This window comes from Lissotriton helveticus, chromosome 1_1 (assembly GCF_964261635.1).
Source record: "Lissotriton helveticus chromosome 1_1, aLisHel1.1, whole genome shotgun sequence".
Lineage (NCBI taxonomy): Eukaryota > Metazoa > Chordata > Amphibia > Caudata > Salamandridae > Lissotriton > Lissotriton helveticus.
In genome coordinates, this window is record NC_136057.1 from 1,362,815,418 (window position 1) to 1,362,959,596 (window position 144,179).

At 47.2% G+C, this 144,179-nt stretch overlaps 1 protein-coding gene across 3 annotated transcripts; it reads right to left on the reverse strand.

Moving 5' to 3' along the window:
• Positions 1 to 7,299: 7,299 nt before the first annotated feature.
• On the reverse strand, positions 7,300 to 105,616 carry MGAT3 (beta-1,4-mannosyl-glycoprotein 4-beta-N-acetylglucosaminyltransferase). Of its 3 annotated transcripts, none has more exons than XM_078683454.1 (2): positions 105,499 to 105,616; positions 7,300 to 15,857 (listed from the first exon to the last, which is right to left on the reverse strand). In XM_078683454.1, exon 2 carries the CDS (start codon positions 15,854 to 15,856, stop codon positions 14,351 to 14,353), a length of 1,506 nt encoding a protein of 501 aa, XP_078539580.1. In that variant the 5' UTR covers position 15,857; positions 105,499 to 105,616; the 3' UTR covers positions 7,300 to 14,350. The 3 variants fall into 3 exon arrangements, with proteins under 3 accessions (XP_078539580.1, XP_078539574.1, XP_078539571.1); XM_078683448.1 differs by lacking the exon at positions 105,499 to 105,616 and adding an exon at positions 104,281 to 105,221; XM_078683445.1 differs by lacking the exon at positions 105,499 to 105,616 and adding an exon at positions 53,934 to 54,094.
• Positions 105,617 to 144,179: the final 38,563 nt, after the last annotated feature.

The following is a 144,179-nucleotide window of genomic DNA, read 5'->3' on the forward strand; positions in this document are numbered from 1 at the left end:
TGCCACATATTGGCACACAGGGGCTATTCTGAGATATCTTCAGTCTGGTGCCTGGGGATATTCTAAAGGTAAGGAATTTATGGTTAGATGGAGCATCCACCCAAAAAGTATAACCCAGGGTAAATACCTTGTTCTTTTGTGTCATATATTGTTTATGTAAGAAATTGGGGAAAGTCGTATAATTGGACTTGGCATGAGGACACCCCTTATCAAGGGCGATATCCGTACATAGGTCATAAATTGTTCACATCAGTGATATTCATCACTTCGGACTTTTGAAACATTTCACCACATCAGCTACTTTACTTTTCAATTAAACATATGTACATTACCCACGTGCATGTATATAAATTAATGTATATATTATGCGTTAGCAGCCCAATGGTGCTACACGACATCAGCCCTCAGGAAGTCTTTTCAGACTAATCACATGTTGGCTGTGCTGGTTTCATCTAAATCAATTACATCCTGTGGATGAATGGCAAAACCGGAGGATTGTGAATATTTTCAGTTTGATGTTAAAACCCCCAAAACTACTATATTGTCAGAAACAAGTACATTATACAAATCCTATAAATAAATAGGCTTTTTATTGGTCTCTGAATCACAAATGACTATCCTATTTCAAATGTGTGTGTGCTCCAGACATAAGTGGAATTTCGTAAACTGCCCTGTTTATTTTGAGTATTTTACATTTATATTTTGGCCATTTTCAAATCCATCATTAAACAGTGTGATATGCATGTTATGGAGACCCTTTTCATTTTCATTGAATGACCCTCCTAGTCTGCTCAATTTTGTACTTTCATGTACATCCTCCGGCTAGCATATTTCAGAAATACAGTATGATTTGCATTTTTTTCCCGTGGGTGTATCTTAGATGTTCTAATACGGAGGTTCTTAACCTATTGAATTATGTGGACTTCCACATATTCATTAATGTAACCCGAGGACACCCACTAAACCACTGTTACAATCTGGGAACCCCTTGAGTCATTACTGGAAGCCGAAGATCATGGCCTAAGCATTTTCGATTACTTGGACCACAAAAAAAGATACAAAAAATACAGAAGCAAACATTCATCAAGAAAATACACAAATGATTAAATATTTTACATGATTCACAAGCAAGTATTAAAAAATAATCTAAATTTTAATGGGAAGGTTGGAGCTTTTCTAAATTCATTTGAGGCCACTCATTGTCCATACAATATTCTGTTGCACTTGCCACGCTCCCACAAATCAGTCTCAGGATACCGACCTAATTTTTAGACTCCAATTTCAAATTACCTCAAATTTACAGAACACTTTCAATTTTTTATTGTTATGCTTCTTAATGCAAATTATTAATCTAGCAATACAATTTCATTTTCTAAGTAGTCACGACCCCCCTGAGGAGGCTTTATGGATCCCTAGGAGTCCCTGGACCACAGGTTAAGAAAAAAATGTTTTACTATGCATATGTTTGGCATTTTTGCATGCATATTGTGGTCTGGTGTGTTTATTTGAGATATTTCATATGCAGTGGCATAGCAAAGGGGGGCAGTGGCGGTCTGCCCCAGGCGGCACAGGTTTTGGGGGCAGTGGACACCCCTCTCCAGCTCTTATGGCCACCACAGGGCGGCAAAGGCTAGGACCACCAAGGGCTGGGACCGCCACAGGCTACGTTCATATGCATACTATATTAACATGACCATCTCAGGAGTTTAGACCGGTCTTCGGATTTCTGTTTATATTTCAGGTAATGTCTCATATTCATAGTTTGTACATTTTTATGTCATTTGTGGTCATAATTGTTGGGATATTATGGTTGCGTGTTTATGAAGATTATGTGGATTTCTCTTGTTTAAGAACAATCATTTGTGATTTACTCAATGAATTGCATTTGTATTTTATGTCTTGGATTATTTTGTGCATTATAATAGATACATTGTGAACATTTTGGGTTGCTGGTTTTGTCATTTTCAAAGCCGATCTGTCGAACTTTTTGATGTTCATATTTTGATCATAAAGATGGTCATTAGGGGGGTATATGACATCCTCTTTTTAGCATTTCGTGTCCATGTTCTGTTAGCTTTGATGGGAATATCTGGTATAATGTATACAGAATACACCATTTTTATTTCGTATATTCATATTTTTCAGGTTTGCGGTGTATATGTTGGAATTGTCTGCATCTATGCATGTTGAGACCATTTCAAAAGCCAATTTTGATTTATGTTGGCATGAATTTTGGGGCACTCAGTGTACTCATGTGTATATTTTATGTATTGTGATTTGAGTATTTTAGTATTGTTGTGTGCATGTTTTTAGGACTCTTAAATGCCAGTTCATACATTTTCAAATGTATATTAAGAGCCTTGTGGTATGTATATTTGCATACATATTTAGGCATGTGTTTATATATATTTTATTTAAAGGTGTGTGCTTTTAGTATGTCTATGGACATATTTGACAGTATTTGGTGCAGTTTGTTGCACATTATTTTTGTATTAAAGTGAGAATATGGTATGCACCATCATCATTGTATATTAGACTATCGCTCATATGAATTGTGTGAATTTTAAAAGTCAGTTTTGAGCATTTTGATGTCTATATTTGACAATTTTAACCTGCAGATTTGGATATTTTCTGGAGTCTAGCTCAAGGAAAGTTATGTACACATTTTCTGTTTTTATATACACATTTTGATTTTTGAATCTATATATATATAAAACATTTTCAAAGGCATAGTTAGGAAATTACAATATGCATGTAGTCAATAACACCATGTGCATCTTTTCAACATTTTCATGTGCCCGTTTATGCGCTAGCCAGTGTGGTTTGCATATGTGGGTATTTGTACATGCATTTTTGGTATTGAACAGTATATTGTGTCAGTATTCATTCAATTCAAATGCTACTGCATTTTCCTAGATTTTATACCTAGTAATGTGCATTTGGGCTTGTTGGTCAGGTTTTGGAATACACACCTATCTTGTACCTGTTTTGTGAATGTTTATACACTCATTTTGAGCTTTACAAAATACAGGGATATGTTGCCTAATTGTACGCACGTATTTAAAGATTCGATGTTTATTGGAGTATTTTTCAGTGTACATTGCTAATATTTTGCACAACATCCTTCAAATGGTTTAGGATTCTGATATGCTTCTTGAGAACATTTACATGTGCCTAATTTGAGCATGTCGCATGCCTGTTTTGGGATTTCCCATATATAACTTTTGTACATTTTCGTTCTGAGCATTTCTTATACATGCTTTTGGCGTGGTCATCAGAATATTTTAGTCTTTAGCCATCACACATTTCAGAGTTTCTTATGTCCATACTGTGGCCTTTATCATGTGCAAATCGTGCCCTTCCTCATGCACATACTATTGCCATTCACTTGAATGTGTAGGCTTCCTTGCTTACACATTACTGGCCTTTTAGTATGCATGTTCTAACTTTCTCTTCTCATTAAGATATCCAGGGCTGAGAACAGGTGCACCCCTCGGGAGTGACTGAAAATGCCAAGAGACTGCATCACAGTTGTTAGAGGCTCCACGCCATGGGCTAATGGGGGCCACAGGAGACTCGTCTCGTGCAACCTAATTGATAGCTCGGCTGTCTGAGCTCACGGCCTATTGCTGCTGTCCAAACAATGCAATAACTCAGCTGTTTGAACAACTGTGGCCTGCCTTGCCTGGAGGCTAGCTGCTTTATGCTGCCTCAGCCAGTCACTCACTCCTCTGTGTAACTGGAAGTGGAGCTCGGCTCTCTCTGCCTGCAAGTCCTGTAATAGGAGGCATAGGTGTGCGGTTTGTTCCTGTGATTACATAATCCAAGGGATAGATGTGCAGTCTGATACAGCATGATCTGTTAACATGAGGGATGTAGGAAGGTGGAATCTGACTGCATGGTTACTCCCACTTTTTTCCTGGTGTTTTGCTGGTTTTCGACTTCGTTTGACTGGGATCCTGCTAATCAGGACCCCAGTCTATCTGCTTTCTCCCTAAATTGGTTGTACATGTACTTTAGGTACACTCCAGATTGGATTATGGGGTACCCTTATAAGTCCCTAGTATATGATATACTATGTACCTAGGGCATAGGTACCCCAGGGGCTGCAGCATGTATGATGCCACCCCTGAGAGACGACTCAAATTGACACCACAGGTCTGCTACTGCAACCTGTATAAGGTGGTGCACGCACCCCTTACTTAGATATAGGTTCACTATATCTACCTTATCACTGCACATATAAACCTATCAGTCACCCCTATGGCAGGCCTTATCAATCCTGTAGGCAGGGTGCTGGGTTTTAAGTGAGAGGGTGCCCATGCATGATTAGAGCCCCTCTGCAGTCTTCGGAATCTATTCTCCGGGGTTGTTCTGTGATGCAGCCTACCATATACTCAAGTGAATTATAACCTTGCTGTAAATGCTAACTTTAAAAAGGCTGCATGGAAACATGCTGTGGTTGGTGTCAAACACCTTGAAATCATACCTTCATACCAGTAACTGGTGTGGGAGGTATGATTCCACCCACCTAAAGGGAGAAATATGACTACACTGATACACCCGGTACCAGCTTTACAGAACCCTGGCATCACAAGATGGATGCTGCCAGCCAGACACTAGTCTGTACTCCTGCTGCTGAGCCAAGCTCGAGCAGGGGAAGGCATGACAATAGGCATCCTGTCCCAGTGAGGTGTAACTACCTCCCAGACAGGCTTTAGTGTATTGGGACTGGGTGGGTGCAATCAGAGTGCTTTGATGTTTGCAATGGGGGCGCATTTGGTATCCCTGTGCATAGTCCAGTTCAAACCGGTTGCAGGACCCATTTGCTCCTGCTCTAGCGCGAAACTGGACAAAGGACATGGGTGTAGCCACTCCTCTGTCCTGACCCTCCCATAGGTGGGTCCCCAGAGTTTGTCCCACCCCTTCCTTGAGTATAAAGAAGGAACCCCTGACTACAGGACTTTAGATTTACCAGGACGAAACTCTACTACAGAAACCAAATACTTTGACGATCTACAATGCGCTAGATGACTGAAGAATCTCCCTTGGAGTAAAGGAGTTACTCCCCTCCTAAGCCAGCACCAAGACGCATCTGACCGGTTTGCATCTCTGAAGACTCCGAAGACTTTTGCAACACAGTTGGTGGGTTTCCAAGCATCCCCGAGGTCAACTAGTATGCTCAGCAAACCTGAGACCCGTGTCCCTCATGGGGACCGCGCAACCTGAACCCCTGGACACCGCGTACATTTGCAGAAGCATTTGCTTTCAGGCGAACCCTGGAGCTGTGCTTTGGGCTACATGTCTTCCAGACCCCGAACAGTGATCCCACCGAAGATTACCGGCCTACACTCCATGAGTGTTCCGTGGGCTAGTATTTAGTGATTCCTCTCAAGGTCCCTTTGCTTTTCCTGGTCCGTTGGGATGTGGGACCCTGTGAAGGCAACTTTAACTTTCAGTGGGCTTTCCTGGTTGCTCCAAACGTGCCCTGACTGTCCATCGCTTGGGGAGTCCAGGACCTTGCTGGTCCTTACCAAAGCATCTTTTCTCGGACTACGTGGGTTGCAGTTGCCAAGGCTTGTTGGTGTTCAATTCCAGACACTGACCCCCCCAGCACTATACATCCTTCGTGGGACAGCTCGCCTGCGGACTTTGGTCATCCTCGACGTCTCCTGGTCGCCGTGCCTGCAGAGTCAAGCTTCACCTCTTCTCACCTGAAGCACCAGACATCGGTGGGCATTCGTCTACCGAGCCCCTAGTCACCCTGAAGTGACCCAGCCTCTATCCCCTCTGCTTTCAGGTTCTTCTCAGCTTCGATCAAGGCTTGAATCACACTAGACACTTTCCCTCTTCACGGCAGCAGCACTTGGCAGCATCACGCCATTGAAAATGACGAAGATTCCCGACACCATTTGACACCTATGCACCCGGCTCCCCTGGATTAGGTAACACGAGTACTCCGGTGCTCACCTGGGTGCTAGCCTTAGAACCTTCTAAGTTCGAAAGGGTTTGCTCAAAGTCCTCTCCTAAGTGTCCTTAAACTTTAAAATTCCAACCGCGACTTTCCAACAGAGTTGTACGGAGCTCTCGGCTGTGTACTCACACTGCACGCGTCCACCGTGGGTCCCGAGTCACTACCTTGGGTGGTTCCTTGGGGTCCCAGTGATTCTACGTGCTCTAGGCACTGTGTCTAGTCAAGTCGCTGTTGTTCTACCACCTACTTAGTATATGGTTTGGTCTCCCCCTGGAGCCCACTGTGTATTGTGCTATTTACTTTCGTTCTAGTGATTTAATATCATGTGCTTTGTGCTCTAATCTCATAAAGAGGTTAGTAGAGAGTGTTTAGTAATAAATACATATATTTTATATATTCCTTGTGTGGTTCACTTTTCATTTCGTCATTCAGGAGGTTATAGACTGGTAAAACAAGCTGCTTTACATTCCTTCGAGACTTAGCCTGAAGGCTGCTCTCCACAGCTACCACTAGGATAGCTTTCTTTAAAGGTTGTCTTTGACCTTATCATCAATAAGGGTAGTTTGGATTGGTGCAAGGTGCTCACTTTAGTTAGTGGACAGCATGTGTAATGTGTAATTTGTTGATCTTTTTCTGTTATATTGTTGAACCACATTGTTACACTTCCTTTCCTCCCTCCTGTCGTCTCCTCCCCCATCCACCCTCTATTTATGTCTCTCCTTCCACCCTCTCTCAATGTATTGAGACCGAACTTTCCTGTCCGACGCCCGATGGAGCTACCTGGTTTAGCTATAGGGGAGATGGGCCGTGGATTCCCTCCTTGGTCATCACCTACCCAGTCGGTCCTTAGAAAGACTTCTTTTCGTCTCTCCTTATTGTCTCTTCCCTTATCCTCCCTTTCTCACCTCCCCTGCCCCCTCCACTACTTTTCTCTCTCCTTTCTCTCCTCTCCTAATTGTACTGCCTTTTTTGGGGGGATTTATTGTGTAATTGTTGAACTTTTTCTGTTGCATTGTTGATTCTCATTTAAAGTGCTCCGATACCTCTGGGTCTAGCCAACGCTATATAAAACTCTTTAAATAAAAATAAAATAAGGAACCATGAGGCTTTGAGATCTTGAAGTCATGAGAGATTGTTCTACTATGGGAAGACTCAGGTTATAGGATCTGTGTAACATGTGGAATACTCTGCTGTCTGATCCCTTAAGATCTATTTGACCTTCTATCTGAGGTCTGAGCTTGTAAAATGAGGAATGTGTTGGACAGCTCTGCTGTCTGGGGTCGCTTTGAAAGAAAATCTCTACACAGGTAACACCAAACGAGGTCTAGGTTTTAAATATTTTTATTGTTTATATCTTTTTTATTAATTTATATTCTTTTCCCCGATTTCCCTTTCAGGGTATAAGTAAATGCGCAATCATTTACAATAACAATAATCTGTAACATTTACATCTCGATTATCCGTACAAAAATCTCTTTAAATTAATTACATAATGTATTTGGGATACAGTGATGAACTGTAGGAGCAGGCGGCTTTGGCTGAAGCCATAAAGCCTAGAATTACCCCCTGGCCCAACATCCTCTGTGCTACCCCACAAACAAGATTAACACAAGTATTCCAGTTTTACGTTGAAAAGAAATGGAAGGACATCATTTTAAAGACCTTTTCCCTCAGTATTTCTTGATCTCTGTCGTTTCCACCCTCGCCCTGCACTGTCACCCCAGTAATGTATGCTCTCCCCAACTTCCTTCATTCAACAACTCTTGAACTTCCATCTGTCCTCCTCAGTTCATGGTGCCCTGGTCTCCCCACAAGAGCTTTTTGTCACTCCTTGTGCACTATCTGTCCCCTCTCTTGTTTGACAGTTAATGCTCTTTCGCCCCACCATCCTCTCTCCGTAAAGGCTTCTGTCCCTGCTTTTCCCTCCTACCCTCAAAAGCCCTGACTCTGCAAGCTTTCCTTCTCGGACTCCTGCAACTCCCCCCCCCCCCTGCTTATTGCTGTCTATTCTCCCTTTAGCCTTTTATGCTATTTGTCCGGAGGAGTTAGTTCTTGCCTTCCGTATCCACCTTTTCATGTTATTCTATTCCTTCCCACGGTCTCAGATTTTTCCCAGTTCTCAGCAGTCCCCACTTTCGACGTTTCACCTCCTCTTAGCAGTTCAGGCTTTCGCCTCTCTCTCTTCGGCAGTTCATGATCTCGCTGTTTTTCCTTTTTTCCCTGCCCCTTCTCTTTCCCGATTCCTCTTTTGACTTTTCCCCCCACAGTAGTTAACAGGTTCATTCTTTGCTCTGTTCCAGCTCTCGTCCTTCCCCTTTTCTTCCTTACTCCCATTAGCAGATCTTCCTTTAACCCCTCCCCTTTCCCTCTCTTCCCAGAGTCCCCTGCTTTCCTTCTATCCATTCATAAGTTAATTCACCCATTTCACAATTTTTTCTCTACTCTCAGCAGTTCCCTCTCTGTTTCTTAGAACAGGAATTACTGTTTCTTGCAAGGAGGTCCTTTGAATTTCTCTAAGCCAACTTCTTACTTCCGTAAAAAACACACAGAAGAACGAAATTGGAGGATCTACAAACTTGGACGTTCTGAATTCATCCTCCTCACCAATCAAGCACAAGTCAATGCATTCTGGGATTCTGGCTATAAATGGTCCAAAGCATTTGTAGGGGGGTGGGTAAACGTATCCCCATTTTTCAAGTCACAACAACTCCAGTGGCAACCATTGCACTGCCAGGTATATTACTTTAACCTGCCTGGTCAAGGGAATTACTAATATTAGTAGTTATCCTGATAATTAGGGATGGCTTCTGAAGTGCCCGTTGTTTGCAGTAGTTGCAGCACTATATCCCTTTACAGTTCAATATAATGTTACCCTTTAACCATGGATATCCCATTTCAGACAGGAAGTAGGCCCTAGTGAGGCATCCAACTCACATAAGAGAAAATCTTTCCATGGCAAGTATGCCGTTGTATTGTCAACATGATCGACAGTAGGCCTGAGTCAGCTATCCTAAGGTCATTGCAGTTTCTCTAATCACTAGATGGCCACAAATTTGAAGCATGTAGGTAGCAAAGGGTTGGAAACCTCCATAAAGCTTCTCATTTAAATCAGCCCACATCCTCCTTTTTCAAGATGGACGCTACAATTCTAACATGGTAAATATTTTGGATCATTGATGCATTTCCATCCCATCCCAAGATGGCGACTCCATTTTCAACACAACAGAATAGGCCGCGTTGAGGTTTTCAATTGAAGGAAGTGCATATCTCTCATTCCAAAATGACAGCCCTAGTTGTTTCTCCAAATGCCTCTTTTTCCAGAGTGGGTGTCCTACTGTTTGTCTTAAATGGTAAAATAAAAAACGACTGACAGATTCAGTCTGCAGACGTGAGATTAAGCTGGCCATAATATAGAAGTTTAACATTTGATTTTGACGATACACTCAGAAGTGCAATCATCTTAGAGTAAAAGTGATTTGCTACATGTAGCAGTAGTCTATTCCCCATTAAGATATACAACTTTTAGCAAACAAGATTCGAAATTGGAACAGGTTATGACAATGTTGCAAAGCATTGCAGTTTTTCTTATTACTGCGAATGTCACAGAAAGCTGGCCACCGACATACGAGATGACTAGCAGGAGACTAAAGGTAGCCTGATATATGACTAATTCAAAGTGGACTCCATTGTAATTGACCAGAGATGGGAAACTCAATCCAGTGTCATTGGTCAACAAAGTAAAGTAAGCTTGGTTAGTGCAATCAATGCAAAATGACATCCAGCTCCTGGATATTAACTCAAGATTGCGGACGTGGTGCAGTGTCATTGAGCTATAAAATCAGAATGGAAACTTGATAAAAGAAGCCAATCCAAAATGGCTCGCCACATACAGGTATTGACTCACAATTACCATTTTACCCCAGTGTCACTGATTACCCAAAAAAACGTATTGGGAGCGCTACTTACTTTTGAATTGAAGCAACTCAAAAAATCTAGAACAGAAATGTAATATTTTGATTATTGGATTTCACAGGTTTGTTTAAATATTTACTTGGAGTAGAGTGGGTAAAGGGGCTGGAATAGTTCTTCTTTCAAAGCTGTTCAACTGAAATTAACCCGCATTGCACACAAATGTTAACTTTGGTCCATGTATGCTTCCTTCATTTAAAATGATTCTAAACCAAGGAAGGTAAGCGCTTGAGAAGTAGGAGACTACATGCAATTTTCATTGATGCTGATGCTAAAAATCCCAACTGCGTGTCTAAGTATAACTCAGGCATGTGAATCTAAGATACCAGTGCTGGAGTTACTCTTAAAAACGTCTACACCCATCCACAGAATGCATTGACAACATCAAAATTAAAGTCCTTTCACTCCCCACCAAATAAATTACAACATTGAAGCCTTCAATTGTCAGAGCAAAAGATGCCTTGAGCCGCTGCAACCTGTCCTGTTTTGGGGACAAAAGGGGACAGTGGTTTCCCTTATTTAGGTAATATTTTGTTTTTTTGCTGTGGTAAGTTTTCCCAACACATCTCCAGTGTGCGAGTTACAGCTGCCATCAAAAAGGCCAGAAACGACCTTTAAATAATTTGTTTTTACTGACCACGGCATCGAGAATACTTCCAACCTTGCTCTGCCCACGCCCAACACAAGGAATTTAAGGCAAAGTTTTTTTCTCTTGTTTCAGGTCTACACGTTATGCGCCCTTTAAAATTAGTCTTTCGACCTAGTTTTGAAACACGATGGCAGCTTTGCATCTGGTTTTCCCATCTTCAAGTCCACCCTAGTTTCAAGCCTAAACATATTCAGTGCAATTCACGCCTCTGATGAGAGCGAGGATACGCTCTCCCCAAGCAAACACGGTGGCCCCCCGGTCTCCCCCTCCACAAATCCATAGACATAAGACAAAGCAACACAATTATTTTTCCCATTTTTAACAGTTCCTTGTTGATGCGCCTTCACCCTCCGTCGATGGTTGTCCATTTCCACAAACCTCTACCCGGAGCCTTATTAATGGACGTACAGTATACTTTGCACAAATAAAGTCGAAAACCTCAGAAAGAAACCAATGAGGAGTATCCACAGTCTCATTAAATAAACAAAAAAAGGCAAATAAAAGCATTAAGTTAGAAAAGAATGACATGTTGTCCTTTCATGAAAGGCGTCGGAATGAGGGCGGTGTGGGAGAGTAACATGTCTGACATCTCTCTCGAACAGCGTCCCCTGTAGCAGCAGCATTCGCACAACGTCCTGTGGCCTTCCGGAAGTGACGATAAATAATGCACAATGGACCGAAGGAGCGGCCTCCAGTGGTTAGAACAGGGAACTGTTGGACAGAGCTGGGAACAGTAACACACTGTGCAAACCGCACCCTACCAGCATCGTGGAAGGGCTAGGCCTGGGTACAATACAGCAGAATAAATTATACATAAATACGTCGTTCGTTCCATCTTGGAGTGTCTCGGCTACCCGCTACTTTGCAATATCATCAAATACCACAGTGAGCCGCATGTTACCCCCGGCTTCTTACATGGGATGGAGGTGGAGGGGCCTTCATTAAACTGCAAGCTCACACTCAGTCCCTTCCCATGTTCTCCCCTATTTCGAACAGAAGGAGTATGCTCACAGTCTCCATGCTCATTTACTTCTAGTTTTTTGCTCCCTGTGGACGGTGCATACCAGTACTGTTGTGTCACGAATTTTAGCAGCTTCCCCTGGATCCCACAAAACAGTACCTCACAAATTCGCTATTGCACAAAATGAAGGGGGGTATTTTTTAGGGAGGGAGGCGGGGTGTGCATAAGAGGGGATATCGCTGCCTCTCCATGAACAAAACGAGTACGTATCGGGTGCTTTGTAGAGTGGCTATTTTGATCCAACTATTCTGTGCAGTAGATGTTTGTGAGAGCTAAAAATTTGCAGAATTTAGTGGTTCCCTTTTTTATGTGAGCTGTAGCTAGCAGGAACAATATGATAAGCTATTTTGAAGGGGAGTCTTTCAAAGCGGGTGAAAATGCACAATTTTTACCCATGCCGCTCAAACTATTGCCCCTCAAGTTCATTACAGAGGGAAGAGAGTGATTTGGATGGTCATGTACAGAGAGAGGGAAGCTACTAAGTTGCAGTTCTAACTACTGTCCCTGCCAGCCTCATGTGTCACATAAGAGGTATAAGGTGCTGATACTTCTAAATGTTGCCCCGATTTGGATTTGGCCAGTTCTGCTACCAGATGGCAAGTTCTAGCATGGAGCCCTTTGATTTTAAAGTTATGATTTTAAATGGTTAATTTTTTGGGACAAATGTTGCCCGTATCTGTGTAATACACACTTATAAGGCTCCCTGTTGGAGGATCAAAGGCAGAGACTCCCTCCGTGGGGGTGAGACCTTTGTGTTCTTTGTGATGGTGAAATGACCAGGCTTTCTGTGTATGCTCAGGGTTCCTCTGCGATGGGGAGGTGCTCAGTCGACCTGTGGGTAAGGAGGGCATGTTCAGAGTCCCTTGCATTTGTAGGCTGCTTGCGCTCCCTGTCTGAGTGTGGAAAGCGCGGTCTCGATTCGTTTGTGCTCTCGGTGGGAGGGTGAGGCACTCAGTCTTGTAGGAGGTTAGTCTGATTGTGCTCCCAAGGCAGCCAGCCTGTCCATATGTTTTTTAGAGCTTTCCCCATGTGGCAGTGCAGGTGGCATCATTGGAACTTTAGCCCTCTAAACAGCAACCAAATCCTGCTGCGGAGCACCTGTCCCTTGCTCTTTTACACACCAGAGGCGGCCACTCTTGTTGCACTGGTGTCACAAGAAGAGACAGCAAAAGGGCAAGAACCCGAACTACAGGGATCAACTCCGACAAAGTCACAGCGCCAAATAAATTGGATGAGCTTGCTCAACTTTGAAATTGTACTTTTTAATGTTTGTGTCAGAATGGCAATCTTTGTGAAGGGGGTGTGTGGGGGGCACATTATGTTGTTTGTGACCTCCTTTAATCCTGGGACTCCAGTACCCTCCCTCCCTCCCTCCCTCCCTTAAGGGGAGGATGGAGTGTGAGATCCTCGCCTGTGCAGACACGTGCCTCATTTCTAGATCTTTGTTCCATCCCTTCCCCTAGTCTAGCTCTCCTCTACCGACCTGCCTCTAGAGCAGGTCTGATCATGCCTGTGCCAGAATTTCCTCAAAAAGGGACAAGACAGACAGGTCAAGCCTCCCTCATTGGGTGCGAGCCCCACTCTTTGGAACGCAGTCCCAACCGTGGCCCCTTTCAATAAGGCTGTTAATTTCCAGGTGTCTCATACCTGGGGAGCCATCTTAATCAACACAGTTTGGTCTAAAGACCGTGCTTTTCGGTTATGTTGGCCCTTGACACTTGAGAAATTGGAGGACTAGAGAAAGTGAGGGAGCAAAGACGGGCCAGGACCGATCACACCGCCTTTCAACAGCTTTTGCTTAACCATGTGCAGCAGTGTCAAGATTCGTGCTGTATAAGTGACAGGGGAACCTCCATAGAGTTCTACCTGCACACCTCTGCTTTAACCTGCAGCACCTCCTATTCCAGCTCTGAGTGCCCAGACAGATTTGTCAATCCAGCTCAATTACAACCTTTAGCACCTACCTACTATTCCAAGACTGGGATCTACATGCAGCCCCGCCCGTGCATCTCATTACAGACATGCAGCCCCCCTCCGCTAGTCCAGCTCTGCAGATGCCACTCCATCCTCACCCACACTCCTTGCGATCCATCACTGAGACGCAGACAAGGCTCTTCTAGTGCACCTTTCTCCTGACCTGCAGAACCCACGCTACTTCAGTACAAGGATCTCCAGATAGCTCTGACAAGGCAGCCACCCTCTGCAGTACTGCGTCCCACTCACACCTGGGCCAGGGCACCTGAATCCTGGTCAATGGCCTCCTTGGTATTTCAGTACCGGGGCCCACACTCAGCTCTGCCAATTCATCTCCATCCCGATACACAACCCCTACTGCTTTTGGATCCCCACATGCACCTTAGACCTGACCAGCAGTACCCCTTCAATCCTAGTACTGGGACACACACGCGGCTCTGCCATTGCACCTCCATCCACCCAAACTTGTCATATTGAATCAGTTGCAAATATAACTGAACACATGTGATGCAGCTTCCAGGATAATGGGGGTTTCGGTCAGCACCCCCGAACTTAACCCTGAGGTGGATTCCACCTTGCTTTCTCCAGTTAGACTGGCAACCACTGACAGACCGTTCCCTTCTTTCACCGTCGGTGTGCACCACCTGAAGTTTTGTTGCGATGGACGGAATGGACCAAAAAGAACAGCCCAACACCCCTTAATCCATGAACCCACTGCTGGTTCCCTGCAACTCCTCCCACCTTCCTGTGCACCAGGCACTGGTCATCCTCCAGACTCGGCTTTCTCATAAGGGTTCTCCAGCAGGTAGCGGAAGCGTTCATAGTTGGCGAGAAGGTACTTGGGTGCAAACATGTGCTCTTTGGGGTCAGCTGGGGGATACTCCTGGGCGGTGCCATCAAACCAGCCTCCAGTGCGGATGAGATCACGGATGTAGCCAAGATCCCGCTTGTCAGCATAGTCCCCCCAACGTGGGAAATCACCATTTTGGGCCGAGATCAGCTTGAAGTAGATGCCCTCTGGTGTGAAGCACCAAGAACAGTGCCAGCCAGCAAAGTGCAAAGCGCTTCCCAGGGACCACTGAACTAGGATGTGGCCGGTACGGTTTTCGTATTGCCGGAAGCCTGGCATGGTATAGTACTCTCTGCGTCGCAGCCGGATTCCATCAGTGGCGTAGACCTCTCGTAACATAGCCACTGTGCAGCCAGACACCACCTCCAGGGTACCTGGCTGCTTCCAGAAGAAGCCATAGAGAGATTTGCGCATGTGGAAGGCAAACGGTTCTGTCCAGCCATCATAGAGCTTCAGAAAGAGCACACCATCTCGTGCTGGAATCTCATCAGCATCGTCAATGATGAAAATATCGTCATCACGCAGATTGAGCAGCCGGTTCATTCCATTGCGTGTCAAGAACGTACGCAAGTAGTCATCGGCAATCCAGCCATCCTGGCGGCCCCCGTCTGGAAAGTGGTCCAAAAAAATATAGACCACCTTGCGACGCACATAGTCAAAGGAACCATTCAGTAGCATCTCACGGAAACGCAAAGGCCTGGCTTCACCGTAGGCGGTGAAGTTAGACTCACATACCAGGAAGGCATCCACAACATCAACCAGCTCGTGGAAGCGGGCTGCTATTAGGTCGAACTCATGGTTTACATTGATGGCATTAATAACGCGGCGTGGGTGAGCCCGCGGCGTCAAACGGTCCTTGGTGGGAAGATTGGAGTATTGCACCACCGTGGGCACGCCACAGCTGGGTCCGTGCCAGCCTGGCAAGCAGGGGCACTCCACATGAGTCTTCCGCTTGGACCGGGTACCACTCAACTGCTTGCGGGTAGGTTGGCGGCCAGATGGACGTTCATTACGATCCTCACCATGCACCCCAGCAGGTAGGCGATCGAGCGTTTGAGTGCCTGGCTTGAAGCAGAGGCCCCCAGCCTTGGTACGCACAAAGTACTCAGTGGTATCCTCTGCAAGGTATAGATGTGCCTTGTGCAGGTCCGAGAAGGCATCAGGATTGAGTGGCTGCAGGAGTGGGGGGTTTGGGTACAAGGGTGTTCGCAGGAACTCTAGCCCTACTGGGGGTGGGTCTGGATCTGCTTGAGGCGTGACTGGAGCGGTCATCCATAGGAAGCCAAGGTTGGGGCTGAAGACCGTGAGGTCACGGGGCAGGCGGACGTAGGAGAGAGCTTTAAGGAAGTGCAGGAAGGAGATGAGGCTGAGGCCTGCCATGCAGAGGACGAGGAACCACTTATGCCGACGCATCTTCATCCTGTGGAAGAAGAACACAAAAAGTCACGGTCAGAGAAATAATAGTCTCTCTACACAGGCAAGCAAGAAGCCCTCTGAGCATTAATGTTTGCAGATTGCACTCATGAATAACACCCAAGAATAACATTATGACTAGGGCTCCCGGTTTCATGGTATTTTTTTTTTTAACATTTCCGTCTGTATTTATCCTTATTTATATTTGGGCCATCATATTGGTATTTATCCATATTTATTTTGTACTTTGAGAATAAATGGAGTCATAAAATGGTATATTTCCACATTTATTTAACTGATAAACAAACATTCATACTTTAATGCCAGTTGCGTTTTAGCAAATTAAACAGCTAAATCTAGTAAAACAGTACACCCACAGGCAAATAGCATTATACTACAAATATATGCTAACATATACCTATAATTTAGGCAACCCACAACCTGTGTATTAAGTCCCCATCCTGCCTATCTGCTCACCTTTTGTCCTGGAATTCACAAAAGAAAACATAGGGAGTCACTCACAATGAGCCTCATTTTCAGTATTGTTCCGCTTTAAAAAATAAATACGGACTGGCAAAAAAATGTGTCTGTATTCATCTGTAAAAATCAGTAAGAACAGAAAACTGGGAGCCTTAATTATGACTTAAGAGACGTGGAGAAGGGGTGTAGTCAGCCTAGCAGCCATTGATATTGCAAGGTCTATAACCTCTCTTCTTGAAGCATGACATTTATATGGACCCACCTAGGTTGCATTGACCTCAAAAAAGGTCACAGTAACAGTTAGGAGCTGATAAAGGGGCAGTATAATGCCACTGAGATAGAACCCCTATCCCTTCAGGGAGGCCTTTTGGTGTCATATTCATTGAGACCGCTCTCTCTCAGATGCATTTAATTCGTTTTATAGTGCCACTCAGATCAGTGTAGGGTGTCAGAGCACTTTACATCACACACACTACATAGACAATCAATGATAGGTGTGTAAATCAGCATATAGGAAATGTTACATAAGACACGACTACAAGGTGTAAGAGTTTGAGTGTTTGGTCTGGAGAGGCACAAACTCAGATTTTAAAATATAACACTGTGGTTGGAGGTTCTCTTTGATAATAAGAATTGATTTCTGACCTAATTAACCGTTTTGCCACATTAGGATAATGAAAGATGGGGAAAATATCATGCTCTAATCTATATCATGCAGTTGGCATGTAGCTATTTGATGACAGTTAATAGGTCACTGTTCTATGTTATGACTTTAACTTATTAACTGCAAGTAACAAAAGGATCTCTGGCAAAAGCAGTAACCCACATACCTATATACATTATATGCCCTTTGTGATCTGCATTGCTCAAGTTCTTTGCAGCAGGCATATTAACCCTCTGTGCTACCTTACCAGGAGTCAAAACATGTACTAGACAAAACTTCGATCTGTCTCCTGCAAGAAAAGTAATCACTGTATTTATCTTGACATTTGTAATGTTACCTGAAAATTGCTGGAGGCAAGGAATATACCAGCAGGTGCTTAAAACCATAATAAACTTGCAAACAGGGCGCTCCCACTGAAGTCAGTACCCAGTCTGGTGGCACCGGTCGCACGCACTGCCCTAGAGCCTTGGGTGGGTCGGAATTACTGGGCACAAAAAATGACCAAAAAGAGCCGGTAATTCCTCCCCTTATCGTCCAATTAGGAGTTATGGGGAGCCTTCAAAGCTCTCCGTGGACCCTTGTACCGTGGGAGGGGGTTGGGAGTGGGGATGGGCCGCGGCTTGTGCACGCAGCCCCAACGGGCACGTATGCTGCACCCCATTTTACCCGCTGTCTTCCCCGCTAGTCAAACTGGACTCTGAGTTTCTCCAGCAGTGGTGATGGGCTAGTTTTCAGCATGGGTGTCTGGCTAGTGGCCCCAACCTGTAAAATATAGGGGTAGTCCAAAATTCCCATGTTACGTAATACGGCAGGGTATGGATGCATTCGAACAATATACCCTTCTGAGCCGATTTCATGTGAGCCTCCCAAAGACTTTTTTTTGTAAATATGGTCAATAGTAGTGCAGTTTGACACACATTTCCGATTTTATAGATGGTCTCATAGAAACCTTATGAATTAACCTAATGCTTTTGAATGTAGAACTCTACCCTGATGCGTCACCCCAATGTAACTCAAACAAGCATCAAATACCTACTGTGATCAGGTTCAATTATCAATTCGCTACCAAAATATGTTTGTGTAAAACATGATATCTTGCTCAACCTGAAACAACATTGAGCTACAGCGTCAGTAATGCCCATCATACATGCAATGCCCAGAAAAATGGCGGCTATCAGAAGTACTGTGCTATGGTAAAAGAAACACCGGAAATAGAACGGCTAGCTCAGCTGCTATGTTCCAAGACTTAAATGCCACAAAGCAGTTCTTTGCAAAGGAAAATGCCCATCAAAAGATTTAGTTTTATGAAAAGCTGTGACTTCATAAAGGGAACAGGGTGGTAAAACCAACAATTAATAGTTAAATCCATGAAAATATAGTCAGAAAGCCCAGGAAAGGGAGGACGTTAGCTACAGGTGAACATTGGCATTTCATTATTTAAACTTTTACCCTGCTATGGAAGACTGTTACTTACGATATCGGACCTAGATCGTGTCAACAGGTATGTTGGTCATAGATTTTGGTACATATGGAATCAGACCTGGCTGTTCGAGCAGTAGTAGCACGCCCCGCCTCGCCCCCCCTCCAGCGCCTTGAGACCCTCACAGGTGAGTTGTGCGCTCTACAAATGTACTGGTTGATTGATTGATTGATTGAGAATAATCTGTGGTAATCACAAACAGATAATTTTGTGATTGTTTTGTATCTTAATTCTCAAGTGATCATCCGGATTACTCGATGGTATATAATTAAAGCTTGCATATTCTTTGAAATAATTTCAAAAGTTTTATTTAGAAGCTGCTTGTTTTTTTGATTCATGGGCAGAGATAAAATGCCTATTTTCGGCTCAGTATATATTGTGCTATTGTTGGTTGGCCACTAGAATGAGATTGTGTGGCAGCGGCTTTTTTCACATAATTATTGATTAGCCACATATTCCATCATCTCCTGCAAAATCTGTAGATATTAACCCAAATAAATTGTTCTAGCTCAAACAGTTAACAAGTTACTAAAAACGCAGCAATAAGAGCTGCCGAACAGCAGAGGGCCCTATGCAAAGGTTGACTGGACACATTTCTTTTACTTAATGCTATATATGGGTGTTAAACTGGTACAAATAAGGTGCAACAATTCCCAGGCGTAAAAGTGTCAAAATAATGAAGTAATGCTATGACAAAATTGTGCCGCATTGCGCTGTATAACTTAATTTACTCAACCCTTCTGCATACTTTAGCCCTCCTCTGCTGCATAATTCCAGTGGACATGATAACCTCAGTCATATTAAAACACCGAGTTGCTCTGCTCTTGACAATACCCAGACTCCCTCCAAAAGCCCTAATACTCGCAAACTTATGTCTCATAAAATTCCGATGGTCATGAAAATTCACTTTTTGATAACACTTAAAGTACCTTGGAACTCTTTTCTTGCAAATGCATAGGCCACGTCAGAGCTCCTTATAAATAGCAAACATACTTTTGGTATTGTATGGTATGAAATTGTCCATAGCTGGAAGATGTAATCCGTTGTGTATGCAATATGTCGGATAAGGTGCGTGAGGTTGAGATACATGCCTCGAACATTGTGTTGGGTTTGCTATTGTGCATCAACATGAGATGTTGCAGAGAGTGCAAGAATAGGCTTATTTGCGCATGCCTACGTTCCAATCTACATATTATAATTATATTGGTGGGAGGAGCAATGGTTAATTTTAGGGTTCTCGGGAATTAAGGGAGATTGATTATTCCTATTATATGTGCAGGAATTCGTTTCCAGAGCTTGTTCTCATGGATGAAGAAAGAGCACCCATCTGCTTGCGACTTTGATGGGTGGTATGAGGTCTCGAACTACCCAGAGTTGACTTAAGGTGGTCACCGTAAAAGTCGAGTAAGGCGGTCTTGGCAGGTTATATAGTGAGGATCTGGAATTCAGGTTAAATGCGCATGTGTAAGTCAGAAATGGGGACCATTCTAGGGCTGTCTAGTCCTCCATCCAAAAGGGCATTTCTGTAGACAATAGCTAGACCTCCCCAGTTTTTGGATATTAGGTTTTTATTGTTTGATGTATTTTATGCCTTGGAGGGATAGCTTTATGTACAAAAGGTGGTGCACCATCTCATTGTCCTTTATCCTTGTTGGATTAACTGCTGGTCAGGGCTAGAGAGATATTTGCCCGCTGTTGACATACTTTCTGTTTAGTTTGCTATTGTAAAGTGGGTTTTAGTTGTGGGGCACCAAGAGCTTGTCTATCAGGGATCACTTGCTCTGGTGGGTTGGTGTGGGATATCTGGAATCAGCCGCCAGATTACAATTGTAAGTGTTGTTCTATGTCTGGAAAAGTTGAAACTAGACCATCAGAGACCCCTTGCGATGCAGGGTAGTTAAATGGCAAATACATTACGCTCCCAGATTACACTTGTATTGTTATAATGTGTTGTTCTATGTCTGGAACATCTTGGGCCATTAATAGTGTCAAAATCAACTTGTGGGTCTGTGTATGTGTCATTGTCAACTGAACGCACAGTTCTAAAAAAAAACAAAAACAAAAAAACTGAGTGGTGCCAGCCTTGTTCACATCACAATAAGTGAAATAAATGTCACAAGTTTGCTTTTTCACTCCACCCAAAATATTCGTTCGGTCACTCTCCAGCATTAAGGCGAATGTGGGTCAGCCAAATTCCTTTAAAGAGGGACATGCTTCATAAAACTACGGTGTTTGCAGCAGATAGTCATCCTGATTTAATTACACAACTTTTGATAAACTTTGAGCAGACCAAAGGTTGAAGAAGCAGTCCAATAACTGAGGGAAAACAGTGTCATTGGCTTCATTACTGCCCAATATTTGGTGGAAATCTCTCAAGTTTATGTTGGGGTCTGCAGCACCTGCCACACCCCTACTTCCAGCGCCCCTGTTCTAGAGCCCAAAAGCTCGAGTGCAGGAACACAAGACTTCTTGTGATCCGGCAGAGCGATACTTCACCTGGGCATGCATGTTGTTCCTCCGGTCTTAGAATCAAGCCCTAAATAACAAGTTTTCATGAAGAGCGTTTCAACTTCAGAGGACCTGATGCAGGGAATTCTGGCAACCATCCACTGGTATTTTAAAGTTCCTGTCCCCAAGAGTTTTGCCATATTTGATACTTTTAGGGGCAGTCTGGCCCCCTCTGGCCCCTGCTTGCCAATGGCACTAGACCTGCTAGATAGAGATGGTGTTTGCTCACAGGAGACCTGTGAACCAGGGACAGCCAGACTAGGCTAGGATGCAGAAATCAGAGGAGTTGAACCATCAACTGAGAGGTTCCTCAGATTTAGCATTCACTAGAAACCCAAGGTGTCTAGTACTCAAAGAGATGGGGCACCAACTGCGCCCAATGCCTGTGACAGTAGAGTATGGGTTTTTGCCTGAGAGGCGGGGTGAGTAGAGACCTACGAGTTACTTACCTTCTGTAAAGATGTATCTGGTAGAGACGTTGTCTAGCCGCAGATTCCTTAATATAGAATATCCCCATGTGTCAGACTGGATCCGGATTTTTTTTGCAGCAGTACATCTGCGCGCCGGGGGACGGCGCCGCCCTGACGTCGTCCACGAGCGGGACGTCAGCGAGGTCATATAAGTCCCTCCTGGCGCCCTGACGTCAGTTTTCTTGGGAGAAACTTTTCTGCGGAGACCCCAACAAAAAAATTCTGACAGTATGGCAACAGTGTGTGAAGGCAAAAAAATCTGAACAAAGAAGAGGTTGGTGCAAGACACCATTGTAAAAGACAGAAGCAGACACTGCTTACATATAAGTGAAAACTGTGAGAAAGAGCCCTGCAAAGGAAGCGAAGACCCTTCCCCAAGTGCAACAAAGGAAGAGCACCTTAACAGACAGAAATAGACTGTCGTTATCATGTAGAACTGTGCTGTCCAGTAAGAACGGAGCACAGATAGAACAGTCCATTGCAGGAAGGTATGAAAAGACTGGCCCTTCCCCTATAATCAAGGAGGTTTGAAACAGAGCAAAAGCAATCCCCAAAGAGGACGACTAAAGAGGAGACCAGGACCCTGAGTCAATAGAGGAGGGGAGGTAACTGGAGAGGAAAATGAATCTCCTAGTGAAGGTGAATCAAAAGGCACCATATCACAGGAAAGAAGCCCCTCAGCAGAAGTTAACTGTATATGGAAACTCTCAGAGGGGTGCAACAATCTGAACTCCCGTGAGAGAAATACCAATGGCAACTGAAAGAGGCCAGTGGAGAACACCACTCGGCAAGGCCCTCGCAGAACGGGGAGGCTGGGTGGGCGTTAAGGAATCTGCGGCTAGACAACTTCTCTACCAGATACATCGTTACTGAAGGTAAGTAACTCGTACATCGGATAGTGACATCTAGCTGCAGATTCCTTAACTTAGAATAGATACCACAGCCATACCCCAAAGGGGAGCTGGGTCTGCGAGAGAACAGAAAGCGTCAAGTCTTTGATCCGGCAACAGAGTGACAGACAATGGGGGATGCAATGGCAGAACAGCTAGACAGCAACCCAAGTAGCTCGGAAGAGCAGAAACAACGGGATGCCAGACATCCCAGAATGCCACCACACTATACCCGCATAAAAACCGACAGGTGGAAACGGCGCTAGCCATATACCAGAACAAAGAAGAGAGAGAGAGGAAGAAGGACCACTCTCAGCTTAATGGTGTATTCTGTGGACACCGACCAAAGGACGCGAATAACATGAAGAGATGCAGCCAGATCCTACCAGACCAGCCTATGGAAGGAAGGCTTAAGGAGCTTTTGCCAAGAACCCCAAGGTGCAAGAGTCACAAACTGAGCAACGCTTTAATAATAGCGGGTGGGTTAAGAAGCACGCTAAGTGCACACTGAGTCCAGAAGGGGGGGGGGGGAGACAGGGGCGAACAGCAGCAATGCAAAGCCCTCTGAAGCAGGGCACCATAGAAACATGCAGCAGGCAATGGCCACAGAGACCTCAAGGTGTCGTAGTCAAAGAAAGCAGAAGACTGCCTGGATGGGCTGCATGAAGGCCAAAGAGAGAATCAACCCAAAAATATAGATCTGCACGGAATAGACCAAGGACAACTGCAAGCAGAAGAGCTGTCCTGCAGGCCTAGCTTATAGAATAGTAAGGTGATACCTAGGCAAGAGGCACATCGGAAGGAAGTGGCCACAAAAAGCACCAAGGCGTAGAAACGTGAGAAGAGTTTCAGAATCCAAGACCAAACCTCTAACTGGAGGAAGTAACCGGCATCCAGAAAGAGATAAGTACCATGTCTGAACACTAGTAAAGGGAGCAGTTGTAAAATTGGAAAAACACCACAGTAAGTGCAAGCAAAGAGGGACCGTATGGGCAATCCCGCAAACAACACTAACAAGCTCCCCAACACATGGAGATATTGGTTCAGACTTCACAGCCTTGAAGAGAGGGGACGATTTAGGAAGAGGAATACTCATGGCAATCGGCATAACTACATAAATATATATATGTGATCAAGGCAGGGGACCCGGCCGAAACGTGTCATGGCTCAAAGCATTAAAGAATAATAAAAAAATCCTTACCAGAGCATCGCCATTTCGGTGCAGGAGAAAGGCACTGGATTTGTGGGTTTGATAGATAGATATATATATATATATATATATATATATATATCTCCAGGGCCATGCAACATGGCCGTATAGGAGCACCCCTAGTGCAGTAATGACAGGCAGCAACCGCATAGAAGAGGAGAAACACCATGAAGCCCCCTAAAGGAGGTGAAACAGGCAAAAGGTGTACAGAAGATGGCACCAGGGAAAAACATTGAACACCGTAAAACGGAATATAACATCACCAGGTGACACCTGGAGCCCACAGGATCACTAGGCCCAGGTGAGATAAGCAGAGCTATATAATAGCATACAAGTACTCCACATGGACACCCCAAACAATGAGGAACACCTCCTAGGGCAAACCACAGTCAGAGGACCAGACACAGTAACCTGTGGAATACTGCCACAGCAGGCCAACTGTCAGCTCATAGCAAAATGCATCCAAGGGATGTCAATAAAAGGGTAATCACCATTGACCATACGAAAAGAAGACCCAAGGCTTACTGCCCATCCAAAACACAGAACGCATCTAAAGAATGCTAAATGAAAAGGCACCACCACGGAAGACAGGCCTAAGTGGGAGGGCGAAAGCCCGCAAAGAGGCGGTGATCCGCCGATTCGGCGTGAGCATCAAACAGCAAAACCCCATCAAAGGGTAAATCAATCAGTCGCTCCCGGATATTCTCAGGGAAGATGCTATCTCTTAACCAAACATGATGCCTTAAGAACCAGCCATAGCCCGGCCTAAAGAATCCACAGTATCCAAGGCCGAGCGGATCGTTCATTCGGGAAGGTCACGGCCATCCCTAAGGAGATCGACACGAGCGCCTTCAGAGGTGGCAGAAAGCAAAGACTCTGCAGAGTCCCACAGGGCAGAGGTAGCCCGAGCCAAAACACACACCATTTTTAAGGACCGTAGGTCAGCCCTAGTGGAGGCAAAGATGTTCCGAACCCATGACTCAAGCCGTCTGGACTCCCGGGAGGGAGGAAGCATCAGTCGGGGCAGGGAAGACAGTTTGCAAAACAAACCCCTGCACATCAGGGTGCACAAAAAGGCAAACAGGATCATGTGGAGCAGGACGGTGGCGGTGCAAAACTGAACGAGCTACCAGATCACCTGAAGCAGGTCGAACCCAGGTACCTAAAAGGGCATCATAAAGGGAAGCTTCAAAGGGCAGAAGCGGCTCCACATTCCCGGACCCACGGTGAAGGACCTCCAGCAGAGGGTCCACAGAGAAGGGGGCTGAAGGGGGTTGCATGTTCAAAATGAGAGTGGCCAGGGAGACCACTCTCAGAAAAGCCGCACTAGCCTTGGTAGCCCTACGCAGAGGGCACAGCAGCTCGTCAGTAGGGGAGGGCTGTAAGCTAACCCTCCCAAGACACTGGAGGGTGCGACCAATGCCCCAGTGAAGGGAGCCCCATTGAAGAATAAGGATCCTGATGGGGCTCTTGAGGAGGCGACAAGCCTGCCGGGTCTGGGGGCTCCTGAGGAGGCTCCACAAATTCTAAGGGGGGTACAGGCAAGAATACCTCCGGCATCGCCGGGTGTGAGGGCGATGCCAAACTCTCTCCCGAGGCTTCCGGAGAAGAAGCAACAACTCGGCATTGACGCGGCGCCAAAACGACATTGGCCAGCACCGACAGTGCCACGTCGGGCTCCGACTCGGTTCCATCCGGCGCCGAAACCACGACAAGCTGCCCTTCCGAAGAAGGAGAAGCCGCTGGAGCCGGGGAGGCAAGCCTCCGGCGTTGCACCGGCGCTGACTCTGCCTCAACCAGGACAGGCTCCGACTCCGGCAAAAGAAGCGGAGGCGGAGCCGGGGAGGCAAGTCAACGGCGCCAGAACGGCGCTGACCCCGGCTCCGGACAGGCAGCCGCCTGCCCGGAAGGCCAGGGTGTGCTCAAGGCAAGGCCTTGAGCACCAGCAACCACCTGCGATGCCACAGTGAGCCCCGCGGGACTATGCGGCGCAGCAGGAGTGCTGTAGGTGATAGAGGGGGACCCAGCTAGGCTGCGCCCTGACGACACCACATCTCCGATGGCCCAATTGGCACCGGGGGAGAACCCACCAGCGAGTCCGTTGGGGAACCCGCAAGAAGAAGAGGCCCGAGGACGCTCCAGGAATGGGAGAGGACCCAAGGGAGGCCTCCAAGTCTGTGGCGTAGGCCTCCATTTGGGCCCGAATCACCCCCGCACCCGGATAGGGCAGATAGAGGGGGGGGGCGACTGTCGGGGGCACACATCTGGAATGTTCCAGGAACAAGTGCCCCCATCCACAGAAGAAAGTGAGGTTGAGGACCTCGGCAACATGCACCTCGACTTACCTGCAAGTGGCGAACGACAGCCCCGGGCCCCAGAAGGCGATCGACGGTGGAACCGGAAAGAAGAGGGACCCACCGGCGATGAAGAGGCCGGGGGACGAGACGACTGCGACCAGGACAGCCGTGCCGAGAGAAGCTTCATCCGGGGCTCCCGCCGGGACTTCGGCTTAAGGTGTTGGCACGTGTCGCAGAATGTGGAGTGATGGTGCTCGCCCAGACACCACATACAAATAAGATGAGGGTCCGTCGCAGACATCTGTCGCGAACTGGAAGTACAAGTTTTCAATCCCGAAGGCAATGCACACTGTTCCAGACACGAAACGTCGAAAAGGGGGCCTGAAAACAGGCCAGAGGAACCGCTCACTCCTGATCCGCGTTGCACGCGGAAAAGAAGGAAACTGACGTCAGCCCGCTGGGAGGGACTTATATGACCTCGCTGACGTCACGTACGTGGACAACGTCAGGGCGGGGTCATGTGGCACCGTCCCCCGGTGCGCAGAGGTGCTGCTGCAAAAACTTTTCCAGATCCAGTCTGACGCCTGGGGATATTTTAAGTTAAGGAATCTGTGGCTAGATGTCTCTATCAGATAGGAGGATGCAGTTCCTCAGTCTCGTACAGGAAGTGCATTAGCCTCCATGCCTCTAGTATCTGTATTTGGGTCTAGCCCCAACACCATTTCTCTTCAGGGCTCTTGCATGCTCAAAGAAAGTTCTCCATCTAAATAATGTTGAGCTTATTTAGACATTGGCCATGGGACTTTTCAGATACCAAAGAGATGGCCTACCAAGCCAGCAGTAGAAAATCTTCCATGTTTTTCATTGTTAGGATTTGTTACCAGGGTACAAGAGGTTTCTCCGTCTAAGTGTGGGTATTTACAATGGGAGGAACTACTTTGGGGAGAAAGCCTCTGGTGGAAATCCTATCAATGACCATCAGTTCTGAAGAATTTCTGTCACCAAATGTTGCACTGGAAACGCACACGCTATGGGTCTTATTACGAGTTTGGTGTTCCTCCTGTCAGCCCGCCACTGCTGCCCTGACAGGAGGACAGCCAAGCCCGTAGTTAGCCCGTCTCCCAGATTACGAGTGAAATACATGGCGGCTGGGCGGTGCTGCAGCGGTGAGCTGTTAGGCTCATAGAAGAGCATTAACAGCACACAACCGCCGTGACAGGGCCTCCAGCACGTTCCTGCACGGAGCGGCATGCATGCTACAATGTGCAGGAACAGGAGTGCAAATCCAGGGGGGTACAACATGTGACCCCCTGCATGCACCCCCAGGCTCAGAAGCAGCAGGGGTCCCCATACTCCCATGCCCGCCACCCTTTTCATGGCAGACTCACCACCATGAAACGGGTGGTGGAAATGAGTCGGAATATGCTGCAGCAACGCCAGCATTTTCCTGCCCATTTCCATATTACCGGTACAAAAGGGGGTGGTGATGGACGGAGCATCTGAACCAATCAAACCCTCACACCCAGTCAACAGATCTGGGTTTAATCCATCACTGTTCTTTAGCCTACTCTGCCACCCCAGTTCAGACATGGCCATATGCAAATCAGTCTGACCCTGTGCCTCATGGGAACAGTTCAGCCCGAACTGCCAAGTCATGCCTTCCCTGGACTGGAAACAAGCTTCCTAGGACCGGTTTCTGGTATTTCAGCAGTCTTCAGCCAAGCTTGCTTGAATCCAGTGGCAAACTGAGCATACCCTGCCAACTTATGGCGAACAAAGCGATACAAAAGTGGGTGGTGATGGACGGAGCATCTGAACCAATCAAACACTCACACCCAGTCAACAGATCTGGGTTTAATCCATCACCGTTCTTTAGCCCACTCTGCCACCCCAGTTCAGACATGGCTATATGCAAATCAGTCTGACCCTGTGCCTGATGGGAACAGTCCAGCCCGAACTGCCAAGCCATGACTTCCCTGGACCGGAAACAAGCTTCCTAGGACCGGTTTCTGGCATTTCAGCTGTCTTCAGCCAGGCTTGCTTGAATCCAGTGGCAAAGGCATGGCTTGGCAGTTCGGGCTGGACTGTTCCCATGAGGCACAGGGTCAGACTGATTTGCATATGGCCATGTCTGAACTGGGGTGGCAGAGTGGGCTAAGAACGGTGATGGATTAAACCCAGATTTTTTGACTGGGTGTGAGTGTTTGATTGGTTCAGATGCTCCGTCCATCACCACCCCCTTTTGTACCGCATTTCCATAATACCGGCGCAGCAAGATCCTTGATCCCAGTGGAGTCTGCGGTCTCGTGGCAGTCCGACTGCCACACTCATAATATGGCGTGCGGACCTCCACTACGATTACGGCTGTCCTGTGGAGCGCCGTACTTGTAATAAGGCCCTAAGTGGGGTGCATAGTCGGTAGATCTTGTCTACCGAACGTGCTGCAGGTTAATTACATAAATGCTAGGGGAACTTGCTCATATTTTTTGGGGCAGATTCTCTTTAGCGCCGTCCTGTAAATTACGCCATTTCCTTTTATCCACTTCACAGTGCACATAGATACCCACCCGTAGATCCCATGGAAAGGTCTTCCCACCCTACCAGGCAACCACCGGATTACAGCCCGTCTCCCTCAGTCTACTAAGCTTCTAAAACGGATTGGAGGAACACCCCTCCATTTGCAAGGTTCAAGCTTCCGGATCTTCCCCGACCCCCATTTATTCAGTACTGTTCATGCTCGATGATTGACAGCCGAAAAACGCTTTATGCACACTGCCTGCAGCTGTGCAATGATCTAAAGTAATCCCAGGCACACCCTCTGCTGCAATGACCTATATATGCCCTTCACACTCCCCCAGCAGTTCCGCGAGTGCCCTGCAGCAGCTGAAAAGCAGTATGGGAGCCTACAAGTTGTGCAACATGACACAGAAAAATGCAAACTAGGAATACAAACAAACAAACAAAAACTAACAGTAAAGCTCAAGTTGCTGCCAAATTAACCTTCATTCTCTTCAACTACAACACCCACATAAAACACTAACACTCAAAATATTATTATTAAAAACTCACCCATTGCTATTAACTATACCCATTTATAACACATTATTGCGCCTTAAACCCTTCATAAAAATGACAGTAAAAAACACGGTCGCCCTGCCCTGCCCGACCCTAAAGCTTTTAGTTTTTTTATCATTGCTGCAGGAAATACCACGCCATGGTTCCACATTCCTAATTTCCAGCCTACAATTTCCGCATGAAGCATGCAAGGTTTTTCCGGCCACAACTGTATAGGCAGCCGTAGACAGAAAGCGTTCGGTTGAACGACACAGCGCGGCCATAACAAGAGGCGAGAACATTTGTTTTCGGTCACATTTCTAGTATCTGCTGGTTCACTGTAAGCGAACAGACGACAAATGCCAGTTGTAGGAGGTTGCTTAATGTTTATGTCGACACTACAAAAGTCATTACCAGGAAAAGGTGCGATTTTAGAACAAGAAATAAAGCAATTAGAGAGTGTTTTTTTGTTTGAAAAAGTCGAGTTTGAAGCCACTGTTGCTTGAGCAATATTCTAGGCCTCCGTAAATGTTGAATGCTACTCCAGTCCTGGAATATTTGTGATTCGATGTTTTTCACAGATCAAGTTATTAATGCTGTGATTTAAAAAAAAAAAATCATAATCGTTTTTATTGAACATTTAAAGTAAACCAAAGGTACAGGTATGAGAAAAGGAAAGTCTGTATTCCAGTCAAACCGGACAACGTTATATATTTTCTTGTTTTAAAAAAAATAGATATTTTATGTTCAAGTGAGGATGTGGCGCCTCCCTAGTGTGCGTAAAGTGTGATGACAAAATTCCGTGTGGTGCAAACATGGGAGGGAAGTACACACCCTGAACCCTCCTGTTGGACCGTTAACCAGTTCCACCATGCAAACAAAAAGCTTCCCCCCTGCACGCCCTGTTATCAAAAAAAGAATAAAGTCTCTTCTTCTGTGTCCAATGTCCCTGTTCAATTATTACAATTAACATAAAATGGTCTTGTCCACTCTTGATTGATGCTTCCTCAATAACAAGTCGTTGGGTGTTCCTTTGTTTCCTTTACTTCACATGAGAAAATGCCCAGCCAACACGTGTTTCATCGCGGGTAGGTACCCACACGACTTCTTCAGGGCTGATTGGTATAAACGCTAAATTGTCCTGTTCTCTCCGCCGGTTTTACTTCCCTCCCGGCTGTGTGTGGTGATTAGGTCCTCAACTATTATTAAAATCCTATTCTCCTGGTTCCGGTGTATCTAAAGTCCTGCTGTGGTTGTCGGAGTTCCGATCCCTCCTGTGTGACAGCGCATAGATTCTTCTGCTTCACTTCGCCAAAGTTACTTCCGGGTCACAACACAAACGCACAGAGTGGGAGATAGAGACAAGGCTTACACGCCTAAATGCCAATTAATATTGGGGTTTAACGAAGCATCTATGTGCTGTCGCACATGAGGGATCGGAACACTGAAAAACCACGGCAGGACTTTAGATACACCGGAACCGGGAGAATAGGATTTTAATAATATTTGAGGACCTAATCACCACACACAGCCTGGACGGAAGTAAAACCGGCGGAGACAGGGGCGGCTCTAGGCTCATGTCGGCCCTGGTCAGGGAGCATAGGTAGGGGGCCCCGGAAGAGGGGGTCCGGGCGGGGCAGAGCGCGGAGGCCAGTGAAGAGGGGGGGGAGGGGTGTTTGGAAGTGGAACAGAGCCGGAGGCCGCGAAATCCCTGCCAGGGGCCGCCACGCAAATATGTATCCATCCTCAGAGGATTATTATATTAATGATATATATTGGCGTGGTGGTCCCTGGGGTTTGGTGGCCCTGTGCAGGTGCACAGCTTGCACATGCCTAAGGCCGCCCCTCCGAACGGGACAATTTAGCGTTTATACCAATCAGCCCTGAAGAAGTTGTGTGGGTCACTCCCCACGATGAAACACGTGTTGGCTGGGCATTTTCTCATGTGAAATAAAGGAAACAAACGAACACCCAACGACTTGTTATTGAGGAAGCATCAATCAAGAGTGGAAAAGACCATTTTATGTTAATTGTAATAATTGAACAAGGACATTTGACACAGAAGAGACATTTATTCTTTTTTTGATAACAACGTGTGCAGGGGAGAAGCTTTTAAAAAAAATAGATATAATATATTTCTGAATTATTGCCAGATACATTTGAACGCTTTGATGGCAAAGGTAAAGATAGGAGCACTGGAATTATGCGACAGGGAGCGCAAAATTACGTGGCAGGGTTGACTAAATTATGCTGGAAGGAAAGGCAAGTTATGTGACACAATGCCACACATTTTTTGACAGTATTCATTATTTTCTATTTTTTTTTACACATGATAATACTGTCTGGGCAAAGAGTCCACCTCAATATTACCAGTTTAACAATCAAATACAGAACTTTTTTCATTCATTTATTTATGATATATTTTATATTGCATACAACCAAATACAGAACCAAGGGCCATATGTATCATCAACCAGATTTGCGATTCTGAAATAGCGATTTTTTAGAAATCACTGTTTCAGAATCGCAAATTGGGATGTATGTACAAATTCGCAATTTTTTTGCGAATTCTTAGTATTCCTTAATTGCGATTCGCAAATTGCGAATCGCAATTAAGGAATACTTTCCCATTCATTTCTATGGGCCAGGAGGCCCATAGGAATGAATGGGAAGTTATTCTCAATTTGCAATTCGCAAATTGAGAATAATTTCAAGGGTGCAGGGGTGTCTAAAGGACACCCTGTTGCACCCCTGAAATAAGCATGGGTGCACATGTGGCGCACATAAAGGCCCTATGGGCATGTATGTGCGTCACATGGCACTTTGAAAAATGCTAAAATGAGCATTTTTCAAGGAATTCGCAAATTACCACCAACTTGAAGTTGGTGGTAATTTGCGATTCCTTAAGGACAATTAGCATATTTGTTTTGCTTCATACATTGCATTTAAGGAATCGCAAAATTTGCGATTTCTTAAATGCAATTGCAAAATAAGGAATCGCAAATTTTGCGATTCCTTGTTTTGCACCAGATTTACCTTTATACATATCATTTGGCAAATTTTGGCGTTTGCGAATGCAAATTTGCTTGATACATATGGCCCTAAGGAACTGAAAGAGAACCAGTAAACCATTGTTTACAGCCTTTCGCTGCACACAAACATGGCGCAACATTTTTTTTTTTAAACTTTTGATCCAACTGGGTTGAAACCGTATTTTTGTCAAAATCTGCAGATTATGCAGCATATGATGGAGTATGTGGCAAATGAGGTAAACTGCAAAATCAAATAATTCCAGTGGCCTTGGTTAAAGGTATGGTCCAGGTACGAAATATCTTTCGAGACTGAGTGCAGAAATTAGCCATATTCTGGGATACAAAGTAGCATTATTAACTGTAGCATGGCAGCCGGAAAGTTTAGAATGTACGAAAATGCTTGAATGCAAGAAGAACACAGAGAACAAACGAGATACAAGCAGTGAAAAGTTTGTGCTAGATGAAACAGAGGACAGAACCCAAAAGGTCTGGCCTTTGAGACCTACTGCTGTGTCGCCACGCTTCACAGCATCCCTCATGCTTGGCAGCATGGCAAAGTAAAAAAAAATAAAAAAATAAATGTACAGCCTGAGAAACCTGCTACTGCCTGCTTGTAACGCACACATACAAAATGACGCAGCCACTTTTTTTTGTTTTTAGTCACCAATCTGAGTTGGATCTTTCACTGAAACAAAACAAACATTTTTTAGGTGTCTGCTAGACAGTGCATGCGCTGTCTCGTAGAGACGTGTTGTGTTCAATCTGTGGGCTTCAGCCTGCCCATAGGCTTACCATTTGCTCGCTCCATCATTGCGCTGATATTTTTTGTCCCCAGGTGTCCCTCCCCCAGAGCATGGACCAAGTACTTTGTGTCCATGTACTGCTCTCGTTATAGGAGCAACTTTTTCTTTGAGTTTGAGCACTCCAGACGAGTACTTGTGTTTTCACAAGCTCCTTGTTCTCCTCCCGCCCGGACTGGATTTTGATATAGATTGTTAAACAGCACTAACTGCAAAGAGCAAACTCGATCCCTAGGTATCGGGCGCTTTACATGATCACCAGTTGCATTACAGACTGACATTCATTTTTAGGCACAAGGAGAATAAAGTGATTTGGCCAAAATCACAGGATGCTGAGCCTCTCGCCGAAACTTGAACCAAGTTCCCCAGTTTCAAAGTCAGACGCTCTAGTTTTATTTAATGACTTAACTCTGCTCTGATGGTCATCTGGTCTGTCAGGAGCTCATCTTTAAGTGTATCCCCACCCAGTCACCTCTGATAAATTTGGAATTGAGCCGGCGGCTATTCCATTCTTTCTCCTATACAGTTTGATTTGCACAATGTAACCTTTCCACGGTGCTCAAATTCAAAAGGAGAAGGGCGGACAGTGAGCCTGCAATACGAGGTCCCCAGGGTTTCATAGGTTTTGCTCTTCAGTCGTCATTTTGCTGCAAATCTCCCATGAAATTCTAGGCGGGGACCCTTATACCCTTATGCACTTGCAAAGGTTCATGCTTTCCAGGTGACGCTTTTCCCCAAGATTAATTATTTTGACTCGCCAGACCTGGTTCATCACCCACCCAGTTGAGCAGTGAAACCTTACTTTATTTGAATGTTTAACCACTCCTTACTACGATATTGAGAGATAAGAAGTGCAACTGGGTTTAAAATGGAACCACCTGGCATGACAGGGAGGCTGCTCCATCAACTTGGGAAGCTCGGGCATCTTTGTTTGCATTTACTTTGATCATTATCTATTGCAGGAATGTTATATTGAAAGATTGCAAGCGTCATGACTCAATTGAGGCACGTGATTTATGTATTAGTTATCTTGAAACCTTTTATGCAGTTTCGACTTGCTTGCAAGAATATTAATGTTCCATTTTTTTACCCTCACGGTGAGTAGTGCGCTTTACAAATGTGGATTTTTTTTTTTACACACACACACACTTTTTAAACACTATGCACTGAGCGGATCAAGGTGGAAGATTAACATTACGTATACTATCTATGGTTTATGCCCCACCAGTCGCTGGGAAACGTGCCTTATGATAAACAAAACACTGATCAATGTGTGACATGTTGATTTGTTGACTTCTCGTGTTATAAAATCTGACTTCTTGGTGTGTTATAAAATCTGACTTCTTGGTGCGTAATCACAATACGTTTTGATTAGACGAATTGGGTTTGCCACTGCTTGTATTCTAGTGTCATTGGCCGTTCCCAAGTTGTCACACCCGCCCTGATTAAAACCTAACCACCATGTGGGGGCTGGCGTCATGCCCAAATCCCCCTCTGCCCCCCCTCCCCCCGCAACATTTAGCCATACTGCACTGCAGCCACGCTTAAGTATATATAACTTGGCTAGGAGACATTAGCAACGTCAATGCTTGTTTACAGGCTTGGCAGAAGTTTTTGCCAAGCTCGGAGCAAAGTCTTAAAGTAGGCCCCATGCTTCCCCCCTGTACTCGGTTTCCTTTTTGTGCCAGGTGCAATAAGCACCTGTTTCGAAGCAAGAAAACGTGTGTAGTCCAAGGAAAGAGTAAACATGGTAGCTAGTGCCATCTAGTGGTACGGCCAGATAAGCCGCCTCATTTACAAATCTATAAATGCAATTGCTGAGGCCATGGAAATCGCTAGGCCTTGGCCAGGCGGATGTTCAATCTCTCCCTGTAATGACTACAGGGGCAATTAAGAGGTGAGTGACACCGATGCATATTTTGGCTGTTTATTAGAGTGTTCGGACGTTCGAAAAAGAATCCTATCAATGGCCTGGCAGACTGTATAAGCAATTTCAGGAGCAAAGCTGTCGTTTACTTCCATTATTACTTTTTTACCTAAAAATACTTTTTCCACACTCCAACATTTTGTGTATCTGGTGTGCCATCGACAGATTGACAATACCGGTAGGTATCGAAATCGGAGAGGCTCATATGCATTTTTAATTAATCCAGGGGGTAAATGCAGTGCCGGTTTTAACGCACGGGCAAGCTGGGCAGTTGCACAGGGGGGGGGGGGGGGGGCTTATGGGCATAAGGACCCCATGCAGACCATAATTTAACACACATTTTCCATTAAACATAGTTATTCCTGTGAGTGGTTGTGTAGGCAGGGCCAAGTGTACTGCTTTGCCCGGGGGGCCTATAATGCTGTTAAAATGGCCCTGGGTAAATTGCATTAACAACAATCCGGATTAGGCAACTGGGATAGGTATTTCGGATTCAAAAGGAGGTTTAAATATCTAGTTACAGTGCCTGTAATATCTAAAGTCAGGCTTAGATCTTTCATCAGGTTTCTTTTATTTTGATATTGAGATATTGTCGAGTGTGAAAGTTTTACATTGGAAATAGCATGTTGTTTTCCAGGAAGTTGGGCAAACAAAATGGATTGTTCTAGAATCTAGAGAGATTCCTGATGGACAGTATACCGGCCCTTATTCGAGATTTCCGAATTGAAACCAGCATTGGCAAAGCAAATCGGTCTGGATTTGGCTAGCCTCCGAGATTTTTCTAATTTTTGTTCAAATAGATAAAACACTAAAAGTTGAAAAGTTAATCAAAAGTAAAGATGCTGCCGTCTAAAATTTGTGTGCATATGTTTGCAAAAAATACATAAAACAATGAAGCGTTGTTTTGTCGTTGGAATTGTAAAATGTTATTGTTGGGCTAATCATTGAATTAACACACCCACGCACACTGCCTTAGTATCCTCCAGCACTAAAGATAACTATTTTGTGTGCAGATGTGTTGCTTTTAGAAAACAAGAGGCCGGTGGGATATCTAGGCCTGACCTACACCTGCAGAAGAAAAGTTTGCACATATTCCAGTACAAACACCCATTAGGAATTCATCGCCAATGACCCTTAATCCCATTTTTTCATAGGCGCTGCCCGTGCGCAACAGTGTACGACACGTCATAGGTTCAGGGACTGGACACACAACCTGTTTGCACACGTTATTACCCATTTATTGGCACTCAGGTGTATTTGCACCCAGTTCACATATGAGACCTGCACCAATATTATATTACAACAGAGCATTGTTCCCACGAGAGAGTAAAGACCAGAAAGAGTAATAATGTCGAAAATTAAACATGTCCACCGGATATAAGCAGAACACTAGATTTTAAAAAAGTTACGATATTGCTATCGTCTTGATTGCGTTAAGGCCACTGCCTTATTGTGAAGCATGAATGCTCACAAGAGAGAGCTAGATTACAAACAAATGGCTACACAAGGGAATTGTTGGAGGAAAGGAGATTGCCCAAATTGTAAAATGTATTGCCAACTGCCCGGTAATCCTTGCACAGGCAGAGCCGATGAACTTTAGGGCAATCTGGCAGTGCCATGAAGAAGGGCTGGTCTGACAGAGAAGTGTGTGGGCCCGTTTAATGGTCTGGTGGGCCAATTTTTAGGTTTCGCCCAGATAGTGCATGCACTGTCTCCGCGAGACATGTTTACATACACTGGGCTTACAGCCCACCCACAGCTTCCCATTTGTTAGCTCAGCGTCGTTCTAATTTCCTTCGGCCCCGATTTCAAGGCATGCGGAAGTCATGTCCTCTTCTTGTGTTTGGCTCTCCTCTGGGGCATGGACCAAGAACTTGTGTCCATTAACTGCTCCCGGTTTAGGAGCCACTTTTTCCTCTGTGTTCTAGCAATCTATATGAGTGTTTGTGTTTTCAGCCCATCTCCCATATCCCAGTCCACGTAGCTTCTATTCCTACCACCCATCACCCTTTCATATTGCTTCTTTTCCCTACCACCGCCCTTCCCCGTACTATACGCCACTGCACTCTACTCCTCTGAACCACTCTATGCCACTGCAATTTATGCCTTTCTATGCCACTGCACTCTACGATGCCCCACTCTAGGCCAAAGTGGATATCTACTGAAGGGGAGTGATTCAATTAAGGAAATCAGAGGCCAGAATCTGGTCAACAAATTTTAACAAAAGTTTTACCTTTGACACCATTGATCATACACGCTTCTTTTTAAGCACAGAAGTCCCTTTTATTGACTTTGTCGTTTTTATTGCTTTTTTGTTTTCTTTATTCCATTATTCCTCTAGGGAAGGCTTGTTTGCATTCTATATACATGGGATACCTTGACATTTCAGGTCTTAATTTGTGCACAAAGATATATACAGAGTGTCTTGCTTTCTCAACAACACGTAAGTGCAGATTTGTACATATAGAGAAGCATCAATGTGATTACTTTCATTTATAAAAACAAGACCAACAATACAATAAATTACGAAAACATGATCCTATTGAAGATTCACAGGTCAAAGTCCTACTGTACTACCAGAGTTGGAGTCAATTTCTCTTGGTAATTTTTACTATTTAGGTCCTTGTAGGGTTCAGAGTCTTTTCTTAAAGGTAAGTGAGCTGAATGATCTAGCTGCACTGCATTAATTTTAGCATTTTCAATCTAAATGTATTTCACTCTGATACCCTATAATTAATGCCAACACGTTTCGACCTCGATGGAATATGGACCACTTATTGTATGTGAGGTCTTCCTCAGGGCACGATGTATCACGTAGGACAATTTTCTGATTCTATTGATGTTCAAAACAGGGGGGGTGGTTGGTAGGGGAGGGTCACTTTTTTTCTGATCCACTGTCCTACGTTCCGGTATGCTGCGTTCAATTCCTGCGTCGATAGGTCCTTTCTTCTGTGGTGGGGCGATTTATGTCTGTGATTCTGTATAGTCGAGTGACCGATCAATTTCTTTGTTGTGACGGTTTTCTTGATGTTGTCTCTTCCTTGGGGCTCTTTTCTCGCTCAATCTCTCTCCCTCTTCACGCGTCTGACGTCATTTGCGTGCGCTCTAGGCCAAAGCACTCTACGCCACTGCACTCTACTCTGCATCACTCTATGACACTGCACTCTAAGCCCCACTACTCTTGGCCACAGTACTTTACGCCACAGCACTCTATTCTTCACCACTCTACTCTTCAACACTGCCCTCTACACCACTACATTTTATGCTTCTCCAGAATACTCTACTCTATGCCATTGCACTCTACTCTGCACCACTGCACTCTCTGCCACTCTACACTATTGCCCTTTATGCCACTACACTCTACGCTACTCTAATCTACACCACTGTACTCTATGACACTGCATTCTATGCCACTGCACTATACACCACTGCACTCTATTATGCACCACTTCACTCTATGCCACTGCACTGTACACCACTGTCCTCTACTCTGTATGTCTCTGCAATCTATGCCAATCCAATCTACACCACTCCTTTGTACTCTAGGCCACTCCTCGCCACTCTATACCACTCCACTCTTTGGCATTGGGATGTACTCAACTCTATGCCACTCCACTCCACTCCACTGTACTGTACGCCACTCCACTCCACTCTCCTCTACTCCACACTGCTGTACAATATAGCTAAAAGACATTGGTAAAGCCATTAGCTCTCACGTAGGCAAAGCCTATTGGCTTTGGTTTTGCTCGTTACCAGTGGTTTCCCTGATAGATATTACTACAAGCTTTGCCTACTGGGAGCACACATGCATGCAGTCTTCCACACCTTGAAAAACATATACATAAAGAAGTCTCCTTATAGGTTCAAAAATGCCCCAATTTGCAAATGTAGGCCACATATAAATTGGTGCACAGGCTTGTGTTGTACTCTAGTCCAACCTTGTGCACGGGAGATGTTGGTGATACCTGACGTCAGCAGTCACTCTTCGATGTCTGATGTTGGAGCCAACCTTCTTTTTCTTTCATGGCAGCCTGCGCACCCACTTCCCTCGAGATGGCTTGCGTCAGCCTCTGCAAAGGAAACCGAGAAACCCACATCCTCTGGCACGGGCGCTAGAATAGAGGGTATTCTGGTGCCGGGTCCTGCAGCGCAGCACTGTCCACAGTTTTGGCAAGCACGACAAAAACTTAATTTTAAGTTTGTTTCTTACTTTGCTCCTTGAATATCTGTAGAGTTTCCAATCAGAATATGTTTCCCTTAAAAAACACAGTAAATTGTAGCTTATGACTGGGCATGTATGCGGGTAATTTCCTCCTATAACGTGGAAAGTATGACCACGTGCATCGGTGGCAAGCATCGCATTTTGAGAAAAGCCCAAGAAATCAGTGTCATTTCAGTGACTTTTAGACATGGCATCAGTGCCAACTCTACGCAGGCGTTAAATAATAGAAACTGATCTGCCTTTACGGAGGTAGGCTGGATAGCCTGTATGTGTGTGTCCTGTTCTCACACTCCAAAGACGGCACATTGGCTTAGTCTTTTAGGTGCAGACCTTTCTCACTGAGCTATGAACCCTTGAGTGACTAGCTTCTGTCCACACGGTGTTCCCTTTTGGGGACAGTGGGCAAGGAGGTGCAGCCGACCAAACACTGGCAAACGCAATAGGTCTGACCTTTGTTGAGAATTTTTTTAGAATTTTGTTTTTTTAAAGCCTTTGGCCCAAGCGCTGCATCATTTTGTAGGCACACGCATACACACTCCTACAAAATTTTAGTTATGGATTCATAATTTAAAAAGTTGGGGGTGCAATACGGTGAGGGCGGGAAGAAAAACCATTTGAAGGAGGGCAAGAGCTGGAATCCAAAGCAACACAGAAGAAGGCAAGTGGGGAGCCAAAGCAACAAGGGAGCCGAGGAAAGTCAATGCAGAAGGTGCAGGTGGGCCGAAGCAAGACTGAGGGTGCAGGGAGTCAACAGGGACAAGCACATGGGTGAGCGAAAGAAGGAGGTGGGTGGGGAGAAGCACTTGGGCACGGAGGAACACGTAGTGCAAGGGAAAACGTCCAAGAGGGAGAAGATTAAAAAAAACACACACTCATGGAGAACTTAACATATAAGAAACAAGCATTTACAATGCAACGGTTTCGCCTTTGCCAAAGTTAGAGCTATTGGCATTGTAAATGACAATATTTTTATTTATGTGTTGGTTTTGAAAACAGATAAATAAATGGCAGTGTCATTTACATTGCCAACAGCTTAATCTCTTGCAAATGTAAGACCTATTGTACCCTACTGGATTTCACTGAAGAAATTCAGAGTCTGGTCTGCAGGTGTCACGTGACAGATGCCCAATTGACAGCTGAGGGGGTTAAATCGTGCTGGGGTGGCACATTAAGGCAACGCTTGCTGAAAGCACTACACTACCCTACTGGAGTGTCAGTCTTTTTGGACATGGTCCACTCACTCATCTTGAAACAGGAAGCTCGCCACCAGTTCCACAAAAAATACCGTCATTAAATCTTTCCTTTTTAAGGGTTGGACATTTCAGTTGGCGTCTGCTCTCAGTCACGCTAGTCTTGTCGCCCATTGTCAATCACGCGCCTCTCTGTGCCTGGCTGTCAAGTGCCGGCGCCATCCTAGTGCGCATCTTCAGTCAGCCACGGTGTGCTAGCCAACCGAACTGCATTATGGGATGGCATGGTGGGTTAAAGAACCTGTTTTACAAACATGTGTCCGTGCTTGTGAGGAGGTAGTGCACCTGTTGAGGGAGAGAGAGTGTATTTGCATATGTGCGTGCATGCATGTGTGTGTGTGTGAATAAGCACTTCCAAGATTTAGTGGGACTAGAGTTTTTATCTACAAATCATTGTTTTCAGCTGTGTTCTAATGGAATCAAAGCAACACTACACCCCCCATAATGCATAGTGTGATCACATAAAAGTACAGAACTGGAAAGAGTGTCCATAATGACCAGCAAGACGGTTTTCACCCTAAGAAGGATGTGCTTCAGTCTCCAGTGCCACGGGCGAGTGGAAACACACACTGTGCTGGTGGAGAAGTAGAAGAAGTACAAGTGTCCATAGAAGAGAAGTAGAGGGGATGCACTCTCCATTCCCTATGCACTCTCCACTCCCTATGCACTCTCCACTCCCTATGCACTCTCCACTCCCTATGCACTCTCCACTCCCTATGCACTCTCCACTCCCTATGCACTCTCCACTCCCTATGCACTCTCCACTCCCTACGCACTCTCCACTCCCTATGCACTCTCCACTCCCTATGCACTCTCCACTCCCTATGCACTCTCCACTCCCTATGCACTCTCCACTCCCTATGCACTCTCCACTCCCTATGCACTCTCCACTCCCTATGCACTCTCCACTCTCCACTCCCTATGCACTCTCCACTCTCCACTCCCTATGCACTCTCCACTCTCCACTCCCTATGCACTCTCCACTCCCTATGCACTCTCCACTCCCTATGCACTCTCCACTCCCTATGCACTCTCCACTCCCTATGCACTCTCCACTCCCTATGCACTCTCCACTCCCTATGCACTCCCTATGCACTCTCCACTCCCTATGCACTCTCCACTCCCTATGCACTCTCCACTCCCTATGCACTCTGCACTCTCCACTCCCTATGCACTCTCCACTCCCTATGCACTCTGCACTCTCCACTCCCTATGCACTCTGCACTCTGCACTCTCCACTCCCTATGCACTCTGCACTCTCCACTCCCTATGCACTCTGCACTCTCCACTCCCTATGCACTCTGCACTCTCCACTCCCTATGCACTCTGCACTCTCCACTCCCTATGCACTCTGCACTCTCCACTCCCTATGCACTCTGCACTCTCCACTCCCTATGCACTCTGCACTCTCCACTCCCTATGCACTCTGCACTCTCCACTCCCTATGCACTCTGCACTCTCCACTCCCTATGCACTCTGCACTCTCCACTCCCTATGCACTCTCCACTCTCCACTCCCTATGCACTCTCCACTCTCTATGCACTCTGCACTCTCCACTCCCTATGCACTCTCCACTCTCTATGCACTCTGCACTCTCCACTCTCTATGCACTCTGCACTCTCCACTCTCTATGCACTCTGCACTCTCTATGCACTCTGCACTACCTATGCACTCTCCACTCCCTATGCACTCTCCACTCCCTATGCACTCTCCACTCCCTATGCACTCTCCACTCCCTATGCACTCTCCACTCCCTATGCACTCTCCACTCCCTATGCACTATGCACTCTCCACTCCCTATGCACTATGCACTCTCCACTCCCTATGCACTATGCACTCTCCACTCCCTGTGCACTATGCACTCTCCACTCCCTATGCACTATGCACTCTCCACTCCCTATGCACTCTCCACTCTCCACTCCCTATGCACTCTCCACTCCCTCGAGCTGCACTCCCTATGCACTCTCCACTCCCTATGCACTCTCCACTCCCTATGCACTCTCCACTCCCTATGCACTATGCACTCTCCACTCCCTATGCACTATGCACTCTCCACTCCCTATGCACTATGCACTCTCCACTCCCTATGCACTCTCCACTCTCCACTCCCTATGCACTCTCCACTCCCTCGAGCTGCACTCCCTATGCACTCTCCACTCCCTATGCACTCTCCACTCCCTATGCACTCTCCACTCCCTATGCACTCTCCACTCCCTATGCACTCTCCACTCCCTATGCACTCTCCACTCCCTATGCACTCTCCACTCCCTATGCACTCTCCACTCCCTATGCACTCTCCACTCCCTATGCACTCTCCACTCCCTATGCACTCTCCACTCTCCACTCCCTATGCACTCTGCACTCTCCACTCCCTATGCACTCTGCACTCTCCACTCCCTATGCACTCTGCACTCTCCACTCCCTATGCACTCTGCACTCTCCACTCCCTATGCACTCTGCACTCTCCACTCCCTATGCACTCTCCACTCCCTGTGCACTCTCCACTCCCTGTGCACTCTCCACTCCCTGTGCACTCTCCACTCTCCACTCCCTATGCACTCTCCATGCACTCTCTATGCACTCTGCACTCCCTATGCACTCTCCACTCCCTACTCTGCACTCCCTGTGCACTCTCCACTCCCTGTGCATTCTCCACTCTCCACTCCCTATGCACTCCCTATGCACTCTCTATGCACTCTGCACTCCCTATGCACTCTCCACTCCCCACTCTGCACTCCCTATGCACTCTCCACTCCCCACTCTGCACTCCCTATGCACTCTCCACTCCCTATGCACTCTCCACTCTCCACTCCCTATGCACTCTCCACTCCCTCGAGCTGCACTCCCTATGCACTCTCCACTCCCTATGCACTCTGCACTCTCCACTCCCTATGCACTCTGCACTCTCCACTCCCTATGCACTCTGCACTCTCCACTCCCTATGCACTCTGCACTCTCCACTCCCTATGCACTCTGCACTCTCCACTCCCTATGCACCCTCCACTCCCTATGCACTCTCCACTCCCTATGCACTCTCCACTCCCTATGCACTCTCCACTCCCTATGCACTCTCCACTCCCTATGCACTCTCCACTCCCTATGCACTCTCCACTCTCCACTCCCTATGCACTCTCCACTCTCCACTCCCTATGCACTCTCCACTCTCCACTCCCTATGCACTCTCCACTCTCCACTCCCTATGCACTCTCCACTCTCCACTCCCTATGCACTCTCCACTCCCTATGCACTCTCCACTCCCTATGCACTCTCCACTCCCTATGCACTCTCCACTCCCTATGCACTCTCCACTCCCTATGCACTCTCCACTCCCTATGCACTCTCCACTCCCTATGCACTCTCCACTCCCTATGCACTCCCTGTGCACTCTCCACTCCCTGTGCACTCTCCACTCCCTGTGCACTCTCCACTCCCTGTGCACTCTCCACTCTCCACTCCCTATGCACTCTGCACTCTCCACTCCCTATGCACTCTGCACTCTCCACTCCCTATGCACTCTCCACTCCCTATGCACTCTGCACTCTCCACTCCCTATGCACTCTGCACTCTCCACTCCCTATGCACTCTGCACTCTCCACTCCCTATGCACTCTGCACTCTGCACTCTCCACTCCCTATGCACTCTGCACTCTGCACTCTCCACTCCCTATGCACTCTGCACTCTCCACTCCCTATGCACTCTGCACTCTCCACTCCCTATGCACTCTGCACTCTCTATGCACTCTGCACTCTCCACTCCCTATGCACTCTGCACTCTCCACTCCCTATGCACTCTGCACTCTGCACTCCCTATGCACTCTGCACTCTGCACTCCCTATGCACTCTCCACTCTGCACTCCCTATGTACTCTCCACTCTTCACTCTCTATGCACTCTGCACTCCCTATGCACTCTCCACTCTCCACTCCCTTTGCACTCTCCACTCCCTATGCACTATGCACTCTCCACTCCCTATGCACTCTCCACTCCCTATGCACTCTCCACTCCCTATGCACTCTCCACTCCCTATGCACTCTCCACTCCCTATGCACTCTCCACTCCCTATGCACTCTCCACTCCCTATGCACTCTCCACTCCCTATGCACTCTCCACTCTGCACTCTCCATGCACTCTGCACTCCCTATGCACTCTCCACTCTGCACTCTCTATGCACTCTGCACTCCCTATGTACTCTCCACTCTTCACTCTCTATGCACTCTGCACTCCCTATGCACTCTCCACTCTGCACTCCCTATGTACTCTCCACTCTTCACTCTCTATGCACTCTGCACTCCCTATGCACTCTCCACTCTCCACTCCCTTTGCACTCTCCACTCCCTATGCACTCTCCACTCCCTATGCACTCTCCACTCCCTATGCACTCTCCACTCTCCACTCCCTATGCACTCTCCATGCACTCTGCACTCCCTATGCACTCTCCACTCTGCACTCTCTATGCACTCTGCACTCCCTATGCACTCTCCACTCTGCACTCTCTATGCACTCTGCACTCCCTATGTACTCTCCACTCTTCACTCTCTATGCACTCTGCACTCCCTATGCACTCTCCACTCTCCACTCCCTATGCACTCTCCACTCCCTATGCACTCTCCACTCTCCACTCCCTATGCACTCTCCACTCTCTATGCACTCTGCACTCCCTATGCACTCTCCACTCCATATGCACTCTCCACTCCCTATGCACTCTCCACTCCCTATGCACTCCCCACTCCCCACTCTGCACTCCCTATGCACTCTCCACTCTCCACTCCCTATGCACTCTCCACTCCCTCGAGCTGCACTCCCTATGCACTCTCCACTCCCTATGCACTCTCCACTCCCTATGCACTCTCCACTCCCTATGCACTCTCCACTCTCCACTCCCTATGCACTCTGCACTCTCCACTCCCTATGCACTCTCCACTCCCTATGCACTCTCCACTCCCTGTGCACTCTCCACTCTCCACTCCCTATGCACTCCCTATGTACTCTCCACTCTTCACTCTCTATGCACTCTGCACTCCCTATGCACTCTCCACTCCCTATGCACTCTCCACTCCCTATGCACTCTCCACTCCCTATGCACTCTCCACTCTCTATGCACTCTCCACTCTCTATGCACTCTCCACTCCCTATGCACTCTCCACTCCCTATGCACTCTCCACTCCCTATGCACTCTCCACTCCCTATGCACTCTCTATGCACTCTGCACTCCCTATGCACTCTGCACTCCCTATGCACTCCCTATGCACTCTCCACTCTCCACTCCCTATGCACTCTCCACTCCCTATGCACTCTCCACTCCCTATGCACTCTCCACTCCCTATGCACTCTCCACTCCCTATGCACTCTCCACTCCCTATGCACTCTCCACTCCCTATGCACTCTCCATGCACTCTGCACTCCCTATGCACTCTCCACTCTGCACTCTCTATGCACTCTGCACTCCCTATGCACTCTCCACTCTGCACTCTCTATGCACTCTGCACTCCCTATGTACTCTCCACTCTTCACTCTCTATGCACTCTGCACTCCCTATGCACTCTCCACTCTCCACTCCCTATGCACTCTCCACTCTCTATGCACTCTGCACTCCCTATGCACTCTCCACTCCCTATGAACTCTCCACTCCCTATGCACTCTCCACTCCCTATGCACTCTGCACTCTCCACTCCCTATGCACTCTGCACTCTCCACTCCCTATGCACTCTGCACTCTCCACTCCCTATGCACTCTGCACTCTCCACTCCCTATGCACTCTGCACTCTCCACTCCCTATGCACTCTGCACTCCCTGTGCACTCTCCACTCTCCACTCCCTATGCACTCTCCATGCACTCTCTATGCACTCTGCACTCCCTATGTACTCTCCACTCTTCACTCTCTATGCACTCTGCACTCCCTATGCACTCTCCACTCCCTATGCACTCTCCACTCTCCACTCCCTATGCACTCTGCACTCCCTGTGCACTCTGCACTCTCCACTCCCTATGCACTCTGCACTCCCTGTGCACTCTCCACTCCCTATGCACTCTCCATGCACTCTGCACTCTCCATGCACTCTGCACTCCCTATGCACTCTGCACTCCCTATGCACTCTCCACTCCCTATGCACTCTCCACTCCCTATGCACTCTCCACTCCCTATGCACTCTCCACTCCCTATGCACTCTCCACTCCCTATGCACTCTCCACTCCCTATGCACTCCCTATGCACTCTCCACTCCCTATGCACTCCCTATGCACTCTCCACTCCCTATGCACTCTGCACTCTCCACTCCCTATGCACTCTGCACTCTCCACTCCCTATGCACTCTGCACTCTCCACTCCCTATGCACTCTGCACTCTCCACTCCCTATGCACTCTGCACTCCCTGTGCACTCTCCACTCCCTATGCACTCTCCATGCACTCTCTATGCACTCTGCACTCCCTATGCACTCTCCACTCTGCACTCTCTATGCACTCTGCACTCCCTATGTACTCTCCACTCTTCACTCTCTATGCACTCTGCACTCCCTATGCACTCTCCACTCTCCACTCTCTATGCACTCTGCACTCCCTATGCACTCTCCACTCTGCACTCTCTATGCACTCTGCACTCCCTATGTACTCTCCACTCTTCACTCTCTATGCACTCTGCACTCCCTATGCACTCTCCACTCTCCACTCCCTATGCACTCTGCACTCCCTATCCACCCTGCACTCCCTATCCACCCTGCACTCCCTATCCACCCTGCACTCCCTATCCACCCTGCACTCCCTATCCACTCTGCACTCCCTATCCACTCTGCACTCCCTATCCACTCTGCACTCCCTACCCATTTGCTGTTAATCACCTTTGCAGCACGTACTTTATGGCCTCTGATGCTCTTCAGCGCTTTGCAGTGCGGTTAGGATATGAAGCGCTATATAAATTCAACTGTAATGCATTACGAAAAATGCCAAACCATGAAAAAACTCCCTGTTGCAAATCTTATGAGCAGTTTTACAAGTGTCTCACGAGGGGCACGAGATGCTTAGCCCATACGAGTCTATTTAGGCCGTTTGGGTACTGGACACCCGCAGTTTTAAGGACATTATTAAAACGGACTGTAAAGTCGAACTGAAAGAATGAAAAGTTATGCATGCTGCAACAAAGGGGATCAGCCGAGCAATTTCACATCAGACAAACCACTGCGGAGTCCTCACTACAAATAAAGGGGCAAAAACTACTTTTAGCGCCCATGCACTTGATGAACAGCCAGATCGTGGCCTGTGTCTTCATCATGTATTTTTAACCAACGTACACTGAATTCACGTGCTCCACCACTAAAAAACAAGCACTCACCTGGGCTTCCTCGCATGGAATGACCAAAACAAACACAGAAGGAAAACAAACGAAACTCCGCCCACCGCCGCTATGACGACATCGCAGAGGCGGAGAGGGAAAAAATCGCGGGAACGCCCCCGAATCTGGTCCGGCCTTGACGGACAGATCCGGCTCCCAATGGCTAGCCTCCATTTATGGAGCTAGCTAATGGGAGGTGGGGGACGTTCCGATAGCCAATATGGTAAACAAAAGATTTCACCTGCGCGAACTGCTTGCGCAGATCGCCAGGTCGAAACCTAAAAAGTATCACTTGGAAAGCAAGCAGTGGAAGCGGAGATACCAACTGATCAAAGCAACCATAAAGAAGCAATGCTCCATGGGAGGGAAAACCACAAGACTGACTAGGTGAGACAACAACAAAAAGCAATACCAGCCCGTCCCCTGACAAAGTGGCGGGCGGGCTGGCGAGGGAGGTGGGGAGGGGTTCGGGGGACCAAAAGAAAAAAAAACTAGCAGCATCAGGATTGCTGTGAGAGCCAGCAACTTGGGCTCCCGGGCAGACTGGGAGCCTGTGCCTGCTCTCTCCAGACCCAGCAACGCAGCTGGGGCTGGAGGAGAGAGCTTCACTGCGCATGAGGTGTTTAGCCAGCCTGAGATGGCCAGCCAAATACCTCATGCGCAGTAAAGAGAGTGCCCACCAGAAGTGTAACCCCCCTGGACCCACCCCCCAATACTCATCAGAATCCTGGGTGCGGGTGCAGGGTATTAAAATAAAACGATAATAAAACTGGTTTAAACCCGTTTTATTTGCTGGTTGTGGCGCCTCTCTGCTCTAATGAAGAGGCTGCCACTGACAAGGTTTCCCACAAGAGACGGTATGTGTAAAGCGCAGTATGTGTAAAGCACGCTGCGCATGCGCATAAAAAAAGTGAATTTGTATGAGGCTTGCGAGGACGGGAGGGGAACAGGAGGTGTGCACACGCGTGGCTGTACGAGCGTGTTCACAACCTCCAATCGCCCCTGCGCGTGCCCATCTCCTGTCTCCCTTCTGAGGCAGGTCAGTAACAGTAGATCTCACTGGTGACAGCTCTTTCGCGGTGCGTCGCAAGGTGAGACCTAAAAATGGGGTAAAACCATGGTTGTCCAACCCACTTGCACTGTGGTACCCTTGGCACCGACCTTCGTACCATGGTCCAGGGGTAATAAGGCAGCAACCATCGTTGAGGGTTTTTTCTAAATGTGCAGGCGCTTGTGTGGCACAGCTCACAAGCTCATGGAATAAAAGTAAATAGACGCAATGCTTTGCGCCATGGGCGCACCTGCATAAAACCTCAGTTGTCTCCACTCTGATCTCTCAGAAGCAAATAAGAGACACTCCCTAAGAAATGGATTGTGGTGTGTGCAGTTTGGTCCAGGGGCCTTAAGTCGTGCTAGCAGGGTCTGTTCGGATTTCCACTCCGATTAGCACCCCTCATAACACAGGCACAAGTCTTTATGAAACTCGGGGCGTAGCTTCAGGGGGTCTTTGGTTTGTTACACTCCCCCCTAATAAATGTATTTTCAGAAGAATAGTTGGGTACAGGAGCTTTCAGTCGGGAATGGTGAGGTGTCAGCTGGATGTAACTTTTGCATACACACACACTGACAAAAACACACACACACACCCACTCATCTCGGTTTTGAAAGCCCTAAAAATTATTATTTTACAAAATTGTGTTTCATTTAGTACCCCTATTAATCTGTATTGCTCTCCCTTTCCACTGCCTCTTAAGCCCTTCTCATACGCCCTGCTCGTCAAAAACGTATTTTAACATTATATGCCAGTGAAGCGATCGGGAAATCTGACCCCCCCCCCCCCCTACATCTTACTGACCAAGCTACTCGCCCTGATGAAACTTTGCACAGCTTGTATATACCCACCCCTCCTCTTCCCCTTCACACAAACCAGGCCAAGAATAAACAAAGGACCGGGTGGCTCTTATCTGGTGCAGTGAAGCCTTTTAAATGTAATGCTACTTCCATCCGGTTTGCTATTTGAGTGGCAGTGATGGTTGTGAAATCTCTGCCCCCCCCGCCCCCCACTCAATCTAACACTGCCCATGCTACGCCCCCGCCACCACTGCTGCTTATAAACTCTTTCGTGCTGCCTTGAGAGGGGTTCAGCAGCAGAACAGGCTCTCCAGGAAGAGACGTGCCGTCACTCCGCACACCACAAAATAACTAGACCAGGCCTCGAGACTTCCGTCAGGTTAGATGACAGCACGGCACCCGTAACATAAAGGGGGGATTATTCAGTGGCAGGAATACACAAAGACGCGGAGGAGCCCGCGCCTCAAACCGGAGGAATAGGATCCCCAGCCCTGTGGGCAGCCGCCATATCCGATGGTCTGGGGCAGGGCCAGCTTTTGCGCTGGTGGCGCCCTGTGCCACAATCGTTTGTTGGCGCCCCCCACACTCCCTCCCTAGTGGCGTCACTAGGGGGGTGCGGGGGGAGCGGACCGCACCGGGTGACACCCTCACATGGGGGTGACACCATCTGGTTGCGCCCCCCCAGCAGGCCTCTGTACATGGCACCCCCTGCACCTCACCCGAAGGCCTCGGAGAGACTCGATCCGCTTTAAAAACAACAGCGAACCGAGATATTTTCTCACCTATTCGAATTAAAATGTTCTCATTAGTTAAAGTTTGAAAAGTGTACTAATGAGGGGCCCCCGCCATTTATATGTAAAAAAGACACAGTGCTAAAGAGGGGGGGCCGGGGAGGGGGGGTATTAACCGCTTGGAAATTAGCTTTTACTTTAGCTGTTTCATATGTAAAATTCTCACATCTACAAACTCGCTGGTGCCTTGTACACAGATTTCTTTTTGCATCTTGAAAAGCTTTAAAAGAGAAACCACCTGAAAGCGGCAGAGTGTAAAAGGGGCGGGGGTCCTGCCCCCCCCCCCCTGGGTTTATTGTGCGAGAGAGAGGGAGCTAGAGGGAGTAAGACAGAGAGAGGGAGACAGAGGTAGCTAGAGGAAGTAAGACAGAGAGAGAGGGCGCTAGACAGACAGAAAGAGGGAGCTAGAGGGAGTACGATAGAGAGAGAGAGGGAGCAAGACAGAAAGAGAGGGAGCTCGAGGAAGCTAGACAGAGAGAGGGAGCTAGAGGGAGTAAGACAGTGAGAGAGGGAGCTAGACAGAGAGGGAGCTAGAGGGAGTAAGACAGAGAGAGAGAGGGAGCTAGACAGAGAGAGGGAGCTAGAGGGAGTAAGAGAGAGAGAGGAGCTAGAGGGAGTACGACAGAGAGAGAGGGAGCTAGAGGGAGTAAGACAGAGAGAGAGGGAGCTAGAGGGAGTAAGACCGAGAGAGAGGGAGATAGAGGGAGCTAGAGGGAGCAAGAGAGAGGGAGCTAGAGGGATCTAGACAGAGAGAGGGAGCTAGAGGGAGTAAGACAGCGAGAGAGGGAGCTAGACAGAGAGAGGGAGCTAGAGGGAGTAAGATAGAGAGAGAGGGAGCTACAGGGAGCTAGAGCGCGCAAGACAGAGAGAGAGGGAGCAAGAGGGAGTAAAAGAGAGAGAAGGCGCTAGAGGGAGCAAGACAGAGAGAGGGAGCTAGAGGGATTAAGGTAGAGAGAGAGGGAGCAAGACAGAGGGAGAGGGAGCTAGAGGGAGTAAGAGAGAGAGGAAGCTAGAGGGAGCTAGACAGAGAGAGGGGGCTAGAGGGAGTAAGACAGAGAGAGAGGGAGCTAGAGGGAGTAAGACAGAAAGAGGGAGACAGAGGGAGCCAGAGGGAGCAAGACAGAGAGAGAGGGAGCTAGACAGAGAGAGGGAGTAAGACAAAGAGAGAGTGAGCTAGAGGGCTCTTGACAGAGAGAGGGAGCTAGAGGGAGTAAGAGAGAGAGGGAGCTAAAGGGAGCAAGACAGAGTGAGAGGGAGCTAGAGGGAGTAAGACAGAGAGAGCTAGAGGGACTAAGACGGAGAGAGAGGGAGCTAGAGGGAGTAAGAGAGAGAGAGGGAGCTAGAGGGAGTAAGCGAGAGGGGGCTAGAGGGAGTAAGACAGAGAGAGTGGAAGCTAGAGGGAGTAAACCTGTTAATTTGATGCAAAGAACTGTTAACAAAAACTATGTCCAGCTATTGTAGATCTGGCAACTTAACACCTAAACCGCGGCGGCAATTCCGCCGCGGTCCGGGCGTTCTAAAGAGTGGGCAGGGCTGTGTCAGCCATTGGCCATTCGCAGCACTGGGGAGGGAGTGCTCCTGTCGGCAGTCGATGGCAGACGGGCGCACGGAAGGGGTTAAGAAAACAGCAACAAAAAGCAAACAACCATTGGCATAGCCAATAGGTCTCGCTTTTTGGACCATATAAGTATTTAGTTATGCAGCAGAATATCCTTGGTGCAACAACACCAACTGTTGCATGGCTAAACACTTATAAGGTCCCAAATGCGAGACCTATTGGCTACGCCAATGCTTGTTTATTGTAGGAGCTAGTTCAGAAAGTTCAAAACATTTATAAAATTTGTTGTACGGGAAAAAAAATGCTGTTTTTGATAATTCTTTATTAGCCTGCCTCGTTTTGCAAGGGATTACTCATTATTCAACGTTTATTTTGTATGTATGTTCTTTTGTAAAAGGGACTTGTCAAATAACAATGGAGCATCGCAACGTTTTATAATTTAGCCGGCACTATTTGTACTCTTTCAGCATGCTGCTTGGACTTGCTGACAACTGCCCTTGGTTTAGTTGCAACTCAGCAGACCCTTCCAAGACGTTCAGCTGTTTAAACCAGTCATACAAAATGTCCCCCGATAGCCTCACTTTATTGAAATAAGAAGTTGTCAGAAGGAGGCTAGCAGAAAGGACCCATGAAGTTTTAGGCCTAATGTGTTGAGTAATTTCCTTGGAATTGTGAACTCCTTTTCATCAAGGTTGCTTTTTGACATGTCCATTCAATAATTACTTCTGTATGCCATGGGTCACTCTAAGTTTTCTCCGACTAAGGTCACACATGTGGACTAGCACTAGTCTGCAGGGTTTAAACCTTGATTTCACAACAGCCACGGACTATCTAAATCAGGGGTGCCCAACGTAGATCCACGAAGGTTGGTTCCATGCCAGACTTTCAAACTATCCACACAAAACAGACATCCATCCAGTGAATCATAATGAAAACGTGGCATGGATATGGCCTTCCTGAGTGTACTTTGAACACCCTTGATCTAAATGATTTCCATTTACATTTTTTGTATGTAAATCTAAATGATGCTGACATTATTCATAAATTTCTCAAACTCTCCCTTTATGCAGTGTCATGTAGTGTGTTTGCCTCCAGGAGACCAGTTAGGGCCGAAAGTTTCTCGCCAAGAAGCATTTTCTGCTCGAACTAGTGTCCTGTCGACTCACAAGGTTTTTTTTTAAGCTGCAAACTTGCCATATACCAGTCATCCGAAATACTTGCAAACCAAATTTTGCTCTGAAAGCATCATTTCCCACAAATGTGAAGGACATTCCTTGATTTTGCAAACAAATATGCAAGGTTGAGCATCCCAGTTCTTGTTTTCTTATGTTATAATGTATGAAGAAACGTACAATTGATTCCTCAGTTTAGTTTCTTATTGTCCAGTGCCCAACGCCTTTGCTGGTCTGCACTTTAATAGAATACAAAATAAAAGACGTCAACTAAGTTTGTAACCATTGGAAAGGCCTTGAAGAGGGGCCATTGATGCAAACGGTGTTTGGTCTGTTAAAGCACTGACTTTATTAGAAATCAGAATTTTAGGTTGAGTCTGGGCAGTGCATGCACTGCTGCGAGGCATGCAGTATTGGAGTATGACTTCGAAGCCCCACCCATATTTTAACTGGCTTGTGTCATTGGCCTTTGTAAAGGCTGGCTTTTCAGTCGTAAATCGGCTTGTTAGTCCCTCCTTTGTACCTACCGCCTTGTCTGCATTTTTAACCTCCCATGGCGACTGGCCCTTTTATTTAAGACGCAAAACGGTATGTCTCATTTAGTCTGTAAGCCCAATTTTCTTTAATGAGTTTTCCCTACTGCAGACAGGACACGCTTTCTTTACATTCAGAGCGCCATGCACGCTTTCACTTTCAAGCAGCCCCGGACAATGGCGGCCGCTTCTTTTAAGTGAAATAGGTCTCGCATTTGACAATGACAATAGCTTAAACTCTCATAAATGCGACACCTATTGCATTGCAAATGCTTGTTTAGGACTTGTGCCCTGTATATACCCATACCTGTCGACTCATCCACATTTGGTGGGTGTCACCTGCTTTTTGACCGTATTTGCCCTCCTAAAAAAGCAACATGCCTCCATAGACATCAATAGAGTGGCTCTCTATGCAAAGTAGCATCAGCTGCCTAAATTAATGTATCCTTCATTCTTTAACAGGATCATGGTCTTAAATATCGGACTTCACCCTCATTCGCGAGTCATCGGGTTCACAGGCATTGATATCCGCTTTCGCCCCACCGCCCGCCCAACCACCCCAAACCCCTTACCTCGTCCACAGGCAGCCCCTAAACCCTCTGCACATTGTCTGCATGTTCCTTCGGAAAGATCAAGGTGGTCGATGAGTGGCGGACCGTGCAGACGTCACCCACGACAAGAGGCAGGACAGCAAGGCGATGGCTTCCAGGCAGAAACATGTCGAGAGACGTATGTGGCGGGGCAGCGCGAGCCCGGGGTCAAACTTCAGAATGGCGCCCGACTCCGGATTGGCTGGTAAAATGATAGATAAGCAATCTTCTTTTATTGCGGTAATCGGTAGATGCATCAGGGCTCGAATAGCACACCCTTGCAAGCTGTTGCGATAACAGAGCGTTTTCTTGTTTATTAGCTCCCAGAGGAAGAAACGTGGATCACCAGCACTTCTAGGCGCTTTGAAATTAGTAGGGGTGATTCGCCGAGAGTGGATACGAGTGGCCCACCTATCTGCTATTTCGACACCAAAAATGCAGCCATCATTGGACTACTGCGGGGAGGCGGGGTGGGCAGAAGAGAATGATGGGAAGAGCTCGGGTTAGTGATAAGAGAAAGACACGGTGTTACCTGGCCCTCGAGAGGATAGCGCTAAAGGCAGAGTTCACGTTTCTTAAGTCCCAACGTAAGTAGTTCAGCCCGGGGAAAGGGGGCTGGGGGAGTGGAAATGTAGCTTCCCATTCTGGGACTTGTATTCATTCCTGTCATCTCATTAAAAACTCAGGACTGCATATCACAGAATGCAAAGGAGAAACATGGACTGGACTGCGGACTTAATCACGCGCCAACTTGGTAAAGTCGAGAGCTGTACAAACAGCTGCATTAAAATAGATCCCGAGGTCCCTAAAACTGGCTGCTCCCTCCTGTTTTAAAGTTAGGGCCAGGGAGGGGGGCAGAGATCCCCAGGTCACTAAAACCAGCGGCTCCCTCCTGGATTAAAGTTAGGGAGGGGGCACAGATCCCCAGGTCACTGAAACCGACTGCTCCCTCCTGGATTAAAGTTAGGGAGGGGGCACAGATCCCCAGGTCACTGAAACCGGCTGCTCCCTCCTGGATTAAAGTTAGGGAGGAGGCACAGATTCCCAGGTCACTAAAACCGGCTGCTCCCTCCTGGATTAAAGTTAAGGAGGAGGCACAGATTCCCAGGTCACTAAAACCGGCTGCTCCCTCCTGGATTAAAGTTAGGGAGGGGGCACAGATCCCCAGGTCACTGAAACCGACTGCTCCCTCCTGGATTAAAGTTAGGGAGGAGGCACAGATTCCCAGGTCACTAAAACCGGCTGCTCCCTCCTGGATTAAAGTTAGGGAGGGGGCACAGATCCCCAGGTCACTGAAACCGACTGCTCCCTCCTGGATTAAAGTTAGGGAGGGGGCACAGATCCCCAGGTCACTGAAACCGACTGCTCCCTCCTGGATGAAAGTTAGGGAGGGGGCACAGATCCCCAGGTCACTGAAACCGACTGCTCCCTCCTGGATTAAAGTTAGGGAGGGGGCACAGATCCCCAGGTCACTGAAACCGACTGCTCCCTCCTGGATTAAAGTTAGGGAGGGGGCACAGATCCCCAGGTCACTGAAACCGACTGCTCCCTCCTGGATTAAAGTTAGCACGAGGGAGGGGGTGTGGGGGGGGGGGGGCACAGATCTCCAGGCCACTAAAACCAGCTGCTCCCTCTTGGATTTAAGTCGGTGCGAGGGAGGGGGCACAGATCTCCAGGTCAAGCTGGTCCAGTTTGTATTACTGGTAAAAATAGCACAACATTGTTTTTTTTTGTATTCTTACTCGATGTCGTCATTGCTCTTATGTCCCTCCCTCCATAATTTTTATAAAGCGCTCTGATATCGTTCGGGATCTTGTTCGCGCTATATAAAACTTTATAAATAAAAAATAAATAAACGTTTGAAGACACTACGACAAGCCAGTCCAGCTCTATGAAAGTTTGGCAGGCACAGAGCTCCAGTTCACTGTAGGACAGGCTGCTACATCCTTGGAGAGTTCCCAAGTTTCCTAAATCCATGCGCATGTGGTTCATCTAGGGTTTCCCTTTGCATTATGGAACTTGTATTCCTACTTTTTAACATTACAAAACTATAACTACAAGGTCCGAAGTGCAAATCAAAAACTTAGAAAGGATGAGCCACTTGAACTTGGCCGACAGAGGAACTCTGTTCCTTATTTTAAATGTAGGGGGAACACATCTCTAGGTTACTAGATCAGCGTTAACTACACTGGTCTGAAAGTTAGGAAGAGCTCAGGGTCCATTGAAACAGCTGGCCTGGTTAGTCTCTAGGACAGAGTTTATGCCTGGCATTAGCATAGAGAGCTGCAGGGCATTGGGACTGTTTGACCACTCCCAGTGTTAAAGGTAGGAGGTGCACAGAGCTCCAGGTCATAAGGGAGAAGCTAGGCCCTTCTTGTTATTAATGCTAGGTTACTTATTGTGTGAAGGCAGTTGCAGCACATGCCCTTTGGACTCTATAATCACTTACACACTGGTTGGCAGGGTTACTATCCAGGCATCACCCACAGAAACCACCTGTACTTCGGATACAAGAATAACAATACGAACAAAAACGGAGATACAACTCACTACAAGCCGATCACAACAACCTGATCCAGATTGTAACAAACACATTGTCCACCACAGTAACTCTGAAAACAGTGACAAACCTGAAATGCATGCTGCACAATTGCAGATGAGCTGCGAAACACGCAAACGCCACAGCAGGTGTGATCTTTGCGCATGATCTGGACATTCTCATTCTAACCAAAACCGGTCTAAAAAAAACAGCTGCCCCAATACTGGACCTTCTCATTCCCCCAAATTATGCCATTTTACATTGAGACCGCACATTGAAGAAATGGGGGGCGGGGGGGGGGTGGGGAGGTCTCACTACAATCTAAAGCAGGGGTCTCCGACCTTTTCTGTATTGAGAGCTACTTATGTTAAAAAAACACATTAACATCTACTAATATTCTTAGTGCAGTATAATTTCAATTTCTTTATATGTATATTAATTCAACCAAGCAAAATGTTTCTAATTTAATAAGCTGGGCTCCACACAGGTGAGCTACTCAGAGTTAGCACAAGAGCTACCGTAGCTCACGAGCAAATGGTTGGAGACCCCTGAATTCTAAAGTCACTCCCTAACCGTAAACTCACTCACTAGAAGAGAGGTCATCGTGGGAACTCCCGGGAGCTGAAATCAAGCTTGAAAAGAAACTCCTAGTGCAAACACTCCTTGTATATCATCCACCTGGGAACTACTAACTCTTCTTTGAGCACCTTATGTAAACAATTACAATCAATGCTACTTCACTCTCCAAGACAATAAGACTCAGAGATTTCAACCTGCACTGGAACAATGACAAAGACCCCATTGTGGCAGCACTCAATAACCTGCTTCAGGACCTCAGCATTATTCAAGCATGCGAGAGACCAACTCACAACAAAGGGCCTACACTTGACATCATCGCTAAAAAGGGATGAGTAATCATGCTAGACATCACCCGACAGACTGGTCAGCTCACAATCAAATTAATTTTCAAATATCCACACGAGAAGCAAAAATCATAGGTCAAACAAGAAGGGATAAAAGTTGGGGAGAGGGATTACAGCCACATAAACAGAACTGAAATGGTGGATCTGTGCCAAACCTCCTTGGCGCTCCTGACCAACCTAACATCGGTTCAAGAACTGATGTATATCTACAACAGCAGTATAAACGACAAAGCTCAGAAGGTGGCTCCACTAAGTCTCAAAAGGCAAAAGAAAAAAAAAAACAGTAAAGTGGTTCAACCAAAATATGAGCAATGAAAGAAGACAACTTAGGCATCTGGAACGACTATGGAGGAAGGACCCAAACACTACCCTTCTCAAACAATTGACAAGGAAAAGAATCTCGTACAAATGAGTATCTGGAAAGCCAAAACAATAGCAATCAGATCAAAACTAGACGGACTGAAGAACAGGCCTAGAAAACTCTTTGACAATATAAAACAACAATCAGGAAAATGTGCGTTTCCCACAATTGAAGACAACTCGAACGACCTTTGCAAAGGCTTCTCAACTAAATTGCAAGCATAAGCAACTCCATTTCCTGCCAAGCTAGTGCCCAACATAGGGAATCCATCTACCCCACTCTCACAGCAAGGTCACAAATCCTAAATCCCAATTGTCCCAAGCAAAAACGGAGCCTTCTTGAACAGTTTCAGATCTCAATCTGAGGGGGAAATCCAGAATACCATTCAGTTAATAAACCCCACCACACACATTGATGACCCCATTCCCTCGCACTTACTGAGAGAGATCCACCAATCCATCACTCCCCTATGGACAAGAATTGTGACAGCATCTTTCCAACAAGATCCCTCCCAGAATGCCTGAAGATGGGCCAAGTATCTGCCCTACTAAAAAAACCGGGCACGGACCATAAAGACTTAAGCAGCTTCCGACCTGTATCCAATCTGCCTTTTGGGGGCTAAATTGGTTGAGAAATGCACCCATGATCAGCTATGTGAAAACATTAAGAATTGTAATCTATTAGATAATCACTCATCAGGTTTCAGGCCTGGTCACAACACCGAGGTCACTATTCTAAATATCCTTGATGATATCCAAACATCACTAGACCAAAACGAATCCTGTCTCCTAATAATTTTGGATTTATCAACAGCATTTAACACGGTCAGCCACAAACGCCTCAGAGAAACTCTTGAATTCAGAATGGGCCTATCAAGAGCCGTCCTTTACTGGTCCACCTTCTCCTTGCAGACCGGACAAAGAGTTAAAATCAACAACACCCAATCTGACGTAGAGGATCTACAATTTCACCGACACTCTTCCATCTTTACATGGAACCCTTCACGGAAATCCTTAAACAATCAAAAGTCTCGTACCACATGTATCACACTCTCCTCTCAAAAGGATATCTGGAGGACACCATGAGGAAAACACAAGACTGGCTGGCACACAACCATCTGAACCTAAATCTGCTGAAAACCAAATGAATTCTCTTCTCCCCACCCTTTAGAACCCAACAACCTCAACAATGGTCGTTTAACCCCAATTCTGTAAACTGCACCACAACCATCTGCGACTTAGTAAAGCATCACAACCTAGATTCTAATCTAAACATGCAATCTCACATACAAGCTGCAACCAGAAGCACTGACCTACATCTACTCCTTATAAAAATAAAACCATTCTTACTGCTTGGAGACCTCAAAACAGTGGTACAATCTCTAGTGCCCTCAAGACTGGACTATGGGAATGCCACACTCATCGGTATTCCTAACGCCAGCCTAGCCCCAGTGAAAGAGACAATAAATGCAGCAGCAAGACTCCTAACAGCCACACAGCGTTGTGGTCACCTTTCCCCTTCACTCAGAGCCCTTAACCGGCTCCCAGTGGAAGGAAGGATTAAACTGAAGGGCGCTTGCATGACATACAAAGTTCTACACACAATTCTAGTCCTAAAAACATGGCGAATAGGGTCAAACTTTCAGGAGGCAAAGGGAATTCTAGAAGTGCTAAATCCCTCATAGTAGAACCAGTTAGATTAAAAAAAACAAAAAAACATACGGCCGCACTTTTGCCGGATCTGCTTCAAAAGTATTTAACTCACTACCACCCTCAACTATAGCAATTACCTCCTTCAGGCTTTTCAAGAAGGAAGTTATATCCTTACTACTAGAAAAACTTGAGTCATAAGAGAACTTTTTCTAACCGTCATTCACCCTATTTCATTTTGTATCTTATTGTGTTGTAACATGCTCTTCGACTGCTATGTACATCGTATCATAAGTGTTTGGTGCTTTACTGTAACGCAAAACTCATCAGCTCTCTTTGTACAGTGCTCTGATACATTGATGGTCATTTTTGCTCTATATAAAACACTATAAATACATTTTAAAAAATAACCATTGGCCGACGTGCCGTCTTTTGGTGCCTCTGTAATGTACTTGGTTGTCGTCATTAGTAGCGGTTGACCCTGACTAGGGATTTTTGGGTTTACCATCCTGCGGAAAACTTTGAAACACTGAGACAACTCTGCCCTTTTCAGACCAGTTTCACTAAAAATTGGGGAAAAACACATACATGGGGCAGTTCAAAAGATCTGAAATTCCAATTTTACTCTGGTCTATTAGTTTTTAAAATGTATATGGCATCTTTCTCTACTGCATCCCCCCCTTCAGGTTTTCCATACTGTTAGTTCTCCTACACCATGAGAATGCCCTTCTTAGAAAGGACCGTGTGAAACAAATTAAAAGTTACACAGAACTCACAAGCTTAGGCTGCAGATAGCAGAGCTAGACAGATCACAAAGATTCATATTAACAGCTCAGGATTGAAATGACAATAGTCATAATGTCATCAAAGGCTTAATTCAATTTTATAGTTTACAGTTAATAAAAACCATCACAAATTATCACATCAACACTATAAAACCAAGTATAGATTGATAAAAATAATGTCGATCAGCAATTTTGGGTTAGGGCATAAAACGAGCTATTAAAACAGGTTTAACCCCTTGCATGCTTGGGACGGAACTGTTCCGTCACAAGCCTCGGGTGTGCTGTGCTTGTGACGGAATGGTTCCGTCACGGCCCGCTCGCCGCCCTGCGTGGCGCGAATTCCACGCCTGCGCTGAGCGTTCTATTGGGCTGGCAGGGCCGTGACGGAACCGTTCCGTCACAAGCACAGCGCGCCCGAGGCTCGTGACGGAGCGGTTCCGTCACGAGCACTGGAGCGCCGTGCGGCCGCCCCGCCCCCTTAGCACTGCGGCGGAATAGCCGCCGCAGTGAAGGGGTGTTAATATTCCAAATGAGGTACACATACCAAACAGCATCCAGTACCGATAAACTCATCCATAAAACACGTTCATAGGCTGATTAGGAGCAAAAAATAATTCCATTTGCAATAAACACCAACCCAATGGTAGTCTGACAGACACCTGGATCATATCTATTTTAGCGAGTCCCCCTTAAAACTGTCGCAAAAAGCAATTAAATAGTAAATCTAGTTGGCCCTACCCAATTGTTTAAGTTACATAAAATATGTCACCATGCTACCTACAGGTTTAAAATATTTTCTGTAAGTGACTGTGCAGAACAGTTCCAATGCGTATGCAGAACGCGTTGCCGTTCTTCCTTCAGGGGTTAAAACACTTTGTAAAAGTAGCTGTACGAAAAGTGACCCTTACATGAACAGAAGGTGCCAAAGCACTTCGATTGAACAAAATTTGGGCCAGCAAGGAAAGAACTATAGTTCTACTGCCTGACCCTGTAGGTCAATATAATGACATCTTAGCGTACCCGTTCAATATATTTAAAAAAATTACAGGAGAGGTGCAAGTGGTTCCCACTTAGAACTGATCACAGCCGCCCTACATGATCATATATGTCAAGTGTTGAAGTGTGAGCGTTAAAACATTTCTGCGTCAGTCAGATCTGGACAAACACACAAACTATGCCTTATCGATTCTTCTTTATATCTACATAGGCGACCGGATTGTGTTGCCCAAGTACAATTCCAGAGTGGAGTATGTATTTTGAGGGAAGATAACCCGTTCTTTTTTAGCAGTGTGTATTTTAAGTTATAGTGATAGGAAAACGTGGCGCTCAGATATAGCTGTGGTTTTAAACAAACAAGAGTTAACGAGCATTGGCTTTCTTGGCAAATTTATTCTTATCCTGCAGATACAAGAAGAGAGTCTAACTAACTTGTTTACGACTGGCTTAAAAGATGGGCCTATTGAGAGCAGAGCCCTACGATGCTCAGTGCAGAGGAAATGCTCTACCCAAGAGGTAGATTTAGATTTCCTACCGAATCCGACCTCCGCCCAAATAACTCGGGTCAAAGAGGGCTCCTTTGCTTGTTACAACTTTGTGCAAAATGTAATAAACTCACTCTGTCGGGACAAGGCTTGGAACACTAAGCCAAATTCCAAGTGAACTGGTGACCTATCAAATATGATGTAGGATTCTTTTACTTTGGTAAATTTGATAACTACAAAAAATGTTTTAAAAATAAAAAGAAGCCTAGTCAATATAGTGAATGACCTACCCTCGCCAGTTATGAAAGGAATACCATGAAAGAAAAACTTCAGCAATGGGTCTTCAGAACTATACTTGAATTTCAGCTTCCGACTCTGTAGGACGAGTTATCAGGCCCCTTAGGTATTGCAGGAGTAAAGTAACTGCGGGGTATGCGGTTTGGCCGCTTGCGATTGCAGGAGTAAAGTAACCATGCAGTGTGTGGTTTGGCCTCCTGCGCAGTCAATGGCCTGCGACCTACCACATCACTGCAATCCCACAATACCTAGGAACTACATACTCCTTCAATAGATCCCCCTAGTGGGTGCCATTTTGAGACATGTCCTAAACGACCACGATATGCAAAGAATTACCACTATTATGCCACAACCATCATTAATGCAGGGGTGGGCGCCAAAGTGTGACGCATCCTCACAACATGACATAAATGACCAACATTATGCCTGGGGCAGCATTATGTCAGTTTGTGCTATATCAAATGCCCACAATATGCAAAGAAATGCCACAGGTATGGCAGTGTTATAACCATGTGGCAGGATTAAGTAAATAATGCAGCAAGAAATGGCAAATTATGCAGCGTAATGAGATAGTTTGTGATAGTATTACTTCATTATTTTGTCATGCTTACATTTGTTAACACTGTCAAGGTATTGGTTGACCTCGTCAGGACCAGTTTAATACCCAAAGATAGAAATAAGAGGCAGAAAGGTGACCAGTCAACTTTTGCAAGGGGCCGTCCACTGCGCAGCCACACTTGTCCCTGCTTTTTAGGTTTTGCCTGGCGAAAGCTGCGCTCTGCGCAGCTTTTTCGCGCAGGCGAAAACCTGATGAGAACTGTAGTGTGCTTTGGGTCGGCCCTCGTCATTCATTGGCTGGCTCCGTAAATGGAGCCTAGCCATTGGATGAGGGGCCTGTCCGTCAATGCCGGACCAGACACGGGGGCGTTCCTGACATTCTTTGGCTTTTGCCGACGTCACGCGACGCCGGGAACGCCCCCGAGTCTGGTCCGGCATTGCCGGCACTTCTGCGTCTCTCCTCCCCCGTTTCCCGCCCCGTGACTGGCCGGCCGGCCAATCCTAGCGCGGCCGGCCGGAAGTGCCCGCCCCCCGCAGCCCGGGGGAAGAAGGAAGACGGCAAGAAGTATGGCGGCGCCCGCGGGGCTCCCGTGGCCTGGAGGGAACCCCGGGAGATGCGGAGGACGTTGCCGGTCTCCCATGCCGAAGAGGGAGACCGGAGAAGTGCCAGAGAGATTGTCGACGTTGCCGGTCTCCCATGCCGAAGAGGGAGACCGGAGAAGTGCCGCCGTCGCAAGGTGCAGGTGAGTCGATTTTTTTTTTTTTTTTTTCCCTCCTCTCTTCCCCTGCCTTCCTGCCCCAACCTCTCTCCCCCTGTCTCCTACCTTCACTCGTCGCTCGTCATGTCCTCCCGCAGACCTGACCCCGGCGGCCGTACTTCGGTTTAAGCAGGCTGACTTTAGAGAGCGTTGATTGTCATTGAGCAAGGAGGGGCAGAGGTAAAAGTGAAACTCTATGCTTGCGAGTTGGAGCTTCTGCTTTAAAGTTTTGCAAAGCATGTGCTGGAGTTAATGGAAGCACCCTTTGCATGTTTAGAATGGACATTCCGTCTGTGAAGATTCCTCGTGCTCTTGCTCTCAACAAATCCTTAAGAATTTCTATTCCGGTAGAACCCGCATCAAAAGAACATTATCAATGACATACTTTGTATTTTATTTTATTTTGGTCGCCCAATTACTTTCATTCATTTCCACGACAACACTTTACAAGTGTTTTGCGGGTTACACTCATCCTCTGGTCTTATGTCTCTGTGTGTCCGTTCTATGAATGGTGAGTTGTATGGAAAACGTTGTCAGGACCTGATCACATTATGCAGAGGCAGGCCTTGAAAATTTTCCTTGTCATTGGCAACCAGAATGAAGTCAATGTTGAAACGCTTGCCGTCGTCTTTACTTCACTCAGTTGTCAGTAACTGTGTCCCTTTGAACCTATAGAAACGCTGCATCCTTGAGAGCACTATTGTTAAAGACCTTCTCCAGACCGTTTGTAGGTGAGTTCATTTAAAGTGCTTGTAAGGGAGTAAATCAGATGTGGACAAACTTCAAGGAAATAAACTGCCAATAAAAGCTTTGGTGTTTTAATTTAGTAATCCGTATTGTTATTTAGTCCACATTTTCCAGTATGATATTGCCATTATCAAACTTTGTATTTATTACATTTAAGACTACCGATGTATAACTTGCCTCTGACATATGTTGGGTAGGGGAGCAGTTAGTTACAACTCTGCTAAGTGGTCCCAAGTCAAGTATGTTACACTCAGAACTGGTTTATAAACCAACATCATTTAACATGTCTTGACTTCAAAGCCTATATTTCTGTCAACAGGCATTGACAAAGCCCGTAGGTCTTGCTTGTGAAATCTGTTGGACTTTGCCAATGGTTTTTTCTCTCTCCCAGATGGATCCGCGATGGCGAGCGCATCCTTGATGGTTATCTTTGAATTAATTTTCTTATGCTTTAAGAAACTCAAAAATGTCCACCACAGATTGGCTGATCCAAAGCGACCATCTGTGCCATTTTAATATGTCTGCTACTGATGGTGCAGGAGGTAGCACTCAAAGCTCGAGGGTGCTGGTGCAATTGGCCACAGGTAAAGGGGGTTCTAATAAATAAAAGGATTGGGAGGACTGAAAAGGTTTATTAAAGCGAAGGGCTGGGGAACTAGGGGCAGTAGGGAAGCACAATAGTTCCTGATATGCACTTCAGTCTGATGTCGGCAGTGGAAGGATACCTTCCATCCAATCTAAACCCTGTGACTCTGAAATGCTTATTTGCAGGACAAACATATGACTAGTGAGGAAAGCCTTGGGAATCAGAAGCACGAAAGGGAGATGGACGATAAAGCCATCCGATCATGAGTGAGTGGCTAAGCCGACTGTTATATAATTCACAGCAGGTTTTTTACACCAGTCAGCTGAAGGTGTTGATAAGCGAGACCTAAAAAAAAAAAATAATAAACCTACAAGTCTCAGAAGACAGACCACTGCTGGCTATAAAGCCTGGCCTCGTTGAGTGCGCTACATAACGTGGCACAACATGATAGCATTAGAGTCATCTCTAAGATACGGGCAGACTTGGAGCAAAGTATGTCTTGTATAATTTTATTGGCATTGCAGCAGGATTGAGGATTAGACCATTGTTTGGCAATCTGTGGGTGGCGACCCATTGGTCGGTTGTGAGCCGAATTTTGGTGGATCGCATAAGTGCAATCAATAAATAAAGGTTCTTTTAGATTCTGTATCCATCTTCCCACATTTGCTGTACCTCAAAGACAGAAGTCAAGTGTCAGGCTGAGTCTTCTGGCAAATTGGTGCTTATTTTGTTTAACATTGGGGTTGATTAACTAAAAATTAGCATAACTGCTGATATATTGGGGTGAAAATAGAGTCCTGTGTCAAACACCATTTTTGCAAACCTGCAACACCTTCCTAAAGAGGTTTAGTCCTCATTGAATGTATGTGATGAAATCAACCTCATTCGCGAGGCAACAAAAAGGTTGACATTAATACACAGGTCCCGTGATGCAAATTGAAGAAGAAAAAAAAACAGCCCTTCGTCCCATTCACTCCAGACATCTCCATTCGCACCCCTGCATTATCTTCCTAGAGAACAACCACCAGAGACGAGTTGTTCCCAAATAAAACACAGTGACTGCTACTTGAGGCCCTGAAATTAGAAGTGTGCACAATGCAGTTTCCGGGATCGGACATTAGCACAACTGATTTAAATATGCCTCAAGTTGTAACACGTAGAACAAAGATGGAAATTAAAGCCAGTTCACAAGAGAAGCAACATTCCAGTTTTCACTCCACAGCCATCACACAGCTCCACCGATGCACCCACCGCACAGCTCCACCGATGCACCCACCGCACAGCTCCACCGATGCAGCCACCACACAGCTCCACCGATGCAGCCACCACACAGCTCCACCGATGCAGCCACCACACAGCTCCACCGACACAGCTCCACCGATGCACCCACCACCCAGCTCCACCGATGCACCCACCACACAGCTCCACCGACACAGCTCCACCGAGGCACCCACCACACAGCTCCACCGAGGCACCCACCACACAGCTCCACCGAGGCACCCACCACACAGCTCTACCATGCCCCCACCACACAGCTCTACAATGCCCCCACCACACAGCTCCACAGATGCACCCACCACACAGCTCCACTGATGCACCCACCACACAGCTCCACCGACACAGCACCACCGATGCACCCACCACACAGCTCCACTGAGGCACCCACCACACAGCTCCACCGAGGCACCCACCACACAGCTCCACCGAGGCACCCACCACACAGCCCTACAGATGCACCCACCACAGAGCTCCACCGATGCACCCACCACACAGCTCCACCGATGCACCCACCACCCAGCTCCACCGATGCAGCCACCACACAGCTCCACCGACACAGCTCCACCGATGCAACCACCACACAGCTTCACCGATGCAACCACCACACAGCTCCACCGATGCAGCCACCACACAGCTCCACCGACACAGCTCCACCGATGCTCCCACCACCCAGCTCCACCGATGCACCCACCACACAGCTCCACCGATGCAGCCACCACACAGCTCCACCGACACAGCTCCACCGATGCACCCACCACCCAGCTCCACCGATGCACCCACCACACAGCTCCACCGACACAGTTCCACCGATGCACCCACCACACAGCTCCACCGACACAGCTCCACCGATGCACCCACCACTCAGCTCCACCGATGCACCCACTGCTTGTGCCTCCGTGTGCCCCTGTTGCCTGCTTGTGCTGTGTGGGTGTGTGTGGAGGGCTCTGTGTAGCTGTGTGTGTGGGAAGCTTTGTGTGGCTGTGTGTGTGGGAAGCTTTGTGTGGCTGTGTGTGTGGGGGGCTGTGTGGGTGTGTGTGGGGGGGCTCTGTATGGGTGTGTGTGTGGGGGGGCTCTGTGTGTGTTTGTGTGTGTCATTTGCGAGAGATAAAGCTAGTGGCATTGTAAATGGCAATGCCATTTATTTATGTTAAAAAAACATAAATAAATATAATGTCAAGAGCAATGCCAATAGCTCTAACTTTAACAAAGGCAAAACCATTGCATTGTAAATGCTTGTTTAGTTCTTAGTTACTTTTGAACAGTTTGAGCTAAAGACATTTTTTTGTTACAATCTGCAGATGATGGATAATGGCAATCTCAAAGATTCCCCACTAAAAACTATTTTGAAAAAACCGGTCAAGAAACATTTCCCATCACTTCTCCACGAACGTAGCAAAAATAATGAAACATTGTTGTAGGACAAGAGAGTGCATAAAACAATGGCATCCACCCCCCACCAGCGTGTGCAATTCGTCATGAAAACACATGCCAATACCACCAGGTCTGATAGGCCAGCCCAAGGAAACCTCAGATTGTAATAGTCAGAAAGTGAACACGTATGTATACGACGACCCTCGCACTGCATTTACAACCACGCACACACTTTTAAAACCAACATTCCAGTATAGAGGAGCGCACGGGTTTAGGATTGCTTCTGGACAACTGTATATGGACTGGCCTACGCCTAGAAGTGGCATACTACATATAGCATAGGGCCTAGGGCTGGAAGTACATATCTAAGATTTCCTCTGGACTGGGCTGCCATACGCGGGAGTCTGGGCTGCCATACGCGGGAGTCCGAGACTACATGTATGTGAGGTGGACCAGACTGGCCCAGAGGTGACACCCTTTTACATCTGCAAAGATGGCAGACTCCTGAGTGTAGAGTCCACTATGGCGAAAGCTCCGTTTCGGGATTTCTTTTGGACCGGACTGGAAGGCCCATTGTCATGGACTGAGAACGAGCATCATGCATACCTGGACAGGCCCATCTCTCTGGTCTTAAGCACGATTCAGAGGTTGGCGCGCGCACTCACGTGACGGTGAAGGGACGTCACATCGGCCCACGGGCGTCCATGTTATGCTGCTGCTGACAGCCCATCATACAATGATCGCACAGTGAATGCAGCATGTGGGCGCACTCCAATTTGATTAGTAATGCAATATAAATCCTGGCCCAGCATTACATTAAGGAGACAATCTGCCTTCTGTCAGAAGTTGAACCATGTACGAGGGCGATGGCAGGAGAAACCCAACCCAGGCCAGAAAGATCAGATCCGGGGAAGGAAAGATCCGAAGACGAAGAGCTGTGTGGTCAGAAAGGGGAGACTGGCCCACTAGACACGGTCTCTCGCTCGCTCTTTTTCTGGAATCGCAGCTGCCCTGGATTGGGAGTGACCAGGATGGGTGGCAGCTGTATTGGGAGTGTGGCAGAGGGTGAAGGGCACGAGGAAGGTTCTGGAAGCAGAGAGTGTGACGGGTCAGGGAGGGCGACAAAGGCTGGAAGTGTGTGACATGAAGCAGACATTAGACAGGGAGGACAGGGTAACTTTGACTCTAAGCGTGACTGCGATGGGGAGGGTGAGGGGCTGGAGAGTGACCGCGATGGGGAGTGACAGGGATGGGGAGGGCGAGAGGGGCTGGTGAGTGAAAGGGATAGGGAGGGCGAGAGGGGCTGGTGAGTGACAGGGATGGGGAGGGCGAGAGGGGCTGGTGAGTGACAGGGAGGGCGAGAGGGGCTGGTGAGTGACAGTGATGGGGAGGGCGAGAGGGGCTGGTGAGTGACAGTGATGGGGAGGGCGAAAGGGGCTGGTGAGTGACAGGGAGGGCGAGAGGGGCTGGTGAGAGACAGTGATGGGGAGGGCGAGAGGGGCTGGTGAGTGACAGTGATGGGGAGGGCGAGAGGGGCTGGTGAGTGACAGGGATGGGGAGGGCGAGAGGGGCTGGTGAGTGACAGGGATGGGGAGGGCGAGAGGGGCTGGTGAGTGACAGCGATGGGGAGGGCGAGAGGGGCTGGTGAGTGACAGCGATGGGGAGGGCGAGAGGGGCTGGTGAGTGACAGCGATGGGGAGGGTGAGAGGGGCTGGTGAGTGACAGGGATGGGGAGGGCGAGAGGGGCTGGTGAGTGACAGCGATGGGGAGGGCGAGAGGGGCTGGTGAGTGACAGCGATGGGGAGGGCGAGAGGGGCTGGTGAGTGACAGGGATGGGGAGGGCGAGGTAGGCTGGAGAGTGACAGGGATGGGGAGGGCGAGATAGGCTGGAGAGTGGCAGAGATGGGGAGGGCGAGAGGGGCTGGTGAGAGACAGTGATGGGGAGGGCGAGAGGGGCTGGTGAGTGACAGTGAAGGGGAGGGCGAGAGGGGCTGGTGAGTGACAGTGATGGGGAGGGCGAGAGGGGCTGGTGAGTGACAGGGATGGGGAGGGCGAGAGGGGCTGGTGAGTGACAGGGATGGGGAGGGCGAGAGGGGCTGGTGAGTGACAGGGATGGGGAGGGCGAGAGGGGCTGGTAAGTGACAGGGAGGGCGAGAGGGGCTGGTGAGAGAGCGATGGGGAGGGCGAGAGGGGCTGGTGAGTGACAGTGATGGGGAGGGCGAGAGGGGCTGGTGAGTGACAGTGATGGGGAGGGCGAGAGGGGCTGGTGAGTGACAGTGATGGGGAGGGCGAGAGGGGCTGGTGAGTGACAGCGATGGGGAGGGCGAGAGGGGCTGGTGAGTGACAGCGATGGGGAGGGCGAGAGGGGCTGGTGAGTGACAGGGAGGGCGAGAGGGGCTGGTGAGAGAGTGATGGGGAGGGCGAGAGGGGCTGGTGAGTGACAGTGATGGGGAGGGCGAGAGGGGCTGGTGAGTGACAGCGATGGGGAGGGCGAGAGGGGCTGGTGAGTGACAGCGATGGGGAGGGCGAGAGGGGCTGGTGAGTGACAGCGATGGGGAGGGCGAGAGGGGCTGGTGAGTGACAGGGAGGGCGAGAGGGGCTGGTGAGAGAGTGATGGGGAGGGCGAGAGGGGCTGGTGAGAGAGTGATGGGGAGGGCGAGAGGGGCTGGTGAGTGACAGTGATGGGGAGGGCGAGAGGGGCTGGTGAGTGACAGTGATGGGGAGGGCGAGAGGGGCTGGTGAGTGACAGTGATGGGGAGGGCGAGAGGGGCTGGTGAGTGACAGTGATGGGGAGGGCGAGAGGGGCTGGTGAGTGACAGGGATGGGGAGGGCGAGAGGGGCTGGTGAGTGACAGGGATGGGGAGGGCGAGAGGGGCTGGTGAGTGACAGGGATGGGGAGGGCGAGAGGGGCTGGTGAGTGACAGGGATGGGGAGGGCGAGAGGGGCTGGTGAGTGACAGGGATGGGGAGGGCGAGAGGGGCTGGTGAGTGACAGGGATGGGGAGGGCGAGAGGGGCTGGTGAGTGAAAGGGAGGGCAAGAGGGGCTGGTGAGAGACAGTGATGGGGAGGGCGAGAGGGGCTGGTGAGTGACAGGGATGGGGAGGGCGAGAGGGGCTGATGAGTGACAGCGATGGGGAGGGCGAGAGGGGCTGATGAGTGACAGCGATGGGGAGGGCGAGAGGGGCTGATGAGTGACAGCGATGGGGAGGGCGAGAGGGGCTGATGAGTGACAGCGATGGGGAGGGCGAGAGGGGCTGATGAGTGACAGCGATGGGGAGGGCGAGAGGGGCTGGTGAGTGGCAGAGAAGGGGAGGGCGAGAGGGGCTGGTGAGTGGCAGAGAAGGGGAGGGCGAGAGGGGCTGGTGAGTGACTGGGAGGGCGAGAGGGGCTGGTGAGTGACAGGAATGGGGAGGGCGAGAGGGGCTGGTGAGTGACAGGAATGGGGAAGGCGAGAGGGGTTGGTGAGTGACAGCGATGGGGAGGGCGAGAGGGGCTGGTGAGTGACAGCGATGGGGAGGGCGAGAGGGGCTGGTGAGTGACAGAGATGGGGAGGGCGAGAGGGGCTGGTGAGTGACAGAGATGGGGAGGGCGAGAGGGGCTGGTGAGTGACAGAGATGGGGAGGGCGAGAGGGGCTGGTGAGTGACAGGGATGGGGAGGGCGAGAGGGGCTGGTGAGTGACAGGGATGGGGAGGGCGAGAGGGGCTGGTGAGTGACAGGGAGGGCAAGAGGGGCTGGTGAGAGACAGTGATGGGGAGGGCGAGAGGGGCTGGTGAGTGACAGGGAGGGCGAGAGGGGCTGGTGAGAGACAGGGATGGGGAGGGCGAGAGGGGCTGGTGAGTGACAGGGATGGGGAGGGCAAGAGGGGCTGATGAGTGACAGCGATGGGGAGGGCGAGAGGGGCTGATGAGTGACAGATGGGGAGGGCGAGAGGGGCTGGTGAGTGGCAGAGAAGGGGAGGGCGAGAGGGGCTGGTGAGTGACAGATGGGGAGGGCGAGATGGGCTGGTGAGTGGCAGAGATGGGGAGGGCGAGAGGGGCTGGTGAGTGACAGCGATGGGGAGGGAGAGAGGGGCTGGTGAGTGACAGCGATGGGGAGGGCGAGAGGGGCTGGTGAGTGACAGCGATGGGGAGGGCGAGAGGGGCTGGTGAGTGACAGCGATGGGGAGGGCGAGAGGGGCTGGTGAGTGACAGCGATGGGGAGGGCGAGATAGGCTGGAGAGTGGCAGAGATGGGGAGGGCGAGAGGGGCTGGTGAGTGACTGGGAGGGCGAGAGGGGCTGGTGAGTGACTGGGAGGGCGAGAGGGGCTGGGGAGTGACAGGAATGGGGAGGGCGAGAGGGGCTGGTGAGTGACAGATGGGGAGGGCGAGATGGGCTGGTGAGTGGCAGAGATGGGGAGGGCGAGAGGGGCTGGTGAGTGACAGCGATGGGGAGGGAGAGAGGGGCTGGTGAGTGACAGCGATGGGGAGGGCGAGAGGGGCTGGTGAGTGACAGCGATGGGGAGGGCGAGAGGGGCTGGTGAGTGACAGCGATGGGGAGGGCGAGAGGGGCTGGTGAGTGACAGCGATGGGGAGGGCGAGATAGGCTGGAGAGTGGCAGAGATGGGGAGGGCGAGAGGGGCTGGTGAGTGACAGGGAGGGCGAGAGGGGCTGGTGAGTGACAGCGATGGGGAGGGCGAGAGGGGCTGGTGAGTGACAGTGATGGGGAGGGCGAGAGGGGCTGGTGAGTGACAGCGATGGGGAGGGCGAGAGGGGCTGGTGAGTGACAGCGATGGGGAGGGCGAGAGGGGCTGGTGAGTGACAGGGATGGGGAGGGCGAGAGGGGCTGGTGAGTGACAGGGATGGGGAGGGCGAGGTAGGCTGGAGAGTGGCAGAGATGGGGAGGACGAGATAGGCTGGAGAGTGGCAGAGATGGGGAGGGCGAGAGGGGCTGGTGAGAGACAGGGATGGGGAGGGCGAGAGGGGCTGGTGAGTGACAGCGATGGGGAGGGCGAGAGGGGCTGGTGAGTGACAGCGATGGGGAGGGCGAGAGGGGCTGGTGAGTGACAGGGATGGGGAGGGCGAGAGGGGGTGGTGAGTGACAGGGATGGGGAGGGCGAGAGGGGGTGGTGAGTGACAGGGATGGGGAGGGCGAGAACCTGGAGAGTGGCAGAGATGGGGAGGGCGAGAGGGGCTGGTGAGAGAGTGATGTGGAGGGCGAGATAGGCTGGAGAGTGGCAGAGATGGGGAGGGCGAGATAGGCTGGTGAGTGGCAGAGATGGGGAGGGCGAGAGGGGCTGGTGAGTGACAGGGAGGGCGAGAGGAGCTGGTGAGTGACAGATGGGGAGGACGAGAGGGGCTGGTGAGTGACAGGGATGGGGAGGGGCTGGTGAGTGGCAGAGATGGGGAGGGCGAGAGGGGCTGGTGAGTGACAGCGATGGGGAAGGCGAGAGGGGCTGGTGAGTGATGGGGAGGGCGAGACGGGCTGGTGAGTGACAGGGATGGGGAGGGCGATATATGCTGGTGAGTGCCAGAGATGGGGAGGGCAAGATGGACTGGAGAGTGGCAGAGATAGGGAGGGCGAGGGGGGCTGGTGAGTGATGGAGAGGGCGAGACGGGCTGGTGAGTGACAGGGATGGGGAGGGCGATATATGCTGGTGAGTGCCAGAGATGGGGAGGGCGAGATGGACTGGAGAGTGGCAGAGATGGGGAGGGCGAGGGGGGCTGGTGAGTGACAGCGATGGGGAGGGCGAGGGGGGCTGGTGAGTGGCAGAGATGGGTAGGGCGAGAGGGGCTGGTGAGTGACAGCGATGGGGAGGGCAAGAGGGGCTGGTGAGTGGCAGAGATGGGGAGGGCGAGGTGGGCTGGGAAGTGACAGGGATGGGGAGGGCGAGATGGGCTGGTGAGTGGCAGAGATGGGGAGGGCGAGAAGAGCTGGTGAGTGGCAGAGATGGGGAGGGCGAGAGGGGCTGGTGAGTGACAGGGATGGGGATGGTGAGAGGAGCTGGTGAGTGACAGGGATGGGGAGGGCGAGAGGGGCTGGAGAGTGGCAGAGATGGGGAGGGCGAGAGGGGCTGGAGAGTGGCAGAGATGGGGAGGGCGAGAGGGGCTGGAGAGTGACTGGGAGGGCGAGAGGGGCTGGTGAGTGACAGGAATGGGGAGGGCGAGAGGAGCTGGTGAGTGACAGGGATGGGGAGGGCAAGATGGGCTGGAGAGTGGCAGAGATGGGGAGGGCGAGATGGGCTGGTGAGTGGCAGAGATGGGGAGGGCGAGATGGGCTGGTGGGTGGCAGAGATGGGGAGGGCGAGAGGGGCTGGTGAGTGGCAGAGATGGGGAGGGCGAGATGAGCTGGTGAGTGGCAGAGATGGGGAGGGCGAGAGGGGCTGGTGAGTGACAGATGGGGAGGGCGAGAGGAGCTGGTGAGTGGCAGAGATGGGGAGGGTGAGAGGGGCTGGTGAGTGACAGATGGGGAGGGCGAGAGGGGCTGGTGAGTGGCAGAGATGGGGAGGGCAAGAGGGGCTGGTGAGTCACCAGCCCCACACCACACCACATCCCTTCAGTTCCAGACTGTGAGAATCTCTGAACTAAACAATGCAAGTGCTGCCTCTGGGGAGAGACAGCTGCTTGGCCTGTCTACCTTCTGCCTCCCCCTGTATTCGCTGCCCACACAGAACTGACCGTACCTCACTCACCGCCCATTCCCCTGTGCTTCTGCCCCTTTCTCGTTCAATGCCTACTTATCCCCGACCCCCCATGCCCTCAACTCAGCCACAAAACCCCCCCTGTTACTACACCCTGCCCCTATGCACCCACTGCACGGCAAAGTACCTGCCTGACAAAGACCCCTGCCCATACCCTACACACCAATGCCTGAACCCATCCTCCGCCTCCCCTCATACTGAGGGGACGTCACATTAGCCTCTTCTTCACCAACCCAGGCCCCACATCACTAGCCACCACTGTTCCACAGCCCTGCCCTACTGCAGTGGCAACCTACCTACCAGTCACAACGTCTTTGACACTGCCACTACACACACCGGTTTCACTAGTCATTCGTCTGACTGCCACACAAAATTCCCAGTGATCACCACCCACCTAGCCCATTTGTCACCGACCACTTGACCAGAGCTCTGTGCCTCTAGAAAAGGACACTGAGCCCCCCCACCTGACTAGAGATCTGTCTCTAGAAGAAGACTCAATGTGAGACTCCCTCCCCCGTCTAGCTCTGTCCCTCTAGAAAAGGACTATGTGAGCACCCCACCCCCCACAGAGAAGAGCTGAATATAAATCCAGCGCCTCTGCATGGACTCTCGAGTGCCTGACACAGCGAGACCTGTTGCACAGCCAGTAGGGTCAATAGTCATAGGCGTCCGCAGATAGGGGCAAGGGGGGCACTTGCCCCCCCCGGATTGCCAGTGCGGGTCGTAGTGCTGTGGTGCAGGTGCCATTCTTTTTTGTAATGTTGGCGCTCCAGCATCCCAGTGACTCACTGGGCTGCTGGAGTGCGAGCTATGCTACAAAAAAAGAATGGCGCCTTCTGCACCACGAGCCGTAACTAGAGTTCTAGTATGGGCTACTGCCGGGCGGTGCGAGCGCCCTTGTGCAGAGGCGGTGCTAGGTTAATCATGCAGCGCGCTCCGGATCATGGTACAATGGCAGGGAGTGCCGTCAGATAGAACTGAATGAGTTTTAATGAAATCATTTTTCAGTCCCCCTCTAGTCAGTGGAGGACTCGGGATTAACCGCATGCCCGCTAGCGGTTTTCCCGCTGTGCGCTGCGTTTTTTCAAAAGCCGCGTTACATGACTAGCTCAGCTCGTCATGAGCGTACGAGCGTCGTAACTCATAATGAGCTGAGCTCGTCATGAGCGCGGAAGGGGTTAAAGCACTCAGAGACCCAGTCATATTGAGCTGAGCAGCCAATCAGCAGTACATAATTACATAAATTGCGCTATGTATCCCTCTAGAACCTGCAATGACATCGGACGACTTCTGGCTGTGGGGTGGGTCTCAACAGCCACCTTGAGCGGCCGTCAATCATTCATAGCGCGAACGTGCCACTTATGGCGGCCCGGTTTCATGCCTGCCCCCAGAGAGAATGGACCAATGATCTCACGAGGGGCAGGCCTGTCATTTTTTCTTCACTTTTGAATCCCTGCATTTGCCTCTTTTGGCGCGGGCGCGCAGTGGGCTGGAGCTAGAGAGGTGGAGTCAGGAACGTCAAGGCAAGGGCTGGTTGGCCGACATTGCAGCCTGCGTTCTGTTGGGAACGTGGTAGTCCTTAGGTGCCAGCAAGTGTATTAAGTTCAGATTAGTGGTCAAAGTGTTCACTTTTCCTGATCTTCCACTGTCAGCTGCCCCCTCTCTCTCTTCCTCTTATTCCCTACCTTTCTGTCTCTCTCACAGTTCCTCACTTGCTGAAAACCGTGCTTCAATAAACGTCTCTTACCCTCTGTTTCTTCCACTTTCCTTCATTCCTTCCCCTGTATAATGGATTGAAAAATGAAAAACACTTTTGCTGGAAATGTCCTCTTTTTCTTACATTTTTCTGTTACAAAAGTGCAGCCTCGTGAAAACTAGGTGCAAAATATGAAAAATAAAAAACGAAATAAATCATTACACAGTCGCTCTCTAATGATTTATTTAGTTCCTTTTTTTTTGTGTACTGCACGTAAGAAAAACACCCCGTAAGAAAGCCCTGTCAGTCAAATAAATACAGCTCAAGTAATGGTCAAGGAATAGTTTAGACCCAGGCTTTTGGGCTGAACAAAGGGTCAATGAACTTGATGTTTATGTGAACAAAAGTGAGAAATAAGTCCTGTGAGGTGCAACAGAATAGAACGATTCTACATGAACATCTACACCCCACACACCTACTAATTGTAAAACCCTGCTGATTTTGAAAACCGACATCATAAGGGTTCAGCCGAGTCGTAAACACAATCTGTGTCTGTTAAACATTTTTAAAGAAGTTTGGATATTGCTAAATAAACAAATATTTTAATCGTGCCCTTCGAGATTATTTCATTATTCTCAGTATGGGATAAGTGAAACCCAAAAGTAAATGCTTTATTTCTCGGATGAAACCTCCTCAATAAAAGGCAGAATAAGGCAATGTGTGTGATGCTTAGCCAGAAGTTTGTGTTTTCCACTGCATAATATATTGTGTGTTTTGCTCCCAATTTTTGATCTGGCTGAAGATAAATTACTTCCTAAGAGGTTCAGCTTTTGTAGGAGTTTAGTATTCAGCACCCCCCCTGTCAACCCATGCCGTAGCACAAAGCCAGAAACACCATCCTCATCTCTTTTTAGGTCTGGCTTGATAACGTAACTTGTCAAATAAGAGTTCCCTCTTGGGTGTAATCTTATATATTTCAACACTTCCTAACCATTCACTTCATTCATACAGGAACAAGGTGGAAAAGTTATTTAAAAAAAAACAGTTTATTAGATCACAAAATATGTTTAAAAAATACTGATCTCTTGACATCAGATATATTAAAATAGAAAACACAAATCTTCACAAATAAAAATCATTACAGTACACAAGTGGGAAACAAAACGCCAAAGGAATTGATGGATCCAATTAGCATGAGATAAGTGCACTAGTAGTATATATCATGTTCTACTCTGGTATACAATTTTATGTCCATGCCAGAGTTGTTGTCACTAGACACTTAGAGCACTTAAACTCAAACACAGAGGGGCATCAACGCGTTTCGGTGGGCACAATGTTTGGGGGCCAACACCTTCTTCAGGATACAATTGTAGAATCCCACACACAATTAAAATATCTCATACATAAAAAAAACGGCCACTTCCTGTAAGTCCGTGTGTTTATATCGCAAAAGCGTATATCTTATTCTTATTATCGGTAGTAGTCCTGATCTGGTGTTTCATTAAAGCCACTCAGAACTATAGACTAATGAAGGTCTCCGAACTTCGTGTATTCTTTTATCTTAGCGTGAAACCTTTTGGGTGCTTTTAGGTCTGCTTCACATGATGTTGGGCTACTTTGTAATCCCTCCGTCACAGCCGACACCGTTCTGGAGATCTTAAAGACGGCCACTCCAATCGAGTTCACGTTCAGAGATACTGTGCACAGTCCCTCTCTTTTATTAGAGATACTGTGCACAGTCCCTCTCTTTTATTAGAGATACTGTGCACAGTCCCTCTCTTTTATTAGAGATACTGTGCACAGTCCCTCTCTGTGTGGCGCCGCGGCCAGGGCGACTGACGCTGGAATCTGGGGATCACGGTTCGATCCCCGGCTCCGGCGGCAGATTAGCCCAGCACCATGTGACTCTGGGCAATAGCTCGCTTAATCTTCCCGACGGCCCCCAGCGCCTAGAGACCCTTACGGGTGATTGTGCGCTTTACAAATGTGGACTTTTTATTAGAGATACTGTGCACAGTCCCTCTCTTTTATTAGAGATAATGTGCACAGTCCCTCTCTTTTATTAGAGATAATGTGCACAGTCCCTCTCTTTTATTAGAGATACTGTGCACAGTCCCTCTCTTTTATTAGAGATACTGTGCACAGTCCCTCTCTTTTATTAGAGATACTGTGCACAGTCCCTCTCTTTTATTAGAGATACTGTGCACAGTCCCGCTCTTTTATTAGAGATACTGTGCACAGTCCTCTCTTTTATTAGAGATACTGTGCACAGTCCCTCTCTTTTATTAGAGATAATGTGCACAGTCCCTCTCTTTTATTAGAGATACTGTGCACAGTCCCTCTCTTTTATTAGAGATACTGTGCACAGTCCCTCTCTTTTATTAGAGATACTGTGCACAGTCCTCTCTTTTATTAGAGATACTATGCACAGCCCTCTCTTTTATTAGTTGATAACGTAACTGCCAGCAATGCCTATTGCTTATTAATTCTTTTAAACAGACATTGGGTGGGCTTTGGCCCCCTTCAAGAGTATTCCTTTCTGAAAGGCTATTTGCTATTGGCAGTTTGGAAAATCGTTCCACCTCCAACGGAGTACTTGGGTTGCAATAAACGAAGGACAATTTTTTACATCAGAAGTACATTGAATTCCCACACATTACATTTTTTTTTTATCTCACCCCATACGGAAAGCAATTTTTTTTTTGCTTTGCTTGCGCTGCAACAGTGTTTAAAATGTTGTAGCTAAGACTCTAAATAGCCAGCTCTATTGGCTTTGACAGTGGTTGTTTATTTCGGATGCATAGCACAGCTGTCCACCACAGCTACTAGTTTTAATTGTCACTCTCATTACAACAGGTCAGCAATTAGGCAAGTAAATTGCCCTGGCAACACCTACCTAATCATGTTGACAAGATCCCTGGCAACGCCTGCTAATCTCTAGGAACTGTCAACCTATCAATTATTGACGCACCCTTATTCAAACAACAAAAGAACAACACATATGCTGGTGGTTTTACAGCTCATAAACGTAAACAAAATCAGGCCTATGGCAGAATTGGAGAAATGAGTGCAAAAGAGCTACCAGACCCCAGGCCATACTATTGTTAGGCCGCACGCCATGCAAATACGTCACAGGTTGTGTCCCTTATTGCCACTTGTGTGCCAGCTATGGCTTGGCAATGTGCTGGCTAAAAAGTTCCTAGAAAACACATTCTTTTGCTTTTGATTCCCTGCACTTTAACACCAGGCCACGTTCTTCTGCCAGGTAACAATGCGACATTGAAAAAAATCCAAAAATGGATCAATAATTCTCTTTGTTTTCATTGACCTCTGGGCGCCCTTGTTCCCTGGCTTAGAAAACTGCAGAGAGCAGCTTCCTTTCAGACATTTGATATATCCTGACTCCAGCACAAAAATACTGTGCATCTTGCAACTCCGCACGTGATCCTACTGGACTATGCATAAAGAAACAGAAAACAGTTGAAGGTGAAGGCGACTGGGGTGTCAGTAGTCGCTAAAAAAAAAAAAGCTAACTCTAAAAAGACATGCAATTTACAAGTTACACGACTACCTTAACTGAGGCTCCCAAACATGCCGTACTAAGTTACCCTCAACGTTCCCCACACCATGCACTGCTTATAATGGATTGAGATATAAAAAATATATATATATATATATATATATATATATATATATATATATATATATATATATATATATATATATATATACACATATTTTTAATTATTCATGGTTAACTTTAAAGTGTGCTATTCTTTTGCTTTTGTGCTAGGAAGGGTTTCTGGTCTTTGTGGGCTTTTGCCATAATCCATGGAACACTAAGGGTCTCATTATGATGCCGGTCGGACGAGCATCCTACCGATATCGTGTAGTCGCAGGTCCCACCTGCCAAATTATGATGCAACCGCTGTGTAGGCAGTCAGAATCATAACTTTTCCTATTGCCGATTGTGCTGCGGCACAAAAAAATCCGACCGACATCGTAATGAGGACCTAAAACAAGCGTTGGTCTATAAGTAAGCACCTTGGATCTCCTCGTCTGTAAAATATATACAAACAGGATATAAATGAAGCTATATAGATAATGCTGACCTACAGTATTTCATCACCTACAAGCACCTCATCAAAAGAAGGATGTAATTACTAGTCTTACCCCTATATTTGCTTTCCTAGATTTACCTTGCAAAGAAGTGGTTAGACCAATGTAGTGAATACAATATTTTTGGCATGCAATATAATGCATACAATATGTTGGTGGTAGACTGCACAAATATGCCCATGCAAATTTTGAAACGGATGACGTGAGTGAAAGTACTAAATAGTCACGCCATGCTTTTTTCATGTCATGGGGGAAATGCACAAATGTGAGAAAACAAGAACAGAGTAGAGAACAGGTCGGGGAAGGGGAGGCGGCAATGAAGAGAATCAAAAGGAAGAAAAAAATAGGAGAGGGCGGGCAGGTGCAGCGGGAGACCTGAGAGGAGGAAAAGAACAAAAAAGGGAGAATAGGAAAATTAGGAAGAAAAGATGTACACCTGTCGAAAGGCCTGCTGCAGAGATGTGTCGGCATGTGGAAGGTCTGACGTATTGATCTGCTCAAGGCCTGTTTAGTCGGTCATCCTTCTGAGGTTGATAACAGGAAGGTGATTGTTTTGTGTAATTGTTCAATCAAATAGTTGCACGCCAAGCATCAATGCAATGCATGAAAAAAAAGGTAGGACTAATTTACGGAGCAGTAGCAATTTCCCATAGATACATACAGTAAATGAGTATTATGGCACTGAATTGCACAACGTTTGTTTGCCACGGCACCCAAGAGTTTCTCAAGTTGCCGTGATTACGCCTACATATCAAATTTGACAATTCAAGCATTAGTTACTTTCAAATTGTGCACATCTTTTCTGGTAGGACTCGCACAAATCAGTAAATGCAAGTCACAAGAAACATGAGAAACAAGCTTGGCCACGCCTCTGCATGAGCAAAACTATCCCAAGTCATCTCTAATCCATAAAAAGTGCTGCATTTTAACATGCAGTTAGTCAGGATAAGAGTGACAATGGCCAGTGTCAAGAAAAGCCTAGTCAGAACCTCCAGGATTTTGCGATTTCGTGGTTTGCCGCGAAATCGGCACTTTTGTAAAAAATGCCGCGATTTTTACAAAAGTGCCCGTGAAATCGGCACTTTTGTAGAAATCGCGGCATATTTTTACAAAAGTGAATCCATGCCGCTATATCCTGGGTGGTCTGAATAGTGAAGCAAGATAAATGTCCAATGATGGCACATGATGAGGTCACGGATTGCATCATGTCTTCTTCCTTCACCATCACCATACACCTTATGTTTACAGATGTATTAAAATGTCGGGAAATGAATTATATCCTTTTTGTTTCAGAAAGGGAAGAACCTGGTCACATTTCTTTACACGTTGCTGATTTCTTGCTTGTAGCAATAGTGTAGAAGCTTCATCTGCTGAGGAATTCTCAAAACTAAAGGATACTTGTTTATTTTACAGATAATATAGTTGCTCTTGAACTTATTAAGCAAACACTGTTTCCGGTAAAGACATGCCAAAGTTGGAGTCTTAATGCAAACCTTCCATGGTCATTGATCTTTATCCACAAGACAAATATCTATGCTTACTAATACGGTTTTCCGTAGCTTGTATCAAACCACAAAAACATCTCTTAGAAACCTAACATAATTTAATGTGCCCTAATTTTCCCAGCAATTGCCCAGATGGCTTAGTTTAGCAGGACGTAGTTACTGAGCTTTCATGGTTGTGGTTCTTGTTCAACATCTTGGAATGGGATCCTCAACTGTGAACTAGAATTAGGAACTTGTTGAGTTAGAGGTAGCATGGGGTGTTGGTCTATTAAGTTAATTCAGGGGAAAAAACGAATGACAAATTAGGCATCCAAGGCCTTTTGCCTATCTGCGGGACAGTCAGCAGTTACGGGACAGTATACATGGATGTTTGCCACTGGTGTCCTAGGGTGTTATTTACCACTCAAGTCAATTATTCAGATTTAGCAAAAAAAATTGTTCATTAAGTTACAAATAATAAATATTTAATCAGCAAACACAAAACAGGCAGAAAACGACAGACACTCTTAAATATAGAGGTAAAATGGTGGACAAGAACACTTTTTATATCACAAACCACTAAGATCCATGCTCCTGCATTGGCCTGGATTGGCCTCCCTACCCGTCAGGTGTCCTGAACAATGAATCTGATGCAGCCCTGAACAGAAGTGGGCATGCAGACAGAAGGAGACTACTATGAAGCGGGTGCCCTTGGGTCACTCAAAGACCTCATGGATAACAATGGCTACCACCAGGACAGTTTCCGTGATGCAACACTCTTATTAACAGCCTATACTTTGGGTCCACAGGGTTGAACCCAGGTACATTATCTGAACCCCAGGAGGTCGCGCTGTGCATACACACTAGTCACCGTTAAAAAATTTTTTTTTTATTTAAATATATATATATATATATATATATATATATATATATATATATATATATATATATATATATATATATATATATATATATATATATATATATATATATAACCTACTGGCGATAGCCAGTAGGTATATATAGTTAGGATTGTTTTCCATAGGGAAATTGCAACATTCTATTGAGAATAACTTTGGCGCCGGTTGAGGAATCTTCCTGAAATTTTCCTTAACTTTGCCTCGCGGCGCTCCGCTCCTTCCCTGAAAGTTTGGGGGAGATTCGTCAAGCGGGGGCCGAGATAAAAGGGGGGTCCCAAAACGTGTTTTCCCCCATGTTAATTTCCATAGGGCGGTTGGACTCACTTTTAGCCCGAACGGCTGAATGGTTTTCCACCAAACTTGGCAAAATTGTAGGGACTGGTAGCCCGATGTGCCTTTGCTATGTCTCAAGATATGTGCTCCAGTGGTTTTTACGAAAATTAACTTTGAAAAAATATATATTGGGCTACATATATGTTAGAGCCCAAATGTAGCCCAAAGATGGCCACCAGAGACAAAAAAAACAAATGTAGCCCAAATATCAGCCAGATGTAGCCCAACTATAGCCCAATGACAGAATGTCCCAGAGTGTTCTAAAGAACAACTAGAGCGCTAACAGTCTTACTTATGACAAAAGTATGGCACACCTGAAGTCATCTTGATTGGAATAAAGTGTTAACACTTAAAACATTTAATTTGCAAAGGAACAAAATGAGGGGGTTCATTTTGCCATAGAAATTATGATTAGTGCAGAAGAAAGAAAAATTAGGGCACATTTTGAGTGACTTCTCAAATCCTCTTATATTTCATTAAAAAAATTCTGATATGCAGTCTCCCAAGATGGCCACCAGAGACAAAAGAGCCCAAATGTAGCCCAAATATCAGCCAGATGTAGCCCAACTATAGCCCAATGACAGAATGTCCCAGAGTGTTCTAAAGAACAACTAGAACGCTAACAGTCTTACTTATGACAAAAGTATGGCACACCTGAAGTCATCTTGATTGGAATAAAGTGGTAACACTCAATACATTTAATTTGAAAAGGAACAAAATGAGGGGTTTCATTTTGCCATAGAAATTTTATATATATATATATATATATATATATATATTCACTGAAAAAACCATAGGTTACACACCAATTATAGTTAGGAATTAGCATTTAAAAAACCTTTGAAATTCACTGAAAAAACCATAGGTTTCACACCAGTTATAGTTAGCTGGAAATTTTACCTGCATACAACCATTGAAATTCCCACCTTATAGTTAGTTGGATTCACTATAACTTGCACGTCGGCAATGCACTGCTGATGACGTCACATATTACATCACTCATGCATATATTTAAATATTTAAACATTACTCGCTAATATATGTATTCACTAAGATACACTTAATAAGCCAGTTAACCAATCAATTTTGTTTTTAAAAACACTGAAAAAACCATAGGTTTCAGGCCTTATATAGTTAGGAATTACCATTTAAAAAACCTTTGAAATTCACTGAAAAAACCATAGGTTTCAGGCCTTATATAGTTAGGAATTAGCATTTAAAAAACCTTTGAAATTCACTGAAAAAACCATAGGTTTCAGGCCTTATATAGTTAGGAATCAGCATTTAAAAAACCTTTGAAATTCACTGAAAAAAACATAGGTTTCAGGCCTTATATAGTTAGGAATTATCATTTAAAAAAACCTTTGAAATTCACTGAAAAAACCATAGGTTTCAGGAGTTATATAGTTAGGAATTCGTTTTTAAAAAAACCTTTGAAATTCACTCAAAAAACTATAAGTTTTAGTGGTGTTATAGTTAGCTGGACATTTTACTCATACAAAACCAATGAAATTGCTCCTATATAGTTAGTTGTACTAACTATATTTCGCGCACCCGCAATCCACCGCTGATGATGTCACATATTAGATCATTCATGACATGGTCAGTGACATCGCTGTTTTGCTGCCCTGGACTGCTGATGGGCAGTCTTTTGCTTTTCGAGGGAAACAAAGTGTCTACATTGTAAATAAACCAAATATACATAGCTTCATGTTGTTAAATAACTAAAAAAAACTAAGATATCTGTGTTCGTTGTAGGAAAAATGGGCACATAAAATGCCGCAAAATTGCCGATAAATTTCCATATTTGGGCCGCTAAATTTCCATTTTTGTGCTGCTAAATTTGCTAATCCATGCCGCTATATCCTGGGGATCTGCCTAGTGGTACAGCGAGTGTCCTCTAGATGACATGTCAGCAGGTTAAACCGAAGACCAAGAAAAGAGTATTTAACGCAATAAAAGTCAACTAGTGGGCATCCCAAAAGGCAAAGAGTCAAGACTCTAATCTGCACTCCCAAGGTTACATCGCACTGCCTGATGCAAGACAATGGATGGCTAACATAAAATAGGTTGAACTTTACATATGAAATACCCTGGGTATGAAAACCCTTATATTGAGAAATTCAAGATAAAACACGTGTCAGACTAGCTGAATAAAATTCTACAAAGCAATGGTTGTCTCACTTTTGAGGGCACAGAGGGAGCTATTTTTCAGATCGTTAATGCATTTTCTAGACCATATCTACAAACAATATACTCTATTTAGAGCATGTGATGGTTGAAATATTTTCAGGTATATCATTTGTAACCACATTAGCATCTTGCAAAGAGGTATTGCTCCCTTATATTATCAAGGTAGTCTGCCAGCTATTTACCTACGTTTTGCCTGTTGTGTTCATTCCAGAAGCGATAAAAATACAACTTGCACTATGTTTTTGGAACATTCAGCCAATTTGAATTTCAAGGTTTGTGTCAGCCATAGTTCTTTAACAGGAATGAAGAAAATTTTAAAATCCTAGTCACGTTTGTGGCAGTAAAGATGTACACAGCCCAGGCTACCATCTGTTTTTTCTGCATTATATCATAGTTATTCCTCTGTCCAGTCAGATTAGTAATATTCAGTGCTTAATTTGAACCGGCGGTTGCCAGTGCTCGGCACTGGCACTTAATTGTCAACACCAGCACTTATGACAGTCTGCCACTTGGTGGCGCGGTTTATCTAATTTAGAGATGAGCATATCAACAGTTGTTTATTAATTCAATAAACATTAAAACAGACTAATACCTGCGACCCAAGCCATTCTTATAATTTGGGGGACCTGGAATTGTCACACCTGTAGCAGTCTTTAGGTCTCACATGCAAAGTGCATTCTGGCTGAAAAGTCGGGGTTAGCTGGAGGTCATATGGCATGGGACTACCAGGAAGCTATGTCAACCACATTCGACAGACCCGCCACCTACCCTCTTTTGCCCTCCCCCCATCGCAAAGTTTATCTGTAATTATTTAGTTATTAGCAGATTTGTTCAGCACAGACCAAGACCATGCACTTTTACATAAGTAAAAATTAAAAGAAACGCTTGGTAACGTTGATACTGCAAAATAGGGCAAACAACTATATGGCATTGTATCACAGTCATAGTTGCAGCGATACGTCCTCTGGTGGCCCCGCCTCAGAGTGGCACGGTTCGCATTTATAACCCCCTGTCGCAATGACTTAGTCAATATACTCATACAAATTAGAAATTCAGTTGACTATAACCCATACACAGTATAATGTGGAATGCTGTGCAGGAAGTGTTTCCTAGTAACAATAAGAGGAGTTCAGGAACACACAGGCACTCTGAACCTTCTTTCATTAATGAATAACACACACAAGGACATTTTTTGCATGCGCCACCTCGAAATATCTTGGGTGGGCATGGCGGATTCGGTCAAAAAGACTTAGGCAAATTGTTTAATCATGATTTTAATTTTATGGTCAGTTTTTTTTGGCCTATCTCTTTTAGATAATTTATATAAATCCCCCCCCAGAAATTGTAGGAAAAAACGTTTAAGGGGTTTTTTATGCTTTTTTAGCAATGTTTTAAAAGTTGAATTTACTATGTATGTATGCTTTTTAAGATATTTTTTATGTCGAAATAAAGCCTATTTGACTTGACTTGACTTGACTAAGAGAAGGGACATATTTTAAAATGTTTATTTTAAAATCCTAACCTATAGCATACAGTATGTATGCTAACCACACAGAACATAAAGAGTAATGCAGCAAGACACTATGGATAAAACAAGAAAAACCTCTACATTGTTAGTGATTTAATATTGTCCTAACACCCTAGAGTTATTTCTAAGTGTTATGCTAACTGTGTAGCCTAAGCCATAACTAAAAAGCCTGGCCGTGCATTTTAGAGACGGTTTGCACAGCACACCTGGGTTTTCGTTCTGAAGCAGCAAATATTGCAGCTTGTGCAAGGCTGGAACATAAACAGCAACATGGTGAAGGCAACTTCTGACCACTGTCGCCTATAACAAAGATGATGCTGCTAAATGGCGAACCTTCTCTACGTCAATAGCCCGGGTGCGAAATCCTTCTCGAAAATATAGTCAGACACCTGGGTTTTTTAGGATCCAATTTTCGATCCCGTCTTATGTTTTGAAAAGAATAATGGAACTAGCAGATACTAAACTAGCATTAAAGAAAAAACAATCATGGCAACAAATATCGCAGCTCGATTATCATATTGATAACGCAGGCGCATACGTTTCTACGCATGTTAAAAACTTCACAATTTCTATGAAAGATATACAAATGTCTGAAGAAGACCAGGAAAGCACAACAAGCATGTCTGCTGTTTTGAAAAGAGTTATATGAGGAAGTCGTCCGGCCTAGACCAATGACCACCCCCCGCCCTTGCTACCGGTAGCCTAACCTTCTACCATCACCCTCTCTTATCCTTTAATGAAGCCCATCACTTACCCCTTAACCTGACAATTCAATCCCATAGCTGGCAGCTAGACCATGTCATGAAGGGGACCTTCAGCTAATCAAGGTTTTAGACCAAACCGAGCTACACAAGCTGTATCTTGTAGGTCATGCTTATGAGAACAGTGAAGAACGCTGCAGACTGGAAAAAACTGAAAGACCCTGGGGCCTGCAGACAAGATATGCAACTCAGGTCCACCTCTCTAACAACCCGCCTGACCCCCTCCCACCCCCACAAGTCCCTCCCATGATAAAGGCCTTCGTCTAATCCAGCTGCACTGCCGAGAGATCGATGGAGAAAAGTGTCCTTGGGCTCATGGAGGGCCTAGTAAGCACGCCATTATGTGCCTCAGCACTCTCAACACAACACTCCCCAGCACTTTAAACACAACGCACCACAGCCCCCACAGATACATGATCACCTGTAAAAGCACCCCCGTCAGCCCTGCCAAGTTTCCAACGTCCATGTGTGGTGTGCTGCTCCAGTCCAGGTTTTTCTTTGAATTTTGGGACTTATAAAATAGGACTACAAGTCCATGCATGACAACAGGTTGGATTCAGGCGAGAGACTCCCTATTTCTAAAGCCGAAATGGACCTGTATTTTAGTTGTCGCCCACCCAAATGTGCCTCTGCAACAAAATAAGTGAATGGGGAAAATACCTTCTCCAGATTTTCATTTTAAAACCTCCCACTTGCCAGTTGTAAAATGTTGGCATGTGCACAAGGCTTAAAATTCAAAGAAGAAAACATGGACTAGAGCAGCATATCACACCTGAGAAACTATGCAGCTGAGCTCCTTAAGGGTTGGAGAAAAGGTTAGGGCTGATGAGCGAGTTTGTAGCAACCCCCTCATCGTATGGATCACCATTCCTCCCCTAACTGGGTCTTCATGGATTGGTGAAACGTGGATGTGCCCTATGTGGGGTTGATACTGCATTTTAGATACCCTAGAAATATATGCACCTTCTCCCCAAAATATCTGCACCTACTCTCTGTTCCTACACTCTCACTGTGAAAAGATGGATGGCTGTATTCCAATATTAAACATGGGTTGGCTTGGTTTACTCCTCAAACCCCTCCAATGAGTCACTGCAGGGTCGGCCTTAGGCATGTGCAAGCTGTGCACCTGCACAGGGCCACCAAACCCCAGGGGCCACCACGCCAATATATATCCTTAATATAATAATCCTCTGAGGATGGATACATATTTGAATAGTGGCCCCTGGCGGGGATTTGGCGGCCTCCGGCTCTGTTCCACTTCCAAACACCCTGACCCCCCCCCCTCTTCACTGGCCTCCGCGCTCCGCCCCGCCCGGACCCCCTCTTCCGGGCCCCCTACCTTTGCTCCCTGCCCCTGGTCACTGGGTGCGTTTCCAGCCACGGGGGCCTCACCCCTTCTACTGGAGGGGGATTTTCGCTCTGCAGTTAGGACCGAACTGGCTGTAGCGAGCATCAGGCGTTTCCCCGTCTGACTGGAAGGCTGGGGATCGGTTGTGCAGCAGTGCAGGACGGTTTTGTCACAGGGAGACAGTCTAGCAATGGTGCTGCAATATCGGCCCCCAGTAAGAAAAGCAGCGGTGCTTCACACTTGACCTCTCCCCCCCTCTTCCGCTGGGGGCTGGTCCGACAAAACTTCCAGGACTGCTTTGGGTACCCACTCCGGCCCTGTCTGCCGTCACCTCCCAACAATATTGACTGAGAAAAACATACAAGGAGGAAACTCACTATTATGGTCCACAGTGACAAAATATGAAAATGTGAATTTGAAGGCTGTGTGTACCAAAATGCACTGGGGGGTCAAAATGAAAAAACAATACCTCCGATACTTAATAGATATGCCATGTGAGAATTACTCAACCCTAATTTTTTTTTTTTTTTAATGTACTTGCTGTCCCAGAGCCAGCTGGTGAGCAACACATGCCCACTGGCACTGGATCCAGATTTTAGTACACAGAGCTTGACAATACACCTTATCTAGGTTTATTTCAGCTCCTCCAACACTCGGTAAAGACAGCAAACTCCACTATGTCCGTGATGAACTGACACTGGGAATTTGAATCATACCTGTTCTACAACAACACTATGTGGTCACGTTCAAGACGCATCACTTGTGACACTTTCGAGCAGGGTCCTAAGTTAGTGTGCTACTGAGCGCTTCTGCAAACACCACCACCTTCCAAGAAATACAAACAAGCAGTGGCAAAGCCAGTAGGTCTTGATTTCTTACCTGCTGGCGTTGCCAATGTTTTAAGCAAGGGGGGATTGGGGAGCTGTAGAAGACAATACTTTAACTTGTATGCATCATGATGATGTGTGTACACACACATGTGAAGGGTGCCAGTCTGGATAGGGTCCAAGCCACAATGTCCATACATACCAACATTTTGAAGATGCAAAGAGGGAGATTATGAAAAAGAAAAAAAAGCGGGTGGTTCTTTTTCCCACTCAATGACGTGGAAGCAGAGGCAATTTTAGGTGGGGGCCAGCTGAAACCAGAGCTGTTTTGGGCTTTAAAAATGTTTGGACTCTCCTGTCCGAATCGAGTCGATTGGCATGTATGGATGCCAATTGTGCGTAAGTGCCTGTGGGATCCTCTGCGAGCTTGAGGAGTTTGGGGCGCGCACCCCTCCTCAAAATGTCAGCTTTCTTTGGCCTAGCAGTAGAATGTGGATCCTGGACCTTGTGAAGGTTCTGCAGCTTCTGCTCAAGTGGCCATGCTAGATTGTCCTTCTGCTTCCTTTCTTCTTCACAGGGTACGCTTGTTCAGCAGCAGGCAGTATTGCCACCATTAAAATAATCAATGCCGGATTAAACCATGTGGAGGACCCTTAGGCAGTCGAAATTTCGGGACCACTCTTGCAAATTATCTCCTAATATCCAATGCACCAGATTTCCCCCCCAAATTGATAGCTGCCCAAAGATGAGATTTTAAGAAACAAACGTTTTTGCATCTGATGTCTCTGATTTATGCACTTTAAGTTGTTCATGGGTACATTACATTAATACAGTATTTTCTCTATGAAGTCTTAAATGTAAAGTTTTGGTTTCTTTGAGTTGATTCATTTGTTTCGGTCTTTTGGATATCTTTAAGAAAGCTTGACCAAAACGGAACTTTGCGGACCTGCCAGAGGAGTGTGCTGTCACCGTGTCTGTGCTGCCAGGGACCGGGAACAAAGACCAAGAGACGCCAGAGTTCGGAGCCGAGTCCCCCCCGCCGCCGCTTTCTTACACCAGAGCGGCCGCTGAGCGGGGGGACTTCAACCCCCAAGAGCCTTTGCGGGGGCGCTCACAGTGACGACGGTAAAGGCGCCCGGAGGCGCATAAAACAGCAGCGGCCCCGGAGCGCCGCGGGAGACCAAAACGGAACTTTGCGGACCTGCCAGAGGAGTGTGCTGTCACCGTGTCTGTGCTGCCAGGGACCGGGAACAAAGACCAAGAGACGCCAGAGTTCGGAGCCGAGTCCCCCCCGCCGCCGCTTTCTTACACCAGAGCGGCCGCTGAGCGGGGGGACTTCAACCCCCAAGAGCCTTTGCGGGGGCGCTCACAGTGACGACGGTAAAGGCGCCCGGAGGCGCATAAAACAGCAGCGGCCCCGGAGCGCCGCGGGAGACCAAAACGGAACTTTGCGGACCTGCCAGAGGAGTGTGCTGTCACCGTGTCTGTGCTGCCAGGGACCGGGAACAAAGACCAAGAGACGCCAGAGTTCGGAGCCGAGTCCCCCCCGCCGCCGCTTTCTTACACCAGAGCGGCCGCTGAGCGGGGGGACTTCAACCCCCAAGAGCCTTTGCGGGGGCGCTCACAGTGACGACGGTAAAGGCGCCCGGAGGCGCATAAAACAGCAGCGGCCCCGGAGCGCCGCGGGAGACCAAAACGGAACTTTGCGGACCTGCCAGAGGAGTGTGCTGTCACCGTGTCTGTGCTGCCAGGGACCGGGAACAAAGACCAAGAGACGCCAGAGTTCGGAGCCGAGTCCCCCCCGCCGCCGCTTTCTTACACCAGAGCGGCCGCTGAGCGGGGGGACTTCAACCCCCAAGAGCCTTTGCGGGGGCGCTCACAGTGACGACGGTAAAGGCGCCCGGAGGCGCATAAAAACACCATCAACCCCATCGCGTAGCGGGACGCGAGCGGGACACAGCGCGGGGCTAAGCCCGGGCAAAGGGCGGGCCCTCTTAGGCCCTCAGAGGCCTGAGGAGCCTGGCCTGGGCTAGATACCCTGCCCGTTTGTTATTAGCCAAAGGACATCGAGACTGTAAAAGCGTAAGTTGGCTAAATTTGTTATTGCATACCCCTGTGAGTCCTTGAGTCCCTCCTTGCACCGCGATTAGTACTGGGTATTGGGCGCAAATATTATCTCTTGTATAGTGGTTTATTTAGCGGTCTTGTCATGAACCATCCAGAGACCAGAAGCATGGCAGCCGCGGGGGCAAAGAAACTAACTGGTACCTTGGACGATTTTATAGTACGCACAAATGCGCTCATTGATGAAGGGATCGTACTGATGGACAGAAGGGTGTCCCAAGATTTAGCCAGGGCAAAGCGTTCTTCTCTGGGCCACATTGCACATGCTCGTACACCTAACAGCGCATCCGATCCAAAAACAATTGTAATGGTACATAAGGACCAGGGTTGTGACTTACCAGCATCGCAGGAAGGCTTGGAGGCAACCCCAAATCTTTCCTTGTTGCTGGAAAACGGGCTGACCGTAACAGAGAATGAACATACAGTTAGTACCCTAATTGAAAGGGGGAGGAAGGAGGGGGCTATCCCTAAACAAAAGATTACTAAACAACAGCCCATTAAAATGACTACCCGAAATGGGAAAAAAGCCCAGCCTAGCAAAATTCATGCCCCTATTCAGTTGCCTCCAACTCCTTTGAATGTGAGCACCAATTTAGATGCTCACCCCATTATTAATGACACCGTAGGTGGGCCACGTGTAAGTGTGGGTATAACCCTAAGTCTGCCAGATGAAACCATCTTGGATAGTAGCTTGGAGGAGATCCTGGAACAAAGCGGGGTAGTTGATAATCAAGCTGAAGGGGATGAGGACAGTAGTAGCCTAAGCATGGATAATAATAACATCTATGCTATGCTAAAAACTCTTTTAGAACCTATCGAGGTGAGGCTACGCTGTCTGGAAAGAATTTTGTCTAACATTCATAAAGATATTAGTGCCCCTAGCTTTAATTTGAACAATAAAGTTCCTGAAAAGAAATCAACTACAAATAGACCACCCACAGCCGCTAAAAGCGATGGTAATACCAATCTATCTTTAATAACTACCTCTACTCCACCTCCAAAACTCACTACTAACCCACCTCCAAAAGTTATACCAACACCTAAAAATCTCACCGTAATTGACCAAACAGCGCCACCCACGCAAACTTCTAAGGATAAAGTTAATGAAGAAAAGAGGGAGACACGTAGAAATATACATTTACCACCAGAAGCCTCAACATATGTTGTGGTCCTTACTGGAGTACCCCAACCTGCTGATAAATCATATGAAAATAATGGGGGACTAGTAAATAAAACAATACATTGGTTAAATGATAACTATCCTCTCCCCCCGGCCTTCAAAAGCAATATCCTTATGGTTGAAAGGGCTCCCTGGGTGGGGTACAATAATAATAAAAAAAGGTCACAAGGTGACTGTGTGGTAATAACTTTTGAGAATCCCCGCACCGCAGAATTTATTACATCAAGGCCCCCAAGAAATTACGGTTTGTCAGTTGTGGCCAGGCCATTATCCTATTTTTACCCGGAGGGTGAACAGCCGGATAATAGGTGGAGCTGGACCAGGGAAAATCGACGCCATGGTGGTAATACTGGCCAGTTCCCTGATAACAACTACCACAATACACTGCGGAATGGGAGGCATGATGATGGCTGGAATATTGTGAAACACAAAGGCAGGCCTCCTTATTTTCACCCACAGGGTTATGATCCAAGATGGATAGGCAATGCCCAAATTCCCCCGTTTTTCCCATGTTATAATCGATTTGACTGCTTGGAAGCAGTGGACTGACTCCCCAAGATTAAGGTAGATGATCGGTTACCTATTAATCTCGCAGTCTTGGATTCCACAAGCTGTCTGGGGGATGAGGAATCCACAGAAATACAGGGGGGGAATGAGCTCATACAAGAGAGCCAGGCCAACAGTTTAGGGGATACTGTAGATGCGTCTTCTGTGGATAAAGATTCCTGTACGGTATTATTTTGGAACGTGGCTGGGTTAAAACAAAAGATTACAAATCCAAGCTGGGATGAGGCTATTACCGACGTGGGAATATTAGCCCTTCAAGAAACTTGGGCTACCACGCCGATACACCTTAATGGCTACAAGACATACTTTACCCCTGCGGTGGGCGGAATATACGGAAGACCCAAGGGGGGGTTGATTGTATACATATCTAATCTTTTAGTATATGATAAAATAGTTTTTTCCCCTGGATCCAGCTATTACCAAAAAATTGTGATATACACAAGGAAGGGTCCAAAGATGGTTCTTTTTAATTTCTATAATAACTGTTCAGATAGCATGATTAAGGATGTACTTGACACACTAGCCCTAGAAATGCAAAATGAATTTGACAAGAGTAAGAGGGCGGAAGTTATGTTATTATGGGGGGGGTGATTTTAATTGTACTCTCTGCAAAAAGGGCCAAAAGGGTATTTGTGGTCTAATGCTGGAACAAGACGTCAATTTGACGCATTTTGAACACACCCTACTAGGCGACTTACTGAATGAAATGATTTTTAACTTTAACCTCGGCTTTGTAAATGAATTAGCACACCACACAACGATGTTTGCCCCAACCTTTGTTGGGCGGGGGGCTTCAACCATTATTGATTTTAGCTTATGCACACTTAGCTCTGCAAACAGATTGATTAGAGCAAACATCATGGATTTACCATTGAGTGATCATCTGCCACAGGTATTAAAAATGGAAAATTTATTTACCGTAGCTGACATTAGAGAATGTCAGAACCAAATGGTCCAGGATGTAAGGGTGGGTGCTCAAAATGGTTACAACCTTAAATGGAGCAGACTGGTCCCAGATGATTTTCTGCAAAAAATACTGACTAACTGCATGAGTAGCTTCTCCATCTGTCTAGATGAACATGCAGAGAAATGTGAAATAATAACCCATTTTAGCATTATTTCTAGTAAAATTAAGGAAGCACTGTGGGTTAATAGGAAAAATTCCCTAAAGTCCAATAGGAAATGGTTTGATAGGAAGTGCACTAGAGCCTTAACAAAGCTTAGATATGCAATTCATAATAGACCAAAGGACGTAAACCAAATTAGAATTGCAAGAAAGGACTATAACCTAGCATTAAGGGAGAGGAAGACCTCGATAAAAAGGGAGGCATGGGATAACCTATGCGACGCATCAAAATCGAAGGATCCGGCTGCTTTTTGGAGGGCTATTAACACCCCCCTCCTATATGAACAAAAAGCACGCATGGAAATTGCCATCTCAGAAGATGAGTGGGTGGCCCATTTTTCCTCCCTTTATATGGCTGTGGAACTAACCTCGGAAGTAGGCCAGGAGATGGGGCTGCTAAATCTAGACATGTCTAGAACCCTGACTGTAACCCTTCCTGAAGTTACAGCAAGCTTAAAGGCGACCAAGGGGGGCAAAGCAGCAGGACCAGACGGTATACCAGCTGACCTCTATAAGGCTAACATCGAATTATGGGGGCCACTGTTAGTTCAGCTCTTTAATGCCGTCCTGGCAAACAGCCCAATACCCACCTGGTTTACATCAACAATAGTCCCAATATTCAAGAAAGGGGACAGGCTAAGTTGTACATGCTATAGGCCAATCTCCCTATTGGACTCTTCTATAAAAATTTTGGGAAGAGTGATTTTAGCTAAACTACAAAGCTGGGCCAATGAAACTGGGGTGTTAAGTGACTTTCAATTTGGGTTCCAAAAGGGCCTAGGGACTATAGAGCAAGGCTTGAATCTCTTTACCTTGCAGCAGAAGTATATAAAGGTCAAAAAACAACGTCTATACCTCACATTTGTTGACCTATCATCAGCCTTTGACTGTGTGTCACACATTAAGTTATGGTCAATTATGGCTGACTTGGGAGTAGACAATGCCATTATATGTTTTCTGAGAGAGCTGTATTCTGGGGCCACTGCCAGTGTCAGATTTGGGAAAAATGGTGAGTGCAGTAGACAATTTGGGATCGGTCGGGGTGTGCGCCAAGGGTGCGTCTTAGCCCCCTTCCTATTTCTGCTGTACATAAATGGAATGGAAAAGCATCTCGTGCAGGAGGGCAGGGACATGCCTATGGTGAGAGGTAGGCCTGTCCCTGCACTGATGTACGCCGATGATGCTGTCCTAATGGCGCGCACCCCAATGGCTTTACAAAGTTTGGTTACAGCCTTTAACACCTTTATGCTTGACTTAGATTTGAGAATCAATTGTTCTAAAACTTTATCTATGTACTGCGGGTCCAGAACAAACAAGCATGTGAAGCAAATCTTTGTGAACTCCAATCCCTTAGAAAGGACCCCCACCTTCCCTTATCTAGGGATACTGTTTCATGAAAGCGGCTCATGGACCACAGCAATTCATGCCAGATCTCTGTTATTCTCTAAGACCATTATGGCCCTAAAATGTTTTATGAAAAAATTAGGTAAAAAACCCATAAAAGAGATTTTAACCGTTTATAATGCGACTTGTATATCTGTAGCCATCTACGGGGCAGGATTATGGGGTTATTCAAACATCACCCCAATTCAAATCCTGGAAAATAAGTTTTTATGTCACATATTGTCTGTACCCCAAAGTACTGCAACAATGATATGCCATGTTGAATTGGGAATATCTTATGTCACCGACATTATTAGAATTCAGCCAGTTCTTCTTTGGCATAGGGTCTGGACAAATGAAGAATGTGTTGTTAATCGTGCCATTTTTAAGGACATCATGGTATTGGACAATATCAGGGATTACAAATGGATAGGCTATGTCAGAGACTTTCTTGAAAAAATAAGTTGCCCCCAATACTTTGAGGATCCACAATCAATGGAATGTATATCCAGAAGCGATTTGAAATATTTGTGTATGACCTATCTCAAGGAAAAGAGAAATATAAAGGAGGCAAGAAAAAAGACTGTCTCTGCCCACCAGGATATTATATGTGGAGAGAATTTGCAGCCATATCTTTCACTGTATATGTCTAATCATGAACGGTACCTTTTGACCCGATTTAGATTGAATATAGTTTTTAGGACACTATCATTCCCCGTGATGAATTGTTGGCTGAAGGACTTATGTTTCTGTCCATGCGATGATGTTTCCCAACAATCGGATATACATATTTTATTTTTTTGTAAATTTTATACCTTTCCCCGAAAGAAACTTATCATTCCTATTCTTAAAGATCTAAATGTTTACAGATGCCGCCTAGCGTTTACAGAGTGCCAGAAAATGGATACTGTTTTTATGGTTGCCTCTATTGCAGAATTTTTAAAATTGGCTTTTAAATGTCGTAAATCAATGCAAATGGATTGATCTCTTTTATTGTGTATATGAATTTAATATTGCTGATATGGATTTAATTTTGTTGTTTTTCTTATTTTGTGATTTTAAAGGAAAAATACTTACTCTACCTTTTGTAAATTGCACCTTACATGCTACTTTTATGGTTATTTTCCCTTTTTAACCGAATAAAGTACTTTTGAATCTTGAATCTTGATTGTAATTTTCTTTCAAGATAAAATCAATATTACTTTGATCCATTGCGCGGGCCCCTAAAAGGAGTGGATCCCATAGGCCGGTACCTACCTGGGAACTGAAAATAATAATAATAATAATATTAATAATAAAATAAAACGGTACATGGTCAATGCTTATGTCACCAATTTCCATTCAGGCCCTTTTGGAATTCATTTGACACCATCTCTGCCTGGCACATGTTGCCATATGGATTACCAGGCCTTGTTTTTTGGCATCTGCGCACACAACATCCTGCACCACTATGACTGGGCTGGCGCTTCAGTCCTTATTACAATTATAATTTGCACATCTGTCGCTCATACACCCTCACCCACTAGGCGCAGCGTCCCATAAAGTGATACCCTTCCAACCACAAACCCGACACAACGTAGCTCCCTACCTAAGTGCGGAGGTGCACGAGTGCCCCAAATTGGTGTAGTAAACACTGTACAAATGCTACATTACAATTAAATCTGCTTGTGCGGCTTCATTCGGGAAAGTGAAGTTAGACACCCCATCATCAATGATTGTATGAAAATAAATGCTGATAGGGAACACTCATAAGCCACGATTACGGTAATTGCCATATATGCACTGGCTCCTCTTACCCTACACGGGTAAAGTTAAAAGAACCCCCACTGCCCCCCCACAACCACAGTCCCCAAAGTTCCTGATACATTTTATTAGTTTAACCCTGCCGAAATTTACCAGAAGTAGATTTACCTCGTAAATAATGGGACATGCATTTTTTTGGTGAGGTAAGCACCAAAATTGGCATGTTATAGCCCATTTTGAGGGCATTAATTGTAATCTGGTTCAAATTTACCTCAATTAATACATTTTGATCCAGGCTGAGATGGAATATATATCAGGTGTAATAAATATATTGCACCTTCCAGGCCAAATGTAATCGGGCCATGGGGTAGTATTTTTATGCCACGCACCTGTATTCGGCTTCAGAATCGACCAGTTGTGGTGCATATCATTGGGAGCCAGTGACTGGCCAGAGTACCCCCCAGTATTTTGGTAACGCCAATTCACAGCATAATAGTGGTCGACTATGCTCATCTTTGCGGGGCTTGCAATAAACCTCCTTGCGGAAGGCTTATGTAGCCACCTCACTCAGTAGTGACAGTAGGTTGTCCTAAAAACAGGGTGCCAAACTTCATAACATAGCGTGTATTTATAAAGCGCACTTTCACCCAAGGATATCTTGGCGCTGAATAACAGATGTTCATTGTTACATAACTCGATGGTACTCATTTTATCGACCTCAGAAGGATGAAAGGCTGAGAGGAGCTGCCGGGATTTGAACCTGTGACCATGAGGTCGAACACTGGCCCCTACAGTGGATGTATTAGTTTACTAAGCCACTATCACGGGGACAGTACCACACCTGCACGGATACAGTCCAGAAACACACTGATTTCAGACAATGCACCTGTACAGTATCAGTGCTTGAAACGGAAATACAGAAGTGCAGACACTCAATAATCCCAGAGAACCTGTTTGGTACTAAGAAGTGCTGGTAGCCTCCCATTAAAAGAATTGCTGCTGAGAAGTGCTGATACTCTCCCTTTGAAGGTTAAGAAGTGCAGGTACTCTGTCCCTGTCAGTACCGGCCCATTTAAACCTGCATCCAATTTCTGAAGAAAAGATGCACCAGCTTCCTGGTCCACAGCCAGCTACACGGAGTGGGAGTCGATATTTCAGAGTAACAAGCTCGTGACTGCTTCACGCCAACTCCAGGGATTTCGTAACGACTCGCTTGGCAAAAGTGCAGGGATGCGTTGCGTATATGTTAGTGTGCGCATGCGAACACACACATAAGCGAGTTATGAATAGACACATTTCCTTCAACACACCCCCTCCTCAGAATCAGAACTAAAAACAGGAAATGGAAGAGGGTGCGGTAGCATGCTCTATAGTTCTTCTTTTCTAGAAGTCAGAACTGCTGGGGAAAATGTAGGGTGAGAGAGATACAAACAACCCCATATAAAGAATACTCTGGGTGGTGGTCGAGCTTGGTCTTATGTTAACTACAGGGAATGAATGAATGAATGAATAAATGTATTTGTGGTTACTCAAAACCATAAAAATAGAGCAATTAAATAATTAAAAACATTTGCATTGTAAAAATCTAAAGTGCATTAACTACAGGGGCGTAGCTTCCATTGGTGCAGCCGGTGCATTGGAACCGAGGCCCAGAGGCACGAGAAGCTCACTGAACGATGATTGCTCTGGGTGGCCGCTGTGTTTTTCACATAATTATGGATTTGCCGTATTATACATCATCTGCCACATAATCTGCACATTTTAACAAAAAAAATTGGTTCCAGCTAAAACGGTTAAAAAACGCCTACAAACGCAGGGACACATATTGCTGTGCAGTGGGAGGCCCTTTGCTAAGGTTGACTGGTCACCTTGGTGTTGCTTTTTGCTACGGTTGGGTGTCTAACTGGTACCAACGAGGTTTAACCAATGCCCAGGCAGTGTTAAATGTAAAAATGACAAAATAATGAACATCAGAAAACGTGTTGTGCCATGTTGCATAATTTGCCTTTCACTCCTGCATAATTTAGTCAACCCTGCCACATAATTTGGCCCTGCCCCGTCGCATAATTTTAGTGACTCTGCCCATGACACCGGCCCTGCTTCTGGTTGACTACGAGTATCTAGTACGCGGCCTGTTCTCAGAGTCCCATGCCCAGATGTGGGCCCTGTGCTCTCCGTTCCGGAGTCAAGCTAGCTTGGCTGATGAGAGAGTGATACCCCAAAACCGGTCCCATAATGCTTATTTCCGGTCCAGGGAGGACATAACCTGGGAGTTCGGGCTGGACTGTTCCCATGAGGCACAGGGTCAAGACTGATTTGCATATGGCTGGGTTTAAACTGGAAAGGCATGGTGAGCAAAAAAACGTTGGATTTAGGACCAGATCTCTGTACTGGGGTGAATGTTGTTCAGCATTCTGTCCATCAACTGTTCTTTTTGCAACTGTTCTGCGAGTGCAGGAGCACCCACAGCTGCCCTTTTCTCCAAGGAGTGTAAGACATATATTATGTTTTAGTGAAGGAAAACTCCTTCTAGTTGATAGATGAGTGGCCCCATTAAAGTGACTTCTAACAGACTCAGCAGCTCACTGAGCTACCTTACTTGAGTTGCGTTACATTGTGTTTGCGGTGATCCCTCGAACTGAAGCGAGCACACATTGCACATGAGAAACAGGTGCATCCGGGCAAACTCCCTGGTATCTGAGCCTGTGATGCGCAAGACACAAAGTGGGCACAGCAACCCACAGTGCTGTCGTATTTGGATCCTACCTGTGGCCCACGGATTACACATACATCTGTGTAATACGTTTAATAACCCCTGAACCCTTTTTGTTTTTTTAACTGGGGTTTGAGTGTTATTTTACTTGTACACAAAATTCACTGCAAAAGGCGCATGAACTCTTTGCGACATATCATTTGAGATTGCAACCTTTCACCAGCCATACACACAAACCACTGCAGCTGCCATACATACAAACCACTGCAGCTGGTACATCAGTACACTGGGCCACTTTACAAGGACAGGGACTGTGCCCCAAACAGCTCTGCAGCAGGCAGGGGCAGGTATACCAACCAATCTCCAATATACAATATATAGCCCGTAGACTAGTTATGAAGAGCAAAAATTGCAAAAAACAAACCAAGACTTCTCAAAAAAATACAACAAATTTGTATGGATTCCCATCGCTCACCTAGCCAGGTGACATGCTTCATCATCTGGGTCTCCTTTAACAGGGCTAGCACTCCACCCTAATGATGGAGGAGCCCAAGGATGTTTTCAAAAGTTTGTAAAAACAGATGTGAGCAGATGTTAATTGTGGAGTGTATGGGAAAATAGTACAGTGCAAAAGTTTAAAGTGAATACTAAAATTGAAGCGTAATCAGACTCCTATTTTATTCTTGTCTGATTCGTACAATGATTAAAAACAGTGCAGGAGGACAGTTTTAATAAATAGCCATCCATAAGTATATATTGGTCAACATGTTTCAGCACTAAACGGTGAGAAGGATACCACGTGCTTTCATCAGGACATTGAAGATATTAACTGCTACTGCAAACAGTGAAAAAATGATAAAATAAAGGATACACTGTGACACAAACTTATCACAGTCAGGATTCACTCAACCTCTTGGAGAATCTACAAAAGAGACAAGAGGTTTGTACATAAAAAGTCTTGGAAAGAAAAAAGCAATTATGCCTTCAGAAAACTATGTGGCTTCAACTAGCCATCCAATATGCCCTCACTGTGGGTTTAAACAAGTCATCCCCCTTACCTCAAGAGTATGGAGGAGAGGCCTCACCCCACCTGGCAACAAGCTCAGGGCAAAGGAGGCACCGCTCTAGGGAGAAAACACATAACACCAAACATGACTTTAGTTGGTGAGTTATTCTTCCTACACATTAAAAACACAAAGCTAGTTGCCCACGAAACCAGAAAGCCCGTGGGGACACCACTATGTTTTGAGTGTCCTTGCTTAAGCGCATCGCTATGACTGTTTTTTAAGATGCCTTAGTTATGCCAGGAATGTGGACAAAGGTTCATTCCACTTCAGGTTTGGCGCATATACAGAGCTAGGCTGTTAGCTTTCACAATGAGTAGGTGTGCTGCCGTAACTAGATGTTTAAGATGCCCCTGTCACGTTAAGAAGTGCGGGGAATTTGTTGTTCCATGTAAACACTGAGAACATCAGGGTTGAGATTGAAGGTCTGTTTTCTGAGTACAGAAAAGATAAGAAAACCAATACCTAGACCTAGATCTGAATACCGAGAACATCAGGATTGAATGCCTGGATTTGAGAACAGAAAAGATAAGAAAATGAATACCTTGACCTTGTATATAGCACTATACACACTTGGTGTGCTTATACTATTTAAGGTGTTATACCCCGTTATCCATATGAGGGTTTTTTAAATAAGCTATGAGTGAGTTGGTTCGAGCGATGAGGGCTCTTACAGGTTTCGTGGGCAGCTAGCTTTGTGTTTTTAATGTGTAGGAAGAATAACTCACCAACTAAAGTCATGTTTGGTGTTATGTGTTTTCTCCCTAGAGCGGTGCCTCCTTTGCCCTGAGCTTGTTGCCAGGTGGGGTGAGGCCTCTCCTCCATACTCTTGAGGTAAGGGGGATGACTTGTTTAAACCCACAATGAGGGCATACTGGATGGCTAGTTGAAGCCACATAGTTTTCTGAAGGCATAATTGCTTTTTTCTTTCCAAGACTTTTTATGTTCAAACCTCTTGTCTCTTTTATAGATTCTCCAAGAGGTTGAGTGAATCCTGACTGTGATAAGTTTGTGTCACAGTGTATCCTTTATTTTATCATTTTTTCACTGTTTGCAGTAGCAGTTAATATCTTCAATGTCCTGATGAAAGCACGTGGTATCCTTCTCACCGTTTAGTGCTGAAACATGTTGACCAATATATACTTATGGATGGCTATTTATTAAAACTGTCCTCCTGCACTGTTTTTAATCATTGTACGTATCAGACAAGAATAAAATAGGAGTCGGATTACGCTTCAATTTTAGTATTCACTTTACACTTTTGCACTGCACTATTTTCCCATACACTCCACAATTAACATCTGCTCACATCTGTTTTTACAAACTTTTGAAAACATCCTTGGGCTCCTCCATCATTAGGGTGGAGTGCTAGCCCTGTTAAAGGAGACCCAGATGATGAAGCATGTCACCTGGCTAGGTGAGCGATGGGAATCCATACAAATTTGTTGTATTTTTTTGAGAAGTCTTGGTTTGTTTTTTGCAATTTTTGCTCTCCATAACTAGACTACGGGCTATATGTTGTATATTGGCTATTGTTTTGAGGGGCTTGATATCCCGTTTAGTCTTTAAACCTTGGCCTCTGACCCTAATCAAAATGTATTGTGTTCCATACCAACCAATCCCGCCATTTTTCCAGGATTGAAACGTGTGACCTGTAGATGTCTCAGCAATACCCCCCACACACACGCCCACGTGCACATTTCAATCTAGCCGGTGCATTCATTCACTAAGCCAACTGTTTTTAGCCCCCACTAAGGGGGCTTCAAATTTCGCTCTTCCCCTGCCAGCCCAGGCAGAGTTCCTAGTCGCCCTTCCAAGAAATGCACCCACCCCTCTGCCATACACACCTACTAACACAAGTGCTGTGTCATGCAGGCCTGCTGGGTAGGGTGGGCAGTCCCATCTCCTCCCGTCCGCTCCACACGAATATGGGGGGTGGGGTCGTTTTAGCGGCCCCTAAAGCCCATCTATACTCCTGCCCGCACTACGAATGTACAGCCTCGTAGGCACCAGGCTTCTCGTCACCATAGTGACGCCAGCATCCGGCCCTTTACATAGCACCTTGTGGGAACTGAAAGGCCTCTCGGAGCATAAAGGACAAAAATAAATGAAAAATGTGAATCCTAGGATGAAAATCCCTCTGAAAAAACGGTGTGCGTTAATATGATGATTTAAATAGAACTTGCTGACACATTGAGAGAGGAAACATGTAAACTACAGTTAACCTATTAGGCGCTATGGAAAAAATAACCAAAAGAAAACTGCTTTCCGTTTCCAGTAGGGACGGTTGTGGTTACGGTTTGTGAAAAGTGCGAAGAATGCGACCCGCCTGACAGCCGTCGCCAGAACCATTTGACCTAGTGGTAGGTAGCCCCGAGGGCAACTACAACAGACCTGTTTTAGAGCAAGCAAAAACGCCGCTTCTCGAGCCTGCAAAGATATGGTGCTCGTATTGGCTAAAGCAGGTGGGAGAATGACGTCATGTTATAAACGTGACTATAGTGGCGAAAGAAGCCCATTTCTGCAAGTCCCGCTAAAATACACCGCGAAAATCATACTCTTTTAGTAAGATATGTTGGGCTTGCGGTTGGGGCGAGGCAACGTAAACAGTTTACATTAATTGCTATACAAAGATGTATGGGAACGTGTGTTGTTGCGATGCAGTAAAAAACAAACAGACGCGGTGTCTAGGGCCCGGGCAGCTGTGGCGACCCGCGGCCCCGTTCACGGACAACCCTCTCGGTGTGTGCTGAAACCCCTCCATGCAGGGCCTGGTACAGCGCGGGCTACAAGACCAGCACTTACACCGCGTCAGCGTCCAATTCACGCAGATGCGTTGTAGTAAGGACGTCAGACATAAAGATCATTTTCGACCCAGTATTGGTTCGGGCTTCGTAGGGGGGCGAGCACGGCGGCGTGGAGAGGGTCCCTGTCTCCACAAACCCCGGGGCAGCTACAAGCATCCCCTGTGAGGCTTTTTAAGACTCAGCAAAATTAAAGGTCATTTTGGAAAAGAGGGATGCGGGTGGGGTGCGCGCTGGGCAGTGTTGGCACTCTGTATCAGTGTGATGCGGGCTCAGATGCTGATGCCCTCCCCAGCGGTGCAAGAAGCAGACGCCCGGAGGTCATCGTGCCCCGCACCCCCCCCCCCCCCCGCCGCATTGCTCCGGGGGGCGATGGCCCAGGCGCGCTTCTAGCCGCGGTACTCACCCATCGCTCGCTCACAGCCGGGGCGTCACGGCGGCAAAGAGAGGGGGTGGGAGTCCCGGGGCCCTGCCAGGCTGCGGCGTCCACCCCGGCGCCATCCTCGCCAGCTCGGGGGGTCCGGAAGTGCTCCCGGGTACGCAGGCGCGGAGACCTCCCGATGGATGCAGAGGTCGATGGCAGCAGCGCCCCCGGGGGCTCCGAGCGCTCTCTTCCCCTCGATGCCTCTTAATTGAGCGGTCTCTTGTGGCGCTCGCCGGTGGCCCTCTCTTCCTCGCTCTCTCATGGATGGCTCTTATCTCATCCGCTCTCTGATTCTGCTGCCGGATTCCTCGTTCGAGGATATTGACTCTTCTTCTTCTCCGCTCTCTCGACACGCTCTCCCTCACTCGTTCCTGTATCTTATTATAACCCTCATGTTCGTGTCCCTCTGCTGTGTTTATCCGGGGTGTATATTTGGACCGTGTCTCCTCTGCAGCGCCGTGATCTCTCCGGGCTGTACCTCTCTCCCGTGGTGGAAATCTCGCTCCTCGCTCTCTTCCCTCCAGCGCTTGTCTCTTGAAGCAGTCCCTTCCCCGCGGTGCTTATCGGTTCCCCCGGTGCTCTTGACACCTCCTCTTGCAGCACTCGCTCTCCTCTGTCCAGTGCTTCCGCCTCCCCATTCAGAATCCCTCTCGCCGGCAGTCTCTTCCCTGCAGTGTTTCTGTCTCCCCTCGGATCTCCTTTCTGCAGCGTCGTCTCTTTCCGTTCCCGGAGTCCCCCCCGGGCACCCAGCGGCGCTCGTATCTCCGAGGTCTGGCTCTCCCTCCAGCCGTCTCTTCTCTGCCGTGAAGCCGACTTCTCTCTCTCCAGCCCTTCTGCGTGCCAGTCTCTTCCTCCAGCGGTCTCTTACTTTGCCCCTCCGCCTGCGTTTTTCTCTGCAGTGGTCTCTCCCTCCCCTCCGAGCACACCATTATGCTGCTGGGCCGGCAGGCCCCGCCCCCGAGCCCCCCTTCCTCCCCCATCTCCTATCAAGTAGGCTGCAAAAATATCCCGGTGCAATGTGACTCCTGCCTTCGCAGAGGAGACGAGAGAAGCCGGGCTGTTGGGGGGCACAGGCTCCGTGAGGGGGTCCCCTGCGCCCACCATGGCCCATCTCCGCCCCCCACACGAGAAGAACGGATTTAATAAAAGCAGTAACCCCTCGACCACCACCAATAGACAGTTAGAGGCGCTGTGTCTCACCTCTTCGGATTGAAAAGGTGGGTGGGGGGTGTCTCTGTTCCACGGGGTATCCAGTTCTACTTAGGCTCCCCCAGCGCCATCCCCTGCCAGGACAATCGAGGGAAGCCACACAAAGCTGGCGAGAGGGCAGGGTTGGAGACCGGAGACGGACAGTGCAGAGGCTTCTGAGTTGTCCCTGTCAGGTGCCGTCTGTCTGCCGGGCCTGCTCCGTTTCTTGCCTTCTGGCGCTTGTAGTCCTGTTTTCATGGTGACGGGTCCTCTGGGCGGTGTGAGGAGCAGAGGAAGCGCTAGGGGTCATTGTGAGGGGGGTAGGTGAGACTGTGAGCACAGGCTGGCTCCTGCAAACATGCGCTATACATGTGTCTTTATCCGACGCTAGACAAGCATTGCGAAGGGAAATACACTGGGACGAGAGCTAGAGTTCTTGCTGCCTCCCTGGGATGGTGCAGAGCTCTCAAGTTTCCCAAATTCACGAGGGAGCAGCTCCTTCAGTCCAGGTGTTTTCTTTGAATGCTGGGACTTGTAGTCCCAATTTGGGATCAAGTAAACTACTGTCAGCTCGCTTCTCCCTCTCCCATTTGCTACAGCTTACCCCATGCAGTCACCTGTCTGGACTGGGACCAGTGTACCCCCCCCCCCCCTAGAGCTTTGGTGCATCCCTAGTGGACCCATCTCTAGTTTAAGTTTTAAACGTTAGAGTAAAGAATGCGTGACGGACACGAGCTAAAGTTTAAAAGTTAAATAAGATATAGCAGAAATACCTAACCTAGACCACCAAAGAAGTTAGAAAATAAATCATAAGTACAAAGAACTCCGTTAAGTTCAATGAAAATCCAACAATGATTCGCCTTCTAAAGGGGAGAAAATTAACTCCTCACAGCAGGGATTTTTTTAAATCGGGCTTTAGACAAAGGATTTAATACATTCACTATGCAAGAACATGGTTCCCAGGATATGCACCAACGGGGAACAAGCAAGAAACATTTTACTACAGAATACATTCATAAAGAGTCTCTCATAATACTAAAAGATTACATTCAGAGGTTCCCAGAGTCTATTCAGGTTATCATGAGTTGATGTCATCAAGTTGGCCTTGATTAGGTACTTCGCGTTCAATGTGGTTGGGAAAGTTGCAGTCTTTCAGTGCAAAGCTCAATTCTTTATTACTGCAAGGAAGACAGCCGCAGCAGTGATCATATGGTGTATCAGGGCGTCACTTCAAGATGGAAGACAGCATGAAACTGGCTTATGTTAGCATAGGCTTTATTTCTAATACATTACACACTACAATCCTAAGAAAAAGCTTTCACACTACAGAGACCAGAAAGTAAAGTAAGAAACAACTTGACTGACAGCTGCTCTCACACTAAACTCGGATATATTGAGACATGTGTTTGCCTTTTTAATGACAAAATACTTTGGTTCTGCTTGTAAAGCTACCTCCTTGTGCAAGAGTGAGGCACTCATGTTCTGTATGAAGACAAGTCGCTGTGAATTCATGTACAGACAGGGCACAGGTAAACAAAAAAAAAGTGGGTGGACTAATGCCATCATGGTGTGTGACATCACCGGAAGTGGCATTTTATGGCATTAGAACAGGGACCCCCTGAAGTGGCATTCACGGTATCATGACCTCACATGAAGTGACGTAAGATCTTAAGACCGTCATCATATGCTTAGCAGGTCTATCGTGAGTACATTTGAGTGCATTATGAGATTTAACAAATGAAAGCTGATCAATACTTAATGAGCCTGTGACTTCAGTGCCCTGCCTGAAGGAATTAACAGTTCAAATGTGGATGATTGGTTACTACTACAGCAGTGCTTAATTTGAGCAGGTGCTTTCAGGTGCTCAGCACCTGCACTTCTTTCTCAGGGCGGGGGCTACAATTTCTGAACCTGCAGGTGGTGGTCTGAATATTACTTGTTCAAATTCAAAATAAAAAGAATAACATACATTGCATAGTGACTGGCTGGTAAATGTTCATAGGCAGGCCAGCAAATGCCTGTCCAGGCAGGCATGATTGTGTATCACCACGTTACTGATGATGTCATCACGCTGATCACAAATCCAAGAAGTCATCGACAAACTATGGCTTCCATTCTATTCCCCATGTCTGCTGCACCTTGCCACTGCCTGAGCCTACACCTCCCATTGGATAATTGTAGCTGAGGGCTGGCTCATGAGCGCATTTTGAACTTGGGAGTGAGGGTTCTTGAGGAAGAATAAATTAAAGTAAGTAAGGACTTTCCACTTGTTGCGTAGCCAGAGTAGCATGTCCGGCAGCCCTGCTTTGCTGCTATCCTCAATGTGCTCGATGCGGCTGTGGTCCAACACAACTTTAGTGTGCCATGGCGTCACCTGTGGAATCTGTGCACTGCACCCCAGCATGGTAATTGCTGAGCATGAGTGAGTCCAGTAGGCACCAGAGCCATACTTACCAGCGTTACTGCTGGGAACAATGCCTGTGCTGTAGCAGGCAGGGTCACAGCAAGCTGAGCAGTGGATGTCGATGCAGTTGCCATCCCTGGACCTACTAATTACAGGCAGCACTAGCAGTGACATGACCTGCTGTGCTCAAGCAGCTGCCTGTTCCGCAATAAACCCAGTTATACCACACTGATGAATATATGCAAAAAAGCATTTTTATTTGGTGTACATTTTGTTTTTGCACTCGGTGTAGGTAAGAAAGTAAAACGCTTCATCTTCCGCTTCTTTAGGAATTACAACAGCAAAACGCAGAGTTCAAAATAGCTGGGACATGTACAGGCTGACAACAGGGGTCACAGGCAGCAGCAATGTTAGAGATGAGAGACAGCAAGAGTAAAGAGAAGAAATAACGAGAGGAGAGAGATAAAACGGAGCAAAGTAGAAGAAAAGGAGGAGAGTAAATCAGATGCAAAGAGAAAGCAACCATGATGTGAAGAAGAGAGCATTAAGAAGAGAGAAGATAGAATGAAAGCATGTGGAGGACAGGACAGAGGAAAAAAAGCAGGCAAATGATAAAATGGAGTCATAGCTAATCACTGCTAGAGAGTGATAGTAAAGAGCCAAGATCGAGGGGAGAGAGAGCAGAGCATGGATAGAAGTGAAGAGAAAAAAGGGCAGGGCTGAAATGAATAGAGGACAAATCAGAAATACAGGGTGTGACAATGATGATAGAAAACAATTAGAGAGGTGAGAGGATAGACTCTTAGAGCAAAGACTTAGGGGACAGACAACAGATCAAGGTTAGAAGATAGAGACTGAGGCAGTGATGAAAGTGGGGCTCACCGGAGGAAGATGTGAGCGGTGGCCTCCTTGGCAAAAATTTTCAGCACCTGCACGACAAGCCACTAAGTGCTACGGGGCAGAGCTTGCCTGGCTCAAAGATGGCAGCTAGTTACGGAAGCTGCCGCGGCCGTCACCACCACCCAACATAATCCTGGTGCCTTTAACACACAAATCAGATAGTAGATGTACAGGAGGCGAGAAGCAGCGTAGCAATAGATGGAATGGGCGGAAAATTGGGGCGAATCAGTGCCCGCATGAGGCAGGGAACTGCTGCGGCCTATGGACTGCAACAGGTGGGCTGCCTCGGAATAACATGCAAGTGTGGTCTGGGAATTGGACCACAGACGGTGTCCGGGGGCCTCCCAGGAACTCCTGGATGACTCGCAAGCATGGCAAGAACCCACGAGGGGCAGACACAGGGTGAATGGGCGGCCTACAAGATGTAGCAGAACAATGACCAAACGGCGCCCAGGGCCTATCTGCAGAGATGCAAGGACCACCCCGAGCATCCCAGGGGCGCGATCCCAGAATCAGACTCACAGCACCAACAGAGAGTCTGTGGGAACCCACAGAAGGCTAGGCAACGTGGCAGAGACCACTGAGAACCAAACATCAGGTGAGTGGGACATGCTCCAGAATCAGCGGGTGAATGGTCGATACCCCCCGGGGCCCTGCGAACAGAGGGGAATCATGAAACGCACTTTGTAGTGCGAGAAGCCCAGGGCCAGCAGCACATGAAATTTAGGCAACCGGGAGAGGCGGGCTGCTCCAAGACACAGCGAGGGGTCCCCTGGCAGAAACACCTGCAGACTACGTTGCTTTCCAAGCAAGAACAGGCCAGCGTAGTCCAACCCTACAGTGAGTGATCGAAAGTCAAGAGGCCGCAGATGAACTGAGCCACCTGAGCAATACAGTTACATAAGGGGCTCAAGCGGGTCTCAACAGACTGCTCCGAGATGAATCAATCTGCCCAAGCGAGGCAGGCAAGTGAGAAGGTATGTGTATGCTAGTAACCTTAAAAAAGAGGGAGAGTCACCCTTAATCACAAGGGAACAGGGTAAGAAATCAAGAAAAACAAGAGGATTCCCTTGGATGTATTAATTATCCACAACCAGTATAGTACTGGCCTTTATCCACTAAGATCTGTTTTCATGGACTTATAGACCATACAGCACTCACTTCACGCACCCAAGCGTATGTGCATAGACTGTTACTCTCTTAGTTTTTACCAATATAGTAATAAAAGAATGAAAATATTTTTCTCTTTGGTTGCATAATTAATCCTTGTAGATTGTAAGTGCTTTTGTGGTGTCACTTTTAGTAAAAGGGGCTATAGTCCATTGGGTGCGTGAAGTGAGTGTTGTATGGTCTATAAGTCCATGAAAACAGATCTTAGTGGATAAAGGCCAGTACTATACTGGTTGTTGATAATTAATACATCCAAGGGAATCCTCTTGTTTTTCTTGCTCTCTTATGCTAGTATCCTTAACAGCTAGCCATCGATCCGGCACACCTGCTGAAGTATAGATCATCCACCCCAAAATACAGAGAAGATAGTCAGAAATGGGACCCTGGTCTTGTGTCAGCACTAAGAAGCGAACCTATTACACCACGGTAGGACTACAAGATGGGCAAACCAGACAAAACCCAATCAAAGCTGCAATTCGACCTATGCAAGACCTCCAGGTCTCACGAACCGAGTACAGAGGAATCAGAGGTGGCATCAGAAGAATCAGAAACATTGGCAGAAGCTGACCTGAAGCATATACTGTGGCCAATGCAACAGAGCCTAGCGAAAATAGATAGTAAGATTGATGCCCTGACGTTACGAATGGACAGGATGTCAGAACTTCTTGCTAAACATAACAAGAGATTGGACATGATCGAACAGGGGGTCTCAAATGCGGAGGACGCATTGCAGTCAGAAGCAGTGGTGCACAAAACAATGGGCAAACTCCTGAAGTCGCTCCAGTCTAAAACTGAAGATTTAGAAGCCAGATCAAGGCGGAACAATATCCAAATACTGGGCATAGCGGAATCGACAAAAATTAGCTACATGGAGCAATATGTGGAACGAATACTGGCCGAGCTACTGGGCAGACGCACCTTTTCAGAGATATTCGTCGTTGTGCGGGCCCATTACATGCTGGCACCTTGTCCGGTGCTGGGGGCTGCCCGAGGCCAATTATCACCAGTCTGCTGAATTATAGATTCCGAGATGCTGCCTTATGGAAGTCCCGGGAGCTGGGAAAACTGAGACTGGAAGGTTTGGAAATATCTCTATTTCCAGATTTCACACTACAGGTGCAAGAAACATCCCCGCAAAAAAACTGACTGCACAAACTCAACCTGGATTACAACATGCAATATCCTGCTAAACTGAGAATAAAGCTGCAAGGCAAAGTGCACTATTTCACGGATCCTAAGTCAGTAATGCAGTTCATAAAGCAGAAGGAACAAGCTGATAAATGTCAGAGCTCCCCGGGAGGGTCCCGGACCGGAGACTGGGAGGCACAGTACACAGAAGAATAATAAAACAAATAAAGGAAACAGCAAAAATAACTGCGCCAGAGAGGCCACGCCAAGGGAGTTACCGGAATTAAGCAGGGACTTTAGACTCCACACCTTGACACTCATGCAACAATGTGAAGGACACTGGGACACAGCTGCGTCAGGGCAGACAAGGGTCAATAAATGGTAAGACTGTTCTAGTTTTATCTAAGAATCGCAGCATACCGCCAAGGCTGAAGCCCAAAATGATTCTGCGTCTACAATAGGGTGAGCAGAGCAAGGACTGCGGGGGGCAATGGCTCTAAAGTGTGGGAATTGGAATTCTACACCTTTTACAGCTCAAGAAAGCACCAATGCACCATCACAGTCATATGTGATAATGGAGGGTGGGGAAGGCCGGGGAGCGGGAGAGTCTGTAACATCTGCCCCTAAGTGTACCACACCTAAAGTAAGGTTTAGTACAATGTTATTGCAGTTGTGCATAATTAAGGGAGGGGGGATACTGCAGCTATGGAAGTTGGGGTAGCACATACCGTTGGAGGGACTCGAAGTATTAAGTCTGTCACTATATATAATTTGGGTGGGGGGTAATCTGTTTGAATCAACACCAGGCGCTACACAAATGACCCAATTGCAGATGTAGATTCAGGTGCGACGTATGGCACGAAGATCCAGGCCTTGAGGCTATTTACCTGGAATGTCAAGGGCCTCAACAACAACCGTAAGGTTAGGAAATTAGTGCACATCTAAAGAGACACAAAATAGACATTACAGTCCTGAAGGAAATGTACCCCAACCCAGATAACAGTGCATTGATACAGCGAAAGGTGCAGGGTCAGTGTTATGCAGCAGACTACACATCGCATACTAGGGGGATACTCATATGTGCGGGCCGACAGTCCGGGGTAACTCTAACATGGCTCCTCAAAGATCTGAGAGGCAGATATATAGTAGCGAAGTGCAGCAAAGGTGACATGACCTTCTTGATGATAGGTGTGTACAGGCCAAATTACGATGACCCCCACTTCTATCAATCAGAAGATGCAAGACTACAGCAATGGGCAGGGTTGCCACTGATATGGGGAGGAGATTTCAACTACATCTTTAATCCAGACATAGACCTCTCTAAAAGACCAGTTAGGCATGCCACAGCAGCGATGCTAGCCATCCTAAACATGATGCAGAGGGTGGGACTTGTACACATATGGAGGTATAGATCCCCCACCTTAGCAGGATACACGCACTACTCCTCGGCACACGACACGCACACCTGCGTAGTCTTCTGGCTACTCTTGAACAGAATAAAACCTCAGGTTGTGGACAGTAATCACTTCCCCAGAACCTACTCTGACCATTCACCAGTCCAGCCAACATTAGAGCATTGAGCACCCAGAATTCCTGCATTCACCTGGCGGGTCCCACCATACTCCTGATTTGACCGTCTTCAAGGCAGAACTGACATAAGCAATAGAGTAATACTTTGCATGCACCATATAATCGTTCAGTGCATTTGTGAGAGTATGGTAGGTTCTTAAGGCCTATGTCAGGGTAGTAGTCATTTCTACACACACAGGAGTCTTCCATTCCATACGAGGCAGGTTGGAAACCCTAGAGAGAAAAATTGGCACAATAAAGGGTACACTACAAAGAGACGAGGGGCTTCACACTACTAAGGAACTTAAACAGAAGCTAGCAGAGTTCCACGAGACAGCCAATGATGAAATAAAGCACATGGGAAAATATGCAACAGCACACTCCTATGGGGAGCGAGACAGACCCAGTGCAACACTGGCAGGGATACTTAGGCCTCCGAGAAACATAAGCACAATAACGGACATTGTGGATGTCGAAGGGGGGACTTAACGTACCCCAGAAGACATTGTAAGGCACTTTAGTACCTACTACATGACATTATATAGTTTTCTAATCCCAACTAACATCGAAGCATTTACTGAATACCTTACTTACATCAAGATGCCATGGTTGGCTCCGGAGCACAGAGAGCACTTGATGACCCCCTTGTAACTAGTAGAAATCAGAGCTGCTCTATGGAGCAGGCCAGCAGGAAAGGCACCAGGTTCCGAAGGACTGACAGTGACCTTCTATAAGGAATTCCAGGAGCTATTAATACCACATCTCAAAACGCTATATGAGGAAATGGCAGCAGCAGGATTAATGCCCCTCACATTGAGGAAGGCAATGATAGTTACATTGCTAAAGCCAGGCAAACAACTCACCCTCTGCTCCTCATACAGGCCACTACCTTTTCCTAAACGTGGATACAAAAATATATGCGAAAATATTGGCTAATAGGTTGGCGCCCATATTACCAGGAATCATCCGCCCAGGACAGGTAGAGTGTGACCCAGGCCGGAACTTAACACACAACCTGAGAAAGCTTTTTGGAGCCCTGCAGAGGTTGGACCTGAAGGTGAAAGCTGCCGCAGTATCCCTCAATGCAGAGAAGTCATTTGATTCAGTAGAATGGGGATTCAAGTTCGCAGTACTGCGCAAAATAGGTGTGGGTAAACTCTTCCACCGACTAGTCTCGATTTTGTACGCCGCACTAACAAAGCATGTACTAGTAGGAAATGTAGTTTCAGACCTCTTTAGTATCTCAAGAGGCACTAGGCAGTGGTACCCATTACAGCTGTTACTATACACAATTGTAGCCAAGCCACCGGCCTGCGCAATTCGCGAATACACAGCTACAGAGGTTTGCGATTCCCTGGGTATAATCTCCTCATTTTCTCATACGTGGACGACACCTTGCTATACATCCGTAACCCGCACACCACTCTCTTTCCCCATTCAGGGAGGTGGTTTGATTTGGAGGTCACTTGGGTCTACTAATTAACTGGGATAAGTCAATCATATTCTGCCGTGACTGGTATAGTCACGGCTCCTCCGGCGATGCAGTACCCTTTACACTGGACCACTGACTCAGTAAGGTACCTGGGTATTCAAGTCCATTGATCCCTCAGTGGTGCTCCTTGAAAATTATGAGGTGGCTGTGCAGGAACTAGCAGATGCTGTGGACAGATGGATCAGACTCCCACTGTCACTGATGGGAAGGGTGTTACAGCAAACAAATGATGGACAGAATGCTGACAATGCAAACATTCTCCCCCAGTCAAAGGATCTTGGTTAAATTCATCGTTCTTGTGACCACTACGCCACCCCAGTTTGGACCCAGCCATATATGTAAATCAGTCTTGACCCTGTGCCCCAAGGAAACAGTCCAGACCGAACTGCCAGGCCAGGTCCTCCCTGGACCAGAAACAAGCATCCTGGGACCAGTTTCAGGGTATGTCACCCTTTACAAACAACAAACAGTTTTTTTAGGGTTCAAGGGAAATATTTAAAGACCGGAGCACAGTTATACTCCCCACACAAGTATTAAAGAACACCAAATAACTGTGGGTCTAAAAAGTGAGCTCAAGACATGCTAAATAGTGCTGGCTATGTGTCTGCTACTACAAGAACGATAGAAAACAGACTGGACAGTTAACCACTGTGAAAAATGTCCATCAGTTACGCGATTTTAGGCACCCAGTACATCATTTGGTCTACTCCACAGTAGTTTCACCACCACTCTATCTCCATAGATGTATATTGGGGATACAGAGTGATGGGTGGATGTCTGGTAAATGAGATTTAATCGTAACTCTGAGCAGTGCACAAAAAATTAGTGTGAAAAAAATTTTTAAATGTAAAATTGGATGGTGCATGCAATTATTACTTTATTCTGGAGTCACGCACCTCCAAGTTTAAAAACAATAGTGCAAAAAAGTCAGGTGGTTCAAGCAAATAACTTCTGACTGGGCTATCTGGTCGACATGTTTCTGCGGTGCCTGGTCAGTCATTAGACCATCCGCTTCCTCAGGACCCATAAACTTAATTGCTACTGCTAAACAAGTGAGTGTGAAAAACAGGACATTAGTGAATGAAAAAAGTGTCACCTGTACACTTCCATTATCCTCCTTAATTTGTAAGGGGAATGGCCTCACCTCACCTGGCAAACAGCTCAGGAAAATGAAGCACCGCTCTCTCCGTCGGTTCTTCAATCAGCCGTCCGGGCTGTTTGGGGAGGTCAATTGAAGAACCGACGGAGAGAGCGGTGCTTCAGTCTGTTTTCTATCGTTCTTGTAGTAGCAGACACATAGCCAGCACTATTTAGCATGTCTTGAGCTCACTTTTTAGACCCACAGTTATTTGGTGTTCTATGTCACCCTTTAGCCAGGCAAGCTTGAATCCAGTGGCACAGTGAGCAAGGGACCGACGTCTGGGCATACCCATCCCACTAAGGGTGAAAAGTGTTACAGCAAACAAATGATGGCCAGAATGCTGACAATGCAAACATTCTCCCCCTATCAAAAGATCTGAGTTAAATCCCGCCACCCCAGTATGGACCCATCCATATGCAAATCAGTCTTGACCCTGTGCCCCATGGGAACAGTCCAGACCGAACTGCCAGGCCAGGTCCTCCCTGGACCAGAAACAAGCATCCTGAGACCGGTTTCAGGGTATGTCACCCTTCTTCAGCCAGGCTAGCTTGAATCCAGTGGCACAGTGAGCAAGGGACCCCGTCTGGGCATACCCATCTCACTTAGGGTGAAAAGTGTTACAGCAAACAAATGATGGCCAGAATGCTGACAATGCAAACATTCTCCCCCTATCAAAAGATCTGAGTTAAATCCCGCCACCCCAGTATGGACCCATCCATATGCAAATCAGTCTTGACCCTGTGCCCCATGGGAACAGTCCAGTCCGAACTGCCAGGCCAGGTCCTCCCTGGACCAGAAACAAGCATCCTGGGACCGGTTTCAGGGTATGTCACCCTTCTTCAGCCAGGCTAGCTTGAATCCAGTGGCACAGTGAGCAAGGGACCCACGTCTGGGCATACCCATCTCACTTAGGGCGAAAAGTGTTACAGCAAACAAATGATGGACGGAATGCTGACAATGCAAACATTCTCCCCCGGTCAAAAGATCTGGGTTAAATCCATCGTGGCATTGATGAAGACGGTCGTCCTACCCAGATTTATATTCTTCTTTCCGTTTTTTTTTTCTTTTCTGCCCCCATTCTTTGTCTGTGAATTCCCTGGCTATCGCAATTTCCGACTTCTGGCGAAGGGACATTAATGGAACGCCCATATGTAGACGTAATCCACGGTATAACTATTTAACCAGATTGCTCCCGTGGCCCATTGTGTCTAGTGCTTGCAGAAGTTGGATGGTGGGGGTTCCCTCTGATCCACCAACCACTGCCGGCATATGTAATGTGTGATTGCAGCGTGAGTTAAGAACAGTGTGTTTGGAACAGCATTAGTTTGTGTAAATTCTTCATGAGGCATTAAATTACTGTCTAGGATTAAATCACCCACTTTTTTTAACTCCGGCCTCCACCCATCTCTGCAACCTGGTGGTCGATAGTACTCCCCTCAAGGTTGGTAAGCCACACAGCGGAGCAGTTGGGGCTTAGGGAGTGGGCGTTTTGGCATATTTCAGTGCCAGTTTCCAGTAATGGAGTGCTATATGGAGAAGAAAGGGGGGATCCTGTACCCATCCTGCACCAGGGCACAACAATGTCTATAATGACTCAAGTTTTAACCGCTCAGGAGAGTAACCTATTTCAAATAAATTATGGCCAGCCTGCCAGTATGCTAACAATTGCCCGGCTATGCATTAGGCTTTAAAATCTGGTGCCACCATGCCCCCCCCTCAGTGCTTGGCAATTGCATTTTGGCGAGGACCATTCTGTGACGGCTTTGTCCCCAGAGCAATGAAGTGAGCAATGTGTCGAGTGCTTTTGTAGATCAATGCTGGAAGGGCTAAAGGTAGGTTCACAAATTGATATAAGAGTCTGGGAAGCATCACTTATTTCAGAACATACCGCTATTGTTGTCACGTGCAATATTTCAGCAATTGCGTACGCTATTGATCAGACTGGCCTGGGCGGGGCGACATTCAAGAGTGAGACGGGACTCGCTCACACTACATTATGACCAAGGTGCACTAGGCGCCCCAGATCTAGAACTGTACTACAGAGCAGCGCAGAGCACATTTGTACACTATTGGATCCATGGCCCACCAGCCACTCCACATTTATACTTAGAGACACTGCTGACCCAATGACCTTGCCACAGACACTCTTTTGCACCCCATCAAGGCATGACAGAATTTTGCGACTTACTAGCGGTCACCACACATGCATGGCACGCGCTTCTTCACAAACAAGCAGGAGCCCTGTGATATGCCCCGGATGTCCCGCTACGCTGGTGCTTGTGGTTCCCGATAGGCCAAGACGGAGGGGCCAGGCAAGCATTTCAGATGCTGGGGATCAACGGATATATGACATATCCACGCATGCTTTTACAACACATACATTTACAAAGCGGGCAATACAACAAACGTGTTGTTACAACACAATCCATTACAATGCAAGTTGTTACAACGACTTACCTTAGGGAAGCGCTGGACTTTGGAATTGTATATTTTACTATTCCAACTCCAGTCTGTGCAACAGTAAGGAAGATGTTGGATTTAAAATCCAACAATGCGTTCCCTAAGGCAAGTTGTTGTAAGGACTTCCATTGTTTTGGAACTCGTGGTAATGGTGCATTTGTTATAGTGCCTACATTGTAATGGCACTGCTTAGTTCTGTCAAAATAAACGCTGTGTCCCGGATCAACACTATAAGGAACTTTTTTACAGATGGAGTAGTGAGCAGCTGGGAAACAATTTACATGTCAGTAATGTCTAAATACCACTCCCACTGAGCCAGGCATACTCTGCAAGAGCAACTAGGGAAAGACATGATAGAGCCGCAAACCATGGACACACACACAACCTTCATTAAGTCAGGAACCCCATTCGGGAGGGGCGTGGCTTGGACGCCGACGGGAATGGCGGCGTGAGCTCAGAGCTCCGTGCCTGATCCCGGCAATAATCCTGATATCCCCCTAAATTTTCTGCCGAAACCCGGTGTCCCGTGTCCTGGGGGTGCCTGTGACCAGCGGACATCAACTGATGGAGTAGCTGTGGCCATTGTCGAACTCTACGGGCCGACAAATCCTGCTGTTGCGGCTCGATACAGGACGACAAAATGGCGGAGGGCTTGGAGCGCCGATGAATACTCCTGCGACAGGATGATTCGGAGGCCCGAGGCGGGCTTTGCAGGTCTGCGCGAGTGATATTAAGCCTCGGCACGACCACGAGGAACCACGGCATATAACCGAGGTAGACATTTGAATCGCGAATCCGAGGAATCGTGGTGGCTAGACTCTTCACCCGGTACAAGATGGCGGCGTACCCGGCTAGCTGACCCGTTGGAGGACCCCGCAGAACTGTGCACTGGCCTGAGTGGTGAGATCTGGACTCTGGAGAGTGACGACCGGTGCCTTACATCGGGGCTCTGGACCTGAGAGGCGGGGTGCTGGGCAGAACGCACCCCACGACCACGAGGGACCGCTGCATATACCCGAGGTAGACTTTTGAATCGCGAATCCGGGCAACCGTGGTGGCTAGACTCGTCACCCGGTGCAAGTTGGCAGCACACCAGTCTAGCTGACCCGTTGGAGGCCCCCGCAGAACTGTGCACTGGCCTGAGTGGTGAGATCTGGACTCTGGAGAGTGACGACCGGTGACTTACCTAGGGGCTCTGGACCTGAGAGGCGGGGTGCCGGGAAGAACGCACCCCACGCATGTGAGAGGGCGCCCAGGTAGAACGGGAGAACTCGAGAGGGGACCGGGTGTCGCATAGGGCCGAGGGGGCTTTTCGTCTACGATGAAGCCCAAAGGCAAAAAAGATGAGACTGTGGGACGGGATGCTCTTGCCACTGAGGATCATGGGGCTGCGGACTCGATTCCGGACCCAGGCCTACAACAGCAATTTGATAGGATCCTGGACGCCATTGCGGCATCAAAAGTAGCCTTACAATTAGATATTGCACAGGTGGCGACTTGGCTCGGGCTCCTGCGGGCTGATCATTCGAAGTTGGCAGACAAAGTAAAGGCTAATGAAGATTCCCTTCGAGACTTGGCGCCGGCTCATACGGCCTTGGCAACCAAAATGGCGGATGCCCTAATTCGTATAGAGGCATTAGAAAGGAAGGCGGAAGATTCCGAAAGCCGAAATAGATGCAACAACATACGCGTGGTTGGCCTTCCCGAAAAAATTGAAGGAACCGACATGATCGCCTACCTGGAACACTGGCTCAGGTCGACGGTGGCTCCGGAGGGGCTGTCCACTTTTTTCACGCTTGAGAGAGCGCACAGGGTGCCGGCGCGGCCGCCGCAACAGGGCCACCCTCCCAGACCGGTAGTGGCCAGGCTGCTCCACTATAAGGATAGAGACCTGGTGATCCAGAGAGCCCGACAGGCCGGACCCTTTGTTATGGAGAATAGCAAGGTGACAATATTTCCGGATTACACGCAAGACATTCAAAGACGTCGCGCGTCGTTCCTGGCGGTCAAAAGAGTGCTCAGGGAGGAAGGGATCCAATATTCATTGCTCTTTCCTGCCAAGCTGCAATTCATAGTGGATGATATAACACAGTTCTTCCTCACTCCTGAAGAAGCATGGACTTGGCTGGAAACTTACAGAGCAGGAACAGACCGTAGAGATCAACGATATGCAGAACAGTATCAAGAGCCACGTGTGCGCAAATCCCAGATACTACGGAAGAAGAACAGGGCTTTGCGACTGCAGCTGCTTTCACAATCGGCGGAAGAAAGGAAAGGGGCTTTGGACGCAACTGCTGCGATCACTGGATCACACAGAACGGGTTCAACGGCTGGGACTGATTCGGAAGAAGACGGGCCAAGATCGAAAGCTGAGCGTTCAGAAACTGATAGCACAAGGGGTCCGGAGGTGACACCCGGGACCGCGGAGGGCCTGCTTGATGAATAACTACATGGACTAGCTGTTGACGCTTGCTGCGTAGTTTCTGATTGGTAGTTATGGGCTTGGATTCAGGCACAATGGGGGAGTGTATGGCTCCTGAGTACTCGATATGGAATCATAAGGCGGTGGGGTACGTGGCTGGCGCGGCTGCCTGTTGGGGCCGAGTGACCTCCTCTTGCCCTTAAGGCAACCTGTAGTGGCTACTGCAGGATATAGTTGAGTGTGTTGTGTGGTTTGGATGGGGGCTGATAACTCTGTATTAGGTCCCGTCCTGGGGGGGAGGCGGGGAATTGTTAATTGGGGAATTGTTATTTGGGGTGGCAAAGTTGGTGTGGATGACTATATGTGGTGGCCCAGGGAGTGGAGGAATGAGCGCAATGGGCACGTTACCTGAATTGCGTTGTATCACATGGAATGTTCGTGGTTTGAATTCTATGGTGAAACGGCATAAAGTACACTCATATCTAGTGCGGAGGGGAGCTCACATAGCCCTGCTTCAGGAAACCCATCTCACTAAATCGGAAGGTCTAGCACTGCAGCGTAGATGGAGAGGCCAGGTCTTTAGTACGTCGTACTCGGCGTTCACCACGGGGACGCTGATTTGGGTAAGAGCGGGGGTTCCTTTCCAGGCCTTGAACCAAATTTTAGATCCCGAGGGCAGATATGTGGCAGTTGAAGGGAAGTTACATGGTAGAGACATTGTCCTTAGCAGTATCTGCGCCCCAAACGTGGACCAACCTCGTTTCCTAGATCATATTTCAGGTGCATTGGCACATTACCTGGCCGGACCGGTGATAGTGGGAGGGGATTTCAACTCCATCACGGATATAGTGCTTGATAGATCGCATCCCCCGTTGGCGGACTCACCGGTTCGCAGATTAGCTGGGAAACGCTTCGATTGGCAGGAGAGGTGGGGGCTGGTGGACACATGGCGCGCGCATCACCCACAAGAAAGGGATTATTCCTTCTATTTGGCACTGCATGACCTGCACGTCAGGATAGATGATATACTGTGTTCTAAATCAATAGCACACACAGCAGCGCATTCTGAATACCTGGCTAGAACTATTTCAGACCACAACCCTCTGTTGCTGTCTTTTAACTGGTTGCGGGAGAGGTCCTCCATACCCACTTGGAGGCTTCGCCCAGAGACATTGGAGGATCAGGTTTTCCAGGCAGAGGTTAAGTAGGGCATTGAGCATTACTTTGAGGTTAACCAGGGAACTGCTTCCACTAGAGCAGGAGAATGGGATGCCTTCAAGGTGGTGGTACGGGGGCTCTGTATTAGTAAATACTCCGGGGTGCGGAAAGTTCTTTTGCAGGATGTGGCCAAAGCTGAGTCCCGCCTGAGGGAAGTGGAGAGACAGAGGCCTGAGCAGCCGACATTGCAGGCGACGCTCATTGAGGCGAAGGAAGCAATGGCGGTTGAAGTGGAGCGCTTGCGCAGTTTTGATCATAAAACCTACTTGGTGAAGGCCCACGCAGAATGTGATAAAGTGGGCACGCTTCTCGCACGAATAGCAAACCCAGTCCAGAGAGGGAACCCGATTATGAAAATAGAGACGGCAGCGGGAGACATGGTCTATTCACAAGGGGAAGTGGTGTCGCGATTCCTAACATATTACGAGGCGCTATACCAGTGCAGGTCAGCGGGAAGGAGTACGGACATCGAGGACTACCTGGCTGGGGTCCCCATTCCGTGCTTAGAGGAAGAGCAGGTCATGGCGCTGGGGGGAGATATAACACTGTCAGAGATCCGATGTGCGATCAAGGGCATGGCCAGAAATAAAGTGCCGGGAGCTGACGGGCTGCCGATTGAATTTTACACACACTATGTGGACATCTTGGCGCCCCGCCTGCTGGAAGTATATGCAGAGGCCAAGGAGTTGGGCCAGTTACCCACTTCGATGCGTGAAGCATTGATCATCCCCCTGCTGAAACCCGATAGAGAAGATACGGATGTGACGTCATATAGGCCACTGTCCATGTTGACGGTGGACTATAAAATACTGAGCCGAATTCTGGCAACCCAATTACTGCCGTATATGACTACGCTGGTTCATACTGACCAGGCGGGGTTCATCCCCACGCGTAACACGGCTTCGAGCATTCGTAGATTGGTGCGGATTATGGGAGGAGAGCATCGCGGGGTGCAGTTGCCGCTAGCCCTGTCAGTTGACATAGAGAAAGCCTTCGATAGCCTGGAATGGAAGTTTTTATATAGCGTACTGGAGAAAATTGGCTTGGGGGAACACTTTGGAACATGGTCGAAGGTACTGTACTCCTCGGCGAGAGCAAGAGTGCGGCTGGGAGACGTGATCTCGGAGCAGTGCTCGGTGCAGCGAGGAACGAGACAAGGGTGCTCGTTATCCCCGCTATTGTTCGCTCTGGCAATAGAACCTCTGGCAGCGCGGGCTAGGGCGGGACATGTTTACCAGGGTCTGTGGTTGCAGGATATACAATTGTAAATCAACAAAAAAGGACACTAGTTACACTGCTAGACTTTTGGTTCAGTGCAAATTAGGAGACCCTCAGAGAAGTCAATGTCTGCTTGGAAGTTGCGGTATATTGGTTTCATCCGCCCCACATTGACATTCATGCAGTTATCATAGGGTTATTCCTGTTAGTGGGTACTGCTAGCCTCATCCAGAGTCACCTCCAGTCTCGAGTGCAGTGTCCAGAGACAAAAAGGACTTCCCAAAAAAAGGTAAAAAATGATGCCCTAAAATTTTTTATTATCGGGCAAACTTTCATTTGGATAAAATAGTTGAATACTCGATTATTGGCCGAGTTACTAGGCCATATAGTATTACTTAATTGGGGGTGTCGACATGTTTCAGCTCTATTGGGCCAGCCGGTCTGTAGAGCTTTCGTCAGGACTTACAAAACAAGAAATTGAGACAAACGATATTTACATATACACAGTGATGCTACTCACACGAGTTGTGCGGTAATTCCAGAACTCATGGCATTTGCATGGGTATTGTACTCTTTACGATCTATGAAAGAATGTACAGATAACAGTTTCCTTAGTTAGGAACAGTAATTTTAGAAAATGGGTAAGTGCAGTAAATTAACTAGTGGTCTAGAGTCACCCTAGTGATACTAATAGGGAGAATTTCTCGAGGAGCGTGAATCATACAGGTAACAATTTTATTGACTCTGTGATTGCTCTTAGCGGAAAGAAATAAGGGAGGGTGGGAGCTATGTTCACATTTTCATTGTTACAAAACAGGCGCTACTGAATAGCCACGCAATGAATGTTGTTGCCATGTATTGAGCTAGCCAAAGGGACTCTTTCTACCTTGAGTCGAATAACCTGTTGTTCATAAGCCTTCAACCCGGGGAGGTATGAGTGCCCGTCTCTTTTTTTACACATAAAGTATTGGTTCTACGTTGTCTATCGGTATGTACTCGTTATTATCTCAGTGGTTCGCTGTAATACCAATTAGGGTTTGCAAATGCTTCAAACTAGAAAAAACAGTGGACAAACTTCTTGTCCGGTGGCTGTAATGCGACCTTCCGTGCAATATGCACGAGCATGGAGCCCGTTTTAGTTATGCCATGCGCCTCTTACCTGTCGTAAATGGAAACTCTGCTTCCTCGGGGGATGCCTTCATTCGCTTCAGAGCTAGGGTAGAGTAAGGACTTCAGTCAAGAGAGGGGAAATTATCCGGCTTACCTGAGACGAGGACTCAGAGAAACCTAGCGCCATTACCCGCATGTGGACTGCACTCCGGCCTTGTGCTGACTCTGCCCCCGAATCATGGAAGGAATTGTGGGACTGAGCTATGATGCAAGTGACATTGATGAACTACTAGCAGCGCAACCACTCATTAATAACACAGATCTAACCGAAGCCCTATCCCAGACGGATGACTGGGACACACTATCTGAAAAGAAGAGGAACCAAATTAGAACTGCCATCCACGGTATTATAATGACCGAGTATTTAAGGTCCAAAATTGCGCCCAGAGGCTTATGGGTCGGAAATGCAACCCGCATTTTTCTCCATGATCTAGCCTTTAGAAAAGACTGGTCTTCCATCTCATGGAAATGTACCCTAGACTATTTAGTCTTAATCATCAAAACAGCAAGACGCCTCTCGGAAGCGCTACTCCTTGAAATAGAAGCTTGTGAAAACGAACTAAAAAAAGGCATCAACCCACAGGTCTACAAAAAAAGACTTGATGAAATAACAAAGGAAATGGAAGAAACACAAGAATTCCTGATGCAGAATAAATTACAGAAACTTGCTAAGGATATCAAGAAATCCAGCCAGGAAAAGATGCATCCCTATATTAAAGAGGACTTCGTCTTTGCAGAAACAAATTCTGACAATGAATCTACCGGAAAAAATTCATCGAACAATTCCTTTAATAGTTCAGACGACTATAATCCAACTAGAGGTCGAAACAACTTCCGTCACCAACGTCCAAGAAGAGGCAATAGATGGCAACGCCCATACCACCCGGCTTACAATATGCCATATTTCCAACCTTTTGTCCCACATTATGGAGGTTGGGCTGACTCCTTCCAGCAAGGAATGCAAGGGATGCAACCTATGCCTCAATTGATCGACCAACAAATGCCTGGGCAACATAATCAGCCCCAACCAGAACAACTGTCTTTTTTATCCAGAGGCCGACCTCAGAACAGAGGAAAAAGAAAGTCTCTGACCTGGCAAAACCAGCAAAGAAACGTCCAAACACGGAGCATGGCAGCAGCACAACCATCAACGAGCAAGAACAATCATTAATTGTGAACCTCTCAGATGCGGAACTTACAAGTGACCAAATTTCCGTCTTGAACAAAGGATTAGGTTTTGTTCCTACACCGAAAATAGACACTTTCAAAATCAAAAGTGAACTGGCTGAATTTTGCAGAACCTTAAAACTGAAGGCATACTTCTCTAACTCCACAACAACACCATCAGAGGGTGATACCAGCCTCCGGAATAAATCAACTTTCAATCCCCCTGCATCTTGTATACCACCTGAATTCCAGGCCTTCGAGCAAGCACTCCTCAAAGGAATAGACAACTTAGACACGAGTGGTACAAAAGTTTTTCAAAACTTGACAAAAAAAGAACGACTGGCAATGGAAGATCTTAGCAAAAATGAAAACCTAGTGATAAAACCGGCGGATAAGGGGGGAGGCACAGTAATCATCTCAAAAACAGGATATAACCAGCAATGCCTAGCCCTCCTTTCCGACACCAGATTTTACCAGAAAATTCTAACGGATCCCACTGAGAGATTGCAAAATTCCATATCGATCATGGTGTACGAGGCGGAAATGAAAGGATGGATATCCAAAAAGGAGGCAGATTTTTTAACTGCGAGAGAACCTGTCACTCCTTATTTTTATTCTCTCCCTAAAACACACAAAAATAGGACACCACCTCCAGGACGCCCGATAGTGTCCGGAATTGGATCAGTGTTAGAGCCCCTATCAAAATTCGCAGACGAATTTTTGAAACCTCTTGTCCAAAAAACGAGTTCATACCTAAAAGACACAAGGGAACTTCTGGTACAAATTGAGAACATGCCTTTCGATCCCACTATGATGCTTCTAGTGGGTCTGGATGTGGAATCCCTCTTTACCAGCCTCCCCCAAGACAGAACATTACAGATGTTAGAGGATGTCCTTTATTCAGAGACATGGCAGTATAATACCCCGAGACATTTCATACTGGAATGCTGCAAACTGGCACTCAAAGAGAATTTCTTTAGGTACAACGACCAGCTGTACCTCCAAACCCACGGTACCTCCATGGGCAGCGCCTTCGGTGGCGGGACTCTATGTCAGCCAATTCGAAACTGATCTGGTTTTTAATGAAACCAATATGTTCTCTTCCAGTATTATATACTGGAAGAGATACATCGATGATATTTTCCTAGTTTGGAATACTGACCAAGATCTGGCAGAATTCATCCTATGGCTCAACGCCCTGGATCCCTGGCTAAAATTTACATATACCTCCAGCAACAGCCAACTTGACTTTCTGGATCTAACCATTTTTAACGAAAGTAATACTCTGCAGACAAAAACATTTACGAAACCGACGGCAAAAAACAGCTTGCTGTCCCACAAAAGTCACCATCCCAAACCCTTAAGGGACAATTTACCTTTCAGCCAATTTCTTCGCCTCAAAAGAAATTGTAGCAGGAACTGTGACTACCAAGAACAAGCAAAGGACCTGAGCAAAAAATTGAAATTGAGGGACTATACTGAAAGAGTCATAAAAAAATGTAAAAAGAGAGCCGATAACCAACCTCGCGAGTGCCTCTTACAAACATATCCGAAACAACCGATAAAAGACCTCACTACGTGTGTAACCACGTACAACCCAGCAACATATGCGATCCAGAAGTTAATCAAAAAGAACTGGCACATAGTAAATACTGGACAATTTGACTGGCCCAGACCAAGGTTCGCTAACAGAAGGACCAAAAACATCAAGGATACTCTGGTACATACCCGACCTAGGCCCACAGCTCCAGCACCCATAACCAACAGCATCAACATGACCCCACTGTCAGGACATTTCCCGTGCGGAACCTGTGCGGCTTGCAAAACTACTACAGCCACAAAAACTCTACATCTGAGGAACGACCTGGTATGGACCCAGAAACAGTTCACGAACTGCAATTCATCGCACGTAATTTACATGATTCAATGCCCATGTCAGAAAAAATACATCGGGATGACTTGCCGTAAAGTCAAACTTCGAATAGGAGAGCACAAGAGCAACATTAAGCTCAAAAAGAACACCACCAAGCTGTGCTCTTACTACATAGAAAAAAACCATACCCATGAAGAATTGCAATGGACAGTCATAGAAATGCTGACAAACAAAACAGGAAATGTCGAAAAAATACTGTACGAGAAGGAGCAAAGATGGGTGGACCGCCTTCGTACCTTTGAATCTGGGCTCAATGATAATATTGCATGGCACCATTTCGCCAAGTAAATCACCTACATCTCAATAGATGAGAAATGAGCACTTGCCCCGCTATATTTTCCCAAATGCCTATAATAAGCAATATTCAGCAGATTCCAATATCTAAATATCATAATCTGAATTACTCTGTACTATCCAAATGTGTCGGGCCCCCAATTCAAAAATGCCGCTAATGTATCTAAAAAATGGCATTACTTATTATACTAACTATCCCACTCTAATACCCTCTTCATTGCAACCTTGTAACTACAATTGGGAATTCAAACATATATAGGGGTTTACTATCAGTGGCCGCCTAAAAACCTAGTGAAATCACACAAAAATAATGTCGCAGCTGACCTGCCTACACCACCAAAGCGCCCAACTGCCTTTAAAAAGAGACTACACGCTGACTTCCACACTCCGGGGGCAGAGTCAGCACAAGGCCGGAGTGCAGTCCACATGCGGGTAATGGCGCTAGGTTTCTCTGAGTCCTCGTCTCAGGTAAGCCGGATAATTTCCCCTCTCTTGACTGAAGTCCTTACTCTACCCTAGCTCTGAAGCGAATGAAGGCATCCCCCGAGGAAGCAGAGTTTCCATTTACGACAGGTAAGAGGCGCATGGCATAACTAAAACGGGCTCCATGCTCGTGCATATTGCACGGAAGGTCGCATTACAGCCACCGGACAAGAAGTTTGTCCACTGTTTTTTCTAGTTTGAAGCATTTGCAAACCCTAATTGGTATTACAGCGAACCACTGAGATAATAACGAGTACATACCGATAGACAACGTAGAACCAATACTTTATGTGTAAAAAAAGAGACGGGCACTCATACCTCCCCGGGTTGAAGGCTTATGAACAACAGGTTATTCGACTCAAGGTAGAAAGAGTCCCTTTGGCTAGCTCAATACATGGCAACAACATTCATTGCGTGGCTATTCAGTAGCGCCTGTTTTGTAACAATGAAAATGTGAACATAGCTCCCACCCTCCCTTATTTCTTTCCGCTAAGAGCAATCACAGAGTCAATAAAATTATTACCTGTATGATTCACGCTCCTCGAGAAATTCTCCCTATTAGTATCACTAGGGTGACTCTAGACCACTAGTTAATTTACTGCACTTACCCATTTTCTAAAAGTACTGTTCCTAACTAAGGAAACTGTTATCTGTACATTCTTTCATAGATCGTAAAGAGTACAATACCCATGCAAATGCCATGAGTTCTGGAATTACCGCACAACTCGTGTGAGTAGCATCACTGTGTATATGTAAATATCGTTTGTCTCAATTTCTTGTTTTGTAAGTCCTGACGAAAGCTCTACAGACCGGCTGGCCCAATAGAGCTGAAACATGTCGACACCCCCAATTAAGTAATACTATATGGCCTAGTAACTCGGCCAATAATCGAGTATTCAACTATTTTATCCAAATGAAAGTTTGCCCGATAATAAAAAATTTTAGGGCATCATTTTTTCATTTTTTACCTTTTTTTGGGAAGTCCTTTTTGTCTCTGGACACTGCACTCGAGACTGGAGGTGCCTCTGGATGAGGCTAGCAGTACCCACTAACAGGAATAACCCTATGATAACTGCATGAATGTCAATGTGGGGCGGATGAAACCAATATACCGCAACTTCCAAGCAGACATTGACTTCTCTGAGGGTCTCCTAATTTGCACTGAACCAAAAGTCTAGCAGTGTAACTAGTGTCCTTTTTTGTTGATTTACAATTGATTATTTTGGGGATAGAAACGGACACTTTGCAATCCTCATCCCTCCCTGTTGATTAACTGTGTTGCAGGATATACCCCATTATATTTCACTCTATGCGGATGACCTGCTCCTGTTTTTAGATAATGCCGAGGATTCCTTGCAGAGTGTAATCTCTCTCCTCTCGCACTTTGGAGCGCTTTCAGGCCTACAGGTGAACTGGCGCAAAACATGTCTGTTCCCGTTAAGACCATGTGCGCAGTCTCTGCAGTTGCCCAGGGTGATGACTTGGGAACCGACCTGCTTGACGTACTTGGGGGTTCAAATATACCATGCCGCCTCAGACCTGTTGGAGGGGAATGTGAGGCGCTGTATCAGTGCTCTGAAGGGAAGCATGGCGTTCTGGTTCACACTCCCTCTCTCAGTGGTGGGGAGAGTGGCTCTCCTTAAAATGGTGGCCTTACCTCGATTGCTTTATTGTTTCCGAACTCTGCCGATCTGGGTTCCCTCAAGTGTGTTTAAAGAACTGCGCTCTATGATTGTTGGCTTCCTGTGGGGGGCTGGTAGGCGGAGGGTGGCTTTGACGACATTGATGAGGCCTAAAGCAGAGGGTGGGATGGCAGTACCCGATTTCGAGCTTTACTATTTGGCCGCCCAACTGCAGGTGCTCACGCAGCACGTGGCTGCAGAATTTCGGGGTCCTGAAAGGCAGCAGGGAGTGGGGATTCCAAGGCATGTCCTTTCATACATCATAATGCAACAAAAACTTAACCTGATAGACCTGACAATGGAAGAGAAAACCCTTAGGCTCTGTTGGAATAGGAGTCGATGTAGAGCTGGGGTGCTCCACCCGTATGCACCTGGAATCCCATTGGGGATGTTGACGGCACTGCCACATGGTGGAGACTGGTCTCCCCTCATGGAATGGGAACAGCTGGGACTCCAAGTAGTGGGGGATTTATATGAGGATGGGGTGCTGCTGACGTTTCAAACTCTGCGGGACAGATATGGCCTCCCAGATGGTAGTTTCCTGATCCACGCGGCAGTAGCGGCGGCGGTTCGGAAGCACTGGAAGGGGGGACAGGCGGAACCAGTGACAACTATGGCTTGCCAATATGTGGTAATGGCAGCGGGGACCTTTAAAGCAGTTACATGCCTCCAATCTAGAATGCTGCGCGAGGGACTCCGACCCCTAGATGGTTTGAAAATGAAGTGGGAGGCGGCCATATGCAAACCGATACCAGACACAGTGTGGGGCCACATCATGAAAAGAACATGGAAAGGGAGTAGAAATGCGTGCTTCCAGCAAGTATAATTTTATATTTTGCACCAGGCCTACTTAACCCCAGGCAAAATCCAGAAATACTTCCAAGCCCACAGCGCTGCGTGCCCCAGGTGCTCGAAGCAGGGCGCGGACCTGGAGCACATGCTCTGGAGCTGCCCAATCTTGGGGGATTACTGGGTGGAAGTGGGGGAGCTTCTTAAGGAGATCACTGATAGACAATTGGACTTTGATATTGCTGTATGCCTGCTACATTGGTTCCCGCACACGCCCAAAACTAAGGTAACGAGTAAGTTCATTGCTTTAGGACTACTGTTAGCCAAGCGAGAAATTACTTGGCACTGGAAATCGAAAGAAGGGCCATCGTGTAAGAGATGGAGAGCAGAATTACATAGATGGGCTAGTAGCGAGAGCTCTGTTAGGCTCCAATTAGCCAAACGAACGAATAATGAAAAGGCTCTGGAAATGGTCAAAGCTTGGGACGTGATGGTACAGGTTCTGCTGAATTCTCAGGCGGAGGGGGCAGACTGAATTGTATAGAACTTACTTGTGATAATTAGTAAACGCACTGTGACATGAGCTTTCCCATCATTGCTGGTGCTATGTTGTGATATATATCCTTTGAAATGTACCCACACCAATTGCCATATGGGGGGGGAGTTCTGAAGGGTTTAGTTGGGGATAAACTTGGAAATGTATTTGATGGCTCTATAGTGTGATGGATGCTGATTCTGGTTTGTACGATGTCTAAAACCAATAAAATATGTTTTAAAAAAAAGTCAGGAACCCCATTCAAATTAATAACAAAATTTCACATGAGCACGCAGGAAGCCCGTAGGCTGGGAGTGCTAAAGGTCAGACTAGACTGTCAGAGGGATCTGGGTTGCCCACTAAGCAATAAGGAGTGGCAATATTGCTGCACCAGAACAAAAACGATCTCCCTGAATGGGCGCCACAGACTCATACATTACACATTTTTACACTGGGCATACTACATGCCTGTAAGGCAGTAAAGGGACGGATTGAAGGAGAATTCGAGATGCCAGAGATGTGGGGGGGAGCAAGCAAGTTTTATGCATCTTGCCTGGCACTGCCCATGGGTTCAGGAATTCTGGCATAAAATATTCTACGAACTATAATCCCAAACTAGCACTGCTGGGAAATGACCTAGACATAGGAAAAACTGCACGCCGCTGATAGCCGGTCTCTTGCTGGCTAAACGGCGAGTGGTCATCAAATGGGCAAGAGGCCCGATACCAAAATATGGAGGGTTGATACAAAGATATGCTTTACTGCAACACACAGACTGACCCATATAATGAACTACTCACTCCTACAAGTAGACCCAAAAGCTGTTGGGGACCATATGAGATATATTTAGTCATCAAGGAAACAGAGGTCGAAACCGGTGAAACAGAGTAGAGCAGTGGTCTTCAACTTTTTGATGTCGAGACCCCCTTGTCAAACCTTTTTAGGCGTAAGGACCCCCTCTGACAACATTTTCTAGAAACTGGTTCTCCTCATCATCAGCATCTATCGACAACCATAAATGCCCCTGTTAGACCTGGCATCCTTTTGCATGTTTCCAGTGTTTTTTTCCTTTCTGACCTTCTTATGAAATACGGTGATTCCAGTCCTTTTCCCATCACAAATTGCTGCCTAGCACCAACATAGCAGAATTGTTTTTGTACTGGAAGAGGCACCTTCCTTCACCAAAACAATCCTGAGGGGCGTTTTCCTATTTCTATCTGAGATGCAGAATGCAGCACACATGGAAAGATGAAAAAACGAGGAGAAATGAAAACATTTCTCCTCGTTACGCTTCTACTGGAGAGGAATCAGTCTTTGGAGCTGCCCCAGGTGTATGTGATTTTGTAAATAGGGGGCAGCATCAAAATCCATGGGCTTTGCGTGGGAACCCCACTCAAAGCCCATGGAACAGCTCCTTGATGCAGAGTATGGCAACGCAGTGACTTGCGCTGCTATGTCTTACTCCATATCTATGAGGCAATGCAAAGCCATGCTGGATGACTTTGCACTGCCTCATAGGTATGGTTGAGATGCTTGCGCCGCCGGAGCATCAAAAAAAGTGATGCTTTGGCGATGCAAGTCTCTCATACATAAGCCCAAAATATTCTGTAAGTTTTTTAGGTCTTCACCTTCAGGTATCTACATATAATATAATGGTCAGCGTAAATAAATATTAAAAAGTAATTGCTCAGTGGGAATTGCACTGTAGGACATTATAACATTTCTAACAGTTCATGCACTGCAGAGGTCTGTGTGTAACCAGAGAACCATAGAATTAAATCTTGATTGGTGCAGTGGACAACAGTGATGTATATTTTTAGTGGTATGAAGTCACAGCCTGTGACGGAAAGCACTGTGAATATGTAAGTCAATTTGTTATACTTGCATTACACTCAGGGTAAGATAGAATGCTGCAAAATGTGCAAATAGTTTTAAGATAAATGGGGCCTTTAAAATGTAGGTTTTAATAATCTCAGTGTGTATGTACTGCAGTTTTCTTTTTTTATATAACTGTCCCTTCAACACCTTTTTAGGGGCACTAAGGGCTGTGTAAATGCATTAAAATTAAAAGCAAGAACTTTCCAGCCCAGTTGTTAACTCTTTGCACTTACACTCAAAACAAGCATTTACAATGCAATGGTTTCGCCTTTGGAAAAGTTTGAGCTATTAGAATGTAAATGACAAATTTTTTATTTATGTGTTGGTTTTGAAAATAGATAAATTAATGGCATTGTCATTTACTATGCCAATAGCTTAATCTCTTGCAAATGCGAGACCTATTGCATTTGCACCCACACAGAGCAACACACAGAGCCACATGCACCCACACAGACAGAACCATACACACACAGATGGACGCAGACAGAAAAGCAAACACAGAAAGGGCACACCACACAGACTCTCACTAGCAGGCAGGCACGGGCAACAGGAAAGTACAGGGAAAGAGACAGATGGATACACGAACAACCAGCGTCAGAACACACCGTGCCGGAAATGGAAGGTCCACTCTCCCCCCTGACCAAGAACGGACTGTGTGGGTCACACTTCACTGGAGACCTCTGTGCCAATATGTGACTGGGTTGGCCCCACCTCTACTAACCATTCAGAGGCATGTGGCGTACGGTGGGTGGGGATGGAGGGGGGGGGGAGAGTCAGGGAAGGGTGGCAGTCATGCTTAAAATAATGATTAGCAACACAAGTCAAGTCAAGTAAGTAAATGTATAGATTACTAAAACTATACATGTACACACCTTCTAACACTGCCTTTCAAGCTGGATCATTAATCAAGTGATTTAATTCCTTCTCAGCACTTCAAAAATAGATGCATAAAGACGAGGTCCGAGGCAGATCACTGTCGGAGTCAACAAAGTCGCACTTACTTTTGTACCGGAGGCATAAGAATGTAAACAAGGGGCATCTTAAACGTACAAAATGCAAAGAGAAAGAGATAAAGAGAATAAGTCAAGTTAGAGCTATTGGCATTGTAAATGACAATTTTTTTATTTATGTGTTCGTTTTGAAAACAGATAAATAAATGGCATTGTCATTTACAATGCCAATAGCTTAATCTCTCGCAAATGCCACACACACCCACAGAGAGCCCCCCCACACAGAGCCCCCCCACACACACCCACACAGAGCCCTCACACACTGCGAGCCCCTCCACACACAGCCCTCCACACACCCACACAGAGCCCTCCACACACCCACATAGAGCCCTCCACACACTGCGAGCCCCCCTGTGCAAGTTATACACTGTTGTTAGACCGCATAGGTAACCAACAGGTGTAAAAAGGACTTCAAAGGTGACAGACTGGGGAGCGAGATGATGATGTAGGAGTGAGAGAGAGAGGGATTGTGCAGATAAAAGAGGAGTGTGAAAAGGATTGTACACAGCAAGAAGTCTGAGAGGGAGTGTGTAGATAATGGGTAGGTTTGAATGGGAGAAGCTCTTTGTGTAACATCAGGTGTACAAGGGATTGTACAGGCAACAAACAAGTGTGAAAGGGGCTGCAAACATGGTGAGGGGTGCATGGGAGAATGAAAGTCACATATGGCGAAGAAACGTGTACCCCCCCCTCCCCTCTTTGTGGTGCTCTAGGCTCTTGGAGAAGAGGGAGAGTTTGAATTTCATCCTCGGTTGTACAACCATCCAATAGCGTGAGGTCAGATCTGCAGATTGGTGACGCGTCCCAGCACTTGTGAGACAGCAGTTACACGCATGTAGGTTTGTGTGCATGGATATATCCACAAACAGGCGAGCACTGCACACACAAAGAAGTGAACACTGATGTAAATGTGTCGCCTCGTATCTCCACGGCATAAACCCCTGTGGGCAGCACAGGGAAGCAGAGAGCACAGCGGCTCCGTGGAAAAGCATATACGGGACTGTGGTCTGTTTGTGGTGTGTACATGTAGCGTGACTAGCGTCTGCCCAAAAGGATGTGGCTGAAAGATCCGTACACGGGTACTGCGCGGGGGGAGGAGGGGAGCAGGGGGAGGGGGGGAGCAGGGGGGGGAGGGGGGGAGGGGGGGAGGGGGAGGGGCGGTTCACTAGCCCCACTGCACTCCTTCCTTGACTACTACATATGCCTGTCTTCAGGAACACATTACTTACATGTAAGAGTAGTTTTGTACAAAACCTGATGTAGATTCGCGTGCACAGTACACGTGAATTTATCTGCAGGGCCACTGGAATTATGTGGCAGGGTAGCACCAAAATATGTGGCCGGGTTCACTAAATTATGCACCAAGGAAAGGCAAATATCCGGTGGCTTGTCTGTATGCTAGGGGTCGCGCTACAAACAGGGCCGGACTGGTAACCAAACCCGGCCCTGGCAAAGGGCTCGGCCGGCCTCCCCCCCCCCCAGGAGAGGGTTGGGGGTGCGACCGAGCTCTTTGTCAGGGCCGCTTTTCGGCCGCTTTTGTTACACGGCCGATTTTGCAGCTATGCTGCAAAAACGGCTCTGTAACAAAAACGGCCCCCAGGGACCCAAAACCGGCCCCCACCTTTGCGGCCGACCGGGGAATTGCCCGGTGCCCGCAATGGCCAGTCCGGGCCTGGCTACAAATCTCTCAGATACATATCGTTTCCAAAGTCCAAGTTTAGCTTAAACCATTCACAAATAATATATATATTTCGATGAGAAAAACCATCCCTTCGCTGTACCTGCCCCCTTTATTATTACACCGCCAACCTGTCTTTTGTTATCCCGCAGAAACCCTTCCATTGTCGGAAAATGCGCACCTTATGTGTTGGTTTTTAAGGTAACATGCAGTTAAACATCCGTGACAGCAGCTTCGCGAGCTGCCGCAGAGAACATACAGAACAGTACACATTTGTATATACAAGGCATTTTATTTTTTCAATGTCATATGAAAGAATTCCATAAATCTACAAGCAACCATTCATATAAATAATATTTTAACCGTTGGAGAAAATACATTGGTATGGTGTATGCAAAGCTATCGATTGTTTAAAAGGTGTGTGCGTGCGCGTGTGCGTGTATGTACACTGTGTGCTCACTGCGTGTTCTTCCATAGGGCAGTACACATCCTGTCCATTTACACACCTAGATTTATTTTAAAAAGCCGCTCAGGGCTCCCAACATACCTATTCAGCTTCTCGACGTGAAGGCGTCAGGGCAGGGGCCGGCTCAACTGTGTGTGCACTCGGCGCTTTTTGTGGCCGCCACAATGCTGCGCATAATGCCCGAAAATCCATCTTTAATATCTCGACGTGTAGGTAGTCAGGCTGGGCCCTGAGAATGCCAGGCGTGCCAGGGGGAACAAAGGGTCGCCGAGGCAAAGACTACAGGGGGGCAGGAAAGGCACGGACAGCGGGAGGGGGGGCGGGAACGGCACTCGGTCAGCGGGAGGCGGGGGCGGGAACGGCACACGGTCAGCGGGAGGGGAGGGGCGGGAACGGCACACGGTCGGCGGGAACGGGCACTTACCTGGACTTCCTCCGGCGGCGGTCGGCCGGGAATGGCCAAAACAAACCTCGACGAGCAAAAAAAATAAACCCTGCCCACCGCAGCACTGACGAGACAAAAGGGGCCGGATGAGAAAAATTCTCCAGAAACGCCCACGAGTCGCCTCGCAGGATGACGGACGCCTCTGTTTGCCAATGGCTAGCGTCCATTTATGGAGCTAGCCAATGGGAAACAGAGGCGGGCAGAACATCCATACTGTTGACAAAAGTTTTCGGCCTGGGCGGAGCACGGCGTGCTCTCACCAGGTCGAAACCTAAAAACACACCTTCGTCTTCACAAAGAAACAGAACTGCTCCCAAGCATCCTTTCCACTTGCAGATTAACTGATAAGGCGCATTTGCCTTTCATTCAGGCAAGCAGCTGATAACGATCTATCTCAATTAGCGATCCCAGCTGTCTTTTTGCAGGGACAAGTAAAGCTGGGGAATCTGCGACCCCCTTCCTAGAACTCCACGTCCCCCCCTGGAGGTCGTGCCCCACAGTTTGAAGAAGTCTGGAGTAGAGTAACAGAACAGTGACTTAAATAATGCCAAGAAGACACCCGGGGTGGGTGGTTGTATTTGCCCACAGCTGGAGGGGTATGCTCCATATGTATTAGTGCGGGGCGGGGAAACACTAAGGAAGTGACTACATACGTGAAGCCTGAATGCCACTTATTCTGCTACACTGTGTACTGTAATGTAATATCAAGAAGTGCCAGATGGGGATCTATCAACTATACACAAAAGTAATGTACTACATTGAATTCTGCAAGATGTAACCGTAAGGCCTGGTTAAGATGAAAGATGTTTTTATAGACTCAAGACAATTTTATAAATAAATAAAAAAGCCACGAAGTGCTACAAGGTAGGCATACTAAACCTGGCACCAAAACAAAGCTCAGTTGGAGCATTTCATTAAAAACTGCTATTCGCTATAATTGTATATATCAAACTATATAATTTATGAACTTACGTAGCATACCACCATTGTATACACGTTTTGCCACTTTGACCATTATAAATAAATTGCAAGTTGAACACTGCATTTGGTATTCTAGCCCACTCTGCCAGGTATACTTTCCCATCAATCTAAGCCATAGATAGGGGGCACATGACAATTGACTGCCATGTGGCTTCTGCCTGCCACCTATGTTCCATTAACCTTTAATGTAGAACAGGAGAAATAACAAGCATTGGCAAAGCAAATAGGTCTCGCCTTTGTAAATGTAATATACTTGTAAAGCGCACAGCTGCCCCAGCAACAGGGCGTCCCGGCGCTGTATAACTCTGGGGAACCCGTCCTGGCTTTCCCTGTGGGATGGTCCCTTTCTGGGAGTCCCCAAGGTGGAGCCAGGCATCCCCGGAATTGGTGGGGCCGTTGTGGAGATTAGGCAAGCTAATGCCCAGAGTTGCCGAGTGGAACCCCTGATTAGAGTAAGCACCGAAGCGAGAATTATCGAGTCCGCTGACCAAGGTCCACGACCCTGCCGCGTCGGGAATTGAACCCTGGTCCCAGGCTGACTTCTGCTCTCAGGCCTGCCGCCTCTAACCAGTGAGCCACACTACTCCACACTTATACGTGTTTGGCCATGCAACACTTGCTGTTGTTGCACAAAGGATATTGTACTGGATAACTAAACACTTATGAGGTACCAAAGGGGAGACCTATTGGCTATGCCAATGCATTTTTTTTATTTTTTTTAAGGACAAGCAGTGCTATCAGGCTCCGGCTGCCACTTAGTCCACCGCTTCCCACGTAGACGCTGCAGCCATCTTTGAGAGAGGTAGAGAGGAGTAGAGAGAGAGGTAGAGAGAGAGAGGTAGAGAGCGAGGGAGAGAGAGGTAGAGAGGTAGAGAGAGAGGTAGATAGAGGTAGAGAGGCAGGTAGATAGAGGTAGAGAGGCAGAGAGAGAGAGGTAGAGAGGCAGAGAGGGAGAGGCAGAGAGGGAGAGGTAGAGAGAGAAGTAGAGAGAGAGAGGTAGAGAGAGAGGTAGAAGTAGAGAGAAAGAGAGGTAGAGAGAGAGTAGAGAGAGATAGGTAGAGAGAGAGATGTAGAGGTAGAGAGAGAGAGGTAGAGAGAGATGTAGAGAGAGAGGTACAGAGAAGTAGAGTGAGAGAGGTAGAGAGGTAGAGAGAGAGAGGTAGAGAGAGAGGTAGAGAGAAGTAGAGAGAGGTAGAGGTAGAGAGACAGAGGTAGAGAGGGAGAGGTAGAGGTAGAGAGGTGTAGAGAGGTAGAGAGAGAGAGGTAGAAAGAGAGGCAGAGAGAGAGGGAGAGAGGAAGAGTGAGAGAAGACGAGAGAGAGGTAGAGAGAGAGAGAGAGGTACAGGTACAGAGAGAGGTAGAGAGGAAGAGGTAGATAGAGATATAGAGAGAGCCTGAGAGAGAGAGGTAGAGAGAGAGGTAGAGAGAGAAGTAGAGAGGGGTAGAGGAAGAGAGGTAAAGAGAGAGTTAGACAGAAGTAGAGAGAGGTAGAGAGAGAGAGAGGTAGAGAGAGAGGTAGTGACAGAGAGAGGTAGAGACAGAGAGAGGTAGAGAGAGTTAGAGAGGTAGAGGGAGAGAGGTAGAGAGAGGTATAGAAAGAGGGGCCGTGAAGTTCGATTACAATTTTATTTTAAAAAAAAAATACCGGCATTGCAAGTGCGCATAGGGAATGAAACACTCTACGATGGTAGAATGTAAGTGCCAGGGAACCCGCTTACCTGAATAGTTTCGCTCGATGTAACAGTGGTCAGCTGCTGTCTTGAATAAAGCTGTCAGCCCACTGTAGAAATACCATGAATGGTTTACGTCACGGTTTCCGCGCTGAAAGCGTGCGCAGCCCGTGACAGCAGCTAAATGCTGTTGTCTGTGTAAACTGATACCGGAGAGGTCATGGGTCAGTATCATTGATACTGAAGAGTTACTGAGTCACAACAAAACACAGACATAAAAATATGGCCCAAATAACGTGCCGCTTATGGTTAGAAAGCGACGTTCCCTTCAAAAATAATTATGGTAATTCGAGAATGCCGATTGACCCTTACGGGAGGACTGCGTTATGGGCATCCAGAAGCAGAGCTATGAAGGAAAAAGAAATTGAATGAGAGGCTTCAAAGTAGGAATCTGCAAGCGGCAAAGCAGCTGTTATTCCAACATGCAGACAAGCCTGGAAGTGGTGCGTGCGCGCACGCACACAGTTTGCTCTTTTTGAAAGCACATACTCGTGCTTGTGGCATGCCCCTGCTCACTCCTGCAAGGTGGATGCCGCCACAAGGCCAAGTATGTGCTTCCAAAAAGAGGAGAGCAACAGCTAAAGGTCCTCCTATGCAGCGCATGCGCGCTGCGGAGGCAAGACCTAAAGAGATGTCACGACTCATAGAGTAGCATAGAAAGTTAACGAGTATTCTGCAAAGAACACCCTGTAACATGCAGACGAGAGATTTGTATTTTATGTAGATAAGTAAGTGCTTTTAATATGGGGATTTTTTTGTTCCTTGCAGTTCATAAATTGCAGTCCAGATATAGCACAATGAACTATAAACTGTCATTAAGGACCCGCATGCAAACTACAAAGCTTGAGTTTAGCCAGGGCCACTGGAGTTTTCTAATTCCACAGCTGCAGTTTTTTCCACATAATAATGGATTTCCAACACTTTCTACATAATCCATTATCTGCTGCATAATCTGCAGATTTTGACAAAAAAAACAGTTTCTAATTGAAACAGATCAAAGGTTACTACAAACATGGCGCCATGTATCCTTGCGCAGTAGAAGGCCCTTTGCAATGGTTCACTGGTAATCTTTCAGTTGTTTATTACTGTATTTGGGTATTAAACTGGTACTAATATGGATAAATATTTTCCCAGACAATGATAACAGTGTAAAAATTATAAAATAATGAAGCAATGATAATGCTATCACAAAATGTGCCATATTACTCCACATAATTAGCATTTTGTTGCTCCATAATTCAGTCTACCCTGCTGCAAAATTTGGACCTCCGTTACTGCATAAATTCAGTGGCCATGGTTTAGACAATATTGTTTTTTCTTAATTTGTTGTTATTACAAGGCTGCTAAAAAGGGGTTCTTTGAGTAGTAAGAAAGTCTTATTAGCATTACATTTGAAATCCTGACTTAGTTTCTCCTGGCCATGCACTCTTGACACTTAATGCCTACTGATATATGACTCCTAGACCTTGTAACCCTCGATGCTTTATGTAACGCATCCTGTACATTGATTTAAACACTTGTATGATTTTTCGTCAATGCATAATGTGTGTTTGTTGTAAAGCAATCTGACACCCTAAAATGGGACGTGTAGCACTGTAAAAGAATAAAATGACAAAAGTAGTGGTATTAAAATTATTATTTGTGTGAATACTCATACAGAATGATACATCTGACATTATCACAGAGCATGCTTATCAATTGTATACAGGGGCTGAATACAAAAGTAAAAAAACATGCCTCCAGATGTAGTTTCTGTTAAGTACTTGTAAAGCGATAAGTTATGGGCCTTTCTTTCCTCTCCATTGCAAAGGCATCTAGGCGCAGCCAGGTTCCTACTGGAACAAAAGGAGGACTGATGGCCCCTTAAACTGTTCTTTTGTTTTGGACCCAGCTGGAATCTCAGATAAGAAAGACCCCTCGCCATCTGCACTTTGCTGCTTTGAATGTAAATCAAACAACATGCAGGTGTTCAGCATGTTTCAATGGGGCCCAGCTTCGCTGCAGGGGGGATGGCGTCTGCCCTGTGAAAATAGTGGGTGAACGCCGTCCACCAATGTGTACCCCAACATGCCCAGTGTACAGATGAATGTTTGGACTTCACCACGTGTGAGACACTCTGGCACCTTATGTGAGCATGAAATGTTTGGTTATCCATTGCGAGAGCATTGTAAAACATCACTGCCACGTTTCCCAGGTCCATGCGTGATGTGCTACTGCAGTCCCAGGTTTTAGGTAGAGTCTGGGCAGCGCATGCGCTGCTCTGCGAGGCATGCTGTAATGTTCACTGTGGCTTGAAGCTTATCCTCTTTTTTCATTGGTTCCCATTAGTGTCTTTTGGAAATTATTCCTGCCTTTTGTTGTTTTAGATCCTCCCTGTGGACTGCCCCTGCTACATGTGCTGTTCCACTTTCCTTACTTAAAGTGTATTTGTGCACACTCCTTTTTTCTGTGGGCGATGGCTTGGTTTTGTAGTTGTTGTGCGAACCCGACCAGAAGGTATTGGAGCACTTTACGTAAGCTCCAGTTCCAAAGTGGCAGCTCGCCACACGAACATTTTCCAACAAGGACATTTGTATTATAATTAGCGCAACTGCTTTGTGCACTAATATGAAACAGTGTTTAATGCCAATTCGCAATTAGGCGCGTATGCACAGTTGGGAGCACTTCAATATCTACACTCATTAACTGATGCAATGCTTTCCTGTTGTTATCTTTTTTTTCAGTTGCAGTGCACACCCAACTGGAAGGTATTAGAGCACTTTACGTAAGCACCAGTTCTCCGGTCCCAAAGTGGCAGCTCTCCGCACTAACATGTTCCAACAAGGTCATTTATATTATAATCAGCACAACTGCACTGTGCACTGATATGAAGGGGTGTTTAATTTTACTTTGCAATTAAATGTGCACAGTTGGGAGGACTTCGGTGTCTACTCACACTAATAGAGGCACCGATTTCTGTTATTTATTTTGCAGTTGTAGCGCGAACTTGACTGGAAGGCATTTGAGTGCTTTACGTGAGCACCAGTTATCCAGTTCCAAAATGGCAGCTCGCCGAACTAACATTTTCCAACAAGGACATCCAACAGCATTAGATTTGCTCATCGGCTCACTTGTTGAAAACCATGACTTCAATAAACGGCTCCCACCCTCTCTTTCCTCTTCTTGTTCCCGTGTGAAATGGATCAAAAAAAGAAAGAAACGGGGGGCGTGGCCAACATCATGGCCTGGTAGGACGTGCGTCCTAAGAGCTCCTGGCGAGCTGCATCGGAATCCGTCATAAAACCAACCTATACTACACACAAATCCTTAAAAAGGAGCCACAGACCTGCTGACGGAGGGAGAGAGGGTCTTCCAGCTGCACAACGTCCTTCTCTGCCGGGGAACCAGCGGTTTTTGCTCCGTACGCCGGGATCCGGCTCCCGCGCCAAGATGGCGGCCATGGCCCCCGGGTCCCCAAGGAGGTCCTGAACGCTGCGGAGGGTGTGCAATGCGACCCGACACCTCCGGGGCCTGATCGGCAGAGACCTGGTGAGGCGAGCGGCTGCTGGTGGGACCCCGGGCTGGAGACCGAGATTCACGGAGCCGGTTCACTGCTTCGACCTGCACCAACATGGCGACGGCACTGGCTCCGAGACCGTGAGGAGAGCCGGGAGAGCGACAGGACGAGAACCGGAGGAAGGAGGGAAGCTGCGGTGAGGCAGGTCCGGCCTAGTAGTGGCCGATCCGGGGGGTGGGGACGGCTGGCACTGATTGAGCTGTGGGCCCCCCTCGTGTGGACCAAGACCTTTACCAAGATGGCTGCCGGATTTTAAAAATATCGCCGCGGACGAGCCCTAGGCCTTTGCTTGTCTCGGTGGAGGGCCTGGGGGGAGCGGACAGGATCTCTGAACTGTGTCTCCCCTGCTGAGGAGAACTTTGAACATATCCGGCAGTCGGGGCCCCTGGGCAGGAGAAGAAGCCCCTGTGGGAGGCCGGCGATACTGGCACGGGCAGAGACAAGCCCCCGTCCCCCGAGCACACGTGGACAACATACGGAGAGCAATCCGGTGTTAGGATTAGGTCCCCAATCCTCTTTTGTTGACCATGTCTAATAACATCACATGACACACCAGTAGCATAAAAAGGAGTCCTACCCTTATGTCTATGCTTGTTATTGCTAACCTGTGGGTTCCTGCATCCTGGCTCCGGAGTTTCCTGTTGTTGGTTGCTGTCTTTTCACGGGCCCGTGGAAAGAAGTAGAGAATTCCCTATTCCCCTTATCTTGTTGCCTTTTTGTCCCGTATCCTGATATATTTCCTTGTCCTGGTGCTTCGTTTTTGGGTTAATACCTTATGTTGTTTATTTCCCCCTTCCCCTTTTGGGTCCCCTGTAGCTAGAAGGTAGTCAGCGTCCTGTTTATAATTTGTCCAGCCCTCGTTATTGACTTATTTTTGAGGAAGCGCATTTGGGATCTGTACCTGCATTCAGGGGCTCCTGTTTGCAGAACGCTGGTGTGCGCCGCTCTCCTGTCACGGAGACGCGGGAACCGAACCAGTGATACTCGCGCCGCAGCGCGATCCCTTGCCGCATATGCGCTACCCGTCCACCTCGTTTTAGGTGGACGTGACGTTTTGGGCCGTTCCGCGAGAAGAACCCGGCTGGGTTTTCTCGTTACTTTTGATATCACAACAACGCGGAAGAGGCTCACGTCCTTGGATTTGTTTTGTTTCTAATACCCAAACCACGCTAACAGGGTTTTTTTTGTACATACCAATGCTATCGGTGTGTTTTTTTTGTACCCTGTATTCTTCTTAATCGCCCACGCCAAAACACCCATACAAATCATAGAGTCCCAGCTCCTAACTCACCCAAGAGACATTGTCTTGGGATATAGGTTCCAATTCATTCGACAACTCCTTGAAGCAAAGCCTGCTCACGCTTATGGTAAGTGTGTGTGATGATATTTGTTGGAGATGGATATATGCATTAGAGGTAAAACTGGGGACTGAAACATAACTGTTGGGTGTATTTGTTGTTCCCCTTTTATGCAGGAGCAGAAGAAGGAGGCGGGTGTTCCTTTTGGTGACAAGTTACATGGGTGGAAGGTGTGGTTGCCTTATAATTTCCACCCCCTTTTCTGAGTCAGCAGCTTTCTCATCTGTGCCTGTCAGAGAGTGGCTGGTGAGTCGGGGAAGTGGATTGGACATATCCTCGTTCCTGCAGTGTGTGGGTTGGGCAGGAGTCCAACATCCGGAGGGGTGGGCGCGGGGGCTGGGCCCCGGGGGCGGGACAGGACAGGTGGAGAAGGACATCCTGTGCCGGTAAGGAGGAACGCTGAACCCCATTGGAGG

Bases quoted from the DNA above. Each gene is read 5' to 3' on its own strand.
- MGAT3 (XM_078683445.1), bottom strand. From the start codon at position 53,977: ATGCAGACAATGTGCAGAGGGTTTAGGGGCTGCCTGTGGACGAG. The intron at 15,858-53,933 runs GTAAGGGGTTTG...CTTCTTCCACAG, and splicing joins AGGGGCTGCCTGTGGACGAG to GATGAAGATGCGTCGGCATA.